Source organism: Lepidothrix coronata, unplaced genomic scaffold, assembly GCF_001604755.1.
Source record: "Lepidothrix coronata isolate B3197 unplaced genomic scaffold, Lepidothrix_coronata-1.0 Scaffold55, whole genome shotgun sequence".
NCBI lineage: Eukaryota > Metazoa > Chordata > Aves > Passeriformes > Pipridae > Lepidothrix > Lepidothrix coronata.
The window spans coordinates 2,824,153-2,968,331 of NW_016690235.1; the positions used below are offsets into that span (position 1 = coordinate 2,824,153).

Here is a 144,179-nt window from a genome sequence, read left to right on the forward strand (position 1 = left end):
CTTTCGATATAATCAACATAATGGAGAAAAAGAAAGCCCCACGCCACAATGCCGGTGCTGAAAGGATACACCTGTTCTATTTGGAGGGAAATGATACAATCTCACATTTTGGGTTTTAGCAAGCACAGAACAAGAGCAGAAATACACAAAGTACTGAGAGGAAAATAAGGAAGAAAGCTCAGAGATGAATAGAATGGAGATGAGAATAGCCTCACAGTTGAACAGTTTACTTTCCAAAGGCAACACAAGGACAAATTGCTTTGTGCAAAGAGAAAATTAGTTTCCAAAGAGTGTTTTCTACAAAGAGTCAAGTTAATTATTCAAAGCAGAGGCCCATGAATCCTCACAATTTAGTCATTCTGTTCTGACGCATTCAGGCCCAGTGAGCTGCTTCTTATCAAAAGCACTTTGATAATTAATTTAGACATATCAAATAAACTTTCTGGAAAATTCAGCAGTAAGCAGGTATGACATCCTAATAGGGGTTTTATTAGGCATTTCTCTGCCCAGTAATATATTAGCAATCACTGTGACATTTTCTGCTCTGAAGGATTTTGGCCTTGCTTGGTTTTACACTTGCTGGGAAATAAATTTATTCACAACAGAAAGCTAATCCAATACATGATTCTGTTTACTCTGGTTTCTAACAAAGCAGGTTTCTCAGAATTAATAAGAAGTGACATATACATCATAGAAGAAAATGCAGTGTTCTTCCTGTCATGACCGAATAGCCATGATATCTTCTGAGCCTGCAGAAAGTGGTAGTTCAGTCTTAACTGCCCCAGTCCTCATATCACACTTGACATTAGCAAAAGAGGATGAGATTTGTTGCCTCCTTCCCAACAAAACCAAAGCTCTGAAACACAGAAGCTGAGCTAATAACTTTTTAAAATATGACTTTTGGAACTGCTTGAAAGGGCACTCAGTATATTTCCAGAAAAAAAAGAGTTTGAAACTAACAATGTGATGTGAATTTCAGAGCTTTTCTTCCTCTCCAAGATGTGAACTATCACATGTTTAATCTTGTACTGGTTACAAGGAGACTTATGCTGAAGAAATTAAAATCTTTTTTTATAGATGATCCGCAATCTGGAATTGGCCTCATGGACAGTTTTGTTTCAACATTTCACAAAGAGTCTCTTACACCTTCACCTAAAAAAAAAAGGGAATGCACTGCATAGTTTCTATAGTGACACTTTTCTCTTTGGGTTAGAATTCTCCTGAAGAAGACCAAAAAGCAATATCTCATTGTCTTCTGATTTCACAAAGAAGAGATTTTCATCAAAACATAAACCCCTAGATAACTTAGCAAAATAACGATGCCCTACAGAACCTTACAATGGTGGAGGACATTCAGGAAGGTCTTAGGCAGTTTTGTGCCATGTTGTTCATTTATTGTAGTTCATCTGAACCGAAACTCACAATGACCCAAAAGCCACTGCTTTACCAGTTTAAAAAATATTTTATTGGGAAAAAAGCTATAACTACACAGTGCACAGCTAAACACACTTCTATAGCATATATAAAGTACAGTCAAGCTGCATGTGTTCAGTAGGTCTCAGGCAGGATCCTTTCAACTATTGCTTTATCATGCTCTGTATACAGTTCAACATTTGGACTTACATTTCTGAGACCGCTTATGTTTACATCAAGATTCTGGTGTGTTCTTTACTACACCAAGTTTGTCTATGTTTGAAGAACATTTCTGCCATTATTCCTCAGCAAGCAGGGAAAACAAAGATGATACATCACCTCACTTCTACAAAAAAATTGCTAGATCAGGGTTGATGTAGAAAGTAGGTGAGTTTGTACTGTATTTTCAGAAGTTAATCTAACATCTCAAGCAAGACATTTAAATTTAAGACAGGGCCAAAGGAACAAAACACACAGTTGTAAATGCTGTGAAAAACTTCCATGAAAGCTAAACACTTTAATAACCTTTATACATAAAACTCTGTATGGCTACAGAGGATTGCATAGACTCAGAATGTTTTTCCTAGACCTAGAGGGAGTTCACTTTTATGTTGTGTTCAGAGAGGGAAAGCAATTCACATAACCAGTAAGGATGATCATTAACAGAGATCTGTGATGGAATGAGAGTGGTTTTAGTAATGGCTCTAATATCATTTTGCCATTCAAATAACACTGTTCCTACCAAAGAACTTCAGAGATAACTTTCTGGGTTTTTGACTGAGATTTCAATCAAATTTTAACCCTATCAAAGACATTGCAAAGTTTTTGGCACTCGTTGCAATGATCCTTTTTCCTAGATTTGCAAGTGAGAGTATGCTGAAGCTGCTTTAGTACTAACTTTATAAAAACTCTCCAGGCTGAACATCATATTTACTTGTGAGCCTGTTCTCATAAGTAATAAGGATTTAGTAATTATATTGTACACACCCTTCATGATAGTCTTAATTGATCTTGTGAACAGACCTATTTTAGGACACTTTGCATGACAACATTGGCAGCACCTACCATCTCCTGTGTTAATCCACTTATTTCCACTTCAGTTATTTGTTACATCTTCCCCAGCTTCCTTGCTGGTTGCAATATTTGTCTGGAAGCTTCCCCTTCCAGGCGAAGGGCAAGCAATGGATGCTATCCAGAATCATCTGATACAGAATTAGCAACCTGGAGATATTTGGAAATTTCACTGTGGAAAGACTGTCAGAGAAAATACTCTTTATTCACTGTCTTGCTGAAGGGAGTGAATGAGGTACAGCTTCTCATCTTGGATTTAATAAAGTCCCCAGTCCTTTTTTTCCTCCGGTATTCTGATCCCATACCAAATATGAACAATATTTACAATATAATTCGTTATTCACTAGCTACTTTTGTTAAAGCATTTTTGTACCTCCACTGAACAAGCTCTTAACACATCCAAGCACTCTGAAGACTGAGTCATGGTTGTTCAAAACGGATATTCTGCAACTTCAGACTTTTGGTCCTTATAAGACCCATATTCCTTTCTTTCGGATTCAAATCTGATACACACAGAAATAATCACTAATGCTGACTTCAAAGCTCCATGAATATGAGCTTTGTGAAACAGATCACACTGATGACATTTTGAAAACAACACAAACTGCAAGTTTCTTGTGTGTTTGACTTATGGACAAGTTGACATCCTGATGTGGACTTGAAGACTGTGTCCTAGTGACTAAATTGAATGCAACATGTAGGGGAGCAGTAATTTTTAAGTAATACTTTCTAACTTTTTTTGTAAGATCAGTATAGACCTGATAATCCAATAACCTGCTTCATTACAATAAATCATTTGTATCATTGTATTTGCTTTACTGATAATATGCAAAGGTCATTTTCCCAGCTCTTAAGAAAATAAATAACAGATTTTTCATGTGTTCTTCAGGAAATGGGAATGAAATCTCATTTTAATAATAATATCAGTACAATAATAGCTGACAACAATTAGACTATCAAACTGGCAACTGTCTACTATGCTGATGATACAGCATTGTTACCTTGGAAACTAGAAGTCAGGGAATATGTCTCTCTGGCTCCTGGTTTCCTACCTAGTCTGAAAGTTACCTAGGAGATGGGCCATCCTCTTGGTGTGAGTATAGACAGAAGTTTGGGCACAATGGACACATGACTACAAATGTAACAGCAAACATAAATAACAGTAATGTTGCTGTCAATCAGATAGTACTGTGTACTATTTTCCTTTGGCAAAGGCAGAAAATATTTAGTTCTGTAGATATTCTTAGGTCATATGAGGCTATCTTATCTTTTCTTTTTATAATATCCTCTATAGGATCTCCTGCTCGTACTCTTAGTTTGTTAAATGTGGGTTATTCTAAAATTCCAGTTCAACAGATAAAGGATTACAGGATCAAAAAGAACTTACCACTGGTTGAGAATCATGCTATAATCAAGCTTTTCTTCCTTTTATAAAGGACTACCTGGAATCTTCATAAAGCAATCCGAACATCAGGCACAGAACTCACCTGAATACTTGAAAAAGAATTAGCTTCTAGTGTGATCAGTCACATATTATACAGGTTCAAAGGGGGAAAATTGAAACTATAATGCTGTTTTTGAAAAGTGAGTGATAGAGCATTTAAAATGCTCATTTACTGCTGCTGATTAGAGACACGACTGTTTTTTAACACTGAGTCTTTCAGATGACACAAAATTTGGTTGAGCAGCTGGCTCTGTCAAAGGCAGGGAGGCCCTGTAGAGAGACCTCAAAAAATTAGAAGACTCAACAATAGGAATTTCAACAAGGGGAAGGTGCTGGATTCTGCACATGGGATGCGGCAACCCTGGATATACATGCAGACTGGGGAATGAGATGCTGGAAAGCAGTGTCATGGAAAGAGACCTGGGAGTTCTGGTCAATGGTCAGTTGAATGTGAGTCAGCAGTGTCCTGGCAGCCAGGAGGGACAACCCTGTCCTGGGGGGCATCAGGCAAAGCATCGCCAGCCAGTCAAGGAAGGGGATTGTCCTGCTCTGCTCTGACCTGGGGCAGCCTCACCTTGAATATTGTGTGCAGTTTTGGGTGCCACAATAGAAGAAAGATATTAAGTTATTAGAGGGTGTCTAAAGGAGGGCAACAAAGATGGTGAAGGACCTTGAGGGGAAGTCATATGAGGAGCAGCTGATGCCACCTGGTGTGTTCAGCCTTGAAAAGAGGACACTGAGAGGAGACCTCATTGCAGTTACAACCTCCTCATAAGGGGAAGAGGAGGGGCAGACACTGATCTCTTCTCTGTGGTGACCAGTGACAGAACCCCAGGGAATGGCCTGAAGTTGTGTCAGGAGAGGCTGGATGTTAGAAAGAGGTTCTTTGCCCAGAGCATGGTTGGGTACTGGAACAGGCTCCCCAGGGAAGTGGTAAGAGCACCAAGCCTGACAGAGATAAAGAAGCATACTCTTAGGTACACAGTGTGACTCTTAGAGATGGTCCTGTGCAAGGCTAAGGACTTGATGATCCTCATGGATCCCTTCAAACTTGGCATATTCTCTGTGCAGTTCTGTGTGTATATCTTAAGAGAAAGGCCAGACTTCAGTGAATATCTACCCAGGTGCTCTGCACTTGGAGAGATAAGATAATATTTTTGTAAATAATGATGTTTACAATATCAAAATCAACTCTCACAGTAGGTTGTGTTGTGTGAGAACAGTAAGGTTCATACAAAATTGCCAAATTCTTGTTTTTACCTCCAAATAATACTTATTAGATAACTTTGTGCTCTAAATTGAAAGTGGTAGTGCTTTTTTGGCACAGTGTGAGGGTAATATCTGTAATTAAGAGCGGCTTAATGAGCATTTGTAAAGTACTTAGTCTGAACATTCTTACAAAAGTAGATGTATAGGCTTGATTATTTTTTCCTGTTTGTTTATTTACTTATTGCCTACTTTACTATATTAAAGATTATGGAGTGCCTTTCCCTTTCTTTGACTTGTATGGAGTTTGAGAAACCATAGATATTGCTTACATGAAGCAACTGCAAATGTCATCATGGCTAGGCTTCACGAACAAAGATTTAGGGCTGCAAAGGTAGGTAAATAGAAAGCATCTGTCTGTCTTTGCATCTTCACATGTCTGTGAGAGATTTAATTCATGGACAGTGGCTCAGATTCCCTTCTGTCCTGAAACCAGCAGAAGTTTCAGCATTAGCTGTGAGCTGCTCACAGCTGGGATCCCAGGTAATTTTTGATCCAGAGTATTGCTTCACTGTGTGGAAGATGTGTCAGGTATTTGCTATGAAGATTCCTGACACTGATACAACTGTGTAATGTGGGACACTCACCAGCAGTTTGATCTGGTCAAGTCCACTGGCAAAGCAACTTAGCCTAGGAAGGGCTATAAAAACATATGTCATTTAATCCTGCCTGAACCATACCTTTTCTGAAACAGATGTTCAACTCCTTAGCTCCTTGCTTCAACATCCAAAGGCAGTGTGATAAAAGCATGTGGACAATCTCCATTTCTAAAGAAAAAGGGTTATTTCAGAAAATGTACAGTGCATATGGATGTTCAACAGATGGACGCTAAAAAGCAAAGAAATGAAGGATCAGATCCATGGAAGTACTTCAGTGATAAATATCACCATTAATCTCACCATACATTACTTTCCCAAGGCAGTGCAGGAAATTTTTAGCAGAGGAATAACTGAATTTTGATTTCCCAAGTCCTGAATTATCATCCAGCCACTGAATTGTAGTGATTTTTAAATGATCCTTAGATAGACTATGTTCAAACTACTGACCTAAAAGTGGAAATTCCTTCATCCCATTATCATAGGTTTATCTCATTACTGGAATCCTGACCTATTCAGTATCCACAAAACTACATAGGAAAAGCAAATTATCTGTAAATATTCCTGTAGAATAAAAATCTTCTCATTTGCACCTACAAAATAGCTTTGTAAAATCTATGTACTGTAACCCTGTAGCAAGAAGTTTCTTTTGACCAATACATTTCCTGCTGCAGGTGATACAAAAAAACCCTTTCTCATCAGAATGATGAGAACCTTTCTTCCTCTACTGCTGCAACATTTAGCTATGGAAATGAGAAAATGTGGAAACACAGTCTGGTTTTGGAGATTCTAGATAAAGGCAGATGTTCCCTGAAAGTGGGAAAAATAAAATAAAATAAAATAAAATAAAATAAAATAAAATAAAATAAAATAAAATAAAATAAAATAAAATAAAATAAATAAAATAAAATAAAATAAAATAAAATAAAATAAAATAAAATAAAATAAAATAAAATAAAATAAAGAGGAATAAAACAAAACCCAGAAAGCTTGATCTTTTACACTTCAAAGTAAATTTCCCTTATTTATTCATAGCACAGTCAGATTACAGAATTATAAAACACTTGACTGCAAAGGCCAAGAGAATTAGCAGTTGTTTGTAGTGATTTTGTTTTATACTGCATAATAGCTATGACAAGTCTAGAATTTTTTTATTCTAAGCATAAAATGAGATCTTTTGACATTCTGCAACATACTGTAAACACAGAAGTAGGATACATTATGAATCTTGAAACTACTAATGCAAACATTCTTTATACTACACAGCCTACTTTCAAAAACAAACAAACAAACAAAAACCAACAAAACAACCAAACAAAACCCCACTAAACTAGGGAGTCTATGTCTGTATAATTAGCATGTTTAAAATATCTGGAAAAACTGATTCGAGTTTGGCCTGAATTCACAGAATCATAAAACACCGGGTTGGAAGCGACCTCAGGGATCATCTGATCCAACTTTCCATGGCCAAAGAAAGACCTAGAGAAGATGGCACAACACTCTGTTCAACTGGATCTTAAAAGTGTCCATGCTGGGGAATTCACCACTTCCCTGGGGAGAAGATTATTACAATGGTTGATTGTTCTCCTTGCAAAAAATTTTCCTCCTGTGTTCAACTGGAACCTCGCCAGGTGTAACTTGTGCCCATTATCCCTTGTCTTTTCCATGTGTTTCCTCGCAAAAAGTTTCCATCTTCTTTGTAGCCAATGGAACATGGTGACAAGGTCTCCCCTGAGCCTTCTTTTCCCAAGGTTGAACAAACCCATCTGTCTCAGCCTTTCCCCACACGACAGGTTTTCTAGTCCTTAGATCATCTTTATGGTCCTTGTCTGGACTCTCTCCAGCCTCCTCGAATATCAGGGACCAAAACTGAGCACAGTATTTCAGGGGAGGCCTGACAAGCACTGAGTGGAGTGAGATAATGGCCTTTTTTTCCCTCTGCAGATGATGCCTTTGCTGATGCAGTGCAGCATCCCATTGGCTCTCTTTGCCACAGCAGCTCACAGTTCACTCACAGAGTTTGATGTCCCCCAGGACCCCTGGGTCACTTTCCACAGAGCTCTTTCCCTTCTCCATAGATCCCAGCCTGTGCTGCACTCCTGGATTATGTTTTCCCAGGTGCAAGGCCTTACGTTTGTCTTTGTTGTACTTTATAAGGTTCTTGTTGATCCACTCTTCCAGCCCATACAGGTCTTCCTGCAGAGTGGTTCTCCCTTCCAAAATATCCATTTCCCCACTCAGTTTGGAATCACCAGCAGATTTCATCAGGGACCATTTGATCCCATTGTCCAGATCACTCATGAAGATAATCAACAGCTTTGGGTCCACCTGTGACAGGTTGCCAGCTTGAAAAAGAGCTATTTACCATACCCCTCTGGGTGCAACCCATCATCCAGCTTTCCACCCATCCCACAAACCACTTGTCTAGATTGTCACACATCGATTTCTCTAGGAGGAAGCAGGGGCAAACCGAATGGAAAGCCTTGGAGAACTTCACAGAGACAACGTCCACCTCTCGCCCCATATCAACCAAGCAGGATTGAAGGAGCAAAGTTGCAGTTTGGATATTTCGAGCAGCTGAGAAGATCTATGGTTATAGAAATATTCACCTTTCATCTAGAAGGGACAGAGGTAGTTTAGTGATTGACCAAATATCTACTAAATCCCTTATGTGCATTCTTTCTGTCAACAGGTAAACAGAGAAAATAAGACTTGGATTTCTCAAGCATCTTCATGAATTCTTACTTGTCACTACATTTTTAGGAAATATTTAATCTCTCCCTGAGTTCAAATTACAGCTTAAAACAGTTCAAGAAACTGTTCAAGGAAGCTTAAAAACAGTCATGACCAATCACCTTGGGAAAACAGCACCTTAGAATAAAAATCCTTGCACAGATTCAGGCAGAAAGACCTCTCTCTCCATCTTCAGGATCCATACCTTCAGCAAGGTTCTGGAATAAGCCATTTGTCTTATTCACAAGCTCAGATTAGACTCAGTTGAAGTCAAATAAATAATGGAACCACTATGCCGCTCTGAAAAATATTATATTTTTCAGATACATATTTTCTCTTCAAGAAGAACACACAATGTTTATGGAAAATTAGTAAAATATGTGAAATACATTTATGTTTTTTGTTTTATCTACTTCTAGCATTCTTTACAGGGTTAAGGAGATATGAAAAAAACTGACTATGTTGCAGGAAAATATAGAGAATTAATTCATTCCAACAGCACACAAGTAGTATTTTCACAGCTGTTCTGTTGCTGCTGTAGTTAAACAGTGATGGAAAACACACAGTTATCATTTAGCAGGTGAAATCCATAAAAGGGCACTTAAATTGGTGTAAAGGTTGCAATAACGGACCAAAGCAGTAAGGAAAATATAGTCCATCTGATGGATTAAAATTTCAACAATACTACAGGACATCTGGGTGGGAGGGTCAATTAGACAGCAATAAATAAATAAAATAAATGGTTTTGTTTAGTCACAAACAACTAAAATTACAATGCACAGCAAATATATTGTAGTTCACTGTGTTACCAACATTTTTCAGTTGGGATAAGGGATGAGAGGTTAAATTCCTTATATTTTCAGTTGCACGGTTTTGTTGCCGAATGTAAAATATTTAACCATGAAGGCAGTCATTATTCTCCTGCTGCTTTGGTACAATTAATTCTTATAATATTAAATAGCAATTCATTATACCCTCCATATCACCAGTCCAGCTGAAGAAGATAGGTGGCTGATAAAATATCTCTGAGAACAGTTATAAATTGCTTGCTTTAAAAGAATAATAAAGCAGCCATGCAGAGCTGACTAAATCCTCCATATATTTCATATAACTTATTTAGAATCTTCAGCAAATTACAGTCAATAATCTTCACTGTCAACCTGCTGTTCCCCAAAGTTCTGCACAAAAACTTACCTCTGAAATGCAAATGTTTAATTAGTTTTTACTAGTGAGGGTGGTTTTCACTATATCTGTCTCCACTATTTTCTCCATTTTTTTATAGTTAAAAGGTAATTGTCATTGCAGGAACTTTCTTTCTCCTCCCTCCTGTTTTCTATTTCCTTCTTTGAAAACACAAACTCTATCACAATGGATTAGTCCTCATTCTTTTTCTCTTGTGACAGACATTTCCAAGTTTGAGGGCTCAAGCATGAGGGAAGAAGCAGGTACTAAATTGCATCTGTAGAGCTTTGTATAAGTGTATTCCTGAGTTAAAACCAATGTATCTTGCTTCCCTTTTCAGTAAACAGCTGATGGCAGGGAATGGTAACCATTGGCATAGTATGAATTTAGACATTTTAGACTCTCAGATCTGAGCTGCAATGCCCATGATGTTCTGGGTAAAAACAAACAAACAAACAAAACCACAAAACAAACAAAAAACCTCTTTTGATAACTGAACAGCAACGGTCTCTGCATTTGTTTCTTATGCTGTGGTAAAAATATCTTTCAAATTTAATAATAATACTATACTTGTTTATAGTACATATATAAACCTCCTTTGATTATTTAACTACCGTGATACCTGTGAAAAATTCACAAAAATGTTTTAAATTGTTTTTTTTTCTTTTTCCCTAGGCCAGAAACTAAAAGATTTGAAAAAATTTAATTTCTTTCTCCCATTAAATTTTGTCTAAACAATCTAAATTTGGTCTAAACACTCTAAATTTGGTCTAAACTCACAAGAATTCTCTGCCATGAGGACTGCTCAGGGGACTGCTCCTGGGACCAACAGGAGTGGCAGGTAATTTGGAGGACTGTGATTCATTTGAATGCCTGGAGTTCTTTTGGACACGTGCAGCCCTCTTCACCTGTTTGTGCCAACTAGAAGGACTTTACAGCTTTATAAAACACGAAACCTCCTTGTCAATTGCTTGAATACTGGAGCAACGGGGACAGACAGATAGGTAGATTTTAGGAGTAAGGCATTGTTAGAGGGGAAATAGGGGAGGTGAACAGACTGCATCCTCTTTTTACTACATTTCTGAATTTTCTCAATATACAGCCAGTAAGAGTCTTTGATAACACTGAGCAACAGGACCCTTCATATTCCATAACAACTACCAAACACCACACCCTGCAGCCTGAGGAAGGCATGTATGCCTCACCCAATTACCTGCCATGCAAGGAAATGATCCCAGAGAATCAGGCTGCGGTAGAGGAATCTTCAAACACATGAAAACAGTTGCCAGCATTATCTGTGATTAATAACAGAGGGACAGGTCTCTTTCTGTCTCCAACTGCGAACATTGCTGTGGTCAGAGGAGACAGCTCACCCATAATGCAAAGACTTTGAAGAAAGCAAATAGAAGACTAAAGTCTCGACTCTTTATGACTGAGTGAACTTGTTCTTTAGGAGATCATTAGTGTTGCACTCAGAGACAGATTCGGCTTAATCCCTCAGTACACAAGTAACACTTGCTGAAAATACAAAACAACTGTTGATGGGGGAAAAACACCGAAATTAGGAATTGTTTGCAAAGATTGTTATTTAAATACCAAGCTGTAGCCATCTGTAATGGAGTAATGTTTAGCAAATCCTATGCCTACTTCATGCATTAGGAAGGAAGAATTACTCTGCCATTTGTTGTAAATGAACACCAAATGAAAGATCACCCTTTGATCTTTAAGAGACAATCAGAACTTAACTACCAGCAGCAGATATATATGAGCCTCTCCACATAGTAAGTTGCCATGGAGATGAGTTGTACAGAAAAGAAATTGCTTTTAAAAACTAGTTGGTGGCCAGTCTCACTAGAATCATGCCCTGTATTTGGCACTTGCTGTCAATCTCACTGGGTAAGATGAGGAGGTTTGTGCCCCTAATAGCAGCAATATGAAAGTGCTGGGAAGAAAGGTTTTATTATACCTTATTTAAAGAAGTCAAAAGCCTACCATCTCTTAAAGTCAGGAAAGTCCAACAGACAAAATCCTGAGCAGGGACTGAGGAGGGGACAGTCTCCATCCTGCCCCCCCTTGGTGACAGGAGTTCACATCAGAACCCCAGAGGTTTCTTGTTTGAGACCTTCATAAGCAGAATTGAAACATAAGCTTTCAGATTTGTTGTTTGTAAATAAAAACACAAAGTGACATCCTACTGATGATAATTTCTGGAGCCCTATCTTTCATTGACTGACTGGCATTCCTACACTATGGTCAGCTAATGATTAACGTTGAGGATAATGCAATAAAAAGGATTTTTTGATGGATAGTCTTTTTTGCAGAGAATGAAAGGGGGATGGACTTGCTGCTTTAAACCAATTTTTCAAGAGGAAAATTTTAAGTTCAGTATAACTGTTTGTGAGGAAACAAAACATAGTTTTGAAAACAAGTTCTTAAATTTTTGGATTCCTGAACTCATGACACTTCTAGGGGGTCTTACTGTCAGAGAGTTGTTTCTTACCTCCAACCATTCCATCTTTCTCAAAATAAGCACTGAAAAAAAAACCAAAAATAGGGAGCAAATTCAAACCCATCATCATACCAAAGAACTGGGCTTTTACACACTGATCTTACAAAAGGATGTCTGAGGAGACATTCATTGCCCTTGTTTCTGTATAGTGTTATGTGGATTGCAGAATAAACTTTTGCTCCTTGCCCTTTCCATCATTTCTCTTTTAATGCAACAATCAGAATAAACATGGAGACATTTTATGAGGGTTTGTGATACATAACATTAAAAATTCCACAAACAGACTAAGCATAAATCAGACAAAGCATGACCATTCATGGAACTTAATGCATCAATTTCTGTCATGCTGTATGGTGATGTGAAGAATTCAACATCAGGTTGTAATTTTGGACCTAATCTTTATCTTTGTATATATGCACAGGCACAAAAGAAGGGTTCTTGGCAATTTTCCAGAGATTAAGAAAATTAAGGGACAATAATGATATAAATTTTGCACTACTGAACCAGCACTACACTCACCTTCCCCTGTTTTTCTCCACCAGACTAATACGTCTTCCCCGACATTAGTAGCAGGGCAAAGCCAAGTGATGTTGGCTACATGTAGGGAGATACTGTAAGAAGAGAGCATAGCTGGATGGGGGTATCTTGTACTTGTGCTTGTAAACAAGTTCAGATAAGCGGGCAAGATATCCCAGGTTAGAGCTGAGGTCTCAGGAATTGGACCTGAGGAGTGAAGCTCATTTTATAGGTCTAATACATGAAAATTTATAGCTAAACTCACTGAAGTTCAACAGTGACAAGCTGTGCAAACTGTAGAGGAAAATTAACTTTGCTTTGATGTTTAAACATGAATCTTAACAACACAGCTGCAACCAGATCCCTCAGTTACATGGAACAAATTCCGATTACCAGATGGGAACAAGCTTCAGTGACACAGGAGAATTTTCTATATTTTCTGCTCACGCCCATATTTTTCGACTATGTCTGAGTGTCTATGACTTGCCAGCGTGGTGAAGATGTGGAATGGCAGTATGCTGAATTTGGCCTTTTATGATAAAAACTTCTGCTGATAAGCACCCTGCTTCTCTTCTTTGATGCTTTCCAAAGGCAATGAACAGGTTCAAAGCCTTACACTATCGAGGTTTAATTAGGAGACTAGTTTGCATACATTTTAAATTTTCATTACTGTTCAGTGAGCTGGTGAATTTTGATGGGTTACAACCTGCTCACCACTGGAATAGTTTGTAGCTCTCACTACCTGTTGGCATTGATGCCAGAAGCCAAACAGGGTAGGGCATATTTGGACAGCACAGCATCCTCTTCAGAAATTAAGTTCATTACAAAGGTAATGGTATTAAGCAGAGAATTTGAACTGGTTGAAAAATTGCTTCTTTCAGAACTGTGCCTTGGTGTCTGTGTTTCTTTATGCATTATCTACTGGCTATAATCACATATGCTAGTTTTAAAACAGTAAGTTGCAGCAGATCAACTGCACAAAAATTATATTTATTATGTTATGTTTCAAATCAGTAGCAAGTTGTTAAACAGATATTGCAACTTGACGGAACAAAACTGAAGAAGCCTAGCATCAGAATAATAACAATTCATTTGCAGCTTCAGTTGTTCTCACCTGGTTTTATATTAAAGAAATAAAATAGTATTTCAAAGGTCATTTTTCTACATTTCAGTGCAGTCAGACTGATGAGAAAGGAAAAACACTTGAAAAGTGCAGTTACACAAGCTGCTTGAAGATAGAAATTATTTCCTTAAAGTGTTTAATCATGCCTTCCAAAACCACTTCCTCTGGTGACCTAATCACATAAATCATAGTAAAAGGTTAAAGATGAAGTTCAATTGCACCGAATTATATGTGATAGTTTCCCTGATATGGATTACTTTACATTAAAGAGTGAACTCATTCCACTAAATAATCATATTCTTTGCATGGCCTCTGGACTTAAAGCTGATGCTCTGTCACGCACTTGTATGGATGGACATTTTGGGTTCCTCAAAACTTTGCTACATGGAAAAAGAACAACAAATCATACAGCCACTATGTTCTAGAAAGTAATCCTTAACTAGTGCCTTACTTCAATCAATGAAAGTGCTACATGTGACTTATGATTTCTGTAGAAATTCCTTGAAATTCTGCTTGATCCACAACAGGAGATACCAAAGCAAAGTTACAATGGGAGACCAAAGAGCTGGGATATTTCCCACTCCTAGACCTATGCACTGCACCATCTTCCTCCTTCTATCCCATAAAACAGCTGTTTCTATTGCAAACTTCTTACTCTTATGTATTTATTTTGGATGACAGCAATGTGTTTACTGGGTTACAGTTTGAGAGAGCTAAAGGCACCTTGCTTCCAAAGAACTATTAACATTGTGCTGGCTGTAAAGGATGTAATCAAGTTTTGGTCCAACTGCCCTCCGAAAGCTGAAAAGTTTTCCTGACTTGTGAATATGGAGTGGTCAACACCCTCTGAAAGCAGCTCTGCTGTTGTGCCTGGCTGGGGAGTTAAATTTTCATGTACTGTTAGTTGCCTACAAGCAAATCCACCTTCCAGCATACTTTAATACCACCTGTGATCCACATAACTTTCCAAGTGGGACCCCAGCTATAACAAGCCCCTTTGGCATAACTTCTGTGTGGGCCCATTTCAGCTGTAGAGGCATCACTTCAAATGTCAAGAGATGAACTCTAGTATAAGAGAGCGAGTTGGAACTGGTGTTCGCATCACTACAAAGGTTATTTCCACAGATGAGTTTCCTGCAGCATCGTCCACACTGTGCAGATAAAACATGTTTTCTTGGTGTGTTAAAGCACACTTGGCATGACCTTGGCCCAGTTGAACGAGTGCAAAATGCCATTCAGACAGATGCTGGCAAGGGTAGCTAACAGATTAGGAGTGAGCAGATGTACCATAAGAATTTAAAAGTAAAATTTGCACCCATTGATATCTCAGCAGCTGAACATCCTAATCTTTATGGTCCCTAAGTAAAAGATGGCTTCCTCACAAGTATTTAAGCTGGGATGGATAGTCTTAAAAAAGCAAAGTACCTTTTTCTTGCTTGCTTGTGGAAAATTTTATCCAATTTCAGTCAGGAGAAGCAAGTTGAATACAGGCTCTTTTCCCGACATTTCTGTACATCTTAACCAAATGAAACCACTGTACCTTCTTTTCAGTTTAGCTGAGCAGGCTCCAGAACACATAATTAGATTTTAGGACTCAGAATATGGAGAAAAAGGTTTGCTTAGAGAACAGTCTTGCCTGATTGTTGGTATTAAAATTAAGTGCAGGGTCAACATTAATTAAGACATGACATTTCCAGTCCTGCTAGCCAAGAATCTTGGACCTCCTGAACTAGCCAGCTCTAAGTCTCCACAACAGAGTAAGTACACCACGGCCAGATGCACTGAATCCTGGCCCTACTAAAACAATAAGAAACTGTGAAGACTTCAGTAAGAACTGAATTTCTCAGTTGAGTTCAGATATTTTGAGATTATATTTGATTGTGTAATTTCCCGTACTCACAGCCATTCAGGTGCAGCTGAGCAGAGTAGAGATCACTTTTCAAGGAGTGACCTTTTCTTTCCTGGTTGATGAGATAGGTTTTTTCAGTGCCAGCCTTGAACAGAAGGTCACTCTGATCAGGTTGACAAGTGCTACTGTAAAACAAGTAATAATACAGAAAGCTGTAAATATTGCATTTGATCCAACTGCCTTAATACAAGGGTTACAACCCTAATTTTTCCCTGCAATTGAAGTAGAAAAATTGAATATATCAGTGCATAGAGAGCAGCCAGACTTCCCCGCAGATGTTGTACATCTCATATATTTACACAACCCTCGCAGACAAACCTGCACTCACTTTTTTTCACAGACATATATGCACTCATTAGGCTCTAATATTGTTAGGTTCTGAAAACATCATGTTTAAGGTAATTAAAAGAACCCTGCCAAGAACGCCATGTCGGGCTAATGTAGTGGCATGGTTTAGAAACAGTGTTTGCTCACATTAGTTGGCTTTGAAAATAACTACAGAGAGAGCACGAGAGACTGCGAGTTCCAGACCCTCTCACAGGTAGCATGACTAATAGGGGCACCTTCATGTTTGAAACAGACCTTAGACAAGCCAGTAGGGCAGGCACCAGCCTTCCACATCACGTGCATTCCCATGATTATCAGCAAGAGTCTCTTCATTGCATTCAGAGCTTTCCTTCACAAGAAAAAGCTTTTAGGCTTCTAGGACATTAGAAGAGACAACCTGAAAATTTGGCTAAACATCCCCTTTTAAAAACAGCCTCAAGTTCCTCTACCTTTAATTCAAAGTAAAGCAAGCAGACAGTAACAAGAACAATACGAACTCTGCACACTTCTCTTGAAGCAATTCCAAAGTCAAGAAGGGACAAAACAAATGAGAAAATCTCACAAAAGAGGACTCAGAAGGAGATTAATGGTAGGTAGCTAGGTAATTGTATTTGTACCATATTACACTGTTAGTTTTTTGAGGTTTTGTTTTTGTTTTTTTTTTTACTTTCAGTTTAATTTTTTCTGTATGTGTGGCTCAGGCAGTAGCTTAAAGACAAGGGGAGTTAAAATTTTTGGCCCTGATATGGGAACCCTTTTGATTGCAATTCCCTCTGCTCCGTCTACATGTGAGTAAATTTCCCTGAATATTTCAGAAGTACTTCACAGCCTCACAAGAACTGCAGGTAGGTCTCAAAAATTCAAAATTCACATGCACTCAGGCTACACACATGTGGTCACTCCATATATAAGAGCTCTTCTGTACGTGTGATATTCTGCCCTTTCTTACTGCTGCTCCATACGCAGTACGATACACCCACAGAAGTCCAGGGTGCTCTGGGTTCATTGGACTCTTAAAGGGATTCACCCGTGTGCATTGATACCAGTCTATCAGTCATACATATGTCCACATTTAGTAGGTCCAGTGATGGGACCATATGGAGCCTATTGCTTTCAAATCAGATAGCTGGGACTGGTTCTTTACACTTTGTGTACAAAACCGTAATGCAGTCAAAATCTAAAAACACAAAAGCTACCAAAAGTAGTATAAAAAAATGTGGCACAACAGGAAAAAGGACTTTATGGGAGAACTGTTTGTGAGAATAACTGCTTGAGAAAGTAAGTAATACAGCACTTTCAAGTTGTGCCAAACCCAGTTTTATAATCCAGTGAGCATTTTTGTATTACATCCCTTCTGCCACTGTCTTATCTTTCCTTGGCTTCCAAACCTCTCAATACAGAATTTTTACTCTTTGTTCTGAGTCATCATAACACCTAAAAGGAGTAGATATTATTTGTTTTAACACTAAGTGATAATTTGTTGTTAAGTTTAATACAAGCTCAGCCTCAAAACAAAGTGCATCCCTCTTAGAATCATAGAATCAGAGGGGTTGGAAAAGACCTCTGAGATCAAGTCCAATCCTTGATCCAACACGACCGCAGTTACTAGATCATGACACTAAGTGCTACATCCAATCTTGTCTTAAAAGCCTCCACAGATGGAGAATCCAGCACTTCCCTGGGCAGCCCATTCCAATGCCTGATTACCCTCGCTGTAAAGAGTTTCTTTCTAATATCTAACCTAAACCTCTCCTGGCACAGCTTAAGACCATGCCCTCTTGTCTTGCTGATAGTTGCCTGGGAGAAGAGACCAACCCCCACCTGGCTACAACCTCCTGTCAGGGAGTTGTAGAGACTGGTGAGGTCTCCCCTGAGCCTCCTCTTCTCCAGGCTAAACAACCCCATTACATCCCTATTACTCCCTATTATATCACTGTTACTCCAGTTCTTCATTGATTTATAGCAGCATAGAGTCAGCTTGCAAACACTGGATCCATTCATATCACCTCAGGAAATAAGGTGACATTAAGGCAACGTCTGACTTGGCAGTTCAGCGTGTTGTGTAAGATTTTTACTCCCATATCTCTGTTGTGGTTACATCGGAAACATTTTTTTTCTCTGTCATCTGTCTGTCAGCTCTAACTCTCATGTTACAATGTAGCTGAGAGGATATTCACTATGATGTGGGGGAGCAGAAAAAGTTACATGTATCTTTTAAATCATCACAATAGTTCTTCATAAGTCACTATTACATTGAGAAAATACTCATCCTTAACTCTGACTGACCATAATGAAGGATAAGGCCAGTTGGTACTAGTTTGAGGTACTTGATAGGTGAAAGGACCATTCACTACAGGTTTCACCGTACTGCAGGACTCAAGAAGAGTGTATGTAATTATTAAATGCAGAATGAGCTGAACCAAACTCCAAAAACTCCCCCGAAGCCATCTAGAACAGGAAATCATTTCTTTCACATATCCACCTCAAAATGTAACCAACTTTAAAAAAGAAATTCACAAACTAATGAAAAGAACTCTACATAACATTTTGCCACGGACAATAGATTCATTACTAAATCTGCTTACCACCTATTTTCTTTATGGTACAACAGGATATTGCTGCCTAGCTGCCTCCTGCAGTAATATTCAGCTTAACTATAAACAGATATAATTGATATTGCAATGAGATGCACAAATAAAATGGGGCATTACATTTTGCTGGCTTTGGTAAAATACGTTTCAGAACCAAATGTGAGCAACTTTTCTGACTGCCTTCCAAATCCTGCAATGTGATTACCCTAGTGCAGAACTGAAGTTCCTCTTACTTCAGTCATCGTGTCACTCTTTGTTTGGAAAAAAACGTTTTAACATTTGCAGACTGCTGCAAAATCCAATGTCATATATATCAATATATTTCACATACCAATATTATCTACATTAAGTGGAATATTTTGTATATATGCATATATGTAGGAAGGCAGGTAGATAGGTAGGAATATAGATAAACACATACAGATAATCACATCCAGCATTTCTCTTTGTCAAAAAATCAGCTGGGACTTTCCTATATTTAACAGTTTAATGCATCTTGTAGTTACTCATGTAGAGAAAGTGTGAAAATGAATAATTTATTATGCCCAGTAGAAAAAGCACCTAAATTTATATATCTCATCTAATTCATCACTCCAAGCAAAGTGCAAAGTTAATGTTCAAATCTGGCAAACACTTTGGTGAGGGGATATGAGATTTTCACTTTTCTTCCTCACAACCTCTGTCCTCTGAATATGTTTTTATTAGAATATCATTACCTTAGAGGGTTACAGAAGAAAGCAGAAGAACTGCTTGCTACTTTGTAATATTCAAGACATCATTTTCTATTAGCTTGCAGTCAGGCCCATCACATCTTTCCTTTCTTGTCTCTTTGTTTGCTGAAAAGCTGCCCTACCGAGCAGGCAGGTAACTATGGTGTTCACCAGATGAGAAAATAAAGTTTTCTAACCTTCAAATGGACTTGATTTTTACATTCTCTCCTTTTTCTCTTTTCTTTTTTTTTTTTAACCAGTGGTGCTCCCCCATCTAAAAGCACGAGTTCAATTTCCCTTCAGTTGAGCCCTGTTAGCATGACCCTGAGCAGCATTAATAAATCCACCTACGATTTATTAAAGTCTTTCACAGTTATCCACTTAGCCAGTTTACAGGGGATGGACTTTTAAAAAATGATTCTGTCACCTGGAATGAGAGGATACAAATAATGAACAGAGCAGGATGAGAGTGACTGTGTTTCATGACTAAACTCCCAAAAAGCTTTACAGCAAGCATCACCAGCACACTCCCATTTCACCACAGCTGAAAAAAAGTACTAACTCACATGTGACTGCTGACCCTCTCCTTAGTTAGTAACAACTTTAAATCAGAAAATCTGCATGAAACAAGGGGGGGCTGCACCTTGCCGGATTACAGGGCATAGCTCTTGAGAGAAACCCGCTAATCACTATGAACCCAAATCTCTCAAAGGGGTCAGAAAAGGAGAAGCACAAATGGTATCATGTTACTTCCTAAGACCATATCACAAGTCTGTTATGGAGTTTATTCTTGGGCCACGTATTTTTCTCTGGCACTTTGTTTGGACCAGCAACAATTCTTCTTGGAATTAGTCACTTGGCAATAGGAACAGAATTACCTTATATTTCAGTTAATTCACAGTGATGGCAAGGTTAATCCATTGCGCATTCAGTGTCTGTATTTTACATTCTGCATAGTGGTCCTGGCGACCTTTGTGCTGCATGCTCTAAAAAACCTCAAGCAACAAAAACAACAACAACAACAATAAAATAACAAAAATGGCCTGAAGTAGGGTCTTATTGCAGAGAGAGAGTGGTGTTACACTGGTTGTTTGAAAAGGGGCAATATCTCTGAGCATGAAGCACAGTGGTGTGTGTTGTGCCTGCCTGAAACATTCAGGAATAAGAAGATAAACCAAAGAACCACTTTTCAAATGCACATTCTGTCTCTCATACCTGACATAAGTTCAGTACTAGAGAAAATTGGAATAAATTAAATCAAAATATAAGAAAATGACAGAGGTGTCCTTTTTGTCCCTGTAAACAAAATGTATTGAAAACAAACCTTAGGGTTGAATTGGCTTTCAAAAGAATGAAGTATATCCACCAGTCTTACCACAAAAAATAGAATATATGTGCTTAACAGTGAAAACTTGAGTTTTTTCTTAGATAACTGAACGAAATGACAGCTATATCACATCATTGTTTGCTTACACTGCTCAGAGTGAAAGGTTAAATTAGCTTTAACTTCAGACTCTGCCTGGAATCTACAGATGAAATAAATACAAGCTTCTCGTAGCTAGTTAAAAATAGATGCTGTTTTGAACATGTTCATTAAAGCTACTTATTTGCATATGTGTTTAATCTGTATTTATCATGGAAATTTCAGGAATAAATATATGTGTCCTTTCTTAGAACTACTTTTTTTCCATTAAGAATTACAAGACTTTAAACTTTATTTCCTTCAACTGTCACTGCAGGTCTCCAAGATTAACTAAAATACTTTCACCTTTCTAAATATTCTTGGTAGTTGTTGAGAGGAACAGCTTGGAGAAGGCAGATACACAAATGCAGCATGAAAGTCAAAGGAAATAGGTTCACAATTTCTACAAAGGATGTGAATGTTTTCTTTCCCATATGCACATACTTTCCTACTATGATATCACAATATATATTTTGAATTAGGGATACAAAAATACTCAGGAACTTCTAAATTTTGAACATCTCTTGAGGTTCAATTTACGATAGAAAAATAAAGAAATTTACATTTATAGTCCTGCAACAGGGGGTTTGGATTTGCCTCAGCACTATTTTATTAAGAAAAACTAAGGAATTATTTCATAATTTTATTCCAATTTCCCTAGGGTTTGGAAGAAGGAGAACAGAAATTTGAGATATAGGGCTTTGACATCGACCTATGTGTTTTCTCTTTCTGCATCTTGCTCTACACTACATCATCCCCAGTAGGGTTGGCACATTTATAACCCAAGTACTAATTTATATCATTCTTTGCTGCATGCTTGGCTGTGCCTATCAGTCTATTAAGAAATTAATAAGGGCTCAGTATCTGTCATTGCTAATTTTAACCAGGAACAAGGACATGCCAAGCCATAACATTGATGCATTTCAAAATATGTTAATTGTCTTTCTCATTATTTAGCCTACTTAGCTACTTGCCAATACTAGTTTCCTAAATACAAATAATGAGAGATATTTTGATATTTGAAAAATTATATCTGAATTGCTTTGAAATGTCAGACTTTTCCTACTAATTGAAAAATAGGTTTCATGAGGATTCTTGTAGAGAATCAGAGATAGAAGTAATGTATGCTATCGACTGCTTTTCAACCTCAATTTCTAATGAAAATTAGCTATCTCAACTCAGCAGAAGTGCTAACTAGCTTTCAGTACCAACAGTTCTCAATCTGTGTTTAGAACAGCTGCCAACAGTTCACTCACACTTCTGTGGCAAAATGTCTGTGGTAGTTTTAAAATGGGAAGAAAGCAAGGGAGTATATTTTTCTCCCTAGCAAACATGAGCCTATTAGCCTACCAATGCTAATACAGGCATGCTTGTGCAATACTGACTCTATATTCCCCTCAGACTGCAAATGGAGAGTCTCACAGTATATCAGTGTGTATAAGGAAGCATAATGAATATTAATGGTGATTTAGTGCATCATTTTTCCTTTTCTTTTTGGGAACCTGGAATCCTGGAGGGTCCTACCCCATTTTAGCTTTTGGGAGGACACTGAGTGGGGTTTTCTTGGATGTGTATGGAGTTATATCTCTTTTAACATTTAGATGTCAAGTTTCTCATTCTAGTATTTTGTTCACTGGCTGCAATATCTTTCGGGCTGCCTAAGGTCTTATCTACACTTGTTAAAAAAACCCCTTCCCTTTCAAGTGATAAAGAGAGATGGAAATAAATCAGGCAATGTCTCCCTGACAGTTAATGCAAGCAAGAGAGGGGCAAAGGGGTATGTGTTTTGGTAGGGATTGGCAGGGGGGAATACTGGCTTGTGCAAAAGCTGGCAATTTTCACCACTTGTGCTTTCCTTAAAATGAGTGACAATCATTTTACGGACTACAACTCTTTTGTCTCTTCTCCATGTCACATTACTGTACCTCATTGGCACTGAAGGAAATTACTTATCCAACAGGTGCAGATAAATAGCACTTCTTAGCACACCAAACCACACTCATTTTGCACGTATTCATATACATAAAACTCCAGATTACAAGTTGAAGAAGAAGAAAGAAGGAAGAATCCTCTGAGGAATAGATGGAAGAGGAAGATATGGGTTCAGAATTTCAAGAGGGGAGAACTTTGTTTCTGCAAATTGTTCTCAAAGGAAATCAGTATCCAAAACCTAGAAATCCACCATAAATTAAGCATTTAAGCTCAGATACTCAAAGAAATCTTCATCTGATCTGCCACTCAAATCCTATTAAGTTGCATGTAAAATACTCAATTCTCTGCACATCTACTAAAATAAGCCTACAGTTCAACATTATTTTTAACAGAAAACAGAGGCAGGAAATACACCTGTATAAATATTACATTCCATGCAGAGGTATGCATTTTCACAGCATTATATGGCATTGCTATGAAGGAAGAAAAAAATCCTGAACAGCAGGAGAATTGACCATTTTACCTGTGGTCTTAGACTAGCAGCAATCCCAGCAGACTGAGACAGTTCAGTCTGAGGTTGTGAAAGTTAGAGCTAATGAATTTACAGCTGCTGGACAGCAGAGCATTCAGGGCCATGTCCAAGCCCAACCAGACAATGCCGGTAACTTATATTTCAAAAACTTACAGCATCTTACTGTTGATTACTTGTTGTTATGGCTTAGCTTGGAAAAGAAAATGTGTTAGTTTTTTATAAATACGATGTTTAATTGAGTGTAAATTGCTTGTTGACTCCTGCTGAGAAGGGCTGAACCACTCATATTCCATGTGGAATTCAAATAGGATTTTTGCCTGACTGTATGGTGACAGTGAGCAACCCAACACCAGGTGAAGGATGAGGCTTGTATCAGATGATGCAAGAAGGTGTCTCATGTCCCATGCCTTTGGAAAGCCTATGCACAGATTCTTTGACCACTGGGGAACTTTTCTCCAAGAGTGGTCCTGCTGGACCCGTGAATCAACCTTAAATCAAAATCTAAAGCTAGCCCCAAGCTGTGTGTCAAACCAAACGTACTTCATCTTCTCAACCTATAAAGGAGAAGTAAAAGAGGAAGTCTTGTGAAAGGAGAGAAATTACAAATGTATGCCTTAGAAATAGAAAAAATGCTACAGAAGTTTAACTGCATTTCACTCCCTTTCCACTCTTTAAACAAAAAAATAAAGTGAATGTTCTGAATTCATGTCTCATTTGTCAGAATTGTTTCCAGTGAAAAAGTGAAAGATTTGTCTGTTATTTCACTTCAGCCAGAGCTTCACACTCTTAATTTTGGTAACTCCCACCAGGGACATGTAGTGTACTGTTTGGTATGGGCTTTAGTCAGTTTTTAAACAGCAGTAACATATTCTTGTACCAAAGAACAACCTGTGGCCAGTTACAGCAGTAACTTTCTACTGGGTCCCCCAAAACTGATTCAGCTGCAGTCCAGGCCAGATGTAATGCAATCAACAGTACTGACCTGTGAAAGACAAAGTCATTATAACAGAACACTGCAAACAAAAGAAACCTAATAAAGATGCAAGTACAATGAAATATGAATCAGAAGCATTAAGGGGTGGAAAGCAGAAGAAAACACAGATTATATCTCATCTCTGTGCCACATGTCTTATTGATACAAAGAAAAAATTCATGACAAATCATTCCTTATTTATCTTCCTTGTACACAATGGATGCCTAATATATTTGGTCATTGATCCCTTGCAGTAATGAAGCAGTACAAGAATATACACTCTGACAGGGGGTATTCCTCCACAGGAAGAAATACTTTGAGTCTTCTTCTTTAAGCTTAAGAAATCTGTGGTAGGTAAAAAGAAAGAAAAAAGTCTATATTTATGTTTCACAAAGTTTAAACATATGACAGGAAACAATACATAAATTTTAACTTTTTTCCTTGCTCTGCTCCTGATTTGCAGTGACATTTTGGTCATACCTTCCATGCATTTTTTTTTTTTTTTACACACAGATGAAATGAGTTTGCATAAAATAAATCAAGCTTTGTGATCACTGGTTCAGTTCTGTTATTCCTTCCTCTCTAGCTGATACTACATGTCTGTACCAGCAACCAAGGAGGAGGACAGAGCCTCATCCTCAGTCCCCACCTGTTCACTCTTCAGGAGGCAGCAGAGAACAAAATGCTGCCTCCAAAGTGGTGAGGCAACCACGGGACACAGTCTTACAGGAAGAGCTATGCTGGGTCTAAGCTGCACATACAATTCTAAAATTTGCTTTTTTTCCACCCTTAATGCCCAGAAAGAAGAAAAGGAAACAAAGACAAGAAACAATAATTTTCTAGTTCCACAGTAATTGGTGAGGATCATATGTTCTTACTCTTTATAAGCCAGTTCATGAGAGCCAAAATGATGTTCAGACTGTTCCTCATGAAAAGAAGGCTCATTATTATTGGAGACTGGTGAGTTAAAATGGCCATTTAACCTCAGCTAATAAAAAAGGGCCTCGTCATTAATAGAATAGTACCTTCCATATGTCCCTCTCCAAGGTGCACACCTCTCTTTGGACCTGATTTATTCTAGGGTTGGTGCAGCTCACAACTAACCATGTACATGGGTCCCAGTGGCACCATTTGCTTTCAGATTTTACATTCAGAAAGCATGCCAATATCCTCCAATTGGAGAATCTCTCTCGAAGCGACATGCAAAATATCTGAGGTATTATTTAATCTCAGGTGTGATCAAATGAGGAAAAACTATGGCTGTGGGATATTCCCTTTCTTTCTCAGATGGTCTGTTGTTGCATGTTTTAAGCTTTAGTAAAAAGTTTTCTGCTGATACAGTAAGCACATTGTCCTGTGATGAAAAAGAAAGAAAAAAAAAAAAAGACTTGCATAACATTTAGTTCAGGTGCAAGCATGTAACTCCCAATATACTTTGGATATGCAGTGTTTCAATTTGTAGCATGTAAAGTCCAATCAAAAGCTCATTAATTAGAAGCAAATGAGCTCCCTATCCCCAAGATGTCAGGCAAGGGATTTGCTTTCTGGGAGTAGCATCGCCTGGGACACCAAATCAGAAAGAACAAATTAAAGCAGCTCCTCATCACTGATGCTTGCATTAAAACAAACTGTGAAAGAGAGAGAGGGGGGGAGGGATTGGGAGAGCAGGAGGCAGGGGAAGAAGGAGAGGGAGAGAGAGTGGGGGGAGGGAGAGGAGAATATGCTCCTAACATTAGTTTTGGGTGCTGCATTAACAGTCAAGACTTGCAATTGACAGAAGCACAGAAATAATTAGAGGACGGGCAATATCCCAGCTCTATAGAGCACCAGCTCTACTGTGATGTTGCTTGATTAGTATTGTTTGTGCTACAGTATCTGCAGGATGTCCTACAGGGGACCAGAGTCCCACTGAGTCCAGTGGGATGCACTAAAAATGTCCTCCACAGGCCACTCATCCAGGGCTTGCCAGGTACAAAAAATAGTCGTTTCAGTTTCCAGTTGTTCTCCACTAGGTAGGACGGATCCTGAGGCCCTGGCAGCAGCTGCAGAGACAGAGGACACAATTGATGTGCAACTGCATGCACGCTGCAGGACTGCTTGGCTCCACTTAATGCAACCATCCAGGGGAGCTGGGCTCCTTCCTCCACTGCTTTGATTTGTTGTTGCGTTCTCACTCTGCAAGAAAAAGGCAAAAAGCTAGTTGTTCTACACTTAAAGAGATACAGCATGGGAAGAGTTAAAATAAGAAAGCCTGAATGTTTAATCTGCCAGAAACATATGAGAAGAGCAATCAAATCTGGGATAAGTAGCTCTGAATGAGGTATGCCTGATTGCTTTAGGCCATGCTGTTTGTCAGTCTTTTAAAATTCAAGTCATTACCAGATGCTGATCTGCTCTAATATTGTGATATTTTATCTGATTACACTTATGTGATTGTGCTATATCTGCTATTTGCCTTCCCATTTTTCCATGTATATTAAATGCAGGTGGTTTTATTATTCAGAGCGCTAGAAAGTGTTGACTGCTCTGAATATAAATGGGAATATTATATCATTACCTTGCTCTGAAAGCAGAGTCATTCAGTCTGTAAATCATATGCAAGGTACCTAGTGGAGACACAATAAACCATAATGTCTTGAGAGAGAAAGCAATGAGAAAGGGATAAGGAGATAAAAATTTAAGGCATTGTTAAAGAAGGATAATCTTCATAATCCTATTTAGTTCCTTCAAACCACCATTTGATAATATAACCTCTATATTCAAAACTTTTTTTTTAAGTTCATTGAGTATGTCTTGGTGAAGTTATTGCCACATGGAACATTATCAATAACGGGACTGAATAAAAACAAGATCACCAAACAACCAGGCATTTTAGCTGCTTTCAAAAGAATGCAGAAGCGGTCCACACATTTCTGGAAAAGTTCTGTGGGCCCTTCCTCTCCTAAAAACATGGCTTACTTGGGTACAGGATTTCAGGATACCCTGGAAAAATGTGCAAATATCGGAAGAGTAGATCAGGGTAACAGAGTGGTGTGGATACCCACTTTTTTTGAAATATGGTTTTGCCCTGCCTTCAGAAAGCAACTGCTTACACTGGTACAGAGGTTTTTTTCCATGTTGGCTTGGTTGCAGCACCAGACGGAGGATTTCAAGACACAATATGAGCAAACTGAACAGTTTTTTCCTGCTATTTGACCTCTAAGATTTGAGAATAAAGGGAACATGGGATTAGATGAAATGTATTTGGATGCTGGTAGAGCATTTTTATGTTTTCAGCTTTCAGCATTTTTAAGAAAACTTACCTCAAAACTCTCTCAAATTTGTTTGGATAAAAGATGAACTTTGACAGAGTCTGAATGGCTGAGTTAAAAGTGAAAGATGGTGGTGTAAATTGTCAAAGGCACATGCATATTTATGGGAAAGGAACTCTGTCAGGCTTGGTTCTATTTAAAGCCTTTCTTGTATAGCTTTTTAGAGAGAATAAATATTCCATTTGTGAAAGCTGCAAATTATACTAAATATAGAGGAACGGTAAACACCAGTTAAGCCAGAATAAAGTAAAATCTCTTCTAGGAGATTAGAAAGACAGATCGATAAAAATAACAAGATGAAGGGACTCATTTACTACAAAGCTCCTTATATGCTGTATTTCCACTTGGTGGTGCACTTAAAGTTAGGGGCTTTTCAGGGGTGTAAATGTGCCACCACAAAGACCTAAGAAGACACATTAGTTAATCTAGTCCTGGGTGGACTGATATCAGACTTATTGGCAGGGAGAAGACATTTGAAATCTCTGGGTTTCAGATCCCACTCTCAACAATTTTTCCTCTTGGTATAAAAGAGAGGGGAAAAGGAAGCTGGACATTTCTCAAATGACTGTGACAGGCACAGTAGAGTTTGTCAATTCTTATTCATGTTAATTCACAATAATTTGCCTTCCATAGAGAAAATATGCTTCTTAAGTGTGGCATGAATAAATGGCACATGATCACACAGTCTGAAAAGAAATCAGTGAAGGAGGAAATTAAAGCAAAAGTCAAAAAATCACATTTACCCAGGCACTGCAGGGTGCTGGAGACTGGAAGCATCAGGGGGTTCCCTGAGGCAGCAGGACAGTCCCACTGCAGCAGCCAGGACATGGCAGCCAGGACTGTCCCACTGCCCCCCCAGGGAGCAGGGCAGCTGGTGGGCAGCCAAGGCAGCCAGTGCTTCCACGGGAACAAGGATGGGACAGGCTGGGGCAGGACATCCGCCTTTGGGTAGGGGTCAGGTTCAGGCCCAGTGAGGGGATACACAGTCAGACACCACTCCAGGATTGGAGTCTGAGGTCAATTCACTTGAGAAAATTATATCAGAAGCAAAACAACGTGCACATTTTATTGTCTTTCTCCTGCATTTGTTTATATGACAATCCCTGTAATATTTCTGCTAAAAATACAACTTTGTTTTGATTGTAAATGCACAAGGAACATCACTACAAACAGAGCCTACAAAGTTGTTCAGTGCACCCTGACATGGTACAGCAAAGCCCCTCAGGGTTAGTGGTACAGGGCCTGGATGGGCTCTCTACCAAAGTATGCACACGCTTTCCAGCTACAGATTTCCAGAATTTGTTAATTCTCTATGTCCTGTGTTCAACTGCCTTGGCCAGAAATGACTCTGGGGTGTGCAATATGCAAGCCTCCATTTTTGGTTGATGAGAAAGCTCAGTCAGTTCCTTCAAAAGACCCCTTCAGACTGCCAGGCAAATTTTACAAAGGCTTGACCTGGTTAATGCACGGCCAGGACTATCATTTTCCAAAGACCTCAAGACCTCAGAGTAGTCACGGAAGTGACTACGTGGCTTTTATCACTCAGGCCAATCTAGCAAGAAATTAGTTACGGAACTTCATCTATAATTTGGCAACTTGATATGTTCCAGAAACAATACATGCAGGGAATGGACTACCAATTCCTCCACTAAAAGCTGTCATTAGGAAAGACAGATGCATGTACAGTTCCATGAAGCATACATGTATTAGAACAATAGAATATACTGAGTTGGAAGGGACCTATCAGGATCACCATGTCCAACTCCTGACCTTGCACAGGACACCCCAAGAGTCACACCACATGCCCAAAAGTGTTGTCCAAACACTTCTTGAACTCTGTCAGGCTTGGTGCTGTGACCACTTCCCTGCGGAGCCTGATCCAGTGTTCAGCTACCCTGTGGGTGAAAAACCTTCTCCTGATATCCATCTAACCTCCCCTGACTCAGCTTCATGATGTTTCCTTGAGTCCTGCCACAAGAGTGAAGAGAAGGGTACCTGACCCTCTGCTTCCCCTCACGAGGATGTTGAAGACCACTAAGAGGTCTCCTCTCAGTCTCTTCTTCTCCAGGCTGAACAGACCAAGCGACCTCAGCCACTCCTCATACAGCTTCCCCTCAAGGCCCTTCAACATTCTTGTGACCCTTGTTTGGATGCTCTCAAATAGCTCAATGGTTTTTTATATTGTGGCACCCAAAACTGCACACAATATTCAAGGTGAGGCTGCCCCAGTGCAGAGCAAAGACGAACAATCCCCTCCCTTAACCAGCTGGTGATGCTTTGCCTGATGCCCCCCAGGACACGGTTGTCCCTCCTGGCTGCCAGGGCACTGCTGACTCAGATTCAAATTGCCATCAGAAACAGCAGGTCCCTTTCCATAGTGCTTTTCTCCAGCCTCTTGTTCCCTAGTCTGTACACACAACCAGGGTTGCCCCATCCCAGATGCAGAATCCAGCTTTGCTCTTGTTAAATTCCATACTAAGAGAGCTTTGCAGATGTTGGGATACAGTGTCAAAGACTTTATTCCCAGAAGAAATGTCAGTTTACGGAGTTCCTACCCCAGATGTTGGGTCTTATTTCCTGTGCTGCCCTGCAGTTACCGTGACACAACTGTTCAATAAGACTGTACAGTGGGACCTCTCACTAGATCAGATTCCTCAAAGTCCTGTACAACTTGGCCGTGAACATTTCCAGGGATGGGGCATCCACAACTTCTCTTGCAGTGCCTCACCACCCTCACAGTACAGAATTTCCTTCTAATATCTAATCTAAACCTATCCTCAGTTTGAAGCCATTCTTCTTTTTCCTGTTACTACAATTCCTGATAAAATGTCCCTCTCTGACTTCCTTGTAGGCCCCCTTCAGATACTGGAAAGTTGCTATGAGGTCTCTAAGAAATCTTCTCTTCTCCAGGCTGAACAGACTCAACTTTCTCAGCCTGTCTTCACAGGAAAGGTGTTTTAATCATATTTTAATCTTTTATTAGTTCTAGAAAATTCAGACATGAATTTGTGTGGTACAAAATTATTTTGTTACTAAAGAGATACATCCTGCTTTGCCCACACCTTACCATGAAAATACATAAGCAAACCTCATTCTTAACTTGGAATTTTTCTATTTACAAATGGAGAAAATAAAATGTCCCCAAATTCCTTGTAATGCCTAGTCTATTCTTCTCTCCTCTCCAAACCCACTACTACAGCTATAGAGAGACTCGTATTAAGTAGCTATAAAAAAGGAAAATTTGCTACGGAATCTACAGTGCTCACCAACTCTGAGCAAAAGACAAGAATACAGAAGAGAATCATGAGGCCCTTCAGCTTTCATGTAAAATGGCAGTGGGTTTTCATGGAAGGAAAATATTTGGTAGAGGAAAACACTGACGGACCCTTAATTCATCAATACTTGCCATGGCTCGTCTCTGATTTTTCTTCCAAGAATTTCTGTGCAGCGAACTCATCCATCCAGTCTTCCATATTTTTTTCCTTGTTTTCAGTTATTCCTCTCCCAAGGACGGCCTTTGTTACCTTGATATGCTGGTAAAAAGAGAGGCTTCTTATTAATGTACATGTGTACATACATGCTGAGCATATATCAACACATGGCAAATTGTAGCAGTGTGCTTTCATTTCTCTTTGGCCACATAAAAATTGCCTATTATATATGCTAAAACCTTCAAAAGGCAGCAGTCTTGCCGCATTTTTGAGTCAGAAAAAACTTGCAGACCTTCAATAACAGCAGGCCTAATATTTGACAAAAGAAATCACCCCTCAATTGAATTTTGCAGTATGACTAGCATACAAATTTAGGCAGCCTAATAAACTATTTAGAAATCTGTTCCTGATTCTTTGCAGATGGCCCCTGAAAACTGTATGTAGATATGACAACAGTGCATTCATTAGGAGTGTTAGCAAAATAAATATTTTCAGTAACAAAAATATGTCAAATGAAAAGGAAACATTGAGCCAGGTCATCATACTGTATAAACAAGCACAACACTGTTCAGGCAATTCTTTTATTTTCATGTAATAATCTATAAATGCATGTTATATATACAGTATGGAGAATGGTAGGATAGTCATTTGGAAATATTTGCTTTTACGCAGAAAAAGACATGCTACAGTGGGTGATATAATACAAAGGCTCTAATGTGGAGCATACAGTTCATCAAAAAAGAGAGTGCCAAGCTTTTGTAAATGCTCTCCCACAGTTTTTCATTCCTAACTAGTAGTAATGTAGACCCTTTAATAATAAAGACATTTAAAATGTTATTCACTACTTATGCCCTTCATAACCAGCTTTTCTCTTAGCCTGACACTTTACCCCATCTGGGTACTGAAACATGTTTTGAACACTGTCAAGTCAGATATCCATTGCAGAAAAACTTTCTGTACTCAATTTTGAGAAAAACTCTATTGCCCTAAGAATTTATAGAAGTATATTTTTCCAAAGGTAAATGCATATTGGATTTTGTCGGTTTTGTATTAAGGACAATATTATATCAAAACACCAAGAAATCATATTACCAACTTCTTTAGAATTTATAAACTAGGTCACAAATCCAGCCAATTCTCTGAAAAAAAACCATTATATCCTCCCTCTTTTCTTCTGTAATTTATATAAAGCATCTGTTCAATACCTTTTTCCCCACAGACGAAATAGTATGTTAACAACCTCTGGTTGCTGCCAATAAAACAGTTGTTGGCTATGAACAACAAAAATCCTTTCTCTTCTCATTAGCCGAGGGAGAGATTGGGCTCATTAAAACTAGACTGTGCTTCTCAAGCAGAAAAGGAAGAGAAAAAAGATATGAAAAGGACAGGGTCAGGAAGTGTCTGGCAGATAAGGATGCTATTTGTAGTTGTTTTCCTCCATATAAGCCTTGGGATTACCTCAAGAACTGGCTGTACTTTAAAGATATAAGAAAAATTTCTAGTTATCTGGAAGGGCATATAGGGTAGTCCAAGAGAGAGAAGCACTGGTAGCATAAATCTTCACAGGGAAACACAACCTAAAATCAGAGAGAAAGGAGAAAGGAGGCATGATAAACAGGTGCAGCAAAAGTGAAAAAACAATAACTAGTCTGAACAGGGATGCAGAGGCAACCATCTTGTGAAGGTGCAAGAGCTCTGTTGCTATGAAAACCTCATCAGTATTTACTGTAACTGCACAACACCTCTAGCCCTGGAAGTAAGTCTGTAGAACCAAAAATAACATGTCAAACCAACAAGCTTTATAGATCATCAGAGTTTGCTCATAGGAGAGTGTCAGTTTTCTCCCACAGGTATGAAAGAGATACTTCTACTACCACCAAACACCAGACTGAGAGCAGAGCAAGACATCATGCAAGACACAGTGAAGATGCCTGATGCCATTTTGTTGGGATAATAAAAGGTAAGATGAGAACCTTAAGCTAACGCAGAACCGCAGCTAAAAAAGGATAAAAAAGGATAGTCACTCTAATAGACTATTAGCATGACAAGGCTCAAGTAACTTTGTGGATTGAACCTCAATTTTCAATGCCTTAGCTGACTACCTCAGTAAAGGACATCATAGGATTGCTCTGCTCCACAGGACAGTTCGTTCAGCTTCTCATTCATTCTAAATGTAGAGCTTGAAATCAGGTAGAGTGAGTTTTTTATGATGGGCAAGCAAAAGTAAGATCAAAGAGCTGATAAAAAATGCTGTGGATCCCACATCCAGGACAGCCGTAATTTAGAAGGTGGGACACTGCTACAGAAGGAGGTGCCTGAGTGGTAAGACCAAGAAATTATTAAGGAGCTGTAGTGGTTTGAATCTTGTTTTCCCCCAGAGGCTAAGAAAAGTGGTAGACCCCAAGGGGTGGAAACCCCTGGAAGTTTTGAAGTTGTGTCCAATGGGCGCTCCTGCAAAACGTAAACATTCCACAAGCTGACTGGAAGAGAAGAGTTGTAGTTTGGTTGTTGTAGGAGAGGTGGCCATGTTGCAGAGCCACGAGGAAGGGGCTCTGAGCCCCTCGGGGCCTCTGGGGCCTCCAAGCCCCTGGCTGTGGGGGCACTGCAGAGACTTGGAACAGTGTTAGACTGGACTAAGTGTCTGTAGTTTGCTGGGAGATGTTTTCTCCACCCTGGGCAGTGGAGACAGAGCAGAAAGCAGAGACGCAGCGTCCAGAGACTCTGGCTAAGAGCCAGGACAGATAAGAACTGAACCAAACAGCAAACGGCATGCACCGGAGAGAGAGCCGGCAGCAGAGCTACAGAGTTTTCGGGGTAAGAACTGGAAACTGAACCAGACCCCCCAAACTCCTTTGAGACCCCTATGAGAAAAAGAGGGAGATGGACTCCTGTTAAGGAGAAGAGTTTTGGACATGCAGTACCGGAGAGAGAGAGGAGCTAAGAAGCTCAAAAGACACCCTGGAGCTGGACCGGGACGGCCAGATGGAATGTGGGGGGAGTTGACCTTGGCCCCCCTCGCTGCTGCTGACAAGCCTGGCAGCCTGAGAAGGAGCACAGGAGCTCTGGTAGAACTCTTGAGGCAAAGGCTTGCAACTGAAAGCTGCCCAAGATGTTCTGACTCAGGGGTGAACCCCTGAGGAAGGGACTTTCACGAAGATGCCCCTGCATTTCGTGATATACCTGTGGTGACGCGAGTCTTGTCCCTGCTGGCAGTCCACAGGTGAGGCCTTCGCTTGGAGTCGAAGGAGAGACAAGGGGCTTGGAGACCCCCTTGTGTGTATTGAAAACAGATCCAGCTACATCAACCTAGTTGCTTCTGCTGCATGGAAGACAGAAGAGGAGCTGCTGCCCTAAATGTGGAAGGAATCTGTCCTTCTTTCCCTCCTGGACTTTTACTTGGAGGGGAGAAGAGATCTGATCCATTGTAAATACTATATGTCATGGTAGAGATAGTTGTGATCGTGTGTATAATGTATTATAATATTTATTTGTACAGTCATTGTAATATATTCCCTTTCCCCATTCTGAGTCTGGCATGTTTTGTCTGGAAAGCCCATCCCACATTAGGTTGAGATGGGGAAGGGGGCTAGGACTAGGGAATTAGGATTTTGGAGAATCTCAAACCACGACAGGAGTGGAGAACAGAGATGTAGTTTCTAGTTGGCATGAGTGCTAATGATAATAAAAGAATCCTTCTAGTTCTCATGTCTATCACAGAGACCAGGATAAGCAGAAGGAAGGGTGCACCAGGACCCCCGTTCACCTGGGGCAGAAGCACTGTGTAGCTGTGTTCCAGGCAGCCAGAGCCCCAGCAGCAACACTGGTGGGGCTGGGGGCAGGCCTGGAGATAAGGTACTGTGTCCTGGAAAACCAAGCTGAGCAAGGACAGAGAGCCTGGAGATAAGGGAAATTTTTTTTCCATAAGGACAGTTGGACTGTGTGGTTTGGTCCAGGGAGGTGGTGCTGTCTCCCTCTTTGGAGGGTTTCCAGCCCCAGTGGGATAATGCTCTGAGACCTGGTCTGATTCCATGGCTGAGCCAAGGGGCAGGGGATTGGAATGGAGTCCCTCCTGGCCTGAAGTGTCTTATAATGATCCAGTGTTCTCAATTCAAGTAGGACATCAGAATGCTGGAGAGGATTCCTGGAAGACCTAATTAAGAATGAACTAAGTAACTGGAAAAGGTGCACTGCAGAGGAAGATTTTAAGGATGTCAATCTTTTTATATCATTAGAAGCAGGTTAGTGGAGGCATTGATCGCTGTCCTCAAGCACAACTTAGGAAGCACAAACCTTATAACAGAGGGCTTTTCAGTCTGCCAGGAGTTATAACAGGATCCAATGACTGAGACAAAAGAAAAACCTCAGAAAGGAAAAACATGGACATTTATAAAAATAAACATAATTAAGTATTTAATTTGTGGAAATCTTCTGGTCTCAAGAGAATATAAATAAGCTCAGTCAGAGTTGGCATTTGGGCCTTTTATTCTGAGAACCCTGACTATTGAATAATTTATTTTTTTTCCAAAAGTATCAACACAGATTTTTTCTGAAAAAAAAAAAGAAAATATGCATATCTGTCACTGGTTGAGAACATACAAAAATAAAGTCTAGGAAGAGAACTTATGTGGAGAAAAAAACCTAAGTCCAAAGGAAACAAAAGTATGGAATTGCAGAGGTGACAATTATAAACTGACATTATATGGGAGATTGAAAAGAAGAGATACTGGCACTAATTCAGCTCATTCTGGCTTTCTTGAGACAGCTCTGCAGAGTTACCAAAGACTCAGACGATCAGCAAATCAGGTCTTGTGTCCATAACTTTGCAGCACTTACCAAGAAGGAGAATTATGTGGGGCAGGAACCATCTCTCTATGTTGAGGAGGTGTTGTGCCCTTTGTATTGCAACTGGCCAGTACCATTAGACGAGTACAAGCTAAGGTTTTTGTCAAGGCATAACCAGCATGACCAACGCTGATGCACATGAAGAGCAGTCCCTTATTGTGTCCTGGACTTGAATTAAAGCTGTGCAGGGCAGAACTGTGCCTTACAGTTCCATGACAACTGGATGGAAAGGCAAATCAGAAGGTTAGATAAATGTCAGAGACAAATAACAGCCTTTACATGGTTAATAAGAGCAGTAATTAGCTGAAAATGCACTAAGAACACTTGTAGGCATAAAGCACAGGTGTTTGGGAGAAATGTCATAAATAATGAGGAACTTCAATATTGTTTGCAGGTCTGGTGCTGAGCTAAAAGCAGAAGCTACAGTCAGCACCTGTCCTAATACCATAGTGACATTAAGAATATATTACAAAAAGTGAGTTTTCAGTGTGATCAGTAGTGCATTTCCTTATCAAATCAGATTCATTCTTTTTTAAAAGACATAGAAAATAACCAGCAAACGTTCCTCTTTGTATTACAGCCAATGTTGGATGCTACTTTAGTTACACTAAGGGGTGTTAGTATGGTGAGAGAAAAGAGCTCTGACAAATGAAAGTGCCTAAAAAAAATAATTTAGAATAGGTGTGGTTTCTAGTGTGAAAAAGTTTGAGGATGTCTTCCAGGAATTGAAATTGCTTTTTATTAAGCTATAATAGCCCATAAATTTCACTCTGGCAGTATCCCTCCTAGGCTATTCTATCACCCTGCTGTTGGACTTCCAATGGGAATGTCAGAAAAGATGATTTTTAGTTCTTCTGTTTAGCATCTTGTTTTCCAATCACCATGGCTGGTTCATAAAAGCACACAGTATGTTAATCTACTAGAAAATACTCCAAATGGTCCATACTTACAGAGCTTACCAATCTGTTCCATAAGTGGGTATAGATCTGATAGCAAAGAATTTTTGCAAGAATATGGTCTTTATTTATCCTGTGCTTGAGTGATGAGTGCTTAGCAGAAGCCTACTAAGGGACTCTATTCATGACTCACAGAATCACAGCATCACAGAATCCTTTCAGTTGGAAAAGACCTCTGAGATCATGAAGTCCAATCTTTGACTGATCATCCCCTTGTCAACTAGGCCACAGTACTAAGTGCAACATCCAGTCACTTCTTGAGCACTTCCAGGGATGGTGACTCCACCCTGGGCACTCCATTCCAATGTTTAACAACCCTGTCCACGAAGAAATTTCTCCTGAGGTCCAGAATTCCTTCTGATGTCCAGATTCAATACCAACAATCCTTTTTCTGCAAAAGTACAAGAACCTTGCCTGTTGTCAGCACTGTTTCTCCAGGAAAGTGCACTGAATCACTGCAAGATGCTTTCTTGATAACTGATTCTCCAGGGATTTTATTTGTAAGTCAATAAGGAGCCCAAGTTTTGTTTAATTGCTGGATTTTTATTTATACTAGTTCAATGCATTTAAAATGCTGCTGTGGCTGGAATTAAAAGGAGGTTGTTACACTATTGAACATTTCTCCTTTAGGCTGACAAAAAGAATCTGTCACTTAACCTGATGGCAATGAAAGACGGTGAATGAATCACTGTTTGAGGAAACTAATTTATTTAGTCACTCTGTCACTGTTATTTATTACTTATCAGCACATGCTATTAGTTGAATTAAATAAAAAAACCTGAAGTTCTGTTCCAGTCCTCTCCCCACTTCAATTTTTAAAAACACACAACAAACAATAAAAAACTTACATGAACCTACAGTGCTAAAGCTGAACCCTTTAGCTTTATTCTGCTCCTCTTGTTTTAATTAAGCTTTGTTTATTAAACTTCTGCAACTAAGGTATGGGGATTATTAATCTTAATCAGTAGCTAAAGTTAAAACTTAGTAGAGAGAGGACAAAAAAAAAAGAAATTAAGTAGTAAGACAAAATGTTGATTGCAACATTTTACCAATAAAAACACAGGGCTGCAAAGAGCAAATATTTTCTCTTCTTTGTGTATCAAGGAATAAGTTATGAAAATATCTAATTTTTATATATGGGCATATATGTCATTGAGAACACTAGGAGTAAATGTATCTGCCACTTCACAATATAATCACAGACGTACAAAACCAATCCCATTCAGTTCAGTACTGCCTTTCCTCCTGTATACATGCCCTTTGTTTAACACACGATGAGGGCAGATAATAGAATTTTTCATGAGAGGTTTCTCTGTTCTTTGCTTAATTATATAATTAACTTCTTAAAAATCTTATAAATATAAAATATAAAATAAATAATATAAATATAAAATCTACCGGTCTGTAGAAAATTTGGCATTTGGAGACCTGCTTAATTGGTATCATTGCTGAAGTAACAATAAATAAAAGTTACTCTACCGAAGACCCTTTCCCAAGATTAAAGAGATAGTGTGAATTGCAATTCTAACTAGGGTTACGTGTCAACTGTATCAAACACTGCCTGCTGATTCTTGACTTCAGCTTTCAATGATAACTGTTTATTATGCCCCAATAGCTTCAGGAGCTGCCATTTTGCACTGGCTACAGCTCTCACCCTAGGTAAGCTCATTCCTTTTGGGGAGCTGATACTTAGTGAAAAATACTGGCAACACTACCTTTTTTCTGCAGCAAGTGGAGGTAAATTAGGGGCTCCCTGTTCTCTCCTCTCTATTGTTTGTGGTTTGGCTTCCCAATACAAATTTCAGTGCTAATTTAGGCCTGTAGCAGTGAAGTAATGTATTTTTTTTAAAAATGGTCCACTAAAAAGTGTTTCAGGTATTCACATTTTTGACACATCACACTTTCATGAGACAATAAAAATCTTAGTTAACTTCATTTCTCAGTTCTCAGACAGCCAATGTTTTCATTAAAACATCCCAACTGAGGAAAAGTGCAAGGAACAGGATTCACCGGACTGGAATGACCCTGACCTGCAAACAGGCAGAGATGCCTGCAGAGCCTCGTTATTCATGCTACAGGACCAAGATTCACCAATGGGACATTCAGTAAAAACATGATCTAGCAATTCCTGTACTAGCTTATTTCACCAAAAGAGAGTAATTTACTCATAATAAACATAATTATGCCAAGACACGTATGGAGGCACTCTAAGAACAATTAAAACAGAAATTTTCACAATGGTCTCTTCTGCAAAGTAGATATGACTTTTGTATGTTTGAAAAGAATAGGTAGATCAGTTAGTGAAACAACTGAGGAAACTCTAGTGGTATGTGACCTAACACTAATATTTGGTAAGAAGAGACATTTGAATGGCCTAAATTCCATTTAAATCCTGATACCTAACTCTTTCTAATAGGGGTTCTACCTCTTCAGAGGTGTCCAAACAATATAAAAGAGTAGGCTCAGTAATTTAAAAGGAATTTATATTGCCAAAATAGGGCCCTACTACAGTAGATGCTTCCTATTTTAACTTTTTTGGAATAATATTAATAGGTCTATAGATTTCAGTACAAAGATAAATTCCATAAGAAACCTGTTTCCTTAAAATACCCTTTTTTACACACTTATGGCAATGAATTAATAATTGTTTAGATGCACTAAGTATTTATAAGGGTTAGTAGAAATTGAAGACAGAAAAGACATTACCTGCCACTACAACAGCAGAAGACCCCTTCAAATTTTCCAGTACTGCATCTACTCAGGTTCCAGCATACCTCTATCTCAACGTCCTGATTAGGCCTGGAAAGTAAGTTGGAGAAGATATTAAATAATTAATCTTAATTTTTCTTGGGATGTAGTGCAGGTGGCTTCCTAAAAAAAATAGCTTAAGAAATGCCTGTATTTGTAACAACCTGTAATGACACAGGAAGTGGTGCAGTCAAAGAAATAGGAGAATAAAGCATAAGCACTGGGATATGCAGTGTATAGAAGAATCCCTTTATGGAAAAGAAAACGCTACAGTTGTTAAATCTTGATGAAGAGCAACCTACCTGTCCCCAGCTCCAGCAAACTGGGTTATGCATCCCACTTCTGAGGCACCACATCAGCACTGAAGTAACCAGGGTTCCAGTCTCAGCCTTCCCACTCATCTCATGACAATGACAGCATCACTTCATCCCTAAACTTCACCTTTTCAACTTTTCATCTAAGTACACAGATAATAAAATTTCCTTGCTCCTTCCTTGTATTTGTCTAACTTGCAAGTCATTCCCCTTTACTTTCTGCTCCCATCCACTTTTTTATGTAGGGAAAAGTACAGCTTACAAATTGTTTTTACAGTTTGGGTTCTGCTCTTAGTACATCACTCTTTGAAACATTGTTAATGCAACACAGCCCCCTAGTGTGGATGCAATCCAAGAGTTTAATTCACATGGAATTATGAGGCTCTAACTTTAACCAGACTATACATGGTAACAATTACACTGACTTCACTTAAACAAAACAACCAACCAACAACAACAAAAAAAAATAAAACCACAAAAAAAGCACAGCCAATAATCACATATGTAGATTGAAAAATTTAATAGCTAAAATAGTTTACATTTGGAGCAGTTCAGCTAGCATTTATGAGTGAAGGTCTATATAATTTCAAAAAGAGGGAATTAAATCATGGACCTTAATTCTGATGGCTCACATCTTAAGGACTGGAATAACCTGGGGTATCACTTATGTTAAATAATTCTGCACCACTTTCAGCAGTTGGATTTCCCCTCTCATTCTGTTGTGCCAACACAGTAAATTCAATCATGATGCTGCTCCAGGTTAGGAAAAGCAAATGGGCGGGATTCCCCGCTAGAATGAGCTTCCTGATATCCATATAAACACTAACTGTACAACAGTGGTACAGGAGGTAGGAGACAAAGAGGCAGCCTGGGAACAAGCAACCTAACCAAAATGTATGCATAGTTCCTCACCAGCATTCATATTCAGCTTAAATGTCTTTTCCAGTATTTTATTTCTGCCTGCCTTTAAGGCTAGTTTCAACATGCTTAGACAAGCTTTTCTAGTCATGTCTCATGTCCTGCTTTCCTCTGGTGATCTCAGAAGAGTTTGTCTGCATCTATTCCACTCCCAACAACTATGCCTTCACTACAATCATGCAGAACTGCACCCAGTATTCCAGTGAAGTAAAGCTCAGAATTTTCAAGCAAAGTAAGATTGACTGGAGTCTGAAAATGCAAGATGGAATGCAAGACTGTAGATTAGACAATTCACAGCATTACATCTTCATCTAGAACAACTTTGCAAAACCATTAGATAAAAAAAAAAATTCAATTCTGAGATTGAAAATAATCAACAGATCGCACGGAAAAAACCCTACATCTTCCCAAATGTTTAAGAAAACAATGAGGCACTGAATGAATATATAAACATTCAATTTTGGGGTTGTTTTGGGTTTGGGTTTGTTTTGGTTTTTTTGGGGGGAGGACGGGTTGAAGGGTTTTTTAGATGATGGCTTGTGCTGTATAATGTAATAAACATAAAACACTTAGATTTAAACTTTTCCCTGTTCCACTACAGAGTCAGACTGACTAAATGGTACCTGGCTAAACCTTCTTAAAAGCCTCAGATTTTTCTTCACGCTTTTATATATTCTGTTTACATATTTTAATATTAATGCCAAGAAAGGCCCACGTAACCTGAGACTTGACCCCTCCAAAACCAAAAAAACCTAGTAGTTTAGCATTTATATTTGGCCATAAATAAGGTGAACAAACATTTTTCTATATGTATATATGCTGTAGATTAACTTAGCAATAAATGTGAAGGTTTATATTACTGGAACTAAGTTGTAGGACTTCATAATCAGTTTTTAATTTGGTGTCTATGCTCCTACAGTTATGTTATTCTTTATGTTTCTGCATCAACTAACCACCTCATCTCCCTTCCTGACTAAAAGGCTTATTTCACAATTAATCTTCAATTATCTTCTGTGAAAAGGGCATATTTACCAGCATCAGTGATCTCATAAAGCTAAATCAGTGCTTATAGTTTTAAGATGGGCATGTGAAACACAACAGCTTATTATGTATGCACTCATGCACACAAAACCTTTTTTCAGTTGCTGCTTTTAGAAAACCACTGGCAAGCTTTATCCACAGATGAAAAAAAAAAAAAAAATTACTTAATTAGGGTAACTGCTTTTGTAAACTAATATGTAAAAAATAGTAGTAATAACCAAGCAATCATTTAAAATCTTTAAGGCTATGACCTTGTAAGGAATCAGCTGGTGAGAAGATATTTTGTCCCATTACAAGGTTCCCCCGAAGTGGCTGTTGTTTTTGAAACCACGCTCCCTCAAACAGACAGGGCTGCAGGAAAGTGCTACCCCGCTGATGCACTTGGTGATTCACAAGGCAGTGCCAAACTTCTCATGTTTAATGTGGCATTTTGACAGCATCCACTTAGAACAGCAGCATCCTACATCACCTACACAGACTGACTGATTCCCTATGTGCTACCTTCTACCACTTAGAAGAAACCTGAAGTTGATCAGTGATCAAAACTTCCATTTACTACAATTAATAATTAAAATAATTTTAAACAGCAAAGAACATATTTTATAAAATAGCTTAAAAAGAAGTTACAGCACCAACTCTCTCAGGCAAAATATATTTGAGACCAAATACAGTAATGAAAAGAGTGCTACAAATGGAACTTATTATTTACTGAGGTAATGCTTGTGATTTGTCTCTCAAAACTTGCATCTTGAAGTCTAATTATTATTCTCTATGAAATCACCAAAACAGCAAAGCCCCTAAACAGAAATAAATACTTTTGGCTTTCTGTGGAGTCATGCCTTTTTATTTACCTAATGCAAACATAACCAACCTCTTCCTCCTCAAAAAAGTACTGTGCTTCATCTATGAGGACAGCCAAAATTCATTAGAAACTATTGTTGCAGTCTAGAATATGATCAAGATCTTTTTCATGCTGACCAATACCCAGCGTATAACATTTTTTCCTGTCAAAATGGTTGACCAAAACCCAGTAATATTATTTTAAGGTTTGTACATAATTCATTACTTCATTTTACATACAAATTGCCTCTTCTTCCAAGTGAAATAATAAATTTATTTTTTGGGGGGGGAAATTACAGACATATTTAAAAGTGTAATAAGCAGCTGTATAATAAATATTTTAAATATACTAGATTCTTTTAACTGTTCAGTGATATTACTCAATGCAAGAACCATGTAATTTAGCTGATCTTTTGTACTGTTGCTAAGCAGCAATAGTACAATATCCTAAAAATGAATTAGCATTTGTGTAATCAATCACATTAAGTATCTCATATGTTTTTATTTTATATTATTTTTGTAAACAGCTTAATTTAATTTTCTTGGAATCCTTCTCATCTTTTAATTTCAAATTTAATTAGGCTGTAATTACAAATCTTCTGTCATATGCATAGTAAACCTGTTTCCTCTCTGTCATCCTACATATTAAAGTTAGCATATGCAACTTCTTGATACAGACCTTGAAATAATAACCTTTAACAGTTCAACACACTACAAAACAAACTTTTAGAAGTGACCTGGGAAACCAATAGGAAACCGAATGTCAGTTCAGAACTAAATGTCATATACCTCTAGAGAGTAGGCAGCAGAAGGCAACTACACTCTAGTTTATCATTACTGCTAGCAGTATGCTAGTTGCCAAATAACTGCAAATGTGTTGATCTATAGCATCACTGAAGGGACTTCATACATGTGGCTGTATCACTTCTTCTGGTGACACTTCTTCTGTCCTTGCAGGCAAGCTTTTTCGTTTCCAGAGCAGGCAAAGTGAGGTATTCAGTGCCTTAAGGATTTAAGTATAGCAGCAGCAAAACATATTTTTGAACTCTGACATAGCTCCACAAGCCTGACTTTACAAATAAGAACACATTATTTTCTTTTCTAATTACTTTTTTGTCTCTCTGGACTCAAACAAAATGCAAGTTCAGCAAACAGCTAAATGAAATTAACCAAAGACAACACACACAGATTCTCATACAGTAAAGTTACCTTTTGAATTGTATATATATTTTTTTTTCTTACTTTCACTCTCCATTTGCTAAAAAACAATAGAAAAATGTTGGTGCTGTGGATAACTTTACAGTCAGTTATACTTTACTCAGGTCACTGCCATCACTTAGGGAATGCACATTGAAATTTTCTCAGGTGAATAAAGGATTTCGTTTATAATCAAATTTTCACTATACTAACATTTTATAATACTGTTGATTCTAGAGGAAATCAATCATACTTTAAGAAATGTACAAGAAGGTTTCTACTGAAGACAATGCACTTGATTACCAATAGAGAAAAAGAAAGGGGTTTAAAAAGAAACAGGAAAAAAGGGAAAATAGAGAATAAAGGGAAAGAAGCAAAGGGATAAAAAGGAGGAAGAAAAAGAAAATTGTAAACCTTGAAAGAGAATTCAAGACATAATATTTGAATAGTACAAGGTTTGCAGTAATATTACAAAATAGCACGTAGAAATTATCTATGCTACTGTCGCAAAGTATGTAATTTACTTTTTAAGAATCAATCAAGGAAATATCAGGAGTAAAAATATACAATATATCATTTTACTGAACAGAGACTACATTTGTAAACTTCATACCTTTAAAAAAAAATTGATGTGTGCATGTGTGAACCACCACACAGATATTTTAATATGCATTTGATTAGCAGGAAGACACAAAACCAGCACTAATTCTAAAAAAATTAAAATTATTTTAATTGTTGTAAGATATTACAGCATGAAAATTAATCCTAAAATTCAATTTACTTGTAAAGAAATACCCTTGAAATGGATAAAAATAGAATTTTTATTTTAAAACCTCATAAATAAATTAAATGTCTTTTCTAAAAAGCCATTTATACCAAAATTAGATGGATTTTCCTACTTAAAGGGTAAATGAAATGACTACATCAGTTGAATGTTAAAAGCTCAAGGTCTTCTCAATTGTTTGATTGCTAAATATTATGCCAAATATTCCAAAAAAAAGCTTTATAGTCAGGAAAAAAACCTGTTTTCTTTATTTCAGCTATAACACAGAAGACAAACAGTGGACAAGAGTGAAAAACTGCATGACAGGCTCTGTCTCTTTCAGGCACTTTCATAACTCTGAAAATAACATGTTCAACTATTTATTTGAAAGGTAAAAATCCTTCCCTTTAGGAATTCAAATTTCAAGAAATTACGTATTCTTTTAAATGCATTATCACTCGACTAGAATACCAGCATTATGACGAGATGGGTCCCAAGGAGAAACAAGCAGTCCATTCTATGACTCCAAGCTGATACAACAACCTTTCTGGAAGGCACCAGGTTCCTGGCATACATTGTGTGACTCCTTGAGGAAATGACCCAGCAAAAGGACACCTCATCTCAGGGAAGCACCAACCTCTGCTTAGGTACGGCATGGAAGCAGCACACTAAAGGCAACAAAACCAATGGATCACAGGTCAGGAGACACAATACAGTCTGAATGAGGAATGTCATACTCAACCCAAATACACAATAGCACTGAAGAGAACAGATGTCACCTTCTTCAAAACAAATACTGAAAATTAAACCTAAGCAACCTCAGGGCTGTTTTTTTACATCACCAGCTTTCATCAGGGCCTTAATAGCTCTGGCCCTCATCTCAAGCTCCAGAAGCTCCAGCTGTTGTGCTGATGGCTGAACATCTTCTGACGGAGGAACAGCTAAGTTCGACGCTTTGGGCTCCTTTGGGCTGGACTCTGCCAACCCCAGTATCTCATTCACACTTTTCTCAATGTCCTTCTGAAGGTCATCTATCTGGCCAGCTCCACTCCTGACAGTGTTGTCTTGCACATCTGGGCCATCTTCTTCATTGCATGGGCCTTCTATGTCACTATCATATGCATCTGCATTTATGCTGAGGACATCACTGTCTTCTCCCTTGCCTGTAACACAAACACAGCAATCACAAAGTTGCCTAATAGAACTGTTTTTATTTCAATTTACAAAACCATTTCTGCTTAAAGTACTGCTCTACAGATTACGAGAGGGGTAAAAAGATCTATGATTATAAAACAACCAATTCCTATTCTTTTTCTCCTTCAACTTTTAAGGCTGATCTAATGTATACAATTGCTAATGCATTTTATGCCAATTTAAAAGAATATGCTGTATAGCAAAGCAGCAGTACCAGAAAAATTTATTCTATCCTATGAAGTTACATGACCTATTTTCCTAAATAAAACGTCATATCACAAGAAAGCTTCTGCAGTGCAAAATTGATTATTGTTTATTATTTCTTAAGTAAACTTAATTTTCAAAATGCAATTGCAAAACTTATTCTCAACTATTTTATGTATTTCAAGAGGAGTGGAACACTGTAGTCAGGCACAGCACTAAAAATTAATAGAAAATCCACTTATAGTGCAACTATTCAGAATCAAAAGTATTCCAGATGTATTTAACTTGATAAAAACATGGAGGAATTTGGGGCTTTGGCTTTTAATGGTGGTTGAAAGTTGAAGTCTGTTTTTAAAAATGTGCTTAGAAGAGGCAGTGCAATAAAACAAAAGCAAAGATCTAAAAGAACCTCAGTAAATGTTCTCACAATCCAGATACAGAGAGACTATTGCTTTTGACACTTCAGCCTCAGAAGTTATTACTCCTTTACCAACCTTCGGATCTGTGGAAACTTACAGTAGGATTGGTTCCTTCTTAAAATAAATAATGTATATTCACATGATGGTAAAGTTACTTATTTTAAAGACTTAATAATAAATAAATCTTTATAATATAGGAAGTCTTAATATATATAAAGACTTCTTTTGGTAATACCATTTTTATCACTTGCACAGGAGAAACAAATAAGGCTTTAGAAAAATATTACCCTTTTTTTAAACATTTTAATATGCCTTTAGGTACCCACCTGCATTTGGTTTTAATCCATGAAAAGTGCCCAAAAACCTTAGGAAAGATCTATTTTTCTTGGGGTTTACAACATTCCTGCCATCATGTGGGTGTGAGGAAAAAAAAAATCAATACTGGCTACTTGAAAAGCTATAAATGCAATTTCTCTGCTTAAAAAACAAAGGAAGGAAGGAAAGAAGCACCAAAATATCTCAAAATGGTTTTATAAATGATACATTTTAAAATATCAGTCCAAGGGTTTTACTGATTCAGGATTAAAGATTTTTTTTACTATAGATACTTCAAAAAAGATATTCAGATACCCCGTCCTGATCACTCCATGTCAGGCTATGATTTGTTACAGCATTTAAGTTCAGATTTAAGAATACTGCACATTTACCCTGAGAATGTACTCCTGATTTAGGATCTTAAATAGTCATTAATCTAGTACCTCGTAACACGGGTTTACTGGATTACAAAAACTGGCCATAATACTGGTAAATACAGTATATTTGGGAAAACACACAGCTAATGTATGAGGCATGTCCTACGTTCCAATCAAAGCTTAGAGGAAAGCAAATTCAGCTCATGCAAATGTGTGATAAGACACAAAAAGAAGTTTACAGATAACTTTTGGTCTTTGTTTTTTGGAAGATAAACCACAATTTTGAAGCAACAAAATCTGAAACCCTAAAATATAAACAAAGGTACAAAAAAAATCCTCCTCACAGTAGTGTATATAAAAAGTACTCATAAGATGAATACACCAGGGTCTTCTTTTGATCCTAAGTAGTCTTGACCTGTTCCTACTGTGACAGTAACTTCAAGATTAATATTTCAGTTTCAGATGCAGCATTTCACATACTACTGAGTTACCTTTGAATATTATCTTTTCAACTTGACTTTGCAAGACACAAAGTACGTGAAAGATCAGAAGCAATGGGAATCAACGGGATAAAGAAACAGAAATTCTGCTGCCTTGCTGCATTTTATCAGTCAGCATTTACCTAACATGCTCATCAACCAGGGATCAGAAAGATAGGTGCATCAATGGATCATAGTTCAAAAGGCTAAAAGTTAACTTCTGAGGATACTCATCCTAATTCACTGCCAAAATTAAACTGACTTTGTACTGAATCTGGCTGGTTAATTTTCTTCACAGCAGACTCCATGTTGCTGTTTTTGGACTTTTTTTCTGAAACAGTGTTGATAACACACCAGTTTGGCTAGTGCTGAACAGGGTTTGCACAGCCTCAGGTCTTTCCCTGTTTCTGACTATGACCCCACAGAGAGTAGAGTGGGGCTGTGCAAGAAGCTGGGAGGGATACACAGACAGGACAGCTGAGACAAATTGACCAAAGGGATATCCTCTTCCATATGACATTGTGCTCTTGAGGAAAGAAGGAGGAAAGAAGGAGGAAAGAAGGAGGAAAGAAGGAGGAAAGAAGGAGGAAAGAAGGAGGAAAGAAGGAGGAAAGAAGGAGGAAAGAGAGATGTTCAGTGTTATGGCATTTGTCTTCTCAAGTAACTGTTATGCTGAGGCTCTGCTTTCTAGGAAGTGGCTAAAAATCTGTCAGTGGGAGGTTGTGAAAAAATATCTAATTTTGCTTTGTTTCAGTGCACAGCTCTTATTTCACTTGTTAAACTTTCTTGTTAAGTTTTTCTCATTTTACTTTTCTGATCATCTCCTACTGAGAAACAAGTAATTGAGAGATTGGTATGTGCCCACTGCTGGCTGGGCTCAGCCCACCATAGGATTCTTTTTGGAATTAAATGGCCACATTAATTAAGAAGAAACAAAACATTAAGTCCTTCGTGATTGTCCCAGACTTCATAAGGATGAGGAAGGTGGGCAGAACAACTATGTGTTCTATTCAGAATTTGGAACCTCTACTACTGTATAATACAGTGTTCCTACAAGCTTATTAGCCTACAGATGTTTAAGGAGATAATGGGCTTTATTTCCCTCTTTTGCAGCTGTACTTTTACTCAGTAGTAAAGATCGTGGCTGGCATTTCTTATTATCTTTTTCATTTTGATAATTTCTACTTTTTCCTTCATCTACGTTACAAAATTCACTTTAACACACTTAATTTCATTTTTAAATTTTATTTTATCCGCTTCTGCTTATCCTCTCATTCTATCCTTTTCTTCCCATAGCATCTCAGGCTGCAGCACAGCAGAGCAATTGGAGTTATACTTTTTAACTTACATTGATATTCTTAGCAGCTCTTTAAAGCTAACAGCTTGAGTGGAGCCACTGTTATTGTCCAAAGCCATCATGACACTTTGGTTGATTAAGTCATAAAAAACACCTATGCAATCACCCGCAACCATCATCAATTCCCTCTGATAACACAAAAGTGGAAGAAATCTGCAGGAAATCTATCAGTTCTAAGATCCCTCCATTTAGTACAGCAAGCAACATTTAAAGGATTCCTCACAAAGTCATAGCAACTCACTCCTAAAAGTTTTGATGCTTTTATTATGACTCTTTCCTTCTCCATTTAACTCCTGCCACTAATTACTTCAGAAAAGAACACATTTCACAAAGTAAATACAAAAGACATCTCTTAGAAAAGCATTCTAAATTGTAAAAAGGAAGTTGCAAGACACAAATAATGTTACATTTGTGCAGAAGAGAAATCAAGCTTAGAAGAATTTGCAACATTCTCTGATTGGAAAAGCTATTTCTGATGTCTTGCATACAGCTAGTCCAAATGAAAATAAACATACTGAAACAGAAACACCTACAGTTCTAGTGCTTCATGCACAAACTAATACAAGCAGTTATTATTCAGTGCTGATTTAATGACTGAAATAAAATAAATACTGCTGCAGGTTAAAAATACTATTTCCTTGTGTAGGAAGTACTCAAATGTGCACCACTAACTTACTTGCCTTTGCATCTTCTATTCTGCCAATCACTGAATGTCTCACCCACTATAATTTTGCATTTAAAAAGAGAAAGTAGAGAAGACAAAACGTTCATCCTCAGTGGTTCAAAGACTTGAGTGTGTACTTCTATTGGCACTGATTTCAAGTAAAATATGCCAGTTAACAGGAGTGGTGGGTGTCAAGCACCATTTTGTTGGACCTTGGCTCTACACAATCAAACAAGGAAAGGTATCATATATCAAGACTGAAAAAAGTGACTAAATTACAAGCAGTCCTTTGGCAAACAATTATTATAATGGATTTCTATGAATGCAAAAACAAAGTACTGTAGACTCATACGATCATTTCAATGTAAAGTAAAACTGACACTCGAATTCAGCAAATAGTAATAGCAGTATTAGCAATCACCTACACATCAATAAACTTTAATGACTGAAGCCCATCGTCAGCTGAAAAACGAGATATGAAGAGCCAAATGACCATTGTAAGAACTTTACTCATATCCAGAAGCCAAACTAGCAAATTTTGAAAAGTTGCAATTTGTTTCTACCCATAAAAAACTCTCCACTCCTACAGACTTAAGAAGCCAAAGTTCCTACAATGTCTTCTTCAATGTTCCCATCAACCTTTCTGTAATTGGACTCGGGGCAGAAGTTGTAACCCTACATCAGCTTATTTCTAAGAGAATACTTCTTTGTGATTGCAGCTACTATTCACAAGAGAGCTGTGCATAACCTGGAATCAGTCACTGAGCAACACTGAGAAAATGAAATTTCAGCTTTCTCTACTGCATACCTTGTTTTGATTCCTGACCTTCCAGTTTGCTGTCTTCTCTCAGAGAAGAAGTTGAGTCTATACTGTTGTCCTGTCTGGAAAAAAATTAAGAACACACTGTAACCAGCATAACTTACAATTTAATGTAACTTTTTAAAGAAACTAAAGAAATTATGAGGTGGGAGGCCAATAAGCCCACTGCAGGGAATCAAGGAAGAAGGAACATACAGAGTGCTAATCTGAGCAATTGAAAACACACGTTTTTTTTGCTTTGCCTAGTTATACACAAGGATAAAGCAATTATTTCCACTACATCCTAGCCTTTCAGCATAACTATCCTCAGTGGTTACAGCTGAGGAACCACAGCTTCTCATATTAGGAGCTTTTCCCTAAAACTCAACATAAATTGTCACAGAGTTAAACGATTTGAAAAAACAACAGTTTCTGCTGCATTCAAATACTATTTACTGTTTTACTTCGAAAGTAAAAAGTTACTTTCATGAAGTTATAATTAGCCCACCATTACCCAGCTCTCCAACACCACAATCTCATGGTTTCACAAAAGGATACTTTTAAATATTAAACTGCTACTGAGCTGTTACATTGTATCCAGTACCTGCATTTCGCTAGTCCGTCTATTTAAAGATTTCTACCCTTGACTTGTAGTGTTTCAATTGCATTATACAAGGGATAAGGAAGAGACACTTCTGTGAAATGTCCATGTACTTCACACACTTCACACCTACTAGTTATAAAAACTGCGAAAATACAGCAAAACATGCAGGAAGGGCACAGGTGGAAGGACCCAGCAGCACAGGATGGGTTTACGTTTATGCCATTTTTAGTGAGCATTTTAAAAGCAGAATTGCCCGTTTCCTAAACTGGTACTGCTGCTGTGGCACTGATTTCATATATAGTAACATGGAATCACTGCAACTATCTTGCCTGTGGGAGCTTAATAACACTATAAAAAGGAAGCAGTACTCTGGCATCACAGATGTAAATACGATGACTAATAACTTGTTTTTCAGTAGTGGCCTTCAGGGTCTTCCTAAAATCGAATACTGATCTACTTTCCCCATGCTCTCCAAGTTGTTTTTTTTTCCTAGGTGTTCAACATTTATGTCAGGGAGGAGAACACCGTAATACTCCTGGACATCCTGGTCTGAGAGGCAGTTATTTTCACTTCTATTTCCTTTTCTGAAGTAGCAAAGGCTACAAATCAACAAATTCTTCTTTTTCTCCCACCTTTTTTAGCCATTGGAAAATAAATGTGTAAAATAGTATGCAATAATTGATTATGGAAAATGTGAGCTATTTTCATAATGCACACAGCACCCAAAAAATAGATTTTTTAATGTTATGCACCTTAATAGAAGACAGACAAATGTACTGCCCAATGCCATTACAATAAACTGAGAATAGACTATTTACTGTGACAAATTTTTCTCAGAACTCAGTGGTATCCTTTCAGCTTGTTTTCCTACTTGGTCAACTCAACTGGAAACTACAAAGAATGAAAAATGTACACTTCTTCCAAGATTTTCAGTGTCATGCATCAGTATGCAGATGCTTGTAATTCACCCTCAAACCTCAGGCTAGTCTAGCCAACAAGTAGGACGAGAGGTCTGGGAGTAAGGTATCAAATAGACTGGAAAATCAGAAGGTGAATTCCTAAAATACACCAGGCCCTGCAAGTAGGTAAATTCAGGGACCTTAATGGAGCACTAGACACTCCAGAGATCAATAGTGTGTCAGCTACTGGGGACAATCACAGGCCTGCACCTGCCATTGGACAGGCCTACATGCACAAGGAGGTCTGATCAACAGCTGGAGTGGGGATACAAACCTTGTGGGCTTGTGTGCCAGCAGCTGGGGAGAGCTGTGGATCTAGTCCAGCTACCTGAAAGGAACAATTTGATTTTTTCTTTTTTCCTTTTTTAACTTTTTTTTTTTGGTAAACAATTCCTAGCAATTTGTTATACTTAGTCACCTATCTCTTGACCCCTTAGCAGAAGCTGCTTGGGCTGCCCCTGCTCCTACCCCATCCTCCTTCATGCACATGGTTCATCATTTTGAACTGAGTAGTCAGCTCTGCAGTGGAGAGCAATATATCACCAGAAAAAGCCCAAGCTTGCACCAGTAGCATCAGGTAATAAATTTCACATCTCCGGTACCATCTTGAGATCTGATGAGGAATTATAATCACCTCTTTGACAGAAAGAGGTGATTGAACCTCTACAGTTCAAACAACAGCTGTGAAATTATCTACACCCATTTTAACAGCCATATAAAAAGAAATTATCAACTGAAAAAATTCACACATTGAAACTTGTTGTAAAGTTTCCTCCTGTTTCCTTCATTCTATCAATGATTATACCAAAACCACATTCCATAAAAGAATACCTCCTTATCAGCAAAACAATTTTTAGAACCCACAAGTACTTTAACAGCACATTTTACTCTCTCAGAATTGACAGGATTGGACTGTACTGCTGGTGAACCTCCACGATTTCCTTTCACAGGCAAGCATTTTGCACCATCTACTGGCCCACCAGATGCATTTCAGTCCAGTTCAGTTTTGCTTTCAATTTGTTAACCTTGTTTAATTTGTTTGCTAGTGAAAAATATTTTTTCCCTAATTATCCATACTGTGGTTTAGATTTAAAAAGAGGTAGCACAATATCTTGTCTTCAAACAATGGGAGCAGAAGATATGCTAATCTAAAATTAAGGGACAGTACACAAATTTAATACCCTCTTCTTTCATGCTATGCTAGTGACAACAGTAATTCGGAGTTCCCTCTTTTTATCAGCCTTTAAAGATACTTCTCCCTCAGGGATGACAGTTGAGTTCAAAGTCCCTCTTCCAAGCAATAAATTCAGCATTTTTAATTTATTTTTTTAACAGAACAACAATTTCACAGTGTGATCTTTTCAGCAGAAAGAAGCTAACTACAGTTACAGTTTGTTGACGACAAATGTTGTAAATTAAATTTACCTTGTTTTATGTAGAGCATACATTTCATATTGGCATGCTCCACACTAGTGCAATGCTTACCTGGGTTCACACATGTAGATTCTGTACACAATTTGTTACAGGAATTGGCATAGTTGTCAAAGACATCTGGGTTTGAGGGTGAATTCGTATCACAACTCCAGTAGATTATGCAAAGTGAGGTAAGACAGCAGCACAGGTCAGGAAAAGGGCTACCAGCCATAGGCATGGATGGCTAAGGATTAAGATAGTAGCACTGCAGTACTGGTGTCTGGGATACCAAGTTTCAGTGGTAACTGGGGTTGGAGACCAGGAGGGAAAGTCTTGTGAGGGAAAAAAATATCTTAATAAAGTGGACTAGAAGAAAGTCTGAAAACATGAGAGACAGTCATGCTGATACTTTCTTTACAGGGCTTTCAATAATCACTAAGAAACATTCACCTAAATCTCCTGTGTGAGGCCTGAGTTCAGAATATCTCTGCTACACTTGACATAAAGATGATGTACTGTCATGAATTAAAATTTGCCTTTGCACTTAGTTCCAAGTCTAAAAAACATTTCTACAATCCCAAGTCCTTGTAAGATTGTTGCCAATTTTAAATTCCAAGGATAGTTTTCAATGACAAATGAGAACTAAAATAATTATCAGGAAGCAATTAAAAAAAGTAAGGGAAAAAAGTTCTTATAAATAGTGTTCCTTAAGAAAGGTATCTCAAACGACAGATGCTAATCAAATAGTTTAATGAACTATAAAAATTCCCCCAGTCCTGCTATAGGTGTTGTTTGAGGACATCACAAGAACAGAAAACACTGAACCAAATTAGCCAAATGCTAATGTATCTGTTCACTGACTCATGCAGCCTGTTGTTTCAGTGATTCCAAATGGTGAATATAACCAAATTGTCCCCCTGGGGTAAATACCACATGGCAGTTCCATGCTTGTGAACAGCCCAGTACCCAGGAGCACATGCTAAAACAAGGCAAAACTTTAAATTGCCAACCTTTCTAAAAGAAAACAAGCAGAAACTGCACTTAAGACTGCAAAGCAGTAAAAAGCCTATAAATTCTTTAAAGAGCAAATATTAAACTTCAAATTTTCATTCAGTGAAAAAAATAAGCCCATTAAAATTTTGAAAGCAAAAGGTCATTTACTTACACACATGTGAACATATGATCACTATAATAATACTAGCATGCTTGTTCTTTCAATTATGTTTTACTATTACAGCATATAACTTACTTTCATTCCTTCTGCTGGAGGATATTTAAATAGCTGATTTAGGTAACAGGAAAGAAATAGCTCAAGAACATACCTCTTGAATGAGGTGGGAAGAATGACTATTTGGTTTCCCAAGGCATTATTTGGATCCTTTCAATTAAGTATCTGAAATTTAATTGGAAGCTTGGTATACGGTAATTCTCCTGGTTTAATGGTACTCCATTGCAGATAGTAACATAGAAACAGTAACAAAAATATGAGAACTGCATAGACAAAAATCTATACAGAGCTCACAAGTAATGAAGTAATTTATTGCAACAGCAGTTTCCAGTTACTGTCAAAAATAGGCCCTGCCTCTTCAGTTCTTCTGCACAGTTATTGCAGGATTTCTAGTGCTTGACATAGAAGAAGCTAGTGACAAAAGAGCAAATGTTTTACATGTTAATGGAAGCATGTGAAGCTTTTATAGAGCTGAAAAAAAAGCCCCAGGACTTCCTCTTTTGGTGGCAGAATGAGGACATGTGCAAAAACAACAAAAAAAGGAAGATTCAATTTACAGTTAGATGTGATACCACCCAAAAGCGTCAGATAAAGATCTGAATTCTGCAATTTTCCCTGTACCTGGAGAAACTTCTCTAAATCCCTGCTACTTTTAGCCGTTGGAGACAAGAAGCAGGTCTTTAGAAACAGAGTGTCATTTGCCTATTTTAGGGGAAAAAAAAGACACAGTTCAAACTATACCCTTCTAAGGAAGCCTGTAAATTTTCATACACTTGTAATTTCTTAAGATGTATTGATTTAAACTTTCTGGATTTCTGTTGATATATGCATATTCCTGAGGTATGTCTGTTTGGGTTTTTTTAAGGACAAAAATGAAAAAAACAAATTGATGTTTCCATCAGCTAATACATTTTGGATTAGAGTAAGACTTGGTATTCACTTTTTCCCTTTCCACATTTACACTTCCATGAAAACAACTAATACAAGTCAGACTTAAAACAAAAAAGCCCTAATGCTTTACTTTTGCAACATTAATAGAATACAGGAAAAAGAAGTCAATCACACAAAAACCACAAGTAATGAAGACAATCTAGGGAGAACCAACAATGAGAATATAAACAGAGAAACTGCCTTTTTTGTTATGAAAAGTCTTTTCCAAGAGAAGACAAATTCACCCACTCAAACCCAGGCTATAATTATAAATACACTAACGATTACAAACAACTGAAATTGTTAGCAATGCAGCATTCACTATTTTTTCATGACTGCATGTTTAGCTTCTCTGCTGGCTGACTTGTTGCTGAAACACAGTTTCTGAAGTTTTGCAAACTTGCATTTATAATTATTTACACACAGGTTGCAAAGAAGCTACCCTAACGCCCAAAGATTAGCCCTAATTAGTAAATAGGGCTTGTTACCATTTACAGTTGTAAAAGGATAATACTAGTCTACTTACTGAGTGCTGGACTTTAACATTAAAACCTTAACTTTCTTTGTTTCCTCCTATCCCTTTATTTTTCTACCATCCAAAAAGCTTTCCCATTTTGTTTTCTTTTTAATGCTGGCACACAGCTGAACCTATGAGCCACGGTTCTCAGATAGCACCCATGTGTATAGCACGCTATTTTTTAAAGGCAGAAGAAAAGCCACAATTCCTAAACCAACATACCTTGCCTGCCCAGTTTGAAGGGGTCTGAAATCTTAAACTCTCAGGATAGAGACAGAGATACAAGAGCAGGGGGCACCTCAAGCATTGTTTCCAAAAGGAAGCAATCTGCTCCATAACTATGATCAACATCTCTCATTCTTTTATTTTTTTAAAACACAATTTTTTCTTGATTTTGCTGTCAGTTACTGAAACCTTCTTAATTGACACGGGCGAATAGTTAAGTGTCTTCAGATATCCACTAGTTAAAAATGGTAAATCCTTCTTGCTTTTCTTATTTTATTGTTTTATCCATTAATTTCCTCTTTTTAGATTTTCACCATCTCAAATAATTTTCATATAAGCAAGAATTTACCCAATCTACTGTAACTAAGGGACATAAATACACGTCTCAACATTAGCAAACATCTTTTTGACACAGACCCACCTCACTGAAACCCAGCAGCACTAATCCTGCCATAACTCTTGAAGATAAAGAACATTTAATATATTTTGCAATAGTAAAGAGCTTGTGAATTAGGCCTTAAAAAACCCCCAACAAATCCAACATATAATTTCCCCAGGAATCAAAACCCTGGGGCATTTTTCATGGCTTATTTAGCCAAAACGTTTGTTTTCTCATCCTATTTAGAACTTTGCTGGCAAAACATCAATCACTTAACAGAGACTCCTTTACATAAAGAGACCATATATTTAGCATATTTTGTAATTTTTGATTTTCTCTATTTGCTTTTTTAAACAGTCAGCAGAGAGAAATGTCCAAATTAAGAAAACTAACTTTCATGTGTCCTGATACAGACCCTATTCACAGATCATGTAAACAACAAATAGCAAAGAGGGATACAGTGACAAATGGGCTCCAAATGGAACCTTAAAAGAAATAGTGTCAGAGGGTATGAAAACTGTATCATGAGAAAAAAAAATGAAACATAATTTAGTATCACTCTGTTTTCTTGCATGTTTATATGATGAGATGCGATCAAAGAAAATTACTTCATTCAATAACTGCATAGCCTGTTCTGAATCAGAGAGAATCAGAAGTTAGGTCTCCATTAAATAAAAATACTGACCAGAGTGTGAAATTTGGATTACTACCAATAGTAATTTGGATTACTGTTACTACTACTGTTCCCATTCAGTAGGTTTAGATAAACCAACAAAACCAGCAGCTAAGAGGTACTTGAATCTGCCCAATATTGGTGGATTGTCTTGTACTCAAAGATTCATTAAGTGTGCATTGAATCTGTGGACCAGCTGAAACCAGATCAGTGCTGAAAACATAAAAGCTTATTCATCTTCTAGAAGCAAATTAGCCTCCTAAGATTTGATGTGTTGTGAGTGATAACTAGTAACTTTCTTTTCCCCTTCACTACTTACATAGAAACTATCAAACAGGTAAACTCTTTCTGACAAAGAAATGGTCTTTAAAAAACAGACAAGCATTTTAAGAAAAAGTTAAAAAGTGTTGGCCTCTACAAAACTGACAGATGTCAAGAATAAGAAACCGGAAGCCTCTGCTGTTGAGAAGCCTCTGTTCTTGAAATGCTACATTCTGTATCATCCCTAACAGAGGACACTGAGTGTCAGTGCTGCTTCAGCTGGGGCAGGATGAAGGACCAGAAAGAAAATAGAAAGGATAAATCTCAGCTGAAATGAAAACACACTTAAAAAATTCACTGACCTAAGTGGGAAGGGTTTACTTAACCTGCTTTAGCTCACACAAAGAGAGTTAACCTAAATCAACAGCCCTCTGTTGCAGGCTTCAATGTTTAAGTACCACAATTCAGCTGATGGGTAGTATGCCACTCTGAACCCAGTTATGTGCTCAAGACACATTTAATGTTATAAAGTGACAAATTCCTTTTTGTAAGTTTAGTGCTTGCTAATGGTCACAGATAACTGTCATTCAACTGAAGTAATTACTTCATTAAGGATATAGCACTAGGGTTTTTCAATGATATATTTGATCATTTCTTATGAAAAATCTCTGTATTGTTCAGTCTTCTTAAAGTAAGTTTAAGTGTTTTTTCTTTTACTCACTGACTGACTGAATCATCTCCAGTCTTGTCTCCTCCATTTGTCTCCTCGTCAGTATCAGAATCAGCTCCCATCCTGCCTAGATATACACAGTTTCAAACACGAAAATTTAGGAAGGTGATATAATTAATACTACATAATTAGGCTTACTCTTAATTATTAACTCTATTACAATTAGCAGAAGAGGATTTTTTTCCCAGTTAAAGCATAAGTTCTAAAATTAGACTTCGTCAAAACCAAAAGCGTTATTTGTGAGCTTTCTGCTAGCCACATGGTTGACATTTTTCATTTATACTGTATTACAAAAAAACTTATTAGGTGTTCCTAGCACAATACTATGGGTGCTAAGCACAGGAGACAGAATTAACAGCATGATACTCCACAACATTCAAGACTTGAAGAGTTCCACTTCACTGAGAAGACAACATGTTTACAAATAAATTCTATAGCCTTTAAATGTCAAGTGGAAATTCAATAAAATAACAAAAAGCTGGAATGTCATATCCTCAATCCAAGTACGTGAACTGTGTGTCTTGATGGAACAGAGGGATTATGTACACACTAATATGTACTTAACAGTGTGTGTAAAGATATATAAGTATATAAAGCAGCTAGAAAGAGTGTAAATCTTGTTGAGGCAGACTATTCTCTGGTGTACAGTGGAGTCTAAAACTTTAATTCATACCTTCAAGTATCTTCAACAGGTTTTTTTCAGATAACAGCTCCAACTGCTCCATGCAAAGTCTTTTGATTTCATCCATGGAACAGTTCTAAGAAAACAGGTAAGACAGACAACAAACTACTAAAAAATTCTGAGAAAAGAGTAATTATAAACATAAGTAGTACTCCAACTGTAATGAATGAAGAGTTAACTTGGATTGCAAGCCCCTCTCATGTTATCTGCAGTGATGCAACTGCTGTAGAAAACTAGATGTTCCAGTTTTGACAACTACCAGAAATAGCATATGTGTAGTTTTTCTCTGAAAAATTAAGCAGTACACAGTATCAGTTACTTGATGTGTGGCTGGGAGTTTCCACTGCAGCTGCAACACTGAGCATTATAAATACCAGACCATATGTGTGAAGCATGGGACAGCAAACAACTGCAGACCTGCTTACTCCTAATTCTCCATCAGTCGGGAGGAAGTGGATGACATAATTAAGCATGCAAAGACCAGAGCCAACTGTTGAATACAAGTTCACAAACTGAAGAAAATACTGCTACCGACAACAAACAGTTGCGTATCACAACAGTGAAAATAAAAGAAATATGTAAACTGTGATTCATCTCTCACGCTCAATACATCTGTCATACCTCTTGGTGACATAATGTGGTAATTTTGCACTTTCAAATGAGCTATGACACCACATACAAGTACCAAAATTAAGAAGTGCTGAACATATTGTAACACTCACAGTCCTACAGTAGGCTTGGTTCTATACCATCAGGCAATTTCCTTACAAACTCAGTAATGTCTTTGCTTTCAGCTGCTCGACCTCTTTTCTTCTCCCAGAGATGAGAAATAGATGAGACTGTATGCAATTCCATATGTGTTTAAAATGAAGAAATCCTACCTCACTTATATTAATAATACAACTCATTCAGATTAGTTAAAAACTAGAGACAAAAATTTTAAAATTACTAACATCACACAAATGGTACTTCACCTTCTTCTGTACAGACTGCTAGCTTAACTTATTTTTTTCTATGTCCTGCTGTTCACAAGACTCAAAAGGCATATGTTCAAAGCCAGTAAAACTTTAGCTTTAGTCCACAGAAGTTACAGCTTCAGAAGCTGTTTATCAACACAGGGTTTTATTTTCTTATCTCAGACACTACTTTAGTATCATAAAAAGAAAATCAGCTGACACAAACTGAAATCAACAATTTATTAACAAATCATCATATTAATTACTGAACAACATTACTGAATCTACTCTTTGCAGTTATGAAATTCCTTTTGCACTTAACTAAACAGTAGAGAGATAGTTTAAAAATAAGCCTACAGTTCAGCAACAGCTGAGCAGTATAAAAAGGAGTAATCAAGAATAACTACAGCAAATCTTTAAACAGTCTCACTTCCAGACTAGGAAAACTTCTTTACTTAAGAAAAGTACTTGACTTGACAGAGACTTCTTTACTTAAGAAATATACAGGCAGCTTTCAAATTCTAAATCCACTAGACTTAAGAGATAAACATGCTTTGTTACACAAGGATTCAAGATCATAACAAGTATATCAATGTCAAGATCATTTCGGTACCTTTAAAGTATCAGGCAGCATCCTCTGTAGTTTCTTCTCCCCTATGACACAGAAACATTGTTGAAGCATTTCCTTTTTGTCCGCAATGTAGAAACTGACAGGTTTGAGTGACACTGTGAGATCTAATCCTCCTTCTTCGACATCACTGGGTTGTTCAGTTTCTTCCACTTTTTCTCCAGATGGTACATTGCATTTTGCTTCCTAAAATCAAGGAGGGCAAGTATTGTTTTCACATTTTTTAGTGAATTAGAGAAGAAACTTACAGCTTCACCTGTGCTTGCAATAGTTTTCCCTTCATAATTGCAAGGTACATCTTAGTGTGGACTTCTCAGGTTCCAAACAGTGTTTCATATTGCAAAGTAACCGCATTACAGAAGCTACATTTTTGATTACTGAAACCATCCTTATGTTAGGGAAATTTTTTAAATCTTCAAGAAGCAAAGACTACCTGTAAACATTAACTGGGAAATATCATCTGCAAATATCTAGCTGCTGCTGCTTACATATGAAGGCACGCTTTAAAGCAGAAGAAATCCATCCCTGTGATTTGCTGTACAATTAAATCACAAGAGTTCGTCATTTAAAGCTACCCTGCTAAGATGGAAATTGGCATATAATTCCCTGTGTGACACAGTCTTCAGAGAACAAAGGTGGAGTTAATATTAGAAAATATATCTTCTATACATTCTAGATTACTTCTATGATATAATAATAATAGTAATAATAATAATAATAACAACAGTAAACAACCAGCTAGAAATATATTTTGACAGCCTCAGAATTCACTATGACGTGCATGTACTCGCAGTTTTGTACTCGCACTCAAACACCACCTTGAGCAGATTCACCGTGCCACAAGCGTGAGAACCACGACCGGGGCCACCTCTGGGCTTGTGACCCATATGCCTTAACATCCCTTACACCCGGGAAAACACAGACCGGTCTCCTGGGGCGGTCCGGCCCGTGCCTGCCATGGTGCCTGTGCCGCGCATCTCTCCGGCCGCTCTTATTGCAGCCGCACCGACGAGCCGCGAACGAACCCCCCGGCCCGGTGCTTGTGCCGCCAGCCGCTCTCAGACGGCCCTTCCCGCAGCCATCCCACGGCACAGAAAACATGCAGGCCTCTGCCGGTCGGGTCGGGACGCGCCCGGGACAGCACAGGAGGGACGGCACCGCCCAGACCCCCGGAGCGCCCGCGATACCTCCAGGGCACCGTGGGTAGACTCGGTGCTCCGCCGCTTCCTGTCGCTGCCGTCCGGCCCCGGGGCTCCCTCCGGGCAGCAGGAGCGTGAGCGGCGCCGCTTCTTCTCCTTGGAAGACTTCCTGCCCGGCATCGCCGCGGTCTCACGGCGCGCCCGGGGCCGCGCCGCCGCGGGGCGGGGCGAGGGGGCGCTTCCGGCAGCGGGAGCGAGCAGCGCCCCCTGCCGGCGGGCGGGACCGGCCCGCGGCAGCCGCCGCCGCCTTTGCGGCGCTCCAGGCCCGGCCCCGGCCCCTGTGCGGCCCCCGGGAAGGGCTGCGCGGAGCCCCCGCCGGCGGAGCTTCGCGGGGCCGCTGCACCGCCGGCTTTCGGAGTGGCCTGGGGATGGTTTTGTTTATTCGGTTGCGCGGTTTCTTGGCGTTAGCGGGGTGACGCTACAACTGTTTCCAAACGTGGGCAGTCCACCCATTCACACAAGTATCTTTGATCTAGGGTCTAGAAAACATGTCTCTCACGTGGAGCGGCTGAGGGAGCTGGGTTTCTTTAGTCTCGAGGAGGCTCGGGGAGGGACACCTCGTCGCTCTCTACAACCCCTTGAAAGAAGGTTGTAGCCAGGTGGGGAACAGTTTCTTCTGCTGTGCCTGCAAGTGAGAGGACAAGAGGAAATGGCCTTAAGCTGAGACAGAGCACATTCAGGTTAGATATTAGGAAAAAAACAAACAAACAAACAAAAAAGAATCATTCCTAGCGTGGTGAGGCATTGGAATAAGTTTCCCGGGGAGGCGGGGGAGTCACCATTCCTGGAGGTGTTCAAGATCTTCAAGTTCTCTCCCAACTTTGATAATTCTATAATGATTCCATTGTCTGTAACTACTGTTTAATCCTGGCCTTTTCTCTCTCTCTCAACCTGTTTCAGCAGTGCAAGGACCTGCATACTTTTCCCTTGCCGGCTCTTTAAGCATTGCCAATAACTCTGGAAAAACAGTAACTTTAGTTTTACTGTGATACTTCATGCGTATTGGAGAAGTGAGACACTAGCATTTTTCAGGGGATGCAAACAATTAGGAATCACAGCAGAGAAGCCTGGTAAAGGCAGGTGATCACACTCTGCAATTCAGTCAGACACTGATCAGCCTTCAGCCACCAACCACCAAGATTAGCTATAGAGGGAATTTGGTCTGTTATCCTAAGGAGGACAGTTAGTTGAAAATGAAGACCAGGGTAGAAAAATGTCCATCATTACACAGAGCGAATTGTATTAAGAACCTCCTTTTCTGTGCAGAGATATGCAATTATTTTCTTCTTTATTTAATGCACTGGAGTGTCCATTCTTCTGTGTCTGTTTCGTTTCCCAGATTCAAACATGTTGCCTTTTAGTTTGTTACTGTCCATTTTGTGTTGGATCTTCAGCAAATGGGTGGTATTGACCCATTTAGGTAGAGATCTGCTGAATGCAAGTTGTACAAAGCTAGTGGTGATCAAAAGTGCTGTCTTCAGATGCATGGGCTGACATTGTTTTCCAAAAGGGTTAGAAGAATTTATTAAGTACCATCTGTTCTTTTTTCAGCAAGTGTGAGTCCCTGCAGAGGTGGATAGTGTCAGAATTGACCCTGATTAGTCTGTGTTGTTAGATTACCTGGATGGGTGGGAATAGATCATCATATTTATCATCAGAAAATGACTGCCTTAGTGTACTCTGAAGATGGCAGAGGTAATGTAATTAAGAAACATTAATGTAGGGTCTGTGAGTTTGAGATGAAAATGGGATCCCCTGAGCAACTGTGAGGAAAATAAAAGGTTAAGTAGTGTATGCTTAGGCATGCAAACTGCATTTTCAATAAATGCAGCACCTACTCATACAGAATACAGAAGCTAACTGGGCATGCTGATGAAAAGATTTCTGATCACAGGCTTCAAATTCTACTGTCAAAAAGGGTAGTTCATATTGAATGCCTTTTTTTCTATGTGTTTGATACAGATCAACAGTGGTGTGGTCCACATTTGCAAATTTATCTTTGCAATTGGAAAGTCTAGAAACAAAATTTCCCACCAAAACTGAAAGCTCAATCTCTACAGGGAATAAACATCAAAAATCCATTGGAAGAACAGGACATCTGAAAACACCCAGATACTCTTTAGGCTGTTAACAGCTGCAATTTGTTGCTGAATGTTTTATTTCACAGTCTACTCAGTACAAATTTTGAAAAGTTGTGAAATGTCTGCTGTTCCTAGACTTTGGATTTGTTGACAGTTTAAAGAGAAAGAGACAAAAAGAGGAAAGTCATCAGAGCATATAGTAGTGGATCACATTCAGCTAAGACAGGTTAACTATTTTTAAATAAAAAAACTTCACACAACTGGAACCAGCAGGTTGTAATATTTCCTAAACCATTTAAATTTTCCTCTATAGTACTGATCTATGGTACTACTCTTTATAGATTATTTGAGCATATTACTTTATAAAGAAATGTCTGCAACCAATGATTCATGAATGTGTATTTCAATGTACAGTGCTTTTAATGAAATAGGTTTGCAGACTGAAGTTAGTCTATTTGTCTGTAGCCTGAACACAACTGAGTAGCTAAAAGTCTGCATGATTAGGTCCTGATGAGAGCAAGGTGCATCATAATAATGATTTATACATTACAAAACCTTTGTGATACAAGTATCCCAATTTATGTAACTGTAGTGTCCATTTGTCTTGGCAAGTACAGCAGTTGGTGCTGAGCTCCGTCAGTTTTGGTTCCTCTTTCAGTTCCCTAAGGCGGCATTTTATACAGTGTCCTGAGTTCTAGTCCAAGTAGATCCCAGGTATTTCCACTTTATAAAACCCAAGGCATGCCTAACAACAAAGCTTTAACATGAGGTGCTATTACGTGCTGTTTCCTGTTCTAAGAGCTTCCATTCTAGCTTAGAAAAAGATGCCAAAAGAATTTTGGCATCTACTGAGAAGCTTTGAATTCTTAGCAGAAGACACAACTTCTCTTTAATGGGCTCTTGAAATCTCTCAAAACATACTTTCACTATCCCCCAATGAATCAAACCAGGAACATGCAGCACACAGATCAACTCCTCTGCAGTTTACTGCTCTAGATAGCAAGCCAGGTCTGAGCTGTGTGACAGGCATGTATTTGTTTTCAATGTCCTCTGGTCTCAAAAGATTGTACATCATGGACATCATGCCTGGCATGTTTCCTCAGTATAGGTTTAACATGCTTTCACTGAAACAGAAAATGCATCCTGGTGACATTCTTAAGGTGTTCTACTTGTTTGTGACCTCAGCAGCAGATTGTGTAGTACTTACATGTATTTGTGTGTTTAGGTACACGCATGCTGACATGAACCACACTGGAGTTTTAAAGTGTAATTTAAAACACAAGCAATAGCATACAATTTCCCACTCCCTCTGTTCCCTCAGACAATGCTAGATTATAGAATGGTTGGATACCACAGTACCCTTTTAGAAGCAGGTGTCTTTCTCTCCAAATATTCCTGGCCTGCTTTGTTTATCTTGCCTAATATGCATTGCTGCAGGCCCTAGAAGAAGGATTTTTTTCTGTGCCTCATCATTTCTCCGCAAATTTAATCAAATTTTGTAATATCTCTTAATATACCATTTTTTGGAGTTGCCAGAGTATGTTTATTAATATAAACATTAATTTTTGGTCTGGGAAATTCATGACAATTTTCACGTGAAGAGATAACCTGTAACAGAGCAATCCCACAATAATAAAATCAAAATGTTAAGACAAGTATAGTTTTTTTAAAATAGCACATGTACAAACACAGTTATAGAGCACAACATTTAAAAGCTAAAGTTTCAAGAACAATTGTATAGTAGGCAACCAAAATTCAACAGACAGGCACATTATTTCACAAACATGTTTCCTAATGGTAGCTTCTTAGATGCTTTCGCAGGAAGAGGTTCATCTACTGAGCACTGTAAATCCCCAATAATCTCTTTGACTGCCTAATACATGAACCTGCAATGGATCAAATGAGAAAACTTGTGACTAAGACCATGATCAAGACTGTTTGTAAGGGTATGTATCTAGAAATCCATCAACAGTGGACACAGAAGGAGAAGATTTTCTGGAAGTAGTGTAGTAATTCAGACAGTTCAGGTAGATATAGAAAAAAAAAAAAAGTCAGAGCTCTTGGTCACATAAACGTTCATCTCTGGCAGATATGTGCCAGAACTCATGTGCCAGAAAAGCTTGCCCATTTTTTTTTCATGTTTTCCATTCTATTAGTCTAATGCAAAATGTAACTGGAACATTGACAATCTTCAGTTCATCTTAATTCTAAATCCAAATGTAGTGCAGGAGTAGTAGAAGGTAACATTCCCCTTTGGAGCTGAACATCTTAGATCTGCTGGAATGAGCTGTAAAATACTATTTTCCCTTTTCACAGTCACCACACTTATGAAGTTAAAGCTATTGCATAAAACTTGACTTTATATTCATACAGTTTAGAATATTTCAGTTGTAAAGAACCTGTAATGATCTAGTCCAACCGCCTGACCACTTTTTGGCTGACCAAAAGTTGGCATATCTTGTTAAGGACATTGTCCAAATGCCTCTTAAACACTGACAGACAAGGCCACGTCTAGGAAGCATCTTCAAGCTTCTGCTGTTCGATCTGTTCTCTGCACCTAAGTTTTTCTCCCGTTCTTCAAGATGGCTCTTCTTCTTTTTAATCATCTTGAATTTTACAGCATACTTTCTGGAGTAAGACACTTGCTATGAATTGGTGGGGTATTCCTGTCCTTAAAAGTTAAAAAGTCAGGTAAAAGCTTCTGTAGAAGTTCACACTATTTTACAAGCTGCAAGATACAAACTTGTGAGTGAAGGTCATCATCTGTATGCAATCAGAGATTCTACCCCTCTAAAAATACCCTAGTTCTGGGTTAAAAAACAGTAAGAGCCACAAACAGCTAGCTTTCAAAAGGAAGTGGAGAAAAGCTGATGAAAAAATTCCTTACCACGCTATCTGACAAGGGTTAATATTAACCAATGTTAACTAATAAGCTTGTGAAATGCACTATTGAACTTAACAGTTCTCAGGACCCCTTCTCTGCTGACAAAAAGCAAGTCAAGAAACAGACTCATCATGCTGAAACAAAGAAATGTGGTTGGAGTGGGTGTCAGAGTTGACAGTCACTAAATAACAGGCATTTCCTACCTTTCCATCTAGATGACCTGTAAGTACTGAGATGGTTTGTTCTTGGTGATCTATTTTGATCTGAGCAGTGTCAGGACTTGTTGAAAAGATCCTGTGCATCATACTCTTCAGAAAAGCAGTCAAATGACAAACAGTGAAAAAAATTTTATTTGCTCTGCATCTTGCAACAAATCAAGTGTAATTAATCCCCAGTGTTTTCTCAAGTATAATCTGTCATAAAATATGAATAGAAGCATCTTTTTTCTGCATACACTGTGTCTCCCAAGTGCTAAAAGTTATTATAGCAGATTAAGAACAAACCTACAGCATTCTTTTACTTTAGCTGGTTCCGATACAGAGGCATACTTTTTTATTTGAGAGTCAACTCCAAGAGACTTAGCTAATTGCACAGCATTTGTATCATCACTGATAAGCGTCCCAAGAGCCACAAGGAGTCTAAAAATGGCTTCAAGGTCTTGAACAACTTCCATAACTGTGCTGATGACTGATAAACATTGAGCTTTGCCCTCAATGTTGTTGACTTTATGTAAACATACAGCATAGTTCAATGTCAGTGTGGCCAGCGCAATGTGGATGTTCTTATTATTGCCCGATTTAGTTTCTATTGCTTGTGTCATTATTTCATCCCTCTGTTCCATCATGAGCTTCTCACCTGCATGGCTGACAAAACAATTGCAAAGAGCTCTAAGTGCCAACAGCTGGTTTGCTTGCTTTCCTTTAGGGTTCAGAAATTTAAGGAGAAGGACGATAAATTGTACATGCTCCTTTTCACTGCAGAAGTTTTCGTTCACAGTGGGATGCCTGACAGACAATCTAAGAATGTCTAGGGCTGGAAAGACAATATCTAAGAAACAAAACAGAACAGAATTTTAAAATTAATATTGCATTTTGTGCAAATGTGCCAGTGAGTTTTCTTTCAGATACAGCCCTTAGCCCTGTAGCTTGGGGAACAGACAATAACAGTTTCATGCAGAGACTCCGGTAAAGCACAAGTTGTTTGAAATTCATGAAGTTAAATATTGACAAATCCATTCTATTAACACTTATCATAAAAAAACCCATAACCCTTAATTTAGGACAAACACAGTGCTTTGCAGAAAATCTTAAATCTTTCCAAAATCTTTAATTGATAACACTGAAGGCAAATGTCTCTGAAAGCTTCTGACTAAACATCCCTACATAGACAGCATCACTACAAAACTGCTTTCAGGAAAAAAAAAAAGAGAAAAAATATTTTAATTACCTTCATTTCTGAGACAAAATTTGCAAAGAAAATAGAAAACAGGTTCTCAACTGATCAGCTGGAAATGATTTTAAGTAATCTGAACTAAAAGTTTGTTCAGTTGTATCCCCCCTTGTCTCCTTGATCTACTATTGCTATCCTATGCTTATAATCAAATCAAAGCTGAACCTGCCTAACTACTTATTGAGGTTTTTCCTTCAGACATGCAGAATCTTCAGAATTAATGCTTTGTACAATAGAAAGAGAGTCTGGAAAGTATGACATTACCCATTACCATAGCTCCCAGCTATGCAAAATATACTTTGATTAAGTGATGTTATATAATGACCATAAATTTTTAATACTAAAATGTTCTTCCAGCTAATTAATCTTGAACTCCATCTTCAAGAAAGCAGTTAATTTTCACCACATTTTTAGATACCTGTATATGCAATGCACGCTTTCTTTCCAGAATATGCCTTAATAACCAAAATAGCCTTTCCAATCTATCACTGCTGATGATACATTACTACATGGAATTATATCACCTCCACTTGCATTCATTCAGAATGTCATTTCATCAGTGCAGTTTTGACCACATAGCCTAGAGCTTCTGTAACTTCTCCCTTTCTACCACATTAAAATAAGAGCTACTTTTGATATTTTTTTTTACATAATTTATCTCTACAATTTCATCTCTCATTTGATAAAAACGTATGATCCCAAGCTCACACTTCCTTGCTGTATTTCCAAACAAATCTCACACATTTTTGAGGATGACTCTGCTAATGAAATAACCATGACTGATGTTTATATCAAGTTTCTCATTCACATTTACTACTGTGACAACAACGAAACCTGATAACCAACTATCAGTTTTGCCTCTGCTGCTGATCAGTGTTGTTAGCACCTGTTCATCATCTGTCTTCTACTAGGGCTATCAAGTCTTTGAGACAGACTCTGTGTAATAAACAGCATAACAAGACTTTTTGTTCATGGTGAAGTGTTGATGAGATGACAGTACAAGAAGTTAACTGCAAGTGTCTACCTTCTGGCCAGTTAACTGCTCTCCATAAAGTCTGAATTTGCTGTGCTGTAGGTGTTTCTGCAGAGGTGTTGCATGTTGCAGATAATAACTTTTCTAGGATTATCAAGTCATCTTCTGTAAGTTTATGTTCTTCAGCTGCTGTGCCATTAAGTTCCTTTAATTTGCCTGTAAAACCAAAGGAAGAGGCATGGCTTTCTGATAAGAGAACTTCACAAATCGAGATCTTGAATGAAACACTACAAAAGGACTTTACAAACAAGTAACAACTACTGTAATTAGGGGTTTTTGGGGGGTGATGAATTTTTGAACACTTTTCCCAATTTCATAATTTTCTAATTTAAATTTTCAATTACCACAATGATCACTACTACTAAAATCTCCTCTAACAGTGCAACAAAAAGATTCAGAATTTGTTGAAAATTTCAGAAAACGCCTACATAAAGAGAAAAATGCAGAAAATAATCACAAGACCATTAGAGCTTTCATAACAAATATGATTTCTTTTTTGTTCTTTCCTATTATTAGGTCATAGAAACAATGAAGAAACCATATGTCCTTAGTGTGATCACGGGTTTTGTATTTTTTCTTATTTAAGTTTTGTGATCATATTTTGCTTATGGCATGTCCTGTATTCAAACTTCATTGTGATTTAAAAATCCAAGTATTGGAAAAATCATTTTAATGTAATGGATCGAGCATTAAGGACCTGCCAATCATGGTTCTTCCAGACATAATGAGGGGCATGTCAATAAATACACAAGCAGACAACATTACATTAGTACACCCTTTTGTTTTATAGTATGCACAAAAAAACCAACCATGGGCCCTCGTGAAAAAAAAAAAAAATACAATACAAACATTCATTGATTAAATCTCTCCCAGTCCAGCCTTAATATTTACAAGTGTATCTAACCATGCACTGTTACAAAACTGCGGGGAAAACACAGTAAACCTAGTTTTCCAATTCTAAACTTCAAAAAAACAAACAGCCCACTAAGCCTGTGAGTAATACCATTATCCTTCAAGACTACAGGATAAAAATAAAGTGATGCAGTATGTTTTAAAGACTAAGTGAAAGTCTTGGCTTTGCTATAACATGAATGTCAGCCAGTCTTGCTGTTCTCCCTCTTAGGAAGTCTGAACAAAATTTTACTGTTAATCTGTGAAAAACCAAAAGGAGGCTAAACCTCTTTAATAGCCAAAACCTCCAGGAAAAGTATCTAGTTTGTGAATCTCTTAACTTCTCCTTGAACAAATAACAGAGTGCAACAAAATTCAGCACAACGGGATAAGGCTAACTGAAGATTCTGACATTTTTTTTAATCAGAAAATAAAACCTGAACAATATGTAAAAGAGCAATACCACAGATAGAAGGCTCCAGAGAGATCTGACAGGCTTGAGTAGTGGACCCATGTGAGCCTGATGAAATTCAACAAGGCCAAATGCCAGGTCCTGCACCTGTTTCAGGGTAATCCCAGACATGAATACAGACTGGGCTAAAAAGGGATTGAAAGCAGCAGTGAAAAAAAGACTTGGGGGTAGTGGTTAATTAGTAAATTGGACACAAGCCAGCAATAGGTGTTCACAGCCCAGAAAGCCAACTGCATCCTGGGCTGCATAAAAAGCAGCGTGGCTACCACAGCAACAGAGGTGATTCTGCCCCTCTACTCTGCTGCCTGTGAGACTCCACCTGTAATGCTGCATCCACCTATGGGGTCCTCAGCACAAGAAAGACATGGATCTCTTGGAATGGGTCCAGAGAAGGGACAAAAAAAGCAACCACAGGGGTTGAAGAGCTCTACTACAAGGAAAGGCTGAGAGTTGGGGTTTTTCAGCCTGGAGAAGAGAAGGCTCTGGGGAGACCCTACTGCAGCCTTTCAATTCTTAAAGGAGGCTTATGAGATAGAAGGAGACCTTTCATCGGGGCCTGTAGTGATAGGACAAGGGTTAATGCTTTTGAACTGAAAGAGACATCAGAACAACTTGCCTAGAGAAAATGTCAATGTCCCATTCCTAGAAGTGCTTGAGATCATGCTGCATGGAGCTTTGAGTAACCTGGTCTAGTCAAAAGTGTCTCTGCCCATGGCAGGGAGATTGGACTAGATAATCTTTAAAGGTCCCTTCCAAACCAAACCATTCTATGATTCCATGGCTGTAAAGTCAGGAGCTTGCCCTCTTCAAGATGTTGGATAAAGGTGAACGTATACTTTTTCTAAAAACTAGTCTCTTGTTCCTAAGTTTCCTCATCAGACTAGCTAGACAGCTAAACATTTTCAAGGTCTGTGTATAAAAGGGAGATAAAGAATTGAGTTTTAATATCTTCAAGGCAGATACACTGTGAGTACAAATTATTTTACAAAACCCTTACAGAAATATACAGAAACAAACTGGTGACAGAAAAGGTAGAGATTCTTTGGAAACAAGAATACAAGGCAATGGAAAGGAAAGAAAGGACATTCTGCATTAGGTAAAAGTTCCTGTGAAGTACTCATACTTCTAAGCCTTCAAATACATGCACCAATAAAATGATGAATGCAATTTTAAAAGGTAAAACCAAGAAACATTAGGAAAGCTATGGGAAATTGCTTAGGTTTGTTAAAAGCTCAAATGTCAAGTTACTTCAAACAAATGAAAAAAGTCATCCTTGATAATAAAACACTGACCCAGTATCTGCGTAGGATTGGCCTGATCAAAGGTGACAGCATCCTTCTTCGGAAAATAAATATTTTCAGCTTTAGCTGCAGCTGGCTGGTAGGCTCCCATTCCTACAGAAATGCAATACAGAACATTCAACAGCACACCAAAGTGTCTAACAGAGAACAATATCCTAGAAGTAATTCTCTACCGCTGAATGTCACTCAGAAAAGTATCTTCTGGGAAAAAAATGAACATTCATGCAAATAGCTGTCTTTCCTTACATTATTTTTAAATTCAAGGTTTAAAATTTAAAGCAATCACAAACTGTCTTCCCCTCATGTAAAAACTTACAAGTTTAAATTATTAACAGTGATTTCTTAATTATGCGAACTAAATACACAGCCATTCATAGGAATGGGTGTGGGAACAAGCTGAGTCAGATGCACCTGCATTCAGTTAAGTTAGAATCAAAAAGGAGTATTTTGGCCTTGACCATGTTTTGATAAAGAGCTTGTGTACCTAATTCCTGCATGTAAAGCAAGGCTCTGTTATCCATATTTGCTGAATAATTTCCAGAGTATAAGCAGCTTCAGTCTGCTCATTAGTATCAATTTGCATCAATGCAGAATTCATGTCAGAAGAAAAAACAAAACAAAAGATCAGGAATGTTTTTCATTGGCAGAAATCACCTCTTACCTGTATATGGATCAACTCCGCCCACTGGAGCTCCTACATTTGATGCTGAACCAGGAACATAGCGACCAGCACCTAAACAAAGATGTTAAGTTTTTTAACCACCACCACTGGTACAGAGGTAATATATACCTGTATTTAGTCACTAGTTTTCAAAAATCACCATTAAAGGGATTATTTTGCACTAAAGGAATTATAAAGAAATCTTCAACACTTCTTTAAGGATTAAATCTATGCCTATGTGTGAGGGTGTTGGTGATGATAGCATTCACTAGCTAAGTGAGACACAAATGGGAGACCACTGGCATGGTCTCTGGCACCCAGAGGAGCAAAGGCCCTCAGCACAGCAGGTACTTATCCATGACAAGCCTCCACAGCACAGCAGGTACTTATCCATGACAAGCCTCCAGCAGGAGGGCACTGCTCAGACCTGCTCTCTATGTGCATGGGGCCCGAAGTGGCCTCTCCTGTGGGAGGTGGACTCTCCTTTCTGGCAGTGAGGCCTCAGACGAGACCTCCACCTGCAGAGATCACAGACAAAGCCACACAAAGCACGGGAGAAGAGATCGCTGGACAACAAAGTAGAACAGGAACAGAGAAAGACTGCCAGGATGGGGAAGGCTGAAGGCTGTGGGTTTTGGCAATGGCATGAAGGCTTCAGCTCTACCTGTAGATCTGCAACTACAGAACAGGCAGTGCCCTGGCACTGGTTAGGAAAAGCACCCAGCAGGTGTTTCCCCAGGAGAAAGGCAGGTGACAGTGACAGGAGGCAGAGTATCCTCCTGCAGGGTATGGAGGCACCCACTACTGACACGGGAGTATATCTCCAGATATCTTGGGATAGGCTTGGATCTGGGATGCCAGAGAGACATTACCAAGATTGTTACCCTGCTACTCTTCCACAAAGCCATCAATGGTATTGCCAAGGAAGTCCTGGATAGTATCAAGGGTGATTAGAGAGCCCTGGGAGCAAGAGTGAAGGGCCCAGGTGGTGTTTCTTTGATGCTCTCAAGAAAGCAAAATTGCTTGAATAGAAATGGACTCATCACGTAGGTCAGTGGCTCAGTGCATGGCTGGTTTTACTGGCAGAGCTTTGGCATTTATTGACTACAGGACCTTCAAGGAGCAAGAGCTACTTATTGCAGATGGGGTAAGTCTGAAAAAGCAGGGCTGCAACTGGGGATGTCTTTGCAAACAAGCAAAGTTTGTTTGTAAAAAGCTATCAGTAGCTTTTTACAAGAGCTATCCCAGTAAGGATCTAGGGTGCATGGTACTTATAAAAATCATGTAATAAGAAAAAATGAGTGACAATGAAAATAGAGAACTACCTTTATGAACATACCCATTTCTGTGTTGTCCTTGCATATGGATTTTTGCAAAACAAAAGTTTTATGTCCTTACCCTTCTGCTGTGGAGAGCAGAGTGACATGAGGCAGAACAGACAGCAGAGGGCTCTCTGCTACTGAACAGATCTCCATATGCTTTGACAGTGGCAGAGCCCACCTTACCAGGCAGTCCCACACTACTGCCCCAGAGAGCTGCAAGAAACAGCCATCTGGAGCCGAACATGGAATACAACTGAACACGATTAAAATACGCATCTTACATGCTAGCCAGACAAATTACGGATTTTACATTACCTGTAAATGGATCTGCCCCAGGTATTGTATTCGATCCAGATGAAGAGCCTGGAACATAACGTCCAGCACCTAGTGAAACAGCAAGAAAACCAGTGACTATTAAACACAGCTTGATGTTATTCAAATGTCAGTACTTTTCAGCCAGAAGCAGCTCAAAAACAAAGCCAAACATCATATATGTCTTATTGTTTATTGTGGTATTATAGGAAATCTGATCCCATCCCCTGATGCAAACAAATTCTTCCATACTAATTGAGAGTCAAAAGTTTGTTTTCTGGCGCATACATGCTATATACTTGGACACAACCAAATCAAAAGCCAGACTGGAGCGAGTCCAGAGAAAGGCAATGAAGCTGGTGAATGGTCTGGAGCGCATGTCCTATGAGGAGTGACTTAGAGAGCTGAGGGTGTTTAGCCCTAAGACAAGGAGGCTCAGGGTGGACCACATTGCTCTCTACGACCACCTGAAAGGAGGTTGTAGAAAGGTGGAGGTTGGTCTGTTTTTCCAGGTAACAAGTGATAGGATGAGAGGAAATGGCCTCAAGTTGCACCAAGGGAGGTTTAGATTAAATATAAGTAAAAGTTTTCTACTGCAAGGGTTGTCAGGCACTAGAATAGGCTGTTCAGGAAAGTGGTAGAATCATCAACCTGGAAGCATCCAAGAAACATGTGGATATGGCACCTGGGGATATGGTGTAGTGGTGAACACAGAAGTGCAAAGTTAATGGTTGGACTCAACATCCTTAGAGGTCTTTTCCAACCTTGACAATTCTCTGATTCTGTGACAGTGAGGTGATTTAAAACTGACTGAACAATCAGGCCCAGAGGGTGGTAATCAGTGGCATCAGCCACTACCCCGGGGTCAGTACTGCATCCACTCCTGTTCCACGTCCTCATTAATGATCTGGAAGGTCAGAGTACACTCTCAGCGAGTTTGCTGAAGACACAAAACTGGGAGGAGTGACAGATGTCATCATTTAAGTTTAAAATTTTTACCTGTAAATGGATCTGAAAATTGAGCACTTGAACTTAACAGTGTTTGCCCCTTAGTGTTGTCCATAATAAACTTCGCCACCTGATCCAGAAACATAGGATTTAGATCATTCTTTTGCAGGAAGTTGTATGCACTCAGCCAAGGATCATCAGTGATGTTATATGGCAGTTTGTAGGAAGGCCCACTTTCATTTACATCAATAGTGAAAACATAGTCATACTCCTTTAAGCGGAATAAAAAATAAAAGCAAATTACAAGTTTGACAGCATTCTTTACAAAAAGATGTATCAAATGTAGACTAAAACCAGCCCAGGAATAAGCCTAAAAACTGTAACACTGTAATGTATCAATAGCAGTGATACTGCAGAATGTATCAATAATACTCTCCTACAGAGATTGCAAGTAAACATTTGCTGACTCCGGGTAAACACTACTTAGCACCGACCAGAACATCAGTATGTTATCAAGAATGTTGCTACTCTAAATCCAAAACACACAGCACTGTACCAGATGCTAAAAAGAATATGAACTCTGTCTCAGCCAAAATCATGAGAAACTTAAACCTGTAGTTTCCAGACTTCTCTGTCTCAAGAACAGAACGTGGAGTAAAACAACATATCATGATAACGTTTGTGTAGATATGTTACAAAATAACAGATGCACCACATAATTCTCATGGACAGCTCTGGCTGCCTGAAAAGCTACAGGAAAGTCAGATGCCTCAAAAAACTTCAGTCTTAAAAGCACACTTCTAATACTAAAAAACTACAATTTTCTAACATTCTAACTTTCAAAACATGTGAGTGAGAAAATTTGTATCTCTGAGGCATTTTTTCTGCCCCAGACAGACTTTTCTGTGTATATTTCAGTAAAGGAAACGTTTTCCAGCTATCTTTAAGTTCTTTGGTTACTACAGAGAAGGTGTACAGAAGGCCCAGTACCTAATATTTTAGGTAAGCCTTGCATTTTTAAGTTGTATTGTTCGCTTCCTTTGGAAAGGAAATTAACTTCTCAAGTTATTAACAACAAATAAAATAGAACTTTGTCGTGGGGTAAAATGTCAATAGGTCTTGGTCTGAGAACAAAAGAACACACATGACACACAACAGGGTGATGAGACAGAGAGATGTCTGCTGCTTCTCAGAAGCAGCAGCTTTTACTGAGCTCGCCCGTTTCTACTTTCTCACACATATAATATAAACATATTCTTGCAAAAACACTTAGGCATGCAGCACCTGCACTCAGCCAAACAGCTTTAACCTTGTACTCTTTATAACTCAAGGCTGTGTCCATGGGAACTATCTAATTAGCTTTACTGTTCTCATGGAAAACAGCCTAACACTTTGTAATATTTCAAACCCCTCAAGCTTCAGAGGCTTCTGTGGGGCTTTACCCCACAGAACTTGATCATTTCTCTATTACTAGTTTCTCCAAAATAATTTGTCTTCGTTGGCTTACTCATTTTACAAAATGTGTTTCAGAAGTAATGAAGCAAGTAGTACTTATACTTCTACCTCTGAGATCAAGGATGACAAGAAAGTACAAAACAAATACCTATTTTCTACATTATATTTTATCTGAACGAAGACCGGAATAGATTTTAACGGGAAATTCAGTATTTTACTTAGGAAAGAATAAAACTAAAGTTTGCATATACCTTTCCTTCAAATAAAACTTTTCCAGATGTCTGTTGTGTGGCTCCGGCAGAACCAACGACATCACCAATCTTTATCCATCTTCCTTCACTAACACTCCATTGATATGCTTCTACTTTACCATTATCTTTAATAAGCCGTGTCTGTCCATCTCGTGTTCCTGTAGACAGAGTATAAGAGTTTGAACAATTTCAAGAATACAATTTACTTTAGGAAAGTCTTTGAATAGTGCTTAGCATTAAAAATGAAAAAAATAGTTCAGTAACACGTAACATCACAGCACAGGAAGTAAGTAGATACATGTCATGGTTTAACCCCAGACGGCAACTAAGCATCACTCAGCCCCTCGCTCACTCTCCTCCTGGCTGGGATGCAGAAGAGAATTGGAAGAGTAGAAGTGAAAAAAATATGTGGGTTGAAATACAGTTTAATAGGTAAAGCAAAAGACACATGCACAAGCAAGGCAAAACAAGGAATTCATTCACCACTTCCCATGGGCAGCCAGATGTTCAGCTGTCTCCAAGACTCCCATCATGCTTAACAGTTACTTGGAAAGAAAAATGTTATCACCAAAATCCCCCCCTTCCTTCTTCCCCCTAGTCTATATCCCGAGCATGATGCCATGTGGTATGGGATATCTCTTGGGTCATCTGGGCTCAGCTGTCCTGGCTGTGACCCCTCCAAGCTCCTTGTGCACTCCCTTGCTGGTGGGGTGGGGTGAGGAGCAGCAAAGGCCTTGGCTCTGTGTAAGCCCTGCTCAGCAGAAATGAAAACATCCCTGTGTTATCTACACCATTTCCAACACAAATCCAAACGCAGCCCCACACTAGCTCCTATTGGAGATAATTAACTCTATCCCAGCCAAAACCAGCACAAAACTACACGTCACAGCAAGAACAGGAGGTATCTTGACAACACCATTTACAGTTACGGTAACGGTATCTGCCACCAGACTAACTTGCAAAACCAACCCTTACTTAGGTCAAGTATTTCAAAAGTTTATCATTTCCCCAGTGAGATGACAACCAAGAAAGGTGATACTCTCCCATGGTCTTAACTAGATGCAAAGTTCCATATGGCTGTAAGATTTCCACTTGCTTATGAGAGCCAAGGGTTGAAATCACTGTTTACTTCACCTTCGTAAAAAGTATTTGTCTATTTTAGAGTAATGTTTACTACTGCTTCTACTGCATTCTCAGGAATCTCCTGAGTACCTAGAAAGTGTGAACCGAGTTAACGAAAACTATCTTTCAAGCCAAAAGCTAAAGCAGAAAATTTGCACCTAATGCTTATTTTAGGGAAGAAAAAAATTCCACATTCAGTAGTCCCTTTGCAAAATACCTGACTCATATACTGTTGGTATGGCTGGCGGAACAGATCCAAAACATCTTGAACACATTGCAGCATCCTGAATTCTATCTTTTTCTAAATTATCCCATAAGACAAATATTTTTTTACCATTCTAGTCTACCAAAAAAAAACCCAACAAACAAACAAAAAACCCTAGAGTCTTGCCTCCAAAAGAATCAGTGGAATTAGTAGAGCAAAATTAAGCTGTTTCCTTCAGCAACCCTACTGAAAGTGATTAAAGCCTTAATTTTGTAAACTATTAAAAGTTTCAATACCTCCAGATTTGGAGGCATCTCTAAAATCACAGAAGTACACTAACTTACCACGATCCTTAAGATGTTCTCTTCCAGGAAGGTCATCAGCATTAATATCTCCTAAATCCCCAGTTTTAGGGTCAATGGATGCTTGGGAAAGCTCATTTTCAAAAGCTTGAATCTCCTCAGCACTTGCTGTACGTTCCAAAGACTCTGTAAACACTCTTATAATTCCATCACTGAATGGAGAGAAAACATTCAAACAGAAATAGGATTTTAAAAATCACAGTGATTACATAAATTCTAATGGCGACTTCTACATCAAAAGAAACCATCGCTACTTTTAATTACTCCTCTCAATTATTCCTATGGAAGGAATTCACTGTCATGTTAAAACCACCCAGAGAAGGAATCAAGCAGCTAACCCTGGCTTTAATATAATTTTAAAATCAAGATATGATATGCTTATCAAAAATTTTCTTTACACAGTATTTATACATTTATTCTCTATCTATTCATGGTTTACCATATCTCCAAAGAATTCACTCTACCTCTCTGAGTCATATAAAAAAATTACATTTTGGATGAAGTATAGCACATGTTTAAACTTAGCACATACACGCACATTTTGACAGCTGCATTTTTAAATAGAAATGAAACTGATACTCCAAGTGATGTTTTCAATTTCATCAAGGACTTGCAGATTTGGATCTACAAATATATTGAGAATAAAATCTGGATACCTTGCACCAACTACGATGTCACCATTGTCTAACACACAGCAGCACCACACAGACTGAGCTGGGAGTCTGATTGTTTGAGCACATTCCCCTTGTTTCCAGATTCTAAGAGATCTATCCTCTCCAGTAGTCACAAAATCTGAAAATAAAAAAAAATATAAAAACTTCTAAAGTATATTTTTAGCATCCTGTGATACTAGATGCCATTGTGCAACTGGGTATCTAAAAATTAGAACAGTAAAAGAACCTTTCTACAATTTATTACTTCTCTCAATTGTAAGAAGAGAGCAAAAGGAAAGCCACTTCTAATCTGTCTTGTCAAGTGCATAAATTGCAAACTACACACCCAGGCAGGGAATGCAATTATGCCCAAGACAAACAATGATCCCTTCCTCCTTTCAAGCGTGAAACGATTTGGTAATCATCACTGTTTCATCTTGCACTTAACTCGCACAGTTTCGCATTTGTTTTAAACTGAGTTTTGGATGGCAAGCCTGCTTTTTAAAAAAACATGCATAAAGCACTCTCAAACGTCTACAACTCCTCAGTGAGGAATTCTAAGGCATAGGAAGTTTACAATATACACATCCATTTATATACATGCACTTTACCTGTTGAACAAATGCACAAGTGTCCCATACACCACATAAAGGTCACTGACTTGGAATTTCTTCTGCAACTGTCTGCAACAGCTAGTTCTGAACCTCTAAACCTCTAATTCTGAAAACAAATGTAATTTAGCCTCATACATAAAATTCTTAACCTAAAGTATTTATAATGCACATTGTGGGATTATGTAAATTTATATTATGTCAAACTGGTAAACCACACATTACTACTTTACTCCTCCGCAACAGTGCTGAAACACGGGTGGCAATTTAGACAACAGTCTTGCCTACTGCTTCACCCAAGTTTCACTTAAGGCTTCAATTAGCCCTAACCCAGGACCTTTTATCCCACATACTGCCAGAGTAACTCTGACACAGGTGTGATTTGGAGTCAATCACAGCACTTTTTAAAATCTATTTACACTAGATGTAAGAAGTAAATTAAACACTACCTGAGTTCAACAACAGAACACCCACCCTGTCACTGCATTTCATATTGGGTAATAGTCACAAAAGTAACCCTACCTTTACACTGAGGGAAAACAGAGATGCTGTATATGTAATTTGTGTGTCCATAGTACACCTGCAGACATTCTCCAGATATCTGCCATCTTCGAACACTAGCATCATTAGCACAGGAAAGGAATTCTGTTTCACTGAGAATAGCTAAACCTCTCACACAATCTTCATGCCCTTTATAAAAGAAAGGAAAAATTTAATGCAGTTTTTCTCTCTGTTAGCAGCAGTACACCATTTCTATTTAGCTCACATCTAAATCCAGGCAACAAATCTTCATTATCGGAGAAGTTAAAAAAAAAAAATTGCTCACAATTCTTGTAAAAATCTTATTCTTTTAAAAATCATGTGACTTCTGAGCATACAACTTCAGAGACTTTAAAAATCCTGCCCAAGTATTGTTCAATTTATCCATGGTTTTGTAAGGTTTTAATGTTTTGGTTTTTTTCTCTTTTTAAAAGAATACATTACCCTAATGAAATTATCAACTACAGCAACATTTACCAGTGAATGTTCTTTCACATCTGCCTGCCTTCCACAGTTTTATAGTTTTGTCAGCTGAACCAGTCAACATTAATCCCTGTTCAGGAAGTATTTTCACTGCCCATATTGCAGCTGTGTGACCCTGCAAAAAACTCGACATTGTTAGACTTGTCAGACTGTCAGAATCAAATTCAGAGTACTCATTTTATATTCATGTAGAGGAACTTCATACCTGTAACGTCATCATACACCTGTCATTCAACCACACCTTGGCTGTTGTGTCCCATGATCCACTTAATAATGTGCCAAATTTCCCCGATGAAAGGCTGCAAACTGGAACGAACATTCAAGTAAGAACTGACAAGTGTCCTGCATTGCCACAAATCTCCTCCAGTAACTTAAAGAGATTAACCTGAGGAGATTTACTGGGTATCAATAGCATAGTTAGTATTGAGGAGTCTGGGGAACTATAACTGCACTGCAACCTAGAAAGAAGTTGCTTCAAAATCTCTCAACTTTAGGCTACAAAATCTGAAATATTTTTGCCATTCATATTTTTAAATTTCTTTTAGTACCAGACCTCTTCTCCTCAGATCAGAATACGATGACAAGCAGGTTAGATAACTAGTCAAGATACAGAATTAATGCAAAGGTTTAGTTTTTAAGATGTCACAGAAAACCAAGTTTTTTGCAACAGGTGTTAATTTGTGTCCTCAAGAAGCAAGATTTTGTTAAAAAAAAAAATAGTCGTTTGCTTGGAAGGCAAACTACTACCACCAAGAAGCTGTGATGACATTTAAAGATTCAGTAAAAAGATAATCTGAAAATGCTCCAGTAACCCAGTATAAAACTACGTATTTAAAGCACCAATTAATATTATATCCTTATCTATGTAACAAAATGGGCATTGAAAGTTTATTTAGGAAGCTGACTTTCTCTGCTCCAATCAGCTTTGACATAAAAATTAAGTTTAGTACATGAAGAAACAACTGCTTCTTAAAAATGCAGCCCTTGGCAAAATGGTAATAATTCTGTAAATTGCCATGAGTTCACATATGCAGTAAAAGTCCAAACATTCATCAAGATGAACTTGGAAGTCCTTGCCATGAATTGTCACTGCATGAATTAAAATTATAAAATCCCGTTTGCAGAGGCCATAATTGTTTGCTACATTATGTACCAAATAAATCAAACCTGAGTTTTATAAATTCAACTTAATTTCCTCTCTAATAAATCATGCAAAAAAACTCCAAAGTAAAATTACTACATACCTGTGTTTTTATGACCCTTAAGGATGTAAAGAGGAGCTGTGCTGTCAACTGTAAAAATGCAAATATTATGATCATTGCCACCAGTTGCAATCAGCCCACGAGGATAGAGGTCACTTGGAGGTATGATGCACACGCAAGATACAAAATTTGAGTGGCCACTCATACAGTGCATTTCAGTAAAACCCCTGTTAAGACTAAACATACGAGACAATCAGTTCAGAGTCATGACAGAAACAGTACTTTCAACTCTTGAATTAATAACTATGCTTGCATTGTGCTAAATAAATACTATGGATGACCTAGAAGGAACGAAATACCTAAGAGAAATACTATATCCCAGCATTCCTACCCAGTAGTCAATACTTAAAGCTCTAAACTTCTTTTTCTGCAGTGGTAGGCCTGAAAAGACTTAAGTTTTCATTTTCCTTGCAAACATGCCAAATGTGATCAGAAACAGTAACAGTTTACCTTTACGAAATCTTTCGCTGTCTTAAGACTCAAATATGTATCCCAATACAAGCTAAAATAACAGAGCACACAAATGAAGAAACTCTACTGCTTGCCAAATCTATTAATTGGCTCTTCATGAAGAGCACTGTAGAGGTTTAATAGTTAAATAGATCATAACTGATTTAAGCAGCACCCTCATTTCTTCACCCTGAGTGAAATTCAATAGTTATAGACTAACTGGAAGAAGCTACTTATTCCCAGTACAGGTTGTGGTGTTGTGTGCTTGGTTTGTTTTGTTTTTTCTTTTTTCTCTTCTGTGTTTGTTCCCCCACTCTCAAAAAACATAACACATCACACTGTCATCCTTCATAGTCTAATGCTTGGAAAGCTTGATATATGTAAGGAAATCATTACATTCTTTTAAATTCTAAAATATCTGCTGAAGGTACAGTGAACAAGTGAAGGCAACACATCTTCCTGGCAAATCTAAACAATAAAACCAGTATACAGCAGTGTGCTTACCCACTGAACCCTGGCTACTGTAATCCCCAGGTCTTCAGGGCAGAGAAAGACAATCATTACCAACACTATGACTCCACATAAGTTACTCATGTCTTCCTCACAGAGTCCTCAAAAATTATGGGGTAAAATTAGACTTCCTTTTCTGCTGCAAATTTCTGTGCAATTTAACAACTTCTTTCCTTTGTGATGAGAGATTTAACAAGACACACTTAATGAGATTAGTCTTCCTTCACCTCAGTTGCAGAGCTCAGTATAATGACACATGTAAGCTTCCAGCAAATTTGCCAATCATCTGTTTTACTGGAAGGCAGTGAAGCTGCCTAGCAGCTTCAGAATGCAGTTCACAATTTGAAACTATAGTCAGAAGAGGAGGTACATCCTGTGTCTTCCAGCAATAGCCTGCATCTCCACTCTCTGCAAAGCACACTGCCTAGCAGTGCTGCTTCTGGTCACAGTGATATCTTGAAAAATTCACTTTGTGAATTCGACACAACAAATTCAGTAGGAGACAACCCCATGCAACACGAATATCAAAAAACCTAATATGTTTTTCGTTTTTCAATGCCCTTGTGTATTCAAACTTTCTGTGCAGTTTTTTGTTCATATTTCACATTATGTTCAAAGAAGTTTGCTCAGCAAAGACAAGAAAAGATGGATTTTTTTAAAACATTCAAAGCATACTGCCTTACTGGCAAAACTTAGCAGGAATACTTTGGCATTGAATACCATGAGGTGGAAACAACATTCTTGACACCACCCAGAAAAAAGATGCCGAGATTAACTGGCATTGTTATCATCTGCAAACCAAGCTGGAACACTGACCTACAGCTAACTGCTTAAACACATAAAATCTCCCTCACAGCAGGCATGCAAAAGTTGGTGCTGTTCAGCCTGGAGAAGAGAAGGTTGTGTGGAGACTTGACAGCAACCTTCCAGTGTCTGAAGGGGCCTACAGGGAAGCCAGAGAGGGACTGTTCATCAGGAACTGTAGTAACAGAAAAAGGAGTAATAGGTACAGATTGAAAGAGAGGAAATTTAGGTTAGAGACACAGAAGGAATTCTTTACTCTGAGGGTGGTGAGGCACTGGAACAGGGCGCCCACGGAAGTTGTGGATGCCCCATACCTGGAAACGTTCAAGGCCAGGCTGGATAGGGCTTTGAGCAACCTGGTCTAGTGAAAGGTGTCCCTGCGCATGGCAGGGAGGATGGGACCAGATGACCTTTAAGGTCCCTTCCAACCCCTTCTCATCCATGCAAGCGACAATGCCACTCTCGGGCGCCTCCAGAACAGGGTCCCTCCGCCCGCCGCCTTCCCCGGCCCCGTCGGTTCAGCCGCCAGCCCCTGAGGGGGTCACGGCCGCGGAGACCACCCCGGGGGGGCTCAGGCGGCTCCCCGGCGGCGCCACCTCCGCGCCCTCGTCCTCGCAGGGCGCCGGCCGGAGCGGGCCCGCCCAGCGCCGCGGCCCCACACTCACCCGTCCGGGGCCCAGAGCCGCGCCGTCCGGTCCCGCGAGACGGACACGAAGCCGCCCTGCGGGAAGAGGCCGCGGGTGAGGCCCCGCACGTCCTGGCCGTGCCCCAGGAGGGAGCAGCGCAGCCGGAACGCACCTCCCTCGCCCGCCATGGCGGCAGCGCCCGCCTGACACAGCACGGCCGCGCGCCGGAACCCGCGCCGGAAGTGCCGTCTCCGGGCGCGCCTCTTGGGCTCCCCGGGACTCCATGTCCCGGCAGGCATCGCGCCCCTCTCGCGATGCCTCCTGGGAGTTGTAGTCCTCGCGGGCTGCAGCGGGTGGAGCGGGATTTGCGCCCCTCGCGATAGCAGTGCGCGCCGTTGCCGCGATACCGCGGCGCGGTGAGGGGCCGGGGCTGGGGCCGGGGCTCGCCGGGCGGGAGCGGCTCCGCGGGGCAGCAGGCGGAAGCTGCCGGGGTGATATAAATCGGGATTGTATAGCGGATATAACGTATTTAATCCATCGGGGGTAGCGCGGTCGCCTTGGTGACTGGCGGCGGTTTACGGACCGTCTCCAGATAACTCAAGTGGTTATTTGCAACAGCGGCTCGCTTCCACTTTGTTTCTTGAAAAACTTGCGTTCTGTGGGCAGGTACTGAAGCAATAAATGCCACACGAATAAGCCGAGAGCTGATTGAGCACTGAAAAGGGGCTAGTGCCTCACCTTACTCACGGACCTTGCGTGGTCTTTCCTGAGCCCTGTCGCTGCCTCGTACCGACCGGTCAGGAAGTGCTCTGCAGAGTCCAAAAAAGCCAAAAAAAAAAAAATAAAAGAACCCCCTAAACTTATATTAATAAGGGAAAGAGTTAAGCTTTAAAGAGTTGGTCTCCGACAGTATTAAGGACCCCGTGCAAATCAAAGGACTGTTTCTCTTCTTTCCAGAGAGAAGTTGAAAAACAGACAAAAAATGGCCAGCAGTCACAGACCTCCAATAGCTCGTTCTTCCTCAAGAGCAGGAATAGGGCTGACCTCGAGGCCTGCCTCTTCATCACGGACTCCATCAGCAGCCAGAATAGGAACAGCGGTATGTTAAAAACATTTATTATTAACTTTGATATATTTAGATTTTTATCCTTTTTTTTTTTGCTGCTTCTTTTTTTTTTCCCAGTACCATCACTGGAGTAATTTTTTTTTGTTTGTTTGTTTTTTTTGTTTTGTTTTGTTTTGTTTTAGTTTTTTTATTACGAACTTTTAGATTTCAATTTTGTAGAAAGTTTTCGGTTCTACTTTTGACTGAAAGGGGTTAAGGAGGTCCAGCATCAAAAGTTCACGTGGGAGACCTTAATAGCATTAGTGTTGCAGACAGATGGAACAATGAACAGCTGCTCAAAGGTAATCCCTTACCCTTCTACAGCAGACTTTTGACTAAAGCTTTGTTTTCCTGAAGAGATGTAAATGCTAAAACATGCTTATACAATGAGTATAGAGGCTGACTTGATGTTTTTGATTGCTTTGGCAATTGCATTAGGTAATAATTAGGAGGTTTGTCGTTTGACTTTTTTTTTATAGATGCCTCCTAGTACGGCAAGACCTGGTTCTCGTGGTGGTTCTTTGACTGCTGGAGGAGTTTTATCATCTCAGATTAAAGTTGCAGACCGTCCAGTGACTCAACAAGGATTAAGTGGAATAAAAACTGCGATGAAAGGTATTTTGTATAGAAAACAGTTGTCGAGATATCTGCAGGTGTTTTAAAGGAATATTTAGGTGTTTAAAGGAAAACTTTTCATTACTGTATAAATTCCAGAGTGAATAGCTGTGATTAAAAGGAGTATGAGAAAGAAAATGAAGGTTAAAGCGTGCCTTTTATTGTCATTGCTCTTAGCAGTCAGAGAAGACAAAGACTTTTCTGTACTTGAGCTGTGTTTAAGAATCATTCAAAACAATAGAACAAAATTAATTGCATCTTCATCATCACTGCAGAATAATTAAAATATTCTGTTATATTGTAATAGTAATGTTTATTTTCACAACAGTCTAAAAATGCCTTTTCTTTTAATGAGATATCTGTTTAACAACACTAAAATATAACAGTTTTCTGCCAGTGGATTTTTCAAATTATTTTCATAATTTACAGTTCATCAAAATTAGGTTTTTTCTAACAAGATAACATATTGCTCTCCTTTATCAGGTCCCCAGAGACAGATAATGGATAAAACCTATTACCTTGGGGTGCTGAGGTACGTGTTTACAATACATTCAAACTACATCAGATTTAGTGCCCTGTTCTCTTTCAGACCCAGAGTTTAAGCTTAACAATAGTGTGGGACAGGTGGTGTTCACTTACTGAACTGTTACGGGAGTCCTGCTATAACAGTTAAGGTTATTTTGCATATAGTTTGTAGGAAGAAAGGAACTTCATGCTTATGTCCAAGTACAAGTAGATTCCTTTAATGATCTGTAGTTAGGCTTGCTAAGTTAAATGCAATCCCACAGCATTAGTAAGAGGAGGGTTGGTGACTTTGAGCTTCCGCCTGTAGTGCTTGATAGGTCCCATAGCTCCATTTGTATGTAGCATTGCAAACAAAACACTTTTTAGTGTACATTACTTGGATTATACATTGAGCTAACAAGGACAATGGCAAGACCTGGTGGAAACTGTTGCATATGGATCTTTTTCAGTTGATCATAATGCAGGTTTCAATAACCAGTCCTAAAAGATGTCATTTTAAATATGAATGATATTCACATTCTGTGAAGTTATCCTGTTTTCTGTCCATTTAAGAATGATTCACACCTGTTTTACCAGCAGGAACAAAAAGCTGATTAAAATATTTTATTTGACATCAAAGTTTTATAGCAACTGCTTATGACTTTGTCTGATACAACCACTTTGCTTTTTTCCTCACTTATTTAGCTCTTCTTTGAAATGCTGATTAGAAAGAGTGCAATGCAGTGAGATACTAATTGTAAATCTCCTGTAGTAAAATTTATTTTCTAGCTGTGTTTTAGTCCTACATCCAAATGTTAATGATTTTTTTGTTTGTTTTTTTTTCAGAAGCAAAACAAATGAACTCACAACAGAAATTAACAAGCTGCAGGAAGAAGTAGAAATGTACAAGCAAGAGAAATCTGTCTATTTGTCATATGAAAAACGGTAAGATGTATTGCAGCTAATGCAGTGCTGACTTTCTCAGACACAAGACTATTCTTGAATATTGGGCAGGCTTCAAGAAACCATTAAATAATTTTTTTTTCGTTTTTTTTATTTTTACATATACAAATCTTCCCACCTTAAGTTTGACTTTTTCTTTTGTATTTAGGGCAGAGGCATTAGCTAGTGAAATCAAGGAATTTCAAGGTCAACTAGCAGACTTCAACATGGTATGCTGATGTCAAATTTTGATACTGAGTGCTCTTCCTTCTCTAATTTATTCTCTCATTTACTTTGTACTGCTTTTGCTTTACTTCAGCATCTTTTTTATTGACATTTCTCAATAAAAATGTACTGGTTAATGCTACATTTCTTTGGTTATTGGAAAGGAATGAGATGGAAGCTAAGGAAAACATAAAAAAAAAAAGGAAGTGTACTGTACATAGGAGAAATGGCTGTCTATATTCAGGGTTTAGAACAGCTACATGTAATGATGATTAGTTTTGAAAAAGACATGTAATCTGTTCAGATTCCCAGATCACGTTTTTTCCGTTTGGAATAACTGAAAGTTTCTGTGTTTTCACGAACGCTATGCCTGGTTTATTTATTGATTTTTTTTTTTAATTAAAAAAAAAAACAGGAGAGCAATAATAGGCTGGAATTCTGTCTCATTTCAGGTTATGGATATACTTAACACCAGTACAGATATGGCAGAAGTGAGTCGCGATTACAATATGGTAAGAATTATGGTATTTGCTATGTTTTAACAGCGAAATGGTGTGTGTTACATTCTTGGTGCTTTGCATGCATGACATATCTAAAAAAGCATAGCACTAATTTAAAACTTATCTATTTTTCTCGGTTAAATTATTCATAGTATTAGCAACATGTTTGTACTTAGGTAATTATTTGAAGTATTGCATTAACAGCCCCATAGTAGTTTCCTGTGGTGTACGAAACCGACCCAAATTATGATTGTTAAAACATCTTCTTTCTTTTCCTGGGAGGACTAGTCATAGGGAAGACAAATTCAGGTAGACTGCACTGCCTTTTAAAACTGGCTGGTCTTCTGAACATTTAATTCTCTTTTGTCTTCAGCCTTTTGAATGTCTCTTGCATAATAAGTATTAAATAGGTCTCTGACATGGCCAGCCACAAAAATCAATGAGTTTTTTTCTTCCTTTACTTTCTTTCTTTATTTTCTAGCACAGGTATAGTGTTCCTCTAAGTGTTAAGGCATGAGTGGCATTAAGCATGTTTCGTTTCTTCTGATCACTTTGTCCTTAAACAAAAGAATCTAGTTTCAGAAAAGGCTGTTTTGCTCACTTGAAAAATGATCTGAATATTTCTTGGTCAAAACAACTTTGTTCTCTGATTAAAAAAATAAAGACCCAGTGTCTGTGTCAAGAAAAGAAAAATGCTTTGCGAGTGTTAAATTTTCATTTTGTTTGGAGGCTGAAACAGTATTTTACTAAGTGTTCCAGGAACAGATCCCACAGTAACAGTAAGTGAATCAATTTCTCTGGGGGTGTTTAAAAGATGCATAGATATGATACTTAGGGACATTGTTTAATGGTGAACGTGGCAGTGCTGGGTTAAGGGTTGGACTTGATCTTGGAGGTCTTTTCCAACCTAAATGATTCTATGATTTATTATAAACTTGATTGTATTTCAATATTATATCTTTTAAGTTAAAGGTTCAGAATGACCAAGACGCTCAGAGTATGGATAAAATCTTCACAGAAAGACAAGCGTAAGTACATTAAGTATGTGCTTCTCCAAAGCTGTTAAGACTATAACTGAACTCCAGAAAATGGAGGTGTTACTTCCTACCTCAACAGTGGGATGCATATCACACATGATACCTGAACGGTTTCAAGGTAATGCATTAGTACCAGATTGCAGCTAGAGTTCCTAGGTTTAAACTGCAGTAACTGCCCTGGAGATACTTACCAAGATGTCCAAGAAGTTAGGTGGTGGTGGAGACTGCTGTCTTGGCAATCTGCTGTCAAAGTCCTCAGTTTTGGGAGTTGTGGAGTAACAGAGTGAGGAAAACAAGCAGAAGTGGGAACTAAATCTTTACCTACCTGGTAAGGTAGGGTTGTGTAGAGGGAAAGATGAGGACAGCAAGATTTTTCCAATAGGAATTTGTAAGCCAGGAGAATGGCTTGTGTAGCGATAGGCTGAGACAGTGACTTTTTGAGATGTTTGATTTAGGGACAGGAGATGTGCTTGGTACATGATTGTGCTTGTTACCACTGAAAGCAATCTCAAGAATGAGATTTTATATATCAATAAGCACTTTGAGAAAACAGCTTACCAGTTTATAACAAGTCACATTTCAATAATACTGTTGCTTTCAACAGCTCGCAAATGGGTCTATTCTACCGATGAATGCATTTTTAAAGTGTTAAGGAAATCTGAAGAGAAAGTACTTGGTTCAGTAGCAAACTAAGGTATAAAGGCATTAGGTACACTGGAATGATAATTTGTCATTGTACTGTACATACACATTTAAGGGAATACAGCAATTGGTCTTTCTTACTCTGCTAATTTAGGTAGAACAATACCCAAATGCTGTGTTGTACGATTATGTTGGTTTTGGCTAATAGACTACTGAGCTGTGACAACACTGATTTGAATTCAATCCCCAGTCTGACTGTGGTGTGCTTCAGAATGTTGGAGAAATTATTTTTGTTTTCTAGACCTCTTCGCAATTAAAGCGTTAGTGATTGTGCCAGCTTCACTTGCTATTTTTTAAAGTAGCAAGTAGTACTTGTTCATGTTTAGCAATATACAGTAAGCACTCCCCATGCCCTGACATAAGTAGCCAAATAGATTTTCATAAAGCGTGCATTATAAGTATTTTTGCATGTTTTGAAGTATTTGTTGTGCCAGTAATGCATGCATACCACCACATTTTTGAACTTCATGATTGATGCAGCAAAACCTTATTATGGATTTGTCGAGATGAAAGGAGATAGACTGCATAACTTCATTTTGTATTGTACATGAGTAGTGTAAAATGGAAGTACAAGTGTTCTACATTTTTGAAAAGTCAGTGCATTATTCGTTGTTTAAGACATTAACTCTCCTCATTTACATAAGAATCAATGTATTTATCCTCAATAAATCCATCTTCTCCATCCCCAAATGCATGAATTTTCTCAAAGATTACAATGGGTTCTTCACTGTTTGTACCCAGTACTGAAGGAGAAGGGCTCGTGTCAGCTGAGAACTCCTGTTCAAACCTCTCTGGGTCATTTTCTTCCAGACGACGGTGTCGGTAGCTGATCACATAATGATACCATGTTGGGCATTTTACAGCAGTAAAAATCAGGAGTGTAGTGCCTAGGACAAACCCTAGGACACCCGCCAGGAAGGTCCAACTTTTGCCAAGAAGTGGTAACTCTTTAAAATAAACAGGAAAAAAGAATTGTAATTTTCATGAGGAATTCTAGCAAGGGCTCTAGTAGGTTTTTTTTTTCATAGTTAAATTGAGAACTCACAAAATAAACAATGATAGAGAATTAGTGAGTGTCTACAGAGCTTTAGTATAATGTTATTGCTATGCTATTAAGGAGTCAGTAACATCACAGAGACCAAAAATATATGTGCATCTCATATTTCTAGTAATATAAATCTACCATGCATATTTATAAAAAATAATAGTTTCAAAGTCAGATAAAGTTCCAGGAACATATAAAAGATAACATAATTTTTTTTCAAAATTTAAATACAAAAATTAGGCTTTGGGAAAAAATGATCAGCAATTGACTTCAAATTCTGTTTCCCAGGCTTAATTTTCTGTGTGGGGATGATGTCTGCACCCTAACATATTATGCCTTTTGTTTGGTATATGCCTTCAGTTGTGTTTCTTTTATAGTAAAAAAGTCAATAAGACTTGCCATTAGTCTTTATTTAGAAGCTGATTTTGTGTACCTGCCACAGTTCTAAAATAGATTATAGCCTGGTACAGCTAAAGAAGTGTGTGGCAGTGGTGGCTTATGATTTGTGTATATATCTGTAGATTGATACAGATGCTTTGCCAAAAGCCAAACTAGAATATTAGAGAATAATGATGGAATTAACATAGAAAGGTGAGGAGAGTGTCACTGAAATTTCCAAAAAATATGTGACAGGCACATCCATGTCCTTTATACCAAACACAGCTGAGGGCAGGAGTAAAATCTGTAGGGTCACACTTTCACGTTTTAGGAAAACAATTACATCTAAAAACCAGTTAGTTTGGGAAAAGTTTGTTGGGTTTTTTTTAAAATATATATATTTTTTTAAGTTGCTTCCTACTTCTGTTAGTTAGACATCTAGACAGTTATTTGAATTTCAGGGCTTTGAAATTTCATCATCATTTTTCAATATCATTTGGGAATTTGTGTGGTTTATTCGTTTTGAACACTTACTCAGTAGAGCTTAACATGCACCATAATGTGTGTGACTGTCTAACAGAACCTGGAAATATGCTTGTTCTGTAGCCCTGGCTTTTTATGGAAAATGAGAGTGTGCTAGGCATACAAAATGGTATAAAGTCATGGAACAGCAAATCAAACAGCTTATAAGCAGTAAAGTGAAGCATCTGTACATTACCTGCATGTGTTCCATTGTTTCCAGTGATGTTTGGAGTCAGAGCTGTTATTAAGGCACTACTTCTGAGGTTAATGACAGGAGTGGAAGTTACAGTGTTTTCTGAAGAAGTTTTTTCAGTTTTACAGTCAGCTGGTTGGATAGCCGTCTTGATGGAGATTTCTTTCTTGGTTGGTAGCGTACATGTAGTGTTGCTTTCATTTTCTGTGAATGTGAGCAATGAAAAGGCTGTGAGATATTGTTAATATTTTGGCACCCTAGTCTAGAAAAATCTCATGGATAGCTATTGTATTGCTGCAAAATGCGGGTAAGTTGATGGTGGATATTATCCACAGCAAAAAAAAAAGAAAGGTAAAGCTGTTCAGTATAAACAAATGTGAAACGCTGCTCTTACCAAAACTTACCCAATGTAACATTGGAGGCAGTTAGCCATATCTGTAAGTCAAGGAGGTCACAGGAGCAGATCCATGGGTTTCCAGCTAAAACAATTTTAATCAATTTAAAAGATGATTTTATATGAAGGTAGTTCAGTAAGTTACACTGTAGATTTAAAACCGTCAGGCTTTCTAGAGAAGTAAATGCATCTGAATCTAATTGAGCAATCATGTTATAGGATAGATTCAACACAGAGAGTTGATTTAATCCTGCAAATGCTGCTTTATGAACTGTGCTAATATGATTGTTGCTGATATCCAGATTTATGAGTTTTTTCAGATTGCAGAAGCTGTTCTTGTGCAGTTCAGTAATCCTGTTTTTATTCAGATGAAGTTCAGTGAGGTTAATAAAACGTCCAAGAATCTCTTTGTCACTATCTTTTAAAGTGATTTTATTGTTTTTGAGGCTTAATTTAGTAACGTTTTGAGAAAGGTTGGTGGGGATATTAGAGAGGTTCTTTCCAGACTCGTCACAAATGACCTGCTGAAAAAAAGAGAATGACGACAATTAAATACTGTACAAAAGTCTGGTAATGAAGATGTCTCATTGATGACTGTTAAAGGCAAATATGATCTGGTATTTTTTTAATGCTGCCACTTTAAAAGAAAAGTTCTACTGCTCTTCATGCAGTTTTATTTATGTCTTTCTTAATTAATTTATGATCTGGTGATACATGAGAATTAATCTTCCTAATGGATAAAGACCTGAAGTTCCTGACGACTTAGTGCTTTAACTCTATATCATCATATAAAGTGCAAGGCTCTTTATATGATGATCATCCAAAATATAACCACTATGACATGCTATTTTGGAATTAATAGGGGCGTCTGTTTTAAAATTTGAAATGAAGCTTGACTGGGTAGAAAAAGGATTTCTTTCCCATATAATCTGGAACAGTGTCACAGAGGAAGTTTATTCTGCAAATTAATTCAAGTACACCTTTTAAAATGAATTGTTTTAAAAATACCTATGTTTAGTCTTTAAAACATCTTTAGAGCAGACCCTCAACAAAACATTTATTATATTTTTTTCGTATCACCTAAATTAATTTTAATTTTCTGTGTTGAAGTTTAGCATAGCTGCAGTCTTTTCAGATTGGAGTGTTTACTCTCAATACCTTGAAATACTTATGTTTTTTGAAAAGAAGAGATTTATTTATATATGTATAGGAGGCATTCCTGTTGTCTGTGGAGGAATTTGTCTGAGATATAAAACCATCTCAAATGTGTTTCAGTGATGATTCACCCACTTACAATGACTGCCATCAGTTAATTGTCCATTTCTCAGAAAACCAGTTCTTATTTGTCTTTTTGTACTTCTTTCTTCAGGAATTTTATGTTTTTGAAACAGTTTTTAAAATGCCTTCTGCTTCAAGTGTGTCTTTCAAAAATAAGAGTAGTTCATATCCGTATAAAACTTACAGTTTGGGAAGTAATGTTGCAGTCAGCAGTCACTGGATTCAAAAACAGTGTTCCAACCCATATCACAAGCCAAGAATGTTTCATGTTTAGAGCCTAGTAAAAAACAACACTTTTGTATACCAAGACCAGAATACCAGTGTCTACTGTTGTGGTAGTTTAATAAATTAATAGGTATAGTAATTTCCATGACAATTTAATAAATTTTGTTCTACATAAATATTGGAAATGCAAAATTAAGCAGAAAAACAGAGGCTATCAGAATTAATGAATTCAACTTTCCCTTAATTGAGCCAAACTTAAAATCCAGTAAGCAAACTGTATCAGTAAATAAAAAAGGGATTGGTTAGACAAGTTAATAGGTAAAAGTTTCATAGATGTGTAAAACAAATAGGCAGGGCTGTACTCATTAATATCCCTGACAAAGCCATTATGGGTAGTGGAAGACTGTGGTAGATGTAAACTGCAGAAAGTATTCAGGCTGGTATGCTCTCCCTAAACACTTTCCCTTGTTGCCACTGACAGAGGCAGAATACTGCAGTAGATGGATGGTTGGTTTGTCCAGTCCAATTTCTTTTATGTTCTTAAATAAGTTATTAAGCACTTTTTGTGAATTTTCAACTATTAGATTGGTATTTTAATCTCACTGTTGTCCCTAATATAACATATCATATGGCATAAACCTGGACCTCCGTATTGCACGAAGTAAACATGGTTCAATCTCTTGTGATGGAGTTTTTGTGCAGATTTCAGCTTTCATTTTTTGAAATTCAACAAAGTTCCTACAAATTTCCTACACAGTTCCACTGTGACATTAACGTCTCTCAGAGGAAGTGGCACTCATTATTCTGTTTGAATTAGGCGTTATTTGCAGGATCTCTTCCTTTTGAACTATGTCTGGCAGATGTTAAGTCAGTCCCTGTTTGCACCACACTTGAAGGAAAATGTTACGTAAAAGGTAGATTAATGTTTAATTTTTGTGCTTTTTCTTAAGCATCTGAAAAGATAGTGGGTTAAGTGAATCTCAATATCTCCTTCCAAGACTTCTATCTTCCAGAGTAAAAAGGACCTGAAAGCTAGAGTGTAAGGTACTTGCTTAAAGTGCTTATTGTGTCTTGAGCTGTACAGAGTATTCACTGAATTTAACAGAGTGGAGGAAATTACATAAGGAAGCTTAGTTGCATGAACAATGCTAAATATAGGCAGCCAGTTAGATTTTAAAAAACTCCACCATCCTTAAGGAAAGTGCCAGGAGGCCTCTGCTGATGAGAATGGAATAGGTGAGGTCATAGAACAAATTGATCAAGTCACTTAATAGCTTCTATATATTTGCATGTCTGAGGATTGACCTCATTCACCTAACTGAATCAGCCCAGAGACTTAATAACTTCTAGGAAAGAAGAGGAAGATAAGAGCCACTTACTCTGCTCTGATCCATTGTGTATTTCTACTTCTGCTGGAAACTTACATTAAATACAAAAAGATTTCATAAACCTTTTGTGCCTTTGAGCCATTATCAGGGACAAAGGGTGCTAGCATCAGCAGCCACCGTGGAATTATGTCCTGCCATAGGTATCGCTCTTGTCACTGATGGTACTGGTGGCCTGCATATTTTTGAAGCCAGATTGTGTATTGCTAATGGAAAACATGATGCAGTTTGAGAACTCCAGAACTATTTTAATAGTTGGAACTTAGGACATATTTTGTCCTTAAAGGCACTGCTTCCAAGGTATTTGGAAACAGAGTGGGTCTTAACCTGGTAATGTAGAAATACAGATTAATGGTAATATTGCACTTTGCGGACTTTAAGAAAAGAACTATCTTTAATAGAGTGGGGAAAATATATTAAATATTGTTTTTAAAGTTAATCCATAAGTTAATAACAATCAAGTTGAAAATTTAAGTTGTACACGTGTCTTAGTGAAAAACAGTTCATAGTTTTTACTTTAGTTTCTACTGAAAGCTTAGGGGTTTTTTTACAAATATGATTTCCTGCATTTTGTGTGTGTGAACCTGTATAATCAGTAGAAGAACAGGAAAGCATCTGTAATTTAGTTGCAGTTTAGCTCTTTACCAGAACCAGACTTTAAGAATTGCTGTTTAAACTAATTGCTATGGGAAGAAACTCAACCTGGAAATACAGTGGTAATATTTTGCCATTTTCTTGTAATTAGAAGTGCTTTCTTAAAAATGTTCTTCTGAGAACTTTGAAGATTTTAGCATTTAATAGATGAGGTAATAGACTTTATACAATCGGGTAGTCTGTTCAGAGACTGTTCCCCAGCTTTCTAATGAAGTACAATTTACTTAACAACTTCACATGTCCAAGGTTCATAGTAATTCCTGAAGTTTTGAGATGTATTTGTTTCCAGACTAGCAACAAAATTACACTAATAAATCTTTGCCTGAATTTTTAATTAGATGTACCAAGTGTCTTACCTTTCTGTTGCTTCTTAAAGGCAGCATATGTACACATGTGTGGGTTTTTCAATGCACTGACAAGAAATAACATGGTGAAACAGCACTTTGTTTTGCTTCAACCTTTGTACTTGATGAATAACCAGGCAGTGTAAAAAAAATAATAAACCTGGAAAATCCTTAGCAAAAGATTGACTAAGTTGAGCAACTTCTTATAATCATCTTGGATTTAATTGGATCTGCAGCCAATAGGAATGTCTAATAGTATTATGCTGAAGTGTCAAGTTCCAGATCATAGAGGAAGCACTGAGTCAAAATGCCATAGGTAATTTACAAGCAAGTTGAGTTATAATCAATTAAAGAAATGCTGGAGACAGAAAAAGACTTGCTTTTTTTATGTGATTATTCATCAAATGAGGGAAATGTCAAGGTATTTGCATACTGAAGTAAAACTCTCTAGTAGTTAGTTAAATCTGTGTTAATTCTTGTGTTTTGGAAGCATCATCAGAGAAACTGCATGGTGTGATACATAAAGCTCATTATTTACAAAGAATTGCAAGCACCGTTAAGTACATGTGTTGTAAGGGCTATATTTCAGGAAGAAGTTCTAAAATGATATTTGCACTGATTTGGTAACATATATAGAGAGAGAGATTGAAAAGGGATTATATTGATACAAACACTGTGTCAAATAAATTTTTGCTTGCTTTAGTGCTCATGCTGTCCAATGCATACCATCAAACTATGGAACAGCTAAGTCTCCTTTCATTCTCCATTCCTTTCAAACATGTGCCTGGAGATGTCATTTTACTTCAGTATCCTTCTTTGATCTTATTGCCACTTTGTTTTTTTGCTTAACATCTCTTAACATTCTGCAATTTTTCCAAGCCTCATCCCCGGCTCAGCTTCATCCACAGTCTTCAAATTACTTGTGGTAATGAATTGTGTTTCTGTGATGGCCACAAAATCCTGACATTTTTATTACCTCTTGGAAAAGCAACCAGTTTCAGCCCTCTGTCAGAAGTTTTCTTCCAGAGAAGATTCATCACAACTAAATCAGACACTCCTAGTCTCAAAAACATGCTGGATCATCTTGAAGTATTTAGCCAGGAGTCCATATTACATAAGAAAAGGAGAGTTGCCTCAGGTGAAGAGGCTAGTCCGTAATGTTTCCACACACAGTTTAAATAGATGGGGCTGGAAAACTAGGGTCCTTTCCTTACCCAGCCGTGCATATTTGCAGTCTCAGACATAGAGGAGAAATATACAATAGAGCTTGGAGACACTACTGCTCTCAAGAGTGGTATTGCCATGCCACTACTTCCACATGGTATTTTGGAACCCAGGATAAATGTAGCAAGCTGTGTTCTTCTCTCCCACCCTAAATGTTCCAGTGATCTCCAGGAAAAGGTACCGTGTTTGTACTTAAATACTCTCTCTAATCAGCACTGCAGTCCCTCCAGGAGAATTACATCTAGTGTGGAGATTCCTTCTGGAATCAGCAGCTATAACATTTTCTTGAATTCTTCACTGCAATTTCTCTGTTCTTCCATGTCTTCAGTTGGGCTTGATCTGAGAGAAACTGTCACTGCTGAGATGTTACAACAGCTTTCATAGGCCCAGACTGAGGCATGTGTCCAATAGGGAAGTTACATGAAAGCTCCCTGCCAACTCCCAGTTCTATGCTTTCCAGCAGGTCTTGTATCAAACTACTCTTGTAGCTTAAAAATAACTCCTTTCCACTACCACATGTAACATAATTATACATTCATAAACTAGTGTACTTGCAGTGAGGGCCTCATTCTTTGGACTGTATCTGAACCAACCGCTCTCAAGAGGGTATTAAATTTAATGTCATAATACAACCATCCAGTATTTCTTGAACAGTCCCAATGCACTCCAGATTTGCTGCATTGGAAAGTGGGAGACCATCACTTTGATTTGTTGCATCATCATCATCAGAGTCCAAAGCATCTTTGCAGCACAAACTGGTCACATGACAGAATTTCTACTTAACATCCTCAGATTCTTGGAGAGTATAAATCTTTCTTGAAGATCTTCAAGATATTGAAAACCTGCCTAAGACACTGAAAACGTGCTCTAGATGACCATGTTTGATTAGTGCACAGGCTGGACCAGGTGACCTTCAGAAGTCTATTCCAATGTGAAGTCTACTCTGCTTCTGTGATATTTTCATTATTCCCTTACCCTGAGATTATCATTGTGCATCATCTATTTTGCATCATCTCTTAAGCCTGAGTGCATTCTCGACTGCAGTCTTTGATCCAATAGTGTTAATTACACAAATTACAACTTTTGGCATCTTGCAACTCAGGAAGAGTTAATGAAAAAGAGAAGAAAAAAAATCCTGAAGGAATGTATTCAGCTGATTTTGTCATTCTTTAAGAAAGAATTCACTCTGGAAACAAGCAAACCATTTAAGCAGTGTTTAAAGAACAGTGAAGGAAAGGAAGGTATACTCTCTAGGGTTTCAGGAGCTTTTGTTAATTTCCTTTAGCTGTGTTCTTAAATTGACTCTCTGGCTTTCATGAATTTCAAAGAAACTATTAGACTTGATACAACACAGTGAGAACAGTTCTTTATGTGTTCCTTGTTTCTGCTAAGACAGTTGCTTGTAGCTCACTATAGCTGCAGTGGTAGAGTTTTTATGTTTGCAGCCTATTGATTTCCTAACGATTAAATTCATGAATCAAGAATGTTAGGAATGCCTAATTTCTTACTTATTGCATGGTTAAAAAACTCTACACTGCTTAAGATGCTGAACTCACTCTCCATTCTTCAGAATTCTAACAATTCATTGCAAAAAGAAAGTAATCTTTTCATCATCATCTGGTACCATCAAGTCCTGATGTCTATGTTATATGTTTTCTTTATGTGCATCCACAAATCACCTACCAACTTCTTTATTTCAAACTGCCAGATGTTACTCTGGAAATTCACCTGTTAAGAGCAACTGAGAGAGAGTAGTCTGCTTTTACCAGTGTTGAGGCCTATGCAGTTAGACAGGTTGGAAGTGTTGGAAAGCAGTATGTGGGTATTGTAGGGGCAGGGAATTCTTCAGCTTCTGTATTTCACAGTGTGAATGTTTGTATAGCTAATCCAGCTCCAAGAAGATTAGATACAAGTGGGTAACTCCTATTTTTTAGAGTCTGGAGTTTTTGTGCTAAAGGACCATTTCAGTGAGGGTGAAGGAATACTGAAGTTTGAAATGAGTGCTTACAAAAAACATCAACTAGTAAAAGTTACAAGAACATTGTATTTTTACAGCACGGAAAAGTTAATTCAAGCTGTAGAAGAAGATATTGAACATGAAAAGGTTGTGGCAGATGACATAATGAAAGATATGTCGCAGGAAGATCAAGCTAAATATATGGAGATGAAGGCTGCTAATGAAAAACTCTCCCAGGTTGGTTTGTTTCACTCTACTTACCTAAAATATTTTTTAAGCAGGCTTCAAGGGTTGTAGATTTAAGTACAAAAGAGCTTTACAACAGACTAATAGAATAAAAAATCTTACTGGTATCTTAATCAATTGTAAAAGTGCCTGAAAATAAATAGAGCAATTGACTAAGACTAAGTACTTTCTCTTTTTATATTTCTTTTTTTAAGAATAAACAGTGTTCCTAATTTTTCTTTTAAATTTGGGGACTGACATGCAGATTTTAAAAGCCGCTGCAATGCTTACATGTTTCATCATGTGTAAAAAGCAAGCAGAAGGGAAAAATAACCACAGCAGTTTTTGTAGTTTTGTAGTTTTCTCCTTGTGTACAGAAGTGAATCTGACTAGGTTTTTTCTGTTGTTATTATTGTATGTCTCAATATATCAGAAAAAATTAAGTGGGCTTTATAAAATATTTGTGACTTCATTATTCCTAATGATAACAACAGGAGTAAGATTTCTAGGCTCTCTGACATGATCTGCCTTAAGTTATACAGGCTAAAAATGTCTCTGTATAGTATATGCAGAGATGACACCAGTGTTTCCCAGCTGTCTTAGGATGAGCTGAATCAGTAGACAGGGCCAGTCTCTTTCTGGTCTATGAAGAAACTGTGGTGGCTCGTTCAGATTTTAAAATCTGACTCTAAACTTCTGAAGTAGAAATAATAAGTTCCACTCTCAGTACCAATTTTAAGAAAAAAATAGTAGAAAAAGGGCAATTTTCTGGTCATAGCCCAACTGTAAATAACATTGATAGGAGTAATAGAAAAGTTGGATGCTGAAAGTAAGTGGTTATTACATTTGAGTTACTTAAAGGAACTGGAAACAGTCTTGTCTTTAAAATTTTTAAGAGCAGCAGTAAGACCCTTTACAGCATTTGATAAATACTAGGGTTTAGAACCGAAAAGTAATCAAGTAGTAATTTTTATCTGAATTTTGCACTTTTTTTCCTCTTTAGGAATTGGTTGTTCAACAGCAGGAACTGGATGTATTAAATGTAAAGGAAGAGAATCTAAGAGCTGTATGTATGATAAAAAGTGGTCTCTGTACCATCTTTAGTGTAAAAAATAATACAGTAGAAAAATACCAAATTTTTTTTCCTTAAATTTTCAGCTATTGCAGGATCATACCCTAGAATGGGAAGGCAAAGCTGCCTCTTTGTTTTCCACCAATAATTTCTAATCAGTTTTGGGTAAAAATTCTTTTTGCTAGATGCCAAGTACAAAATTTTGATAGCAACAGTGAGCTTTCCTGGATTTAGTTACTCCTGCAGTTTCAGATGTTTTCTGTGACATTTGATGGATTTAGAATATCTCTCTAAATTAACATCCTTCTTAAGGATTTTTGTGACTTAATTTTTTGATATATTTTAAATTTTCAGAATGTCTGAGATTGATTTTCTTGTTCCACATTTCAGTTCAAAAGCAATTGGCATTTCAAACACAGTGGTACCAGCTGATGTATTTTTTATTCCATATACATACATAAATGCTCATTTTTAATACACTTTCATATTGCTAGATTGAGAACAATGTTCTCATATTGCCTCCTCCATGGATTAAACGATCTCTGAGCAGAAAAAGACAGTCAAAAAGTATAGTTTTCAAATACTGTTAGACATTTTTCAGTCCTTTTAAATATTGTATATGGTTGGAAATCCCCTAGATATGATGAAGTAGTAAATCTACTCAGAAAATTGGCCTGAGGACAAACTCATAAAGCAAGAATTAGTTAATTGGGATATTCCATTCTAGAAAATGCAATATTGACAATATGGATTTTAAATTTTATTTTTATACCGTCTCTGTGCTTTTTGTAAGAAATAATCTTCACTTGTAATATACAGATAAATGTTGCTTAACTAAAGCATAATTTCTACAATGTTCTCTTGCCATCTGAAAATAGCTGGTAGGTGTTTGCTTTTCCCAACAGGAAATAGCACAATCTGGAGTGAAACAGGAAGCTGTGCATCTGTATGAAAAGCTCCATGAGCTCAAGGAACGTCGAGATCAAATTATTGCTGAGGATAAGAATATGGAATCTCCACAGGAGGAAAGAGAGAGATTACTAAAGCAGGCAAGAACATAAAATATTGCTATGTAAAAGATTCTCCGAGTCAGTATTTTTAGGGGTGATATTACTTGAAAGTACTTGAGTTTGAATCTTGCCTTTACTTGCATTCTAAGCAGCACAAATAATCTGAAGTTATGAACAGTTAATGAATTAGAAGGTTGGGATATTTCAGGTTCATCCAAAAGCTGCAGACCTGTTGGAGTGGGTTCAGAGGAGTGCCATGAAGATGATCAGAGAGCTGCAGCACCTCTTCTGTGAAGACACACTGAGAGTTGGGGCTGTTCAGCCTGGAGAAGGGAAAGCTCCTGGGAGAGAGACCTCATTGCAGCTCTCCACTACCTAAAGGGAGCTTATAAAAAGAGGAAGAGTGACTTTTTACATGGGCAGATAGTGATAGGACAAGAGGGAAACTGTTTTAAACTAAAAGATGAGAGAGTTAAATTAGATGCTAGGAATAAATTCTTTATTGTGAGGGTGGTGAGGCACTGAAACATGTGGATGCCCCCTGCATGGAAATGTTCAAGACCGGGTTGGATGGGACCCTGAGCAACCTGATCAAGTGTGTGGCATCCCTACCTGTAGTGGGGCTGGAGGGGAGGTGATGTGTGGGTTGGAAATAGATGATCTTTAAGGTCCCTTCCAGAACAAACCATTCAATGATTTTATGAAAACAAAATTGGCACAGGAAGCTTTTCAGCTAGTTGACTTGATCCAATTCACAAGTCATGTTGGTTGGGAAAACTGATCCAATTGAGCGTCTCTGTAACATAACTCCAGACAGCATCCTTGTGGGTACTGAACGTGGATACTAATCCAGGAGCAATTTAATCAGTTTACAATGGCCTATGCTGAGTTATGTAACTACGCATCTGTATTATATGGATTATTGGTCTGAGTGACCAATGATTTGATTTTTAAATGTATGATTTTAAACATTTGGAAAAGATAACACTTGAATCATATCAATTCTTGTTGGACAATGTGACAGCAAGTTTGTGATTTCATGTGCTGAGCTTCTATTCCCTGTACTTTTAGAAATCATTTTTTTCTTTTCCTTTTTTCATTTGTAGGTTTTATTTCGTATGTTAACATTGTCATACTTTTTTATAGGTTAAAGACGATAGTCAAAAAATAGCAAGCATGGAAAGACAGTGAGTAACCCCATTATACTGTTGCTATCAATTACATGTACACTCTAAAGACAGTTGAGTTCCATCATATATTTCTATAGACTTTTAGAACATCACCACATTTTCAAACCTGTTCTAGTGTTAACATTCCACAGAGAATAGAATATATTCTTCTGTTTCAGGTAAACAACTTTTATAGTGATAGAACATTTAGATCTGCATAATCAGATACTTTCATCCCTTATGAATACTGAGAATATGCCTTGAAAATATAAATTGGTAATTGCTCTGACATAAACTTGTTTAAGGCTGAAGAAGACATTCATCTGTAAAAAGCTACTCCTCTGGGACATCCATGAAGTTGAGGCACATTGCACTGCAGTCTCATTTTGAAGTTTGTTATGTGTTCTCAAAACCTAAGAGTTACAAAGTTGCTTATAGAAAATTCCATTCTAAAGAGTAAAAGGGTACTGCTTCTTGATTCTTGGGTACTGGGCCTTTCTGAAGATTTGCAAGAAAGTCAAGTAAATTTTATGATAAATAGTTAAGTTTGTGGGGTATAGTTAAAACAGTATAATATTTTGAGATTTTGATGTTTTGATTTTTCTTTTGACTTAAAATTTGAGATAATTCATGAAATATCCTAGAAACAAATTTAAGTTCTTTTAAGCAGTATTCCCAGCTGTAATTATTGGTTAATTTTTAATATGTTGATACTTTAATTAGATAATAAGTTGCTTAACAGAATTTTTTAAAAGATACAATAACAAAAAATTATACGTGAGACTTTACATAGAAATGTGTTTAAGGTAATTTCTTTCACACATTGATTGATCATATAGCAGAGTATTTTACTTGTACATGGCAATTCCTTAATGGATTTTAGTGAACACATAAGTAATTTTTAAGGAGTACAGTTATTTGGTGCACTTTACCAATTATGTTGTACCTTTGCAAAGCTGAATAGCAACCAGCAGAGGGACTACTTGAGTAAGTTAAGAATTATGGATGACTCAACAAAAATTGTTTTTTAATAAAAAGGAGCAGCAGTGCTTATATTTAATAGCTCTTGGGACTAAAGTGACATGTTACTTACATATACCTTTTATAATAACAATCCTCCTGATATTCTTTTGGTTTTGATAAATTTTAGGTTTGCAACTTTTATTCTTGATTTCTCTCTGCATTTTTGTCTAAAATAAAGTAAGTACTTTACAACATATTTTTAACCTTGATTTTCATTATCTGTTTGTCAGGCTGGCAGAAGTAAAAGAAAAAACAAACCATTTTAAAAAGGTCATTCAACAACTTGATATGGATCTGGAGAATCATCGAGGTAATATGACTAGAGTTGTAGCAGACTGCAGAGCTGCATCTGTTTGTATGGTATATGCTCTACCCATTAGTTGCTTGAAACTTTTAGGCTGATGCAAATGTCCATTGCTCATCAACATCATCACATCTACAGGTATAGGCTTTTCTTTTCAAACTTGAGGAGTACCCACCTTTAGTGATGCATTCTTCAAGTTCATATTGAAAATTACCAGATAAAATAATAGTACAGCTGTCTGGTTTTCTATCCCAATTTTATTTTTAGGACTGGTTGAGGAATAAAAGTTTATCCTTCTGGCAGCACTGTAGAACCAGCTCATACTTAGAAATGCTTTCATTAATTGTTACACTGTCAATGGATTTGGAATTGAAAATGTTTAATAATAACGTGTAAAGCAGACAGAATTTTTTTAATACTAGTTCAGTATTATTTTTATCTGTTTTTGAAACTTCTTGGGTTGATCTTTGCAAGAAGAGTTTGAGAGCTGCCTTAAAATGACCTTAATTTATACTTACCTCCAACAAACATGTGCTGCAGTGCTTAGACTAGGTTAGGTTGATATTTCCTACCACTGGAAGTTATGGTTCTGGAGGAAATAATGTTAGTTTGAGCATAGGCCCTTAATAGTTGTGAAAGGTTCTCCATAACGCAGAGATCAGAGATTCATGCAGTGGAAAACCTTCTTTTCATTTTAAGAAATCTTGTTCAGATAGGAATTACACAAATATGTGCATACATTCTGGAAGGCTTTGTAACGACTTATTTAAATTTTGGAGGACTAATGAGTTGATGTGTGTCCTTTTTACTTTATGCCCTTTCTTGGGCTATCAGTGTAAAATCTATCTGTAAATTTCTTCAAGCCGAACAAATATTTCTAAATTTGCCTCCAAACAAATGTTTGATACATCTGTTTCTTGTCTTTTGCATTACAAAATATTTCATATTTCTACAGATTTTTCTTTATTTTTGCACAAATAACTTGTTAAGACTGTTTTGTTAGCTTTTGTGTTTCCAGGTAATATCATTGCCAACTTTATTGTTCTTTAATCTTTCCTTTTTGTTTGACTTGCAACCCTTTCTCATTTTAACTTCGGAAAAATGCAGAAGGTAAGAAGTGAGTTGCTTTTCACATTTTATAGTTCAGTTTACACACACAATTATACATTGCTGGACTGTATGTCTTTCACTGTTTTAGAAAAAGAAGTGTGTCGAAGAAGAGAGTTTAAAGCATATATAGGAGAAAGCACATGCTCTTTGTCAGCATATCAGGAAGAGTCAAGGATATTCAGAATCAAGTTACCTTGTAGTATAGTATAGAGGGAATTCAGATGTTGTTATAACAGATGGAATAAAGAAGATATTCGCAAAGAATAGCTTAATAAACAGAAATGTAAACTCCCAATGCTATCTTTCCTAGAGAATGGAGAGAGAATCACAGAGGTCCATTCATACTTCTGCTCTAAGTCAGCATCTTGGTGTGCCTTTGAAATGCCTGTCCTCCCTCCCTCCCCAGTCACGTCACTTCTGGATTGGTATTTAAACGTTATTACAAAACACTCCCAAAACTTCAGCTCCTAAAGTTTTTTAGGTAAACATAAGGTGAAATAGACAGTAAAAAAAATATATCTAAGAATTTTTTTGTAATGTTTCAGGATTAATATTTCAGTGTTAGAAACATTTCTGAGTAGGAAAAAAATAAACGGGAGATATAGAAATAATTATTTTTAGTTTTCACTTGAGAAAATCTAAATAAATAAAAACTTCACCTGCTTATTACATGTTCCATATGCTAAAAGTTAACTTTAACTGATTAGCCAAAGCCAGGACTAACTCATAATGGAATAGACTTAACCATTCATAAATTGCAGGAGAGGCTAAGATATTGGTGTATGGTGGCATATTTTAAAGAAGAATTATCTGTAAAGATAATTTCAAAGTTGCAGACTTTATTTCAAATTTTTTTTTTCTTAAAACAGTTGGCAAATCATGTAGCTGTTTCATGGCTCATTATTACTAGATTTTTTAAGAAAAGGCTGAGTTATTAAATATTGAAGACTTGCCTTGCAAATGAAAGAGAGAGTCTGGCAAGGAACAAAGCCACAGCTGCAAGGAAGCTGAAGCAGAATCACAGTCCCTTAGGGTCCCAAGAGTGTTCTTATTGTTTGTATATACTACATAAAGAGGAAAGCATGGGGATGTACAAATAAAAAGATCCGGAGAAATTTGCTTGCTCAGTTATATCTGTATCTGTTTGTTTCTTTTACATTGTATTCTTTAAAATTAAAAGATTATGTTAAAAATATAAGACTCAAACAATTAAAATTTTTGATATTTGAAATTTAAAATTAATTAAAAGAATTGTCTCCTTGTGACAAATATGTGTCCCACTTTACTAGTACATTTAAATTAAGATCTATTTATAGTCATAGTGGAGTTCAGCAATAAAAGGTTCAAAAAATTGCACTGAGTCTGATTTATTTAGCTAAATATCTTTTTTTTAATGTAAAAGTGCCTATGACATAGTTTGTTGAAGTGACTACATTCCATAACATAGGATTAATCCTGTAGTTTCTAGGCATCTAGAAATTTTATTTTTAAGACTGACATTTTGCATACATAAAGGAATTCAGGACTGAGACAATGTAAAGTTAAATCAATGTTACATCTCTTGCAGGAGAAGAAAATTGGAAATACAGAGAGCTCAAGAAGAGTGAAGAAAACATGGACAGTAAGTTGTCTAATATAATTTAATTTGGCCTAATTCCTCTAAAATACAGATTTTCTTGTATTGTCAAAGCACAGATAATTTAGAGCTCCAAAGAACTGTGTCCTGATCTTTGCATCAAGTTTCTGTGATCTGCCTCAGGGCAAGGTAGTTGATATCTTAGGACTTACAGGACAGTCACAAATTTTTGGAGCATCTTCCAAGGCTTTTCATCAGTCATTAAAGGTCTTAGGAACTCAGCTTTATTTTATGAAAGCAAGCTGAAATTAATTGATTAAATTATTAAAGGCAGAACTTGAAAGTGGACAAATGTAGACATCGTGTAATTCTTTAAAGTTAAGGCTTCTCATATCTATTTATTCAAAATAAATGCTGCTAAAGCTTGGTACTTATTAGAAGGGTCTAATGTTGTAGAGACCCTAGTAGCAATTAACAGAGGATGAAAACAATTGGTTTTAAATATACCTTATTGCCAGTGTGCTGTAGTAGACAGCTTTCCAAAAAAGTTGGTCCGTTACTCAGCAAAGAGGGGAAATGATCAATAAATATGCCATGAAAACCAGAGGATATAATACCTTTTTTTAAGTATTCTCTGTATAACTTCTTGTTAGCATGATACTGAAAGAAAGGTCTCAGCTCACAGTAAGGGAAGATGGGTAAGACCATACTTAGAGAGTTTCTGTGTTTTCAAATTACCAAATTTCCTGAGAAGCAAAAAGGCAAAAACTCACTTAATCTGGATTTTCAGTAGGAATACAGACTGTGCAAGTGGGGACTCACAGTCCTTCTAAGTGTTTGGGTTTTGGTTCTGCTTCTACCCTTCATCAGAGGATATGGATGCAGTTCCAGGCCTGTTTGAGATTTGGGGGACCTGAGACCTGAGAGATTTGGGGGAACATGCAGGAGTCTAAAAGATGGGAAAAGAGTAAATATAGTACCTGTGAAGAGGAACTGGAGACAGGGAAATATATACCAGTCAGCTTTAGTATCAATTTCCAGAAAGAATGTGGAAAAACAAAGCAAGCAGACACTTTGTAAATGTTACAGAAACAGGAATATGAATAACAGTAGTATTGATTTGTCAAGTACAAAGATCTATTTTCCTTTTTTGACAGAAAAATATTGCAGAATAAGAGAGGTGCATCAGATGATCTATACTTTAATTTCAGTACATCTTCTGTCTCATGGTGTTCTTAGAAGCAAGCTAGGAAAACATTGTCATTAACCTAGACTGTGCATTCAATTAAAAAATTATTAATTATGAAGGATTCAATGCCAGAATGAAATGTTGTATATTGAATAGAGTTTGCAGTGTGTTGGGTGTTCAGGTTAATCAATCAGATGGATGACAAGAGAGAAAGGTTAACAGAAAATACTCCATTGGAAAAACTGATGTCATGTTGGAGGACAGGGTTAGAATTTCATGTACTTTTGGCATATTAGAAATGAGTTAAAAATGTTCAAAAATTATTAAGTGTAAGTTTCCACACTTGGGCAGTGTAATCAACAGCAAAAATGCAGAATAGGGAGCAGTTCACTAGGAACAGCTCTGTAGTATGGCTCAGTTAGAGTGAGGACGAAGTGAATGTGGCTCAGCAGTATCACACTAACATGGCAGAGAAAATACCACAACAGTAGGTATACATGGGAGTGTACTTTGTCAGACGTGTAAAGTAACCTTCTTCCCTGTGCATTGAATACTTCAGGTGGAGTACTCTCTCTAGTTCTGCACATAAAGAAAGGGGTGACAGTCCTGAAGAGAAACTGATGGGGGATGCAGAAAGCGTGACCTGCAAGGAAATATTAAAGAACAAGTCTTTTATTTTAGAAGATTTATGAAAGTTGTCAATTATCTAAAAAGGCTGTTTCAAATAACAAGTGAATAATTTATCTCTGTGTGTACATGAAGGAGAGAAAAGGAGTAATACATCAATAGTTGCAGAAAGATTTCAGGTTAGATATTAGGGAAAACTTCCTAACATTAACATTTACCAAGCATTAAAATAGATTGTCCTGGGAGAATTGTGGAGTATCCACCAGGAGCTGAGTGTGAGAAAAGTATAGACAAACATCTGAATTACTGACATACAGTCAGTTTTGTCCTCAAGCTACTGAATTAATCAGTTGAGCTCTTGCAGTCTCTTGCATTCAATTTTTTATGAATCTGTGAAACACGTAGTACTCAAATGAACAAGGTCAATCAGATAAGCATTATTAAAAGGAGAGTTGCTTGTAGCAAAACAGTGAGATGAGATGTAAATATGGACCTTGCTTAATGATTCTAAATAAACTCAAAGATTTGCAAGAAAACACCTAAAAAGTCCAGTATGCCAGAGGAGAAAAACAGTAGTCAAATCATATAGATACTATTCTAAGGTCCTAATTTTATTGTTGCTGGCTCAGTTTTGTAGAATTACATATATACGTGCAGATGTTATGTATGTTAGTTTTATTGTTTCATATTTATAAATGTGTGAAGATGTGTTTCTACCGTTGTCTCATCCTTCTTGCTCAAATAAGGACTTCTTCCCTTTTTCATGCACATAGAAACTCTTAGGTTTGCTGAGTGCTCCTGTGTGTCTAAGCCGTGTTTCAGTAGGAGACCCAGTAGGAGAGAAGTTACCATAACTTACAGCCCTAGGTGGCATCTTGCTGGACTTGTGACTTTCATATGATGTGTCCTACAGCTTTTTCTTTTCAATATATCTGTGACCAGAAATACAATGTAGTATGCCTAGAACACAAATACAGAGTGCCTACCACCATTACAACTGTGTTGTCAGATTCAGTTGGACACTTACTAGAATGAACTTAAATTACAGACATAGCTAAGGGGCATCATACAGAAGGAAAGAGGTGATCCCAGTTGAATATTGGTCTCCAGTCCCTAGCAGTGTTTGACATTTAGTCCAGGACATTAGAGATAATGAAGTCACCTGTTTCCTTTATTTGGTAGCCCATTTAGTTAGCTTTAAGAAAAATAAAGAGCAACAGCTGCTGGGACAAGCATTTAGAAAGGTGTCAGAAATGATGGGGATGAAACTCCTTTCCTATCATGTAACAACCCTCACCTAAACACTGTACAAGAAGGTGCTGACCTCATGCCCAATGTGTGTCTCTGGAAGAATTCTCCTTCATTCCAACTGATAAGTTGACAAGTTTCAAGGTCTCTACCACCTGGCTCTTAAATAAACAATTAAAGTTTAATTGTACAATTTATCAATATAGTACAATTTATCAATATAGTACAATTTTTTACTGGAAATAACAAAGGCATGTGCTGTACTCATACAAGTAAGAGCCTTCTTTTTCTTGTTTGCTGATCTCTAGATTTTCTTGAGACTTTTGAAGAGGTTAAGAAACAGGAATTTGAAAGAAAGGCCCAAATAGAAGCCAACATTGTTGCACTCCTGGAGCACTCAAGCAGGGTGAGCATTTCCCTCCTCCTGTGGCAAGCTAGGAATTGAGAAGCACAAAACAAGAGTGTGACTGGATGAAGAAGGATGGTGCTCTTTATATATTTAAATTTATCCACATAGTAATCTCTTAAGAGAATTAAACATTAAACCATGTACAGCTGGAGTTAAAAAAAAAAAAAGATTTGTTTAATTTCTTTCTGGGGAAAGAGTTGTCATCACTGCTATAATGAACATTATTCCATTAATGATAAACATTTCCAAATAGTGCAAATAAAACTATTGCAATATATTGTTTACCCAAAGTTTGCAAATCTCAGTTCAGGGGTATCCTGTCATACTGTTACATAACTGAAAATATTCCACTTTCCTCTCTGATCTACTAAAATTGTGTCTGGAATACCCTACTATGTAATATTGAATGTAAATAATATAAGTGAATAATGTAACACTTTAGAAATGGTTGGAATTTGTAGTCTGCCATTTTTTTTTCACTTCCAAGTCTCCTTTTCTTTTAATATTTTTGGTTTCCATGGATTTTTTATCTTACCGAAAACTTTCAGTGGAGTAATATTTTGATTGTATAATTACTTTAATTGTCTTTAACTCAGTGTGATATACCATATATGTTAGGCACTGTCACTTTAGAACCAATTTATATGGCAGCACAGTTTATTCTTGCTGTATTTTGTTTCGTCTGTGCTGGCCTGTCAGGACATCTTTTATCAAAAGTTGGCAGAATGAAAGTCATTCACGTTTAAATCACTTCAGAATATTTCCAATATTTTAAGTCTTTGTAGTATGAAAGCTAAATAACAGACAATGTCCTAGCAGAAGAGTTTTTACTTGTCCAGTTACCATTTGTTTTTTTCAAAAATAGAACATATTCTCATTATTTTTATTGGTAACACACAGAATCTGAATCATATGAAACAAATTTCATCTGTTACAAATCAAGAGCTGAAGATTATGCAGGAAGACCTCACTTTCAAATCAAATGAAATGCAGAAGTCACAGAGCACTGCTAAGAATCTGGTTACAGGTGAGATCAGCAATGAATTTTTAAATTCATTTCTTAAAAGCATTAAGATTACCCACAATGGTACACTAATAACATGTGGAAGATCTGACAATATTAAAATACAGTGGCAATTGAGAAACTGAAACTCTTTTGAGTAACAAGTTATTTATATTCCTCGGGAGTATTTAATTTACTATTACCACTAAATGATCATCTTCCTTGCAGAGATATAAGATAAACAAATGTATTTTAATACGGAGGTATGAAGTTTTTGTAGCTGAAGTTTGATTTTTACTAATACTCACCTCAAAATAAATATCTTCCATGATTTTTAAACGGTGTTTAATAAATTGGAGTCTTCCACAGTTATCTAACCATGCGTTTTTTGTAAATGTAGTTCTTAGTATCACTTACTTGGGGTTTGTGCTTTTACAAAGGATATGTACTATGGGCAAATAACTGACAACAGCAGTGAATAGCTCTCAAATTTTGAGGATTTGATTCTGCAAAGTGAACATTTGTTTTGACTTCATTTTCTAAATATTCTAAATACCAAAAATTAAACGTAAGCATCTGCAGGATCCTGTCTGTAATTTCAAAAAGCAGACAGTATTTTTCTTTCATTCCCATAACAAGTGTCTATTTAGTTCTTTATTTGCACTGTTTATAGTAGGATTGTTCTCAAAGTTCTAAGTCTTTGCCAATATCATTATTGGTTCAGCAAACCTTTCCTTGTTTATTTGGCTGAAAGGAAGGGGCAAGAATTAAGAACCATAAATCATTTTGTTAGAAGACTATTACATGCTGTACTTCGTAGTAATTTTCAAAATAGGTGCCCCTGTTGTGACTTCAAATTAGTTGTAAGCAAATATGAAGTTGTTATGCACAAAATGTTACAGAATTTGATTGTTCTGTTTTGCGTTTGAACGTGTAGTGTTCACTTGTCTGCAAGTACTCATTTTGCAGTTCTAGTGTAGTTTAAAATGCTGGACCACACATTAAAAGTTCAAATATGGCTTTTTGTTCTTTCATGTAAGCATCAATTCTGACTACTTTACGTTTTGAAAGCACCTAGTGCTACAGAGGCATTATTGAAAGACATATTTCTTTCTCTGCACGGGGAGAGAAGGAAGTTACAGTGCATAATTTTCAGCAGATCATTTAAGTGATTCATAAGTAAATGTCTGACAGCAAGGAGTCACAGATACTGTAATAAACAACTTAGGATTCTTTCAGAAATGCACTGAATTTTCAGTTTGCACAGTTGAAGTTCTTCCTAACACTTTAATTAATCTTCAGAATTCTTTTGTTGTGATTAAAATCTGGATATCCATATTTTCTTGTCATAACAAAAATATAGAATGTCCACCAGCAGAACCCTTAAAAAAGTTAAAAAGAGAAGGAAACCCTGAGGAGTAAACAAAAGTGCTGATGGCATAGTTTCCCAAAAATATTTCCCTGGGTCACTGTAGTTTGTTCTGAGAATTTGCTACTATGTACACACTCCATGCTAGACACTGCAACTTCATGGCCTATCAGAAGGAACTGGGCTGCATCCTCTTCCTGTCTCTTCCTCTAGAGGAGTTCTGAGGTTTTTTCACTGAGGCTGCTACTGGATAAGGATAAAATTCACTCCTTCCAGTTTCTTCCCTTTTCTCCAGAAAGTGTGAATGGATAGGAATACCCATTGCTGTCTCATCATAGTTTCTATCAGTATATAGATAGAACAGTCTAAGAACACTTTGTGCCTTTTTGGCACTTATGTTCTTACTACTGTTTACGTGTAAAATAAAATTGCAACCAGTCAACTATTTTATTATTTTAAAATAAAATACAGATATTAAACTACTATATAAAAAGTGAAAATGCTGTGATTAGGCCTAAATAAATCCTTAAGAACATCTAAAGTTTTTTTCTGCTATTTCTCTCCAATCTGAATTTATTTTATAATTCTGGTTTTTACTGGTTTTGGTCTTAAAACCCTCATTTATTGAGGTCCTTAAGCATTTGTCTGTCTTTAAACCACAGTGCTGTAGGAACAAGAGAAGTAAAGCTATGGTCTGTTCACTTGTGGTTTACAGTCTGTCACTGACCACTATTGGGAACTTTGCATTGAAACTATGGGCAGTTACAAAATATTGTAGGCACAGAGAAAGTGTTTTCTTAAGTGCTTTACAGTGGAAGGCAGACACTGAAGTGCAGACATGGAATGCAGTCCAAAAATTTTACTTTTAAACCCTTCTTTGTCTTGTATGGAAATTTTTTGTATTTATATACATGCTCTTTGCACATATAGGACCCTTTCAATCTTACCAATGGGTGAGCATTCCTCAGGATAATTTTGAATGGTGCACAAAAATTTTGGCTTGTCTTTTTTTTTAATTTTGAGATCCCTAAACAAATCACCAAAACATTGTAATAAACAAAAAATATTGATTAAAGGAAATCCTTCACTCTGAAAAATAAGCATATGGCATAAATTCACAAGCAGAGAGATGAATACCAAAATCTTGCTATGACAGTGAGATTTTCCCAAATAAATCCACTGAGGAAACCATAGCCACAGTTTTTGGAAAGGTGAAGTCTCCCTCTGTCACATAGGCACATCTATGAATAAAATACAATGACAGGGCAGGTTACAAAACCAAAACAAGTCTAACCACACCTAGTCCTTCCCCACTCAGGGAACTTACCTCCAAAACTATGTTGTATATTTATTATTTTGTATCTTTTTATTGTTTCTTCTCTTATGCATCTCATGTCTGAACTGTTTCGGTCTTTGCAGTTCTCTTCATATAAGAATCCACCCGTATTTCTAATTCCCTTATTACCTGTATCTCTGTTACTTATTTTTAATGGAGTGTCAGAAGTAAATTCTGTATGTTGTAGCACTTCTTATTCTGTGGGTATATGGAAGTGTTTTTCTGTACAGAGTGAATGTTTAAAGAAAATTTGGCTATTTGTTCTCAAAAAACTAGGTCTAACCCACATACAAGCAGCATAAATAAAACAACACCTTGCTAAAAAAAACTAATGAAATTATTTATTTAAATTTTCTGCATTATTGCAACTTTTTGTAAGTTTATCACCACTGCTTTAAGACTTGAAATTGTCTGGTGCTATAAACTTTAACAATGTGATACAAAAAACTTCACATTTTCATTACTCTTCACTTATGGAGTATAATACAGTTATTGTAATGTATGAGTATGACTTGTGGGATGGTTGTGAAGATCACATTTTTTTCTTTCCTTCACATAAACAATCCCATTAATATAAAAATCAGAAAGATACACAGGAGCTGCTTATATTACTTAAATATAGTATAAACCTTTACGTACTGGGCTATGTATTATGAAACAAAAATACTGTTAATTAGAAATTGTGTATCTGGTGATTTAGAGAGTCAAAAACTGCAGATGGACCTACAGAAGATGGAACTATTGGAGGGCAAGATGATTGGTGAACTGGCTTCTCTTAAAGACAAAATTGAACAGACAAAAGCAGAGTTGGAGGTCTACAATAATTTGCCAGCTCTGAAAGCATCAGGAGAAGAGAAGGAAAAGGTAACAAAAGGAATAAAACAGAATTTGTGTGCTTTTGATCAATCAGTGGGGGGTAATATGTGATTGAAAGTACTTCCTCATAGCTGATAGCTGCAAATGAATCCCAATGCTTCTCTGCTTATATACATGACTTACTAAATAGGTCCATGTAGCAGGCTATGAGCTGGATGCCTTTTGATAACTTCCTTCCACAAAATCTCCTCATTTCATTTTAATGATTCAGCTAAACTCTTCTGGTGTAACTTATGACTACCCAAACTTTGAATTTAACAATCTAACACAGAACACAAACAAAAAAGAATTTCCTACAAATTCTTAACGTCAGCATTCCCACTTGTGCTCATAGAATATGGTCTAAGCCTAGAACTTGGTCATAAGCATTGAGTATCATTTTTAGGATAAAGCATGCATTGCTAGAGAAAAACCTATGAGTTCTCTGTTCATGTGGTCTTGTTCTGAAAGGAAAAAAAAGTAGCACTTCGAAAGTTGAATTGAAGTAATTTGCCTGAAGCTAACAGCAAATGAACTCATTAATCAGTTTGTGTTGGGTTTTTTTCTAACTAGAGACTCCAGGATGACAAAGAAAAATTAACAAAGCGCAGCCATTCTTTCAAGAAGATAATGGAACACTTGAATACAGAGTATGAGACACTAAAAAAGGAGCTGCAAGAAAACGAGACACATTCTCAGGTATAGCTCAGATTACATATTATCCCCTTCAGTTGTTTCTTTCTCAGTTTTGGTTTTCTCATACACATGAAGCATTGTATGGATGGAATCTCTTTATTCCTTCTCAGTGAGTTTTCTTAGTCATGTGTTTTAAGTGTGCAGCCATATTTTCAGTTTTCAAACAAAACTTAATATTATACCAATAAATTGCTTGTAAACTTTAGATTACTAAAATCAGAGATCATTCTGAGCTTAAAATTATGTGACTTCTGTGTTTAAGTGTTTGTATTAATCTTGCTCAGAACCCTCTGCCTTCTGCCCTTCCTTTGCTTGAGTAGTTTTGGGGACAAACTTAGAAGAAAGTACAGGGGAAAAAACAGTCACTACTAATCAGCTAAGATCCGTTTTGCTTCTGAAGTTATGGTGGTAAGTCTTCTCTTGCAACCTGTGCTATTAATTTCGTTTTCCTTTTTCTAATTCTTCTGCTCCCTGGAGACCACTGGAGTTCTGGGGTTTGTTCAGACTTAAACTTTGGTATATGAGTATATGTACATTTACATTTAAAAAGTGAATCAGGAAAGATTTGTAACCTCTTGAGCAACTTTGATTCTTCCATTATAAACACCCATTTATTGCTGTCATTTTGGCAACAGAACTTTACTGGCATAGAGCTTTGAATGCTCAGAAGGAAAACGGATAACCTTAAAATAAGGTGGAAATGGAAACTGATTATTTTCTGTGCATTTCACTGGTTTTTATTGCTTGAGGTTGTTGAGATATTTGCCCTTTAGAACTGTTATTTTTTTTATAATTCAATTAAAAACTGAAGGTCATATTGGTACATGTTTAAGTTGACTTTCTTCTGGAGTGAACTTCATGGAGCAGATGAGAAGGTGTGGCTCTGACTGAGGTATATGTATACATGTGTAGAACAGGATTATTATAATCACTCTAGGGTGATGATATAAATCCACAAAGCTACATGCCAAAGTCTGCAGGACTTCGGATACTGTATATTTTTTATGCCAAGATCAGATTCGTATTCCTAGAGCTTAGGGAAATCAGAAATGAATAAGCAGTTAGGGTACTTGCATGATGAGGGTTAAAATTTTATATAAAATAATAGTTATATGTAATTTCTTCAATTCATTAAGCTGTGGCAGTTCTATTTCAGTGTCTGCAAAAAGGACTTTTTATGTCATAAGTGTAAATATCATGAGAGTGAATAATGTATATCTTATAACAACCAATTGGTTGTTGCATCAAGCATTGTGAAGTACAAATACTGTTCATGTATCTTGAGGGCTCGGGCAATTTTGCAAGCAGTCAACTGGCCTCCAAGGAGTTACTATAAAAATACATTGAATGTTTCCTTTTATGTATATCAGACATAAAGTATTTCAAATCTAGGCTCCCTTCCTGGCTATATCATGTGTAACAACACAAAAGAGGCAGTAAAAATTTTAATTGGTCAGAAATATCTGATCTTGGAAATAAATTATTGTCGTGCGCTGTGAACTAGTACACTAGATAATTGATTCTTCTCTGTTAAGATTTGAGTAATAGAGCAACTATTTTCATATCTTCTAGCTTAATAATAAGCTTTTACGTAAAATACTGCAGTGTTTTCCTAATTTATAGGAAAATTTTTGATTTCCACTGAAAGTTTAGTCTCAGAATGATTTTCAGTTTTTACATTTAAAAATAACATCTTCATATCTTGAAATGCAGAACCTTTAACAGTAGCATCAGGAAAAACAAGTATAAAATTGTATTGTAAGGAAGCAGCCATCGATATAATGTCCACATTAGTTTCCTGTTGATGCTGAAAGTATTGAAGAAGTGCCAACACTTAACCCACACTCCTACAATCTTCTTGCTGCAGCTCTGTTCTTATCACAGCTTCTGGCATCAGACAGGAAACCTAACTATGGAAGTAAGGAAGTTTCTTCTGTGTAGCTTAAAGTCCAAGACAGTGTCAGGAAATATTGTATCTTTGGTGATTTTAGATCCTACTGATTCTAAGAAGAGATAATTTAAGTGATAAGAAGCATTATGAGAATTAGTATCTCCCTGCAGTGTTCATCTTTTTACTTATGACTTGCCTACATACTTCCTTATATGATAAGTCTTGAATTCTCATCTGATTTTTTCATCTATCACTGCAGTTGCATGCAGTGCTTTTGTACTGATGGATTATGAAGTCCTAAATTATATGCAGGTTAATTTTTGGCAGCTTTAAAAACATTTTGACATTGTTTCTCATTTTGGAGTTTTTTATGTGAAATAACTTTGATCTTATTGGGTGATAGAGTACAAGGTACTGATACACCATTTTTGGGAGTTTGTATAAAGTTTGTGTGTAGTAATTAGCATTTTAATTTTTGACTCTTTTTGTGTTTTCAGCTTACAAATTTGGAGAGGAAGTGGCAGCACCATGAGCAAAATAACTTTATGATGAAGGAATGTATCCTTTTCTGTAAGAAATAGAGTCAAATTCATGCACTGTATTAATTGAGGAAGAAGTCTGTTTCCTCCAGCAGAATAAGACAGGACAGAACGGGGAGCAGGAGACAGGGGAGGAGGGGAAAGGCAATCCTTTGCAAATGTCTGGTTAACTGATAGATATTATATATAACAAAACCTGCATGTGTTGTCTGAAACAATTTTATGGGTCCTAAAGCATAAGCTTTGCTTTGCAGTCTGGAGTTATTCCTTCTGGCTCAGTTTTGCCATTAAGTTTCATACAAAGTTCATCTTCATATCTGTCCAGTCTTATCTGAAATTAATCTCCAAGTGTATTATTGTTTGAAAATCTGTAGAGCATGGTGACTTTGCATGGTGGTTTGCAGTTTAACCCCCTGAAAATACCAATAATGAAAAATTAAACAATAAATTTTATACATTTAATGTTCTTCTTATGAAATAAAAGGGGAGTTGCCTACTAGAGGAAAAAAACAGGTGAACGTGTTAAGATATGACAAGGAGATGCTTGAGCTGCAAAATGGGCGTGACTGGAGGAACTGCACTGTAGCTTTCTCATTATGTGATTCAAATTAAAGGGTTATATTTCACTAATCATATAAGACCTTACAAAACATGAGCAAAATCATTATTTGCTTATTTGCAAATGACTTCCATAAGATAGTTTTTGAAATAAGTGAAAGCACTGATGTTTATGTTAATTAGAATTGATGGTTCTTCTGATCTTGTACTATTTTTTTTTTATTCTCCATAGTTATGGTAGAGATCTGAGTAGGACCAAGCTAAAGTTTTATTTTGGGACAGTGAATTCACTGCAATAAACTTACTTCTTTAAAATTATTTGGTAACAAAAAATCTGAAATTTCTAAGATGCACAAAATCAGTGTTACATGATTACAGTACAAATGTAATTGGTAAAGATAACATCAAAAGTAGACTGTACCATCCAGTGTATTGTGTTGGACAATGGATATTGCTATATGTCTCAGAAAATAGCACAGGAATATATTTCAGGCAATTACGTGATAGCCTAGCCATCAGAGAAATAATGGTGATGATGATAATAATAAATAATAACATATAATATATAACAATACATATAGTGTTGTCTTTTTCATATACCAAATAACCCATTTCTCATATCTGATAAGTGCTCTAATTCTTAGAAAATACATCTGAAAAAAGTCTTGGACAATGTAATCTAATTGGAGGTACCTCCTCTATGAAGGAGGCTCTACAGGAATGTTTCTTAAGGCAATACTGTTAAATAAAATCTTTCCTACAAAAAACCCTCTAAAAAAACCAAGAGAAAAAGTTCATCAGGATATTAAAGCATCTGCTAACTTGCTATGCAATATTGCCTATCCAAGTACAGACCCTTATACAGAGTGCTGTGTCTGCTTGGGCTGCTGGAAGGAGAGGGGCTGCTTTCCTGGACTGGGACTTTTGTAGCCAGGCTGAATGGCTGTAAATAGCTGAGTGCTTTGAAATGGTTTTACTTGCAATGTAACAATGGGCAGAGTCTTTCACAAGGGACCTATTGTCTGTATATATGAAAACAAAACTGACCGAGGCATGTAATCTTATTTTTTTTTTTCCTACAGTCCTTGGCATGAGATGGCAGCTAGCCCTAGTAAATTAGTGTAAATCTTTTAGACCCAAGTGGAGTTTTTTCCATTATTTGCAACACTTGAGGGTTTTCACAGAAGCAAATGTCCTGTATTGTGGTTCCCTTGTGATCTCTAATTGTGCTCATATTTATACTGGCAGTTTGTTTCCTTAATTCTTTTAATCAGTCATAGCAACAAAAAGCCAGGAGAGTGACTACCAGCCAATAATGAAGAACGTGAGAAAGCTGGTCAGAGAATACAACAAGGCTCTCATAGAAGCTTTACAGAACACCAAGAACTGAACCCAGGCATTTCCTTCCTGCCCCAATGGATCAACAATGAGAGATGTGCACAGCCGGCATGGAAAGCTGGACTACTGAGCTCATTCACTCACCACTATGGTGACAGATATCCTTAAAAGTATTTTTCAAGGTTTTTAGAAGTTACAGGTTTTAATAGTATCCCTCCTTTTGCACTGTTTAAAATTTTTAGAAATAAACTTCTGAATTTTAGAAACTTGTATAAACAAAAAGGAAATACTGCCCAAAGAGTTACTGAAGCCCATTGCTAAATTGCATCTCAAATGTGAAATTTCAGTCTCCTTTACACGTTTAATTTCTAACTGTAACATCATCGTACCATCTTTATTTAGATAGCAATTTATATCAAGTAAGGAAAACATCTAAGGATGACAAGCATCTTTTAAAGTCAGAATTGCTTCGTAGTGTAAAAATCTTACAATAAAAGTAAATGCCAGCAAATTTTCATTTCCTAATGAACTTCCTTATTTTTTAAAATGTAATTATAAAGAGAGAACTATGATAAAAAAGTAGTGAACTGTAGCTAATACTGATTTTCTGGAGCATTTTACTGCTGTAATATTCACCAGTAAAGTAAATAAAAGGGAAAATTACTTGTATTTTCTGCAAGGATTTTTTTCCTCCTTTTTCAAGCTGCAGTGCCATATGCAACCTCTGACAAATATACACAGAAAGAGTTTCAACACAGAGCAAAACCAGGACTGATACAGAAAATAACAATGTGGTTTATGATACAGAAATTTCAGAAAACAAAATTTCCATTTGTATCTTTCCCTCACATTCTACATGTCTGTATTTCTAAACTGCCTATTGATAATTTCCTTTACCTGGTATGTTGTAAGCTAGTCCTGGTTAAAGAGAAAAGAGCACAGTTGACTACAGATAGGAATCTTAGCTAGACAGGAACAAAACAAAATGTACTAAAAAGCAGTGGGATCTGGATTTATAGTCGTTCTGCTCTCTCAGAAAAGTTTTCTGGAAAAGAGGTAGACTATGCACTTCACTTCATACAACTGGATTTCTGAAATAATTATCCAGTGTGCCAAGTCCATTAAAATAGTTCTGTATTTTTGTCACTAGATTTCTCCAAATCTGTGATTGGCATTTTGAGTATAAAGAAATACATAAAATAAAAAGATTGAAGATTCTTGCAGAGAGCACTGTGTTTGCAAATTCAGCACTGTAGATGCTGTTGCTCTATATATTTATGTCTGTATAACATCTAGAGATAATGGAACAGGATTTCTATAAACCAAGGACTGTTATCTAGGGGAAATTCCCACTAATGTCTCTTCCTTCCTGTCAGAGTTTCAGCTATTCCAGAGAGAGCCCATTATTTGCTGAGATAAAGTTGAAGTCTAATATTCTCACCAATCCAACCATCAGCCAGAGAGATCGCCTCCTGAATTCCACTTGTGCTAGAATAACATATTGTAATGAACAATGGAAAAAAGCTGCAGACTGAGTAAACAGACTGCTTTGAATTTGCTTTTGCTCAGGGCAGAGGAAGGTTTTATTCCTTGGTAGTGATTCTGTATGACAGCATGGTAAAGTTTACAGGGTTTAGTTCTGTTCCACAGGAGATACCTGTCATAAAAACCTTTTCTCCAGCATGCTGTTCTTTTCTGTATTCTATTGAAGGATCTTCAGATTACCTGTTTCCATTTGAGAATCTCATCACTCATTTCTTTTTATAACAGTTCATCCTTACGGTCCTAAATCGTGGACATAGTACCCATGGCTGAAAAGAGCTGTATGGATTCTAAGCTGTGAACTACGCAGCAAGTGTTTATCTCTCTCTGGGAGATTAATAACTCCTTCCCCATAGTAAACTGAGTAAATTGTACCCATGTCACCCAGACCAAAGTCTCAGTGAAAATAACCTTTTCTTTAACTCTTTTTTTCTTCTTGTTTTTAAATACAATTTAAGTAGTACCAGACACACAATGTTTTTTCACCAAAGGTCATGTGTGTACATCAAGACACTAAGTAACACAGGTCTCCCTACCCAGGCAGTCTTTCATCCATTTTATAGTGTGACTTCAGACTGGGAGGACTTTAATTAACTGGCAACATCTGTGAAGTGGAGATGTTTAATACCTTTTCTGCTCACATCTCTCACCAGGGCTAAGTAGGGGTAAGGATCACTCCCTCAGCCTGCCTGGCAATGCTCTTGCTAACCCACCCCAGCATACTGCTGGCCTTTTTTGCTGTGTATCTTTGGCTCTTGGTCAGTGTGGTGTACGCCTGGAATGGCCCCAAGGTCCTTCTCAGCAAAACCTTTTCCAGCCACTCAGCCCACAGTGTGTATGCATGCCTGGATTGTTCCTCCACAGGGACGGGACTGTGCATGTGTTTTGTGGAACTTCATGACATTCCTGGCTGCCCATTTCTTCACCTGTTTAAGTCCCTCTGAACAGCAGGGCACCCATCTGGTGCATGAGCCACTCCTCTCAGCTTTATGTCATCTGCAAACTCCCTGAGCATGCACCCATCATCCAGGTCATTAGTGAAAAGGTTAAACAGTATCGGCCCCCGTATCTGTGCCTAGGGTATTCCACTACTGACTGGCCTCCAGCAGGACTTCAGGCCACTGATCACATAGTGAGCCCCAAGCCTGCCTACTTAACCTGAACTTTGTCAGCTTATCTGTGAGGATTTAATGGAGAACCTTGTCCAGCGCCTTGCTAATGTTGAGGTAAACAACATCCACACCTCTCTTCTTGCTCATTGATTTAGTTACCTCAGCGTGGAAGTCTGTCAGCTTGATTAAGCATAATTTCTGCTTCATAAATCTGTGATCTTTGCTCCCGATCACCTTCCCTTCATTCATGTGTCTGGAAATGATATCCAGCGTAGGTTGCTCCACCCCTTTCTCAGGGATTGAGATCAAACTCACAAGCCTGTTATTCCCTGTCTTGTTGGCATTCCTGCTTCATCTTGCCTTCATTACTTTTCATGGTGATCAAAAAAGCTTACTTTTCTTTCAAAATTAGTTTATTTTTTAATTTCTCTTAGTGAGCTTAGAAGACAACATGCAACATTCCTGTGAGCAATTCTAGACAGGCAGAACACTGAAATTCTTTTACAGTTCCTTCCACCTTAAGACAGTCAATGGCTCTTGGTGCTGGTAGGTGCTGTTTCAGAATCAGAGGGACATATTTCCGAGGTGAAGTGGTTGTAAGCTCTTACACTTCTGTTTTTCTGCTGCAAGTGTAAAACAAAAATACAGGGCATAATGCAGACCTTATGAGGAGGCACTAGCCTTAAGAATATCTTAGTTTGAAGAATAGTTATGAAGTAAGCATTTAATCTATTTCTCCTCAAAGTATCTGCTCTGAGTGAACTCCTTGGAAACATGGCTCTCATGGCAGTAAGTCGTCTGGATGGGGTGGATGTAGCAATTGCCTGGAGTGAAAAACCCTCAGATTGTGAAAGCAATCATAAACTGGAGTTCACTTGAACATGTGCACAATGGTGAATACCAACTGAACACCAAATAATACATATATATGGTATGTGATAACTCCAGCCAGACCAAGGCTGTGGAAATGCAGGTCAGTCACTCAGAAGGGGAACTGGATTATTCCCAAACAAAGTAATTGTCACCTTTTTCCTCTTCAGTAAGGAGGAAGGAAGCCTTTAAGCATTCATATGTACAGAGATGATCTGAATTCAAATCCCAGCTTTAATCAATCATTTATTGGGATTGACAATTTCGGAGCAGAGGAAGAAATGTTTGTTGGCCTGACTTGCTCTCTGTATACTTGCTGGTTCCTCCTTCAGGAAGGAGGAATATCTGGACAATATGCCAAATGTGTGAAATGGAGGAAACATCCCGCATTTAAACAAAATAGAGTCAGAAATGTAAAATTATCTGCCCTTGTTTCCTCTTGTAAACCTAATTCCTTGAAAGCTACATTCATTTAAAGTGACTGAGTTTGATTCACTGAGCACCGGTATCTTTGTATCAGACCCAAGATTTCTGCTGTTCAGCAAAGGATGAGTAAGGTGCAAGACCTCTGTCTCCAACATACAACACAAGTTTGCCCATAAATACTGCTTCAAGTGGTGTGAGGGGGACTGAGCATGTCTGAAAATTAGGAAGAAAAAGAAAATAATGATTATAGTAGAATAATGATTATCAGTAGCATCAGTCACCTAAACAGTTACACAAGACAAAATTCCAAATGAAGCCTTCGGATTTTGAGATTTCTAAGATTTCTTCAAGATTTCCAATCCCAAATTTGGAAGCAGAGAAAGGTAGACAGCAAATTTACCACTAAGCTGTACTTGTTGAATTCAGTTTAAAGTCAAAGTTAAATGATGCAGTCATCAAATAAAAATTACCATTAAATCATACCAACAGTGTGAGATTACTTCAGTAGAGGATAGTGGGTCCTGGAAACAGAGTATTAAGAATGAATTTTTGTAACCTTAATGGTTGAAAACACTACCCCTGAGTGTTAATTAGCATGACCCATTTCCTGGTCCTTGGAAGCAATAGTCAGAACTTCAAACTTCACATTCATTAAGAGGCTTATGAAATGTCTCTTTATTTCTCCAAATCGCACAAGTACAAAATTTGCCTCCTTAATGCCCTTTTATTTTAGGCAGTCATATTTTTATTGCTGTGCATCATTTGAGGTGATTCAATATTAATATTCTAAAGATATTTGGATTTACAATTGTTGCCATTAAGCATAAATACTCATTTGTTCTTCAAAATATATTGTAAAAAATTAGGTAGAAAAGTAGTAGTAAAACAGAGAAACAATTTTTTTGTCCTGCTGACAACAGGCAGGCCACTCTAAAATCAATACAAAGCCTTTTACAAAAAAAGTCAACTGACTCACAAAGTGAAAGTTTTCAGAGCATAGACATTAGACAGTCAGCCTGATGTCCTTTGTAATGACTTTACTGATACTGAGGCCCTAAAGTACTCCTGTTTTGTTTTACCAGATGAACTTTCCCCTTGATAGAAACCTGATGATCCTGTCAGATCCTGTGCTTAAATCCATTGCAATAAATTCCCTTTCATTTCACTATCAAGGAAGACAGGAAGGCAGCAGCTGACTGGCCTCAGTGGCATAGGCTGTGTTGCAGAGGAGAACAGGACCTGTTCAAGAAAAGAAGCTTAAACTCCACCATTTGTGAGCCTCTGTTTCACATTAGCTGATTGTGGCGAGTAATAATTCCTGAAGTTCCTTCACTGCCTCCTACGAACACATACTAACATCATGTCAAGGCCAAAGCAATGGCTTGGTTCCAAAAAACATAATACAACCAGACACTGCAAGAGGATATGTGACTTCTGCTAACACATCTACCTGATTAAAGAAGTGCAGAGTGGCATTGTTTCTTTTTCCTCCTCACATATTTCCATGCAGTACAGCATGGATGAATGGATTGTCCTTGAGACAAGTGAGCTGCTTATCTAAAGAGGAAAGCCTGGTGTCAGGAGTTCAGGGCACTTGACATATCATAAAATTAGCCTTCAGCAAACAGAGTTATGAAAAACCATGTTTAACGCTAGGGTTATATTTCCATGTTGAAAGACAATTTGTTTCCCTGCTGCAACTAATTTAAAAAACTCATGCATGCCCTTGTGATGGGTGTTAAGTTAGATGTGAATTTTGGTATGTTTAAATCAGCAGTTAACCCCCACAAAAACTGATGTTCCTGATGATTTCTTTAGAAATCATCTTTCAGAGTCTTTCCAAGTACCTCTAGAAAGACAAGGGTGTGACCCATGGGGCCCAAATACAGCTACACACACCCCCCTTGCCTCCAAGCACGTGCCATGGGCATGCTCACTGGCCAGCCTGGTAGTCAACAGCCCCACATGGAACAAAAGTTAGAGTAATTCAGTACCATATTTTACTCTGTGTGCCATCCTCACTTTTAGCCCAGTTTCTTTTACTGTCAATCTGGTTTTGCCAACGGCTATTTGCAGTTCTTCAGCTCATTAACAGCTCACTAATTAGAGGGGTGATCAGCTTTTAGTTCACAGGATGGAAAATTGATATGACCTACTTTAGGAAAGGCTTACATTCTAATCACATGAAATATAATGATGAAAGTATGGAAGGTAGGGCTGTCAGCACTTAATTTTGAGAGAGAATAAACCAGAATACTGAAATACTTTACATTCTACAGTCTAGCAGAAGATTATCATGTGATAAATTTTGACATCAGTGGGAGCAATAATCAAACTGTGACACTTAAAAGACTTCCAAAGAGAAACAGACCTAAGTTTAAACACATATTGCACATAAACAAGTACTTCAATGTTTGCTGAATTATAGATGCTATTCTTTGTTTCTTCGAAAATGAAATTTTGTAATGAAGCACAAAAAAAACCCATGAGATGGCTGATGCTGATACCCCAAGCAAATTAGGACTTAAGTATATATTTCCTCCCCTCTGGCTTCAGAAGGTCTTTGGAACCTTCCTGTATTTTTGGAGTGTTGCATATTTACGCTGTCCACTCTATCCTTGAGATAAACACCTACCTTGTTGTCATGGCAGATGAAATGATCAGTAGGCACAAGCTGGTTCTTCAAAAAAGAGTGAACAGCTGACCTGGCCCATTATGCAAACTGGAACATCAGTATCAGCAGCAGCCTGTATGCATTGCTTTGCATTTAGATGCATTTCAAATGGAGACATGATACATTTCTCCTCATTGACCTCTTTACACCCAGGGAAGTGAGATTTAAATGAGAAGTTTAAAAACACCCCTAATCCTACAAAGCAATCTGGAGAACCACAGCCTTGACTGAAGTTGTTTAACATTTTCTTCCCTTACCCTCTCCTGCTCTCCATCCCTCAGCAAATTGAAAGACGTTAAAAAAAATGCAAGGATAGGCTAACTTAAATTAAATGAACAATAAAACAGAGTTATCCGTTAGATAGAAAACATGATAATACTTAGTATCTGGTAATGCACTAAGTATTCTGATATTAGAGGGACCAATACCAGCAGGTTTACAAAGGTTAAGTTGCAATTGGAGCATGAGTAATCACTGCTGATTCATGTCTAAGAGTAGAAGAGGAGTAGGTGTTCTCCGAAATCTAAGGTGGACAAAATACATATGTGTATTTTAGTCTGAAATCAGACCAGAGAAATATCTTATATTCTGCCTCCTTTAAGCATCAAAACGAGTTTTATTAGTGTTTGGACCTCATACTGTGTTTTTGCAAACAGAGGGTATTTTCAGTCTAAGTTCCTGCTTGGTTTGGCTTTTGGTTACATGGAGAATGGAGAATGGAGTGGCACACATAAGGAACTCATAAGGAAGAACTCTGGGTTACTGCCTTGACATCTCCTGTGGTAGATGTGTGACACCATTCTGTCCACATGGCAAAAGATCTTGGGTGTAAGGGACTTCCTTTGTGAAATCCACACTATAATCAAAGTCTAAAAATATATTAAATCAAAGTAGGATCGAGCCATACCCCATTTCCAAGGTTATGCTGAACATTCCCTTTTCTATACTTCCATGTAAGTAATTCTGCGTGTTAGCATCTTGGCAGAACTACTTGGCTTTCAAATGCTATATTGTCACGGATCATGGTTAGTCAAGGGCTAAATAAGGTTACTCTTTATTTCCAATTCTGATTATATATCTGAGTGCTGCCTTTCCATTTATTTAATTTTTTGTGTGTTTTTCTTTGTATTTTTTTTCCTTATGTTTTGTTTTAGCTTCTGAGACCTCCCTAAGTGATGTGGGCATTTTAATCCCACTGTAGTAATAATTGCTCTGTGTGTGATTTATTATTGCAACAAGTTTTCAGTCTGTTTCCAATTGTCAAATGTAAAGGAAAATTTTTTCCAGTAAAACACATGAACTAACAGAGCAGTTTGCTGGATTGGATGGCTTTGGTCTATACTGGATTCAGCTGGCTGTTTTGTTACTGTTTACTTCATATTTTCCTTATTGTGTGCAGAAATGCATTGCAGCCAGCAGCTTACACACGGATTAAATAAATAGGGGAAAAGATGATAGCATCCTGAGAAGTTAGCAGACTTTGAGAAGGGAATAGTAACACTTTACACCTACTGGACCTAGGTGGAGGACCTTTTTCTCGCACTCTCCCGCCTACTGGAGGATTCCATCATTGTTCCTATTCTGCTGACTGTGACCAACAGCAGTCCCCCGCTTCTCCAGCAGCTCCAGATAATTGTTTTGATGTATTGCTGGATGGATGGGATTTGCACTGCCTTGCAGTCCTGCTGATACAAAAATGCCTTTAAGATCCTGCCTTTCCCATCCTAATCTACAAAGGAAACAGGAAAAAGGAACTTAAACTCCCTGTACTCAGACGGCAATGAGACTGTTCCAGCCTGCGCCAGTGCTCTGATTTCTTGCCTGTGACTTGTAAACAGTGTACCATGCAGCACAGGAGGAACTGGTAAAGGTCTACCCCGAGAAAAGGATACTCCATGAGCGACTGCAAGAACTGGATGGATATATTTTGGAAAGCATGGACCCTCTAGCACACCTAGTTCTCTATGGATTCAGCCTGTTGATTTCAGGTAAGCCTTGGCTTTAACAGCTGTAGTGGATCTGTCATGTCTTTTTTGTTTCTTACACAGTGTGCAGGTGAAACGCATGACTCTCTATCCTTTACTCTAGCACTTCACTGATTTAAGTGCTCATGCTTGTTTCAGTGAGTCCACTTCTCTCTGTGCAGAGCCTTCACTGTGAGTGAGGGCAGGACTGTGGCCAAGCTATTGGGGATGATTTAGCTACATGTAGAATACAGTGCTATGCTTTTAACTGTTGAAATCATTTGTTGACACATACTCATGTTGCAACAAGGTTTCTTTTCTGTCTAAAGGTATTAACATTTTCATACAGCTCATAACTTTGAAATCATTGGTGTCTTTCCCTAAGAAATCTGTTCTAAATACAGATTAAATGTCACCTTTTTCTGTGACTGACTTTACGAACTAGCCGTGCTATTGATGTGTCTAGGTGTTCCAGTATCTGATAAGATTCCACAACTGGAATTTAGATGAAAGTCAGTGGATGAAAGAGGAAAAAAAAATGCACATTATACAAGATCAATTAAAAACACTTCAAACACAATTAAACAGTGATTCAATATTATCAGCAAACATCATGAGTTCAGCAAGTCAGAAGTCAGTCATAAAAGATATCTGCAGAAACACGAAGATTATACTAATGCAAATTTAGTTTACAGTATTTGTAACATTCGTGTTAGAGATACTTTGCAGAACCTATCGCATGCAGAGTCCTGAGGAAGGCTGCACTCTTGCCATCAAACTTGTAGCTTCTCAGCATTAGAGTATTGCTTTTAAAATCCTCATTTTGATTTTCTAGACAGTTTTTTCTGTAGCGATCTTTCTGTAAAAAAGCAGAACACAACTCATGGCAACCTTAGACTCTTAACACACTCCTAACCATTTAATTGAGATATGCATAGGTTGTTCCATTCCATCTCACAGTAAAAATATAATGTGCTGTAAAACTTCAAATTGAGCTGCAATGAAAACAAGAAAGTACCAAGAAAAGGCAGAATTCCTCATTGCCATGCAACTTGCTTTTCATTTGCTTTACACTTCCCAGACCTTCTTGATTAGCAGCTGTTAACAGTAAAAGTATGAGTCTGAGATGTTACTTTTGTCATCTATAAAAGGCTAGGGATTAATGCAGACAAAAAAAAGGTTTTGTAATCTGTTGAGATCATGTTTGGAAATATTCTTATCTAGCAATTGCTGTAATAGGCTGCATATTTTTTACCAATCCCTCTTTTGTGGCTTCAGTTCCTTGATTGTTTAACTGTGCATCGATTCAACCTATTTAGCCCTCTGATCACTTCCAGCTCTACACTTTTAGGAGATATCTGGTGCTGTAAGCATTATGGATGGAGAAGAAAAGAAAGTCCAGTTACTCCAACTTTTTTTCCTTGTCTCTCCTGTTTCTCTGCGTGGTGACACGTACCTAATTGACAGAGGAAGCAAACATCGTTCTTTAAGTCACAGGTACAGGAGAAACAAAAGCCATCTGCAAGGATTAGCTCCAAAAACGTGGAGAGCACAGACAGCTCAGCACCGAAGAGTTGCCAGTCACTGCATTTTCCACAAGGGCTGACCATCGAGGTGTGTGCTGTAGTCACACCCATCTCAATAGATCTGTCAGCTTTCCCGCTTTTGTTTGAGAATGATATCATGTTTCCTGGGGCGAGCAGTGGAAGACAATGCAAACCCGTTTTCCTCTAGATACTGCAGGCGGAGTTCAGGAAAGCAGGAATGACATTCCCTGAGCAGGGGAGGCTTTACACTCAGCACAGACAGTGAACTGGCTTAACCTTATCCCTGATGATTGTGAGCTTCTCTGGGTGTGTTGCTGGGTAGGCACAAAATCCACTCCACCCTTTTCCAAGGTGAAAAGCACTGCCTCGGCTCTCATTACGAGAAATGGCCTTTGATTTAGTGTCTTTTATTTTTAATAGCAGTACTCCATTTGCAGCTAGAGCTAACGATCCAATTTGGAAGGTGGTGTTCAAAATATACACAAATGCTCACTTTTGCACTGTATATGCTATAGCCAATGTTCAATTAAACTGACAAGGGGTTAAATTTAATCCTGTTGGGATTCTTCAAACTAGACTTAGTATCGCCACATGTTTTTTCTTTTGGTTGATTACACTCCAGTCAGCATTTTGGAGCAGCAAAATGATCCTACATCTCTCCTGAAGTATGGGTTCAAACACCAAGGTCATGGCTAAGTTAAGTTCTGACCAAAGAAGAGCTGCAGACTCACTTATTCCCCTGGAAGCAAGAAAGGAGTGTAACAACTTACTTGTCTTTCACCTCAGACATGCCTTTAACACCCTCAGATCATCTGGAAATCTGTTTGGAGCTTCTCACAGTTAGCTCTCAGAAATGTTCATGTGTGAGCCTTATTTTAGCAAGATGACCACCAGCAGTAAAGAATTTGTGAAAACTGGCAATAATTACTGTCAGTTTCAAGAACATTTCTTTGAATAATTCTGGCAGAAGACAAATATATCGCCAAACGTCTCCGTTCTCCAAGACAGACAGAATCTTCTGTGCTATAGCTTTGCCCTACCAATAGTCTTCTGATTTAGCATTGGAACCATATATGGTAAAAGACTTAAAAGATTATATTAGCCTTTTAAGAAAAGGTAACAGTAGAGTAAGTCAGTGCAGTGGCATTCAGTGGTAGCTCTTTATCACCCTGTTGTTGGTTTTATTTTCTTTGGGATCAGTAGGTGTTGTGAAAAAAATCCCAAATTTTTACCAATATTATGTGACTCATTTTCACATGTAGAAAATTGAAAAGCTTTTAATAGACATTACCAGACATACAAGCACCTTTATAATGCTGTAGGCTTTTAAAAATGACAAGTCAAAATTTTCAGTTGGACTGGAAAATTGTAACAATTCTGGTTCAAAACTTTTTTTCCTCTTGTGAAGCTTGACCAAAAGAAAACCTGTATTAACCTCTAGCTAATGCATGCCTGTGACAGTGAACATGAATATCATTCTTCCCATAATAAAGGGATTAGGCCTGTGTGGGCATCTTCGAATGGGCTGTTGTCAGACCAAAATGGCACCTGAACTTCAAACAGTCTGTCCTACAGCTGCAGGACTGGGGTTTTGAGCTTCCCACAGCCAAAGCAATGGAGGCAAACTGCCCTTGACCTTTTAATCTCAGGTATTTCATAAGTATGACTAGGACGTTTTAATATCTGGTATTCATAACATGACTGGACATTACACTGATGCACAACCTTTCTGACACCTAAATTATCAAACTACTAATGTGAATTACAAGAGAAATTTAAACCTAATTTCATTCTTTGTTCCTGAAGTGTATTTGATCTGTGAGACCCAGCAATTGCCTCTGCCTGCCATACTGCGCCTGGCTCAGACCTAGTGAGAGGTAGAGTTGCTCTCAGAAAGCTGCTGTTCCCAAAGGTCATTTCAACAGCTGGGAATAGTCAGGAGTTAAAAGGCATTACGTCAGACCCAGAGGAATCAAATCTCAAAGGGTGAAATGAAATCACACTACTTTCATAAGTGTTAACATGTGCAATTGTTTTAGATAAAATTTTCATCTCTCTCTCTGTCTCTCTCTATATATACACATATATTGGTTTGGTATTTGGTCATAATTAAGATGGTTGGATGGATTAATTTTTTTGCTGAATGTTCGTTTCAAGGGAAAAATGAAGTTGTAGTGTTTTGCAGAGATTGTCTGATACCCACAAGATTTTTATCTGGAAGGCTTTAGTGTACAGAAGGGAACATAAAAGTCAGAGAGACTGATTGCCACTGAGCAGCTGGCTTTAGGGCAGGGGACAGAGATACTGTTAGGCCTTCATGAGCTCACAATGAGAATTACCTAGGCTGGAACCCTGATCTAGATTTAATATCCAAGATATTTAGTTTAAGATCACAAAGACTTGAGCCTGCTTGGTCTAGACTCATCTCTTAAACACACAAAACCCCTGTTCAGCTTTCTGTGGAAGACCAAGAAGTTATCGTGTTATGAAGGGTGTTGGGTAGGCATAGGAGAAGTGAACCAAAAATGAATGCACCTACTACTTGTGTCAGATGCAAGACCTATTTGAAAAATCTTGAAAATCTTACAGAAACTGCAATGAAGAACTCCAAAGACAGTCTCTACCGTGTGCCAGTAGATAATATTTAGGATGCTGTTTCACTGAAGTTTCAGTGGAGATATAGAGCAAAGAACCACCATGTCTGAACTAGAGACTTTCCTACGAAGAGTTTAAAATGCTGATTGTTTTTTAGGACACAGTTTTGATAACTGTTCTCCAGCTGTTAAACAAGGGTCATATAATAAAGAAGAAAAAAATCTATTAAAATTCTTTTTGTAATTCATCACTAGGAAATTATAAACTCTTTAGGGTATAAAGATATTAGGTATTTACTAAGTTCTGAAAGGATTTTAAAAAGACAGATTCAGAAATAGCATTTCTGTATCCAGAAATGTAAACTTCTTTCTTCAAGGCTGGTATTTTGTTTGCCTGGTATTTATTTACTTTTTGCACTGCCAGCCTGTCTAATGAAGTGTCTTGGTTGATTTCTCCTTCAGAGAGCAACAAGTCTCCCTTGACAGTGCAGTTCGAACTGCACTTTTGATTGTGCTGATGCTTTCCCTTGTGTTATTTCCTGGCTATGCATCAAAGACCTGCCACTGGTCAGGGACTTTAGACTCCTTAGTCACAAAGTGTGCTCAGCACCAGAAACATCTGCCACTGCTTCACTCAGAAAAATCAGTAAGTGGCAAAGGAAGGGTACGCTACTGTAAAGGCAGAAGTGCATCAGAGTATGTCCTTCCAGAAGTCAACACTCACACACACTTCCAGACAGCTAACCTTGTGCACGTTGTATGCACTGATATATCCTATGAAGACTAATGGTTTACCTGTGTTATTTTGCTTACTCCAGCTTGGCACATGCCCACATACAACAAACAGTACACATCTGTAGTATAAATAGTAGCTTCATAAGGCAACTTACAAGGACCAGCCTTGCTATGGACATATGTATTTTGGTGTGCAAATACTTTCTAGATGATAGTACCCGTATTTGCCTGGCTTCAAATCCAACCAGATGCACCTGAACTACAGACTCATTCTACTCAAGCTTTTCCACATTCCTCATTCTTTTTCAGTATTATCTACCATATTGCAGGCTGGTTGTTCAACAAGCCATTTCTGCTGATAGGTTGTTTTGCATTTTACTTGCTTGTGGTCAACCAAGTCTAAGCACAAATCACGAGAAAGTATCTTTCTACATATTGGTTATTTGGTTATTACACACATACATTTAGGCACCATCCCTAGGAAACCCCCAGCCAAGCTGCAGCAGTGTTTCTTTTCTAGCTTTTTCATCTTAAAAGATTGCTTTGATTGGTTATGAAACAACTGACATGTAGAGAGAACAACAAGGCAGTTGCATTTCCTTCAGCTGCTCCAGGTGTACAGAAAGGCGGATAAGCAGATTCCCAGAGAGGCAGCCCTAGTGGCTTTGACAAACTATTTTATTTTTCACACTTGTGCTCCAGTCTTCCAACTGCTGCTAAGTGGAAAAGTGATTTTCTCTCACTAATTTTTCATCTTTTAATAGTTTCACAATACCCTCCCTCCACAATAGTGCTCTATTCCTAAAGGCAAGAGGTCTTCATATTTGAACTGTGAACCATCCCACAGCTGCTCGGTAGCATCATCATGTAAGATACAAACAGTGAGATTCTTTATATGGACAAAAAAATAGTTTTATTGGAAATACTGAGAGGTAGGCTATTTAGCAAGTTAGGTTTGTTCTAAATCAAAACCTTTTTCTTTCAAGCAGAGGGAGTGTTTGGTGTTGTTTAAGAAACTTGAAGGGAAAGGGGTCAATGTCTTTACAATTTGGGACATATGTTTTTACCGGTCTCTAAATGAGTTTTAAATCTTACAGTGAGTGTCCTGTGCAACTGACTGTTTCCCTTCCAGCATAACACCAAAACTAAGTGCAGATTCTATTTTTTCCCTGTTAGTATAGTATCTATATATTTTACATTCATATTCCCAGATACTTAAGAGCAGAAGTAATTTGTGTTACAAGCAATACCGTTAAAAAAAACCCAATCAAACTACCAAAACATTACCTATTATATCACCTTTTATTTTCTTTGCCTCATTCATGAAAAATGGGATGGAATTTACTAGAATTTTCTGCCCTCTCCTTCTCTCTTAAGTATTTAGTACATTAAAAGTATCAGTCTTTCTGCTTGCCTCTTACAACAGGTCTTCTTTTTCCTCTGATACACGCCTAATGCCAAGCGAAAGACTTCCATCTTAGAGTCACTTCAAGCAATTAAGAATAAAGCTCTACAAATATAAGGAAAATAAATACATAATTAGATGTGTAATGTCTAAACAATTTCTTTGTTTCCACTTCTACTTGATACTAACACCTAAAACTTTTACTCAGAACTTTGCATTCTCAAGACACCTTGCAAATACGACCTATGTCCATCTTATGTGTTTTTTGAAGGGCAGTGGAGTATGGTTATCTTGTGATGGACCTAACCACTCTGGCTGCTTGCTATGGTAGAGAAGTGTTAAGCATTCCAGTGTTGAACATTTTTCCAAATAACAGGCAACTTTGCAAAGCCATCACATTATGTAGAAAACACCTAGAATATTCCCATGTTTTCATGGGGACAAGACAAGGGTTAACAGTGTAAGTCTGGAAGTATATGGGCAGGGACTCTCTGAGATGAAAGAACAAATCATAACACTTTTCTCGTTAAGAGTTGCTGTGGGTACTCATCTCTGGCATAAAACTATGTCAGCTGAAAATTGCCCCATTTTCTCACAAACTCTAGTGTCTGGCACCAATTCTGATACAGAGAAGCAATATTTTAATCTTTATCAGAAACTTTCTTGCTCTTCGAGTAGAATTGTGTCTTGACATGGCCTTGACAAAAAGCCCTCTCTAGCTATCTTGTACCCCCTTTAGGAACTGGAAGGCTGCTACAAGATTCTCCCTGGAGTCTTCTCTAGGGTGAACAATACGAACCAGCTCAGCCTTTCCTCACGGGAGAAGTGCTCCAGCCCTCCATCGTCTTGGTGGTCCCACTCTGGACATGCTTCTACAGGTCCATGTCCATTTCATGCTGGCAACCCCAGAGCTGGATGCAGCACTCCAGGTGAAGTCTCACAAAAGCTGAGGGGCAGAATAATCACCCTTGACCTGCTGGCTATGCTTCTTTTGATGCAGTCCAGGGTAGGATTGGCTTTCTGAGCTGTGAGTGCAGAAATTTGTACTAGAGAAGTTATGAAAGATACAGCTGAGTATCTCACAGAAAGAGAGAGGACAATCTTGTAACTAAGAATGGGCTAAGAGGGACTTGTTTCCCTCCATTTATTTTGCTGTCTTGGCTATAGTGCTGTTATTTAAACTTACTGTTTTAGAGAATGCCATTTTCTCTGTGCCGGAAAAGCTCAAAGCACTGCACCACTATGAGTGAGTGTCATAAATACAGGGCAATGAGTCTTCCTTGTGTGGTATCTCCCATTTACAGCTTGGGCCTTTTGCAAGTGCTTTCTCTTCTCAAAATCCATTTGCACACACAGCAAATTGACTTCCTGATAAGGTCAGTTCTTCAAGGACCAGGGCAGGAGTCAAAGAACTTTTTCAAGGCAGCACAGAGGATTGCCCCTGCTAAGAGGCAGTGTGTTTCCTGTCTGTATTTTTCATGCTTTTCTCAGAGAGCTAAATCCTGTTGTCCTTATGTGGTCCTTATATACTCAAAGTCTTCATTAACATCAAGGACACAATTTGCCTAACTTTTGACAGACTAGGCAAATTCCTTTTTAGCAGGCACTGTTGGGTTAGTTTAAGTTGCATTACCATAAAGCCTTCCTATCAACTCCAAGGCCTTAGTCTGCTAGGGTGCTGTTGGTTTTTTGTTTGGTTGGTTTATTTGTTTGTTTTTTTTTTTCCCAAATTACACATAAAACATAGCTTTTCTTAGTGCAAAATATAATTTGGATATATTTTAGCTTTTATTTTAATGTATTCCAGCTGTGAAGCTTTAGCTGCAAAACCATGCATGGCACATGGTTCCATACTTATGCATAGATATAAATTCACTTTGGAGGCAGAAAAGCCTTCTAGTGCTTCTCTGGGAAGACATGAAACTCTGTCTGTGTTCCTTCCGCCTCAGTCAGATGGCTGGGTTACCCTACACTGTTTAATATAACAAAAAACCCCTATATTTAGACAGAGAATCAGAACACTAGCCATTCACCACTGGCTAGATTTTGATTAATTCAGAATCAAAATTATAGATAAGCAGTGAGTCTAACTTTTGGTTACTCTACAACTTTTTTACACGATTTGTATTACTACAAGGAAAGAGGTGTTCTTGAATCTGATTGGATATTGCTTCACTTCATCTTGCATATGGATCGAAGGCAACATGAAAGCTAGTCCTCAAAATTCAGACTTCTCCTGCTGCTTTTTCTCAATGTATTAAAAGGTTGAGACGCAGGGGAAGAAAAAGGTGTAATTTTTACCTTTCAATCTTTGTTGGAAGCCAGAGGAACAGAAAAATGCTATAGAAAATGGAACGTGAGCCCTGGATGAGCAGATATCCTCTGAAGGTCCCCGGCCCCTTGGGTCCATACCTCTGTATCAGAAAGACAAATTGGAAAGGCACTCTGTGACCTGTGGACACTAGGCAGAAACATCAAAATATTCCAGTTCTGATCTCTAACACTCTGCCTGACCTCAACACAGATAATTATATCAAGTCATGGAATTTGGATGCAAATTTGGTTCTGAGTTTCATGAAAGTTTGCAGAAATCAGGATCTTGCAATTTATGGCTTTAAAAATATGTCTACATGGCATGTGATCCTTGCTGATATAAATTGAAGGTGCTCTCAGTGCTGGTGATTGATGAACTGTATCTGCCTTCAGCTGATGCATCAGACCCATAGTAAGAGCACAAGTGTTCCCCATGTAAAACTAAGCACCTTGAGATAAATGCCCTATAAAATTGATGAGTCTGGCCTAATTTCTATCACATATCTCTTTAACTTCATTCAAAGGATTTAGGTTTGGAATGTGCAGCAGGACAAACTGACTTTGCTGACCTACACCTTTATGTAGTATTTACTTTAATGGCCATTGCATCCTTTCCAGAAGGTTTCCTTTCTCCATTATGTAACTGCAAGCTATCTGGGCTGGCACATGAAAGGGTGGTGGCTGTGGAAGACTGGTTGGGTGTGGTGAGTGTCAATGTGCTGTCAAGATACTTCAGTCCCCAGAGTGGTTGCTTGCATTGAAAGCAGAGGAGGACCTCCTCCCTTGGCCCAGAGCACTGCAGAGACACACGCAAAGACTGCAGTCAGCACTAAGACCTTTTGACCTCCCTTATCTAAGACTATACCCCTTCCTTCCCATCAGAGAAACATTTGGAAGCTGAGTGGCATTACATATTAGGTCTCTCTGTGTAAATACAAAATACACTTGTATCCAAAGCAGGAAAATAGATGTGATGAATAAAAGAAATCAATTATTCTTCCTGTTTCAGCTGGAAAAAATGTCACTGTTTCCCTTCTCCTTACCCTGAATTTCAAAAATAAAGGGAAACGCCTATTATTTGCCAATTGTTCATTATAGAAGAACTGTATTTCCCTCCAGCTATTTGCATTTAAACAACTAAAACTGTAGCACTCTACCAGTGGCTGTTTTGATTAGGCTTGTATCTATCATTTTCAAAGGTCTTCCATCTCCATGTATTTCTGGAAGTTCTATAAATCAAAGGCAGTAATTTAGAGTGATTTAAACCTAACCTCACTTAACTGGTGTTGCTGACTTGCTCTTTCTTTTTGAGAAAGTTGCTTTGTGCCATGGTTCTTCCCACTGTCTGTTAGGGCTTCAAATGGTTACCATGTGATTGACTATGAAATCATTAGTTCAAATTCATAAAACAGCTGAAAAAAACCACTACATGCTCCAAGTATTATCAGCTCCTATAACTGAAAGACATAACTGCTTTACATCAATTCATACATATTAAACCCATGTAAAAGACATAAAAGAAACACTATTAAACTGACAACCTTATCATCTGCTGCCCCTGTTACCAGCAAGGCATTGAGGTATTTATGTATTTATGTGCGTGTCTAACTAAACACAGATCTATCTGTTCCTGCAACCCATGGTTTTCTTTGGGCTTCTGCAACAGCTCTTGGAAAAAATTCTACATATTTGCGAGACTTACTGCCTTTTCTGAGAAGAACAAACTCCGTCTGTTTGTGTCATAAAAAGTAAATGCTAATGCCAGTGTAGCAGAATAGTTCATCTATGTTCTTGTTTTGCTCAAGAGCTATGCATGGCACCAGACAGAGAAACCTTGAGTACAGGGTGAAACAGTTTACCTGGCGCTTTGATCATCCACATACTTGAAGTCCACAGTAAATTTTTTTTTTTGTTTGTTTGATGCTTTTTTTCATTAGGTAAAGTGGAAGCAGCACTGGACCTCATACTGATCAATTCCTTCCCTCTGGTGGGCAACTCCGAGACATCACTGATATGTATCAATTCCAAATGGCGTTCCCGTGAGTCTATCACAATCGACCGAGACCAGGAGGATGTGACAAACCAGCACCGGGAACCACTGGAAGTTAATGAAGATTCAAAGAGAGCAGCAGCCAAAACAGTGGTGTGGAAGAGGGAACAGGCCAGGGAAACTATCGGAGCATATTACTGTGAAGGGAAACTCAAGGATGAGGTGACGAGGATACACACCATGAAGATGCCACTGCAAGGTACTGTATGGTGGTCAGATAACTGGTTGATACTAGGTGCTAGTCACTTCCTTGTGGAAGTTAGTCAGACACGACAGGTATTCTGCCTGTATCTGGCTACTGCCAGGAACACAAAATCAGTCAGCAAATAAGGTAAGTATTGGCCTCACTGACCCCCTGGAATAACATATGGCAATTCCTGCAGTGGGTTTTTCACATCCCGGACCCTTGATTCCTAAGCGAGCTTCCATTTTAAAATCTTGATAGGTCTGAAATGCAGATAGCTAAACATCACTATTCTATTTTTCTAAATAAATAGGTAACCTGAGCCTAGAAAATAATTGCTTTGCCTAAGGTCAGCAACACTGGATCTGCACATTCTGTGTCACTGTGAAACAAAAAAAAAAAAAGGATCCATTTCAACACTGAAAAGAAACTCCAGAGAAGTTTTACAAAATCTAAGAGGGTTATTCACAAAAACCCACTACAGATTTCACTATTCACTTGATTTCAGTTTTAAGGCTATGTATGGGAGAAAAAGCAAATATGGCAAGGGAGATAGTCAGATGAAAAGGTGGAATTTCCTAGGTCCAGCACACTACCTGTAAATTACAATTTTTTAATGTGCAAAATTTCTCTTGCTTCGGGACCTCATAAGACATCTGGGACAAGGTTCTAAGCAGAGATCACCATAAACTACAGAAAAGTAAAAGAAATTTTGGGTAATTTTCTGCAGCACATCAAGTTCTCAAAACCGTGACTGTTGTAGATTTTACTGTGCTGCTAATGTTTTGTGCCATGGCAGCTGGTTAGTCAGGTGACTTTACACTTTTAACCTTTCTTTGTAAGGTTTTAGTAAGACCAGTTTTTGTTGTTGATATCTCCTGGAATTAGATAGTAAATTTATAAAAGGAGGTACTTTGATTTTTCAGAGCTGCAGCTAGCTTCTATTTATTTCTTTGAATAGGGGTATGTTGGAAGAAAGGTACATTTTTCTTTGGCTTATGTTTTCTCTGACCAAATGTGGTTTTTGAAGGCTTTGGATTGGTCACCAAGAAAGCTCTGCAGATGCAGACTGACAACTCCATTGTTTCAAAGGAGGCTGCAGTGAGGAGGAGATAAGATAACAGTCCATGGAAAGTCAATATGTGACCTTGCCTGTGGCAGACTGCCAGTGAGCTAAGCACATTTCTGGCTATTCTGTTGTAGAAAAACATGCATGGGTGGAAGAATGTCTTCTGAATCAATCAGTTCTTTGCACTTGGTATCTGTGGACCTAGGAGTAGAGACTTTTAAGTAATCAAACTTTGAAAGCTTCTTATGTGGCAGAAGTTGTTCTAACTAGAAGTAACATTCACACCAGCAGTTGGTAGGTTTCTTTGGTTCATTTCTGGGTTTGAATCTATTTCTCAGGTTTTCTCTGCAAAAGCTTTCACTAACAAAATTTGAACTAGCAAATCCTCAGTGAAGATGTATAATCTAATCAGATTAGATGGGTGAGGAAGAGGTGCATCAGAAATCCTCAAAGCTATTAAAGTGCACAGAAAGAGGAAGAAGAAGTCAAGGAAGGATTGTGAAGTTTGGCAAAGCATTGGTAACTGGAAAACAGACCTCTTTCCACTTTACTGTTGTTGTCTGTATAATTTTTAAAGGCAGAATGCGTTTTTCAACAGCAAAAATTGAGCAAGAGTTGAAATTTGCAGTTTCCCATTAGGGACACAAAAAAATCACGGGAAGAAGGAGCACTTCTGAAAATCCAGCCACTGTTTTGCATCCTCAGGGCAAGAAGTTGCTGAAACACTCACTAAGTGTTAATCATTTGGTTAGCCCCACTGAATTAGTGGAAACTGCCATCTGCCTGATTATATGCATATTATAAGGTATGAAGACAAAGTGAGGATTTTTGGTGTAAACAGGTTCATTTTCCTGATTTATTCTACACATCTGCTATTCTGAAAGTAACAAGTCTATTCTCCTGAATTCTTTATGCTCAATCATTATGGATACCATAATATTCATACACGCAATGAGAAGGAAAAGTTTATGCTTTATCTTTTCATGGGGAGTGGTGCTTATACTGCCTACAGTACATATATATAGAATAGAACACTACAGAGAATAGCCTGTTGTCCATCTAGTCAAATATAATTTATGCAATTTCTCTACAAAATAAATGTTTATTTTCATGCGTATGATTGTATTTTCCCCACAGAAACTCAGACATAGAGTGGGAAAAGAGACAATAATGGAAACGCTAGCAACAGAGCATTATGGCACTTGTCCTGCAGCTCAGTTCGTTATGTCTCTATAAGGCATTGGCACACTCGAGATGTGAGATCGTGTAATACAAGTCACAATCTAAAAATATGTTGGAACTCAGCCCAACAGGGAGTGTGCGTTTCTTTCCACTGCAACAATACCCTGAAGAAAAAGTGTTTTTGTTAAGCCTAACCAAATGCAAAGAAAAAAAAAAATAGGAATACAAAAGTGTAATATCTTGTTAAAACAATTGGTATTGCCTCACTAAATTTGGTCCAAAAAACACTGCAACTAAATCCCTTAGGATCATTTGTAACCAGTAATTTATTTTTGTGAAAGCTGTTGAATTTTTTTTTTCTTATGTAGCTAATGATTTTCACTATGCATTTGTTATTAATAAATAACTTCTAACTTGGGAGCTGACAGTAAGTTGGGATTGCTTGAAGTTTTTGTTTGCCTGTTTCTTATGAGATCTTATTTCATTATTTTCTATTAGAATTCTCTATTTCTTTAAGATATAAGTGCAGATACCAGTGTCTAGGTAAAATGACAAATTCTCAATAGATTCTTATGCATGTACTTAATATCAAGCAGGAAGAGTCCTGCTGAAATCAATTGTATATCATTTACAAAGGAATGAAAACATGTGGCAGAGGCTCAGAGCATAAACAGTAGAACTGCTCAGGGGATGGAAATTCCATTCTGCAAAGAATTGTGAGTTTTCAATAGTTGTCTTATTTCTAATCATAAATAAAACATTAAAATGTCAAAAATTTCAAGGAAATAATATTCTAGAAGAGAAGCTGGCTTGGGCTGATAAAAATGTTTTCATTCTTGTTCGGATTTTCTTTCTTTAATTTTACATCACATAACACAAACATTTTGATTTTTAATTAAAATTCCATTCTGAAATGGGAATAATAAATTGTTCTTTTCTCAAATATTTCAAGAATATTATCCTTCTTTAGCTCCTCAGATTTTACAAAATAGTATCATGGAGGTGCTAACATGAGTTCAGCCTCATACAAACCTTGATTTACCTGCTCATTTTTTACAGCTCTATTGTATATAACATATGACAGAAAGTTAGTTCACAATTTTTTTCTGTGCTTTCTGATCCTACCTCTGTGTATTTCTTTGCCACCAAATTTTGGCCACAGAGTCCAAATTTGCTTTCTGCATTTCCGTTGTTGTGAATCAAAGAATACTTTATCAACAGCTTGGTAAAAATTAACCAAAAAAAGGAGGCATGATTATAGATAAAAGGCAATTTGTGATGAATAAATTGTCTAACAGTTCATACTTACTTGTATATGTGTTCCTTAAACAAATTATTTGTTGTGAAATAAATGCAACTTTAACAGAAATGGAACCTGTGCAAACGCAGAGCTGACTATGAATATGAATGCTCTTCTTCCAGCTGAAGCTCAGGGGGGTCTTCCTGTTGGAAAGGTGCCACTCACCTTGTTAGGGAGGCAGGTGGCAGCAGAAGGAAAAACAGATTGACCTATCTGAGAGGAACTTGCACAGGAGGAACTCTTAAGGCTAAACAGCTTCAGAAACAGAAAGAGCAAAGGGACAGGTGCAAATCAATGCCTCACTCTCCTGAGTGCTCTAAAAGGGGAAGCACAAAGGTGCAACAATTCTCACTCAGGTAAAGAGCTGAAAAGTTTGGAAGTCAACTTCGCCTAAGAAGAGTTTTTTCCCCATATAACATATCAACAGCAGTATGGCATAAACACTCAGAGCTAAAAATGGACTGAAAACCTGAATTTGTCCTCAAAACACTTCACAACTTTCCTTTGGAATTTTCAAAGTAAATGAAAGGAAGCATCCTTAACTTCTAACTTGTTTCAAAGTAATATGGTAATTAAAATCACTATTTCACGGTTTTAAAAAGGCTGTTTCTTGAGATTTTTCTGTCCCTTTTCCAATTATCTTCTGAGAATATTTTTCCACTAGTAATGATAAGGAAAAGTCAGGAATGTTGCGAAAATCCTTCTATCTATTGCTTTCTTTTTTTGTTTAATCAAGAACTATAAACAAATGTGTAGAATAAGCTTTCTGTTTAAGCAGGAAAATGAATTTCAATTTTCGACTGGAAATTTGAAAAATATCACTGATCTAGACAGTCCCTCACATAGAATTTTTATTTTAATTTAGTCACATTTTCAGCTGAGAATATTTTGGTAAAAGTACCACTG

The 144,179-nt window shown here is 37.7% G+C and overlaps 5 protein-coding genes across 11 annotated transcripts in view; 2 read left to right on the forward strand and 3 right to left on the reverse strand.

Moving 5' to 3' along the window:
* Positions 1–44,690: 44,690 nt before the first annotated feature.
* Positions 44,691–61,998, reverse strand: CAAP1 (caspase activity and apoptosis inhibitor 1). 2 transcript variants are annotated; one of them, XM_017816447.1, is made up of 6 exons: positions 61,831–61,998; positions 60,629–60,829; positions 59,051–59,135; positions 58,369–58,444; positions 50,468–50,541; positions 44,890–45,813 (listed from the first exon to the last, which is right to left on the reverse strand). In XM_017816447.1, exons 1-6 carry the CDS (start codon positions 61,960–61,962, stop codon positions 45,470–45,472), a joined length of 912 nt encoding a protein of 303 aa, XP_017671936.1. In that variant the 5' UTR covers positions 61,963–61,998; the 3' UTR covers positions 44,890–45,469. The 2 variants fall into 2 exon arrangements, with proteins under 2 accessions (XP_017671937.1, XP_017671936.1); XM_017816448.1 differs by lacking the exons at positions 58,369–58,444; positions 59,051–59,135 and adding an exon at positions 46,794–46,870 and having other exon boundaries at positions 44,691–45,813; positions 61,831–61,997.
* A 3,444-nt stretch (positions 61,999–65,442) lies between these two features.
* PLAA (phospholipase A2 activating protein) lies at positions 65,443–84,776 on the reverse strand. The gene is made up of 14 exons (XM_017816402.1): positions 84,570–84,776; positions 82,123–82,316; positions 81,084–81,184; positions 80,873–80,993; positions 80,378–80,545; positions 79,248–79,383; positions 78,574–78,743; positions 76,903–77,060; positions 75,248–75,467; positions 74,252–74,320; positions 72,615–72,686; positions 71,945–72,046; positions 69,281–69,445; positions 65,443–67,854 (listed from the first exon to the last, which is right to left on the reverse strand). Exons 1-14 carry the CDS (start codon positions 84,716–84,718, stop codon positions 67,289–67,291), a joined length of 2,391 nt encoding a protein of 796 aa, XP_017671891.1. The 5' UTR covers positions 84,719–84,776; the 3' UTR covers positions 65,443–67,288.
* Positions 84,777–84,837: 61 nt separating this feature from the next.
* IFT74 (intraflagellar transport 74) lies at positions 84,838–121,428 on the forward strand. 4 transcript variants are annotated; one of them, XM_017816441.1, is made up of 21 exons: positions 84,838–84,946; positions 85,488–85,629; positions 86,115–86,250; positions 86,734–86,782; positions 87,601–87,699; positions 87,866–87,926; positions 88,374–88,433; positions 89,388–89,449; positions 99,858–99,996; positions 100,988–101,050; positions 101,962–102,105; positions 103,213–103,253; positions 104,489–104,568; positions 105,670–105,672; positions 107,240–107,293; positions 110,621–110,718; positions 111,622–111,748; positions 115,130–115,293; positions 115,858–115,983; positions 118,369–118,429; positions 120,243–121,428. In XM_017816441.1, the coding sequence occupies exons 2-21, from the start codon at positions 85,513–85,515 to the stop codon at positions 120,356–120,358; spliced, it is 1,800 nt and encodes a 599-aa protein (XP_017671930.1). In that variant the 5' UTR covers positions 84,838–84,946; positions 85,488–85,512; the 3' UTR covers positions 120,359–121,428. The 4 variants fall into 4 exon arrangements, with proteins under 4 accessions (XP_017671930.1, XP_017671929.1, XP_017671931.1 ...); XM_017816440.1 differs by lacking the exon at positions 84,838–84,946 and adding an exon at positions 84,960–85,021; XM_017816442.1 differs by lacking the exon at positions 84,838–84,946 and adding an exon at positions 85,031–85,196.
* Positions 88,308–96,699, reverse strand: LRRC19 (leucine rich repeat containing 19). 3 transcript variants are annotated; one of them, XM_017816445.1, is made up of 5 exons: positions 96,591–96,699; positions 94,155–94,247; positions 92,703–93,213; positions 92,302–92,502; positions 88,308–91,107 (listed from the first exon to the last, which is right to left on the reverse strand). In XM_017816445.1, the coding sequence occupies exons 1-5, from the start codon at positions 96,615–96,617 to the stop codon at positions 90,782–90,784; spliced, it is 1,158 nt and encodes a 385-aa protein (XP_017671934.1). In that variant the 5' UTR covers positions 96,618–96,699; the 3' UTR covers positions 88,308–90,781. The 3 variants fall into 3 exon arrangements, with proteins under 3 accessions (XP_017671934.1, XP_017671933.1, XP_017671935.1); XM_017816444.1 differs by having other exon boundaries at positions 92,703–93,216; XM_017816446.1 differs by lacking the exon at positions 94,155–94,247 and having other exon boundaries at positions 92,703–93,216; positions 96,591–96,671.
* A 7,037-nt stretch (positions 121,429–128,465) lies between the features above and the next one.
* TEK (TEK receptor tyrosine kinase) overlaps positions 128,466–144,179 on the forward strand; it is a 37,178-nt gene continuing 21,464 nt past the window's right edge. The window contains exons 1-2 of the mRNA XM_017816463.1: positions 128,466–128,918; positions 139,426–139,737. Coding sequence (XP_017671952.1) covers positions 128,867–128,918; positions 139,426–139,737 — 364 coding nt within the window. The 5' untranslated portion in view covers positions 128,466–128,866. The remainder of the gene's footprint in view (positions 128,919–139,425; positions 139,738–144,179) is intronic.

Excerpts from the sequence above, each read along its gene's own strand:
- PLAA (XM_017816402.1), bottom strand. The coding sequence starts at position 84,718 with ATGGCGGGCGAGGGAGGTGCGTTCCGGCTGCGCTGCTCCCTCCTGGGG. Across the intron at positions 81,185-82,122 it reads TAAGGGTCATAAAAACACAG|TTTGCAGCCTTTCATCGGGG; the intron begins GTATGTAGTAAT and ends TGTTCGTTCCAG. Across the intron at positions 75,468-76,902 it reads AAGTTTTATTTGAAGGAAAG|GAGTATGACTATGTTTTCAC; the intron begins GTATATGCAAAC and ends TTCCGCTTAAAG.
- LRRC19 (XM_017816444.1), bottom strand. The coding sequence starts at position 96,617 with ATGCTGCCTTTAAGAAGCAACAGAAAG. Across the intron at positions 94,248-96,590 it reads CTTTAAGAAGCAACAGAAAG|GCTCTAAACATGAAACATTC; the intron begins GTAAGACACTTG and ends GTTTTTTACTAG. Across the intron at positions 92,503-92,702 it reads TGCCTCCAATGTTACATTGG|AAAATGAAAGCAACACTACA; the intron begins GTAAGTTTTGGT and ends TCACATTCACAG.
- IFT74 (XM_017816441.1), top strand. The coding sequence starts at position 85,513 with ATGGCCAGCAGTCACAGACCTCCAATAGCTCGTTCTTCCTCAAGAGCA. Across the intron at positions 99,997-100,987 it reads CTAATGAAAAACTCTCCCAG|GAATTGGTTGTTCAACAGCA; the intron begins GTTGGTTTGTTT and ends TTTCCTCTTTAG. Across the intron at positions 115,984-118,368 it reads AAAACGAGACACATTCTCAG|CTTACAAATTTGGAGAGGAA; the intron begins GTATAGCTCAGA and ends TTGTGTTTTCAG.
- CAAP1 (XM_017816447.1), bottom strand. The coding sequence starts at position 61,962 with ATGCCGGGCAGGAAGTCTTCCAAGGAGAAGAAGCGGCGCCGCTCACGC. Across the intron at positions 50,542-58,368 it reads GGAGATGATTCAGTCAGTCA|ACAGGACAACAGTATAGACT; the intron begins GTGAGTAAAAGA and ends ATTTTTTTCCAG. Across the intron at positions 45,814-50,467 it reads AGGTCAGGAATCAAAACAAG|GCAAGGGAGAAGACAGTGAT; the intron begins GTATGCAGTAGA and ends TTTGTGTTACAG.